This window comes from Ostrea edulis, chromosome 8 (genome assembly GCF_947568905.1).
Source record: "Ostrea edulis chromosome 8, xbOstEdul1.1, whole genome shotgun sequence".
In the NCBI taxonomy this organism is placed as follows: Eukaryota; Metazoa; Mollusca; class Bivalvia; order Ostreida; family Ostreidae; genus Ostrea; species Ostrea edulis.
This window is the reverse complement of record NC_079171.1, coordinates 44,216,679-44,358,280: the sequence shown is the minus strand read 5'-3', so window position 1 is coordinate 44,358,280 and position 141,602 is coordinate 44,216,679. Positions and strand designations below refer to the sequence as shown.

At 35.9% G+C, this 141,602-nt stretch overlaps 4 protein-coding genes and 1 long non-coding RNA gene across 7 annotated transcripts; all 5 read right to left on the bottom strand.

The window, feature by feature from the left end:
- Positions 1–2,146: 2,146 nt before the first annotated feature.
- On the bottom strand, positions 2,147–3,064 carry LOC125678319 (uncharacterized protein KIAA1958-like). Its single transcript, XM_056147637.1, has one exon. The coding sequence runs from the start codon at positions 3,062–3,064 to the stop codon at positions 2,147–2,149; it is 918 nt and encodes a 305-aa protein (XP_056003612.1).
- A 9,829-nt stretch (positions 3,065–12,893) lies between these two features.
- LOC130049701 (uncharacterized protein K02A2.6-like) lies at positions 12,894–14,009 on the bottom strand. Its single transcript, XM_056147636.1, has one exon. The coding sequence runs from the start codon at positions 14,007–14,009 to the stop codon at positions 12,894–12,896; it is 1,116 nt and encodes a 371-aa protein (XP_056003611.1).
- A 12,797-nt stretch (positions 14,010–26,806) lies between these two features.
- On the bottom strand, positions 26,807–29,951 carry LOC125662365 (uncharacterized). Its single transcript, XR_008797619.1, has 2 exons — positions 29,476–29,951; positions 26,807–27,470 (listed from the first exon to the last, which is right to left on the bottom strand). It is a non-coding gene; the product is annotated as an uncharacterized LOC125662365 (long non-coding RNA).
- A 13,235-nt stretch (positions 29,952–43,186) lies between these two features.
- Positions 43,187–71,250, bottom strand: LOC130049095 (multiple epidermal growth factor-like domains protein 10). 3 transcript variants are annotated; one of them, XM_056146222.1, is made up of 12 exons: positions 70,679–71,240; positions 70,484–70,579; positions 64,852–65,073; positions 57,013–57,150; positions 56,725–56,862; positions 55,890–56,030; positions 55,472–55,609; positions 54,609–54,749; positions 54,194–54,331; positions 48,214–48,363; positions 45,650–45,790; positions 43,187–43,384 (listed from the first exon to the last, which is right to left on the bottom strand). In XM_056146222.1, exons 1-12 carry the CDS (start codon positions 70,737–70,739, stop codon positions 43,296–43,298), a joined length of 1,593 nt encoding a protein of 530 aa, XP_056002197.1. In that variant the 5' UTR covers positions 70,740–71,240; the 3' UTR covers positions 43,187–43,295. The 3 variants fall into 3 exon arrangements, 2 of the variants coding, with proteins under 2 accessions (XP_056002197.1, XP_056002196.1); XM_056146221.1 differs by having other exon boundaries at positions 70,379–70,579; positions 70,679–71,238; XR_008797618.1 differs by lacking the exon at positions 43,187–43,384 and adding an exon at positions 53,892–53,992 and having other exon boundaries at positions 70,379–70,579; positions 70,679–71,250.
- Positions 71,251–83,951: 12,701 nt separating this feature from the next.
- Positions 83,952–116,060, bottom strand: LOC125662353 (multiple epidermal growth factor-like domains protein 10). The gene is made up of 14 exons (XM_056146220.1): positions 115,960–116,060; positions 111,648–111,911; positions 110,092–110,199; positions 108,768–108,908; positions 101,053–101,190; positions 100,622–100,759; positions 96,482–96,619; positions 93,888–94,028; positions 93,371–93,511; positions 92,951–93,088; positions 88,861–89,001; positions 85,571–87,686; positions 84,771–84,920; positions 83,952–84,316 (listed from the first exon to the last, which is right to left on the bottom strand). Exons 1-12 carry the CDS (start codon positions 116,030–116,032, stop codon positions 87,538–87,540), a joined length of 1,710 nt encoding a protein of 569 aa, XP_056002195.1. The 5' UTR covers positions 116,033–116,060; the 3' UTR covers positions 83,952–84,316; positions 84,771–84,920; positions 85,571–87,537.
- Between the last annotated feature and the right edge of the window lie 25,542 nt (positions 116,061–141,602).

The following is a 141,602-nucleotide window of genomic DNA, read 5'->3' as shown; positions in this document are numbered from 1 at the left end:
TCAACTTCGTCGATAAGGGACTAATAATTTGTAATATCGTCTGAAAAAATGTATTCCAATACGTTAGAGAGATTGTAAAATTATGGAACTACCGGGCTTCCATACACCATAAATCAATGTAGGGCAAGGTCAAAAATAAACACTGCGATAAATATAACAATACAAACTCTAATTCTGCCCCGAACAATAGTGAATTGACTTTAGTGAAGGTATCATCACTAAATTATCATTTACTAACAATGTGTTTGATTTATTTTCTGCGTTTTAACACTGAACGATAATGAATTGACTTTAGTGAAGGTATCGTCACTAAATTGTCATTTCCTAACAATGTGTTTGATTTATTTTTCTGCATTTTCAACACCCTAATGTAAAGCAAGTGAAGAGAGCGATCACGATGTTTTTGTGAAAATGCGAATCTTAAGTTCTTGACCCTAGTGCTTATAGTAAGTATTTCTCATGATTCAGCTCCTTGTATAGGATTGACTATATATTACAAATGCGATACTAAAAATAAACACAGAATCTGATAACACACTGTTTCTGTAATGATAGTGTTGAATACTTTAATAATGAATACAACACCGTTGATATATCATCTATTGTTAACTGAATTAAATACGTAACATTTGATTCAATATCTTTAAAAGAGGGATGCTATCAGAAAAAATATATTTTTCCTTCCATTCGATAACATTATGGTTGGTAATAAAACAATAAAGCTCATCAATATTTATTTAACGAACATGAACTGATTTCTATCATATATATTTTGAAGGGTAAAACATTCTAGATAATAATGATATAATATATATATATATATATATATATATATATATATATATATATATATATATATATATAACACTTATACGGTACCAATTTTGATGCACCAGATGCGCATTTCGACAAATAATGTCTCTTCAGTGATGCTCAATCGAAATGTTTGAAATCCGACATAGCTATGAAGTTTTATAGCTAAATATAGCCAAAAAACAGCGTGCCAAAAAAGTGGAGCCAATATTTATAGGTTATAGACTTTGTATGGGAAAATATGACGACCGAGTTTTTTGGCGCGTAGACGGACAGAGCTTGCGAGGTCCGTCCGCGACAAAAAACGAGGTCGTCATATTTCCCATACAAAGTCTATAACCTTTTTATTATATACTTTCAATTTCATTTAGAAACTAACAATAATTTTATTGTTAACAATTTCTTTATTGGTTTAACTGAGTAAAAGATGAAAAACACAAAAAAATTTGAAAGTTAACGGCGTAGTAATTTGTGGGCGTGATAAAAGCAACGAACAATTTCAGAACTGTGAGCGGTAACGAAGAGAACGGATGGGTGCTCACTTGTGAAAGTTAATCGTGAGATTAGTAATAACTGCGCCACGAAACATATCACTGAAGTTATCAGAAGCATTTAAAGTGTTTCTTTGTTCATTTTGTGTATTTGTGATATAATTAGTGGATGATTCTCGAAGGATTTCTGGATTTGGGACAATGGCAGTTTCGCTTTCAGCCTCGGATCGAGATGCTGTGGCACATACACGTTTTTTGGAACATTTCCCGTTTTCATTGGACAGGATTGAACACATTTGTTTCTGTTCTTGGATTGTTAACTTGGAATCATACACTGAAAGGTAAGCAAACAGAAAGTTTCAGACAACCAAATTAATGTGGACAGTTATAATAGACCTAGATCTACAAAGATTATCGATTTTATTTTCGTGAAATCAATGGGGGAAAAAATCGGAAACCCGTATCATTACCAGCAATGGACTGTAGACTTTTGTGTCCGGTAATTTGCTGAATTTTGTGAGGTACGACACCCGCTTTAGATAGCGCTGTTACTGTTGATTTTCGGAGAGAGTGATTTGTCAATTTCCCCTCCAAACCGGCTTTAATTGCAGCATTCTTAACTAGAATTCCCAGTGTATTCTTTCCCATGGGTCTCGGATAATACCTTCAAATAATAATTAAAACGAATAGATAGGGTGGTTTATTAAGGTTACAATATAAGTGACTCCGTTCAAGGTTGGTTAGCTCAAGGTAGAGCGACCCTATTTTTAATAGGGGAGGTTCTAGGTTCAAGTCCTGGACCAACGTCGGATGTTACTTTTCTTGTATGTAACAGTAGTTTCTTACCATATTAGTGAACTGTCTAGAAGTATTTTCATTGGGATGGGTGTAAGATACATCGGACTATCCTCCCTTTTTGCTTCCTCGGGACGACGTCTAACAAATTCGCGATAGAGAGCAATGGGGTCCTTCTCAGGGGGTCCGGAATTGGGAGAAAATATTCTGGGGGTGGTCATTCTGTAGTCTTTTTTTCCGGTTCCGTCCATTGTTTTTGAACTTCTTTCATGAAATTCTAGGTAGTTATTTTCAGAACCGTCTTTTTTTTCTTGAACATCACCAAATTTAAGTTTTCTTTGTTCATTTCGGCCTCTTAATGCAAAGTATTTCCCGAAATAATAGAACACTCCAAATTGTAGGGAAGAAGGGTTCTCAAAACTTATTTCCCCAGATGTTAGAAGGGCATTTTCGTCATCCTCTGTCAAAGCTTCGCTAGCGTAACTGTTTCTACCTGTCCCGATGGACTTCAGTTGCTGTTTCTTTGCTGCTAAAGCTTTGTTAGATTTATGAAAAAGTCTGTCTCGCAAAGATACAGGATATGCATGATCTTTCAAGTGCCGCTCAATGCTGTTTTTCATTGCCTCTAGCGATGAAGGCTCGTAATTGCTTCCGTCACTTTTACGTATACTGATATACATTTCTGATAAATACTCGTTAAGGACTGGGACTTCAACATTCTGAATTAATCTGTGTTCGTTTTTGTGTTCTATCAACCATCTTTGAAAGTTTCTTACATCTCGTTCCGTTGATAGGTTAGTGTTTTTCTTCTTCTGACCCTCGATGAAATTTTCAACATTTACATTTTCCTCATCACGTTTGGGCTCTATTTCAAAGTTGTTTTCTGTTAAATCCTGAAGCAATTTGTCCAAATCCAGGTCTTCACAAATTATGTTAAAATTAGCAGACGGATCAAAGGAGGCCATGATCAAAGAAAAGTAGTTCCGGTTTGTGTATTGATTGTGACGTAATGTTTGCGGGCCGGAATGTTTCCGGGCATATATCGTGTGATATTGCCCGCAAACTTTTAAAGAAAAAAGTAGAGATGAAATTGAAAGTATATAATATATATATATATATATATATATATATATATATATATACAACGATGACTAAGTACACATTATCCACATTTAATTAATACTAATTAAAAATTAATTAATTAAATGTGGATCATGTGTACTTAGTCATCGTTGGATATATATTTGTTCTACTTATTACCTATACCATGGACATTTTGTGCAATTTTACTATATATATATGACGAGCCCGCAGGGCGAAAGTGCTATAGATAAAAGTTTGAGTATTGGATTTTATGTTTTGACTTTATATATATATATATATATATATATATATATATATATATATACACTCTGTACGCGTAAGCACCTTCAAGTTGGGTCCTCTTATTCAGCACGGGCAAATGGAAACCCCCTTTTCTAGCTGGTATTTTGTAATGGTTTATAGCTCACCTGAACCGAAGGTTCAAGTGAGCTATTCTGATCACATTTTGTCCGGCGTCCGTCTGTCTGTCTGTCCGTCTGTCTGTCCGTCTGTCTGTAAACTTTTCACATTTTCGACTTCTTCTCCAGAACTACTGGGCCAATTTCAACCCAACTTGGCCAAAAGCATCCTTGGGTAAAGGGCTTTCAAGTTTGTTCAAATGAAGGGCCATGTCCCTTTCAAAGGGGAGATAATCACAAAAATGCAAAAATAGGGTGGGGTCATTTAAAAATCTTCTTCTCAAGAACCACTGGGCCAGAAGAGCTGAAATTTACCTGAAAGCTTCCTGACATATTGCAAATTCAAGTTTGTTCAAATCATGGCCCCCAGTGGTAGGATGGGGCCACAAGGGGGGATCAAAGTTTTACATACAAATATATAGGGAAAAACTTTAAAAATCTTCTTCTCAAGAACCACTAAGCCAGAAAAGCTGAGATTTACATGAAAGCTTCCTGACATAATGCAGATTCAAGTTTGTTCAAATCATGGGCCCCTGGGGTTGGATGGGGCCACAATAGGGGATCAAAGTTTTACATACAAATATATAGGAAAAATCTTTAAAAATCTTCTTCTCAAGAACCACTAAGCCAGAAAAGCTGATTTTTACATGAAAACTTTCTGACATAGTGCAGATTCAAGTTTGTTCAAATCATGGCCCCCGGGGATAAGATGGGGCCTTAAGGGGGGATCAAAGTTTTACACACAAATATATAGGGAAAAACTTTAAAAATCTTCTTCTCAAGAACCACTAAGCCAGAAAAGCTGAGATTTACATGAAAGCTTCCTAACATAATGCAGATTCAAGTTTGTTCAAATCATGGCCCCCGGGGATAAGATGGGGCCTTAAGGGGGGATCAAAGTTTTACACACAAATATATAGGGAAAAACTTTAAAAATCTTCTTCTCAAGAACCACTAAGCCAGAAAAGCTGAGATTTACATGAAAGCTTCCTGACATAATGCAGATTCAAGTTTGTTCAAATCATGGGCCCCTGGGGTTGGATGGGGCCACAATAGGGGATCAAAGTTTTACATACAAATATATAGGAAAAATCTTTTAAAATCTTCTTCTCAAGAACCACTTAGCCAGAAAAGCTGATTTTTACATGAAAACTTTCTGACATAGTGCAGATTCAAGTTTGTTCAAATCATGGCCCCCGGGGATAAGATGGGGCCTTAAGGGGGGATCAAAGTTTTACACACAAATATATAGGGAAAAACTTTAAAAATCTTCTTCTCAAGAACCACTAAGCCAGAAAAGCTGAGATTTACATGAAAGCTTCCTGACATAATGCATATTCAAGTTTGTTCAAATCATGGGCCCCTGGGGTTGGATGGGGCCACAATAGGGGATCAAAGTTTTACATACAAATATATAGGAAAAATCTTTAAAAATCTTCTTCTCAAGAAAAGCTGATTTTTACATGAAAACTTTCTGACATAGTGCAGATTCAAGTTTGTTCAAATCATGGCCCCCGGGGATAAGATGGGGCCACAAGGGGGATCAAAGTTATACATACAAATATATAGTTAAAATCTTTTTCTCAATAACCACTGAGTCAGAAAAGCTGATATTTACAAGAAAACTTTCTGACATAGTGCAGATTCAAGTTTGTTCAAATCATGGTTCCCGGGGGGTAGGATGGGGCCACAAGTGGGGGGGGGGGTGGTCAAAGTTTTACATACAAATATAGAAAAAAGCTTTAAAAGAACCATTGGGCCAAAGAAGTTGACATTTACATGAAAGCTTTCTGACATAGTGTAGATTCAAGTTTGCAAAGGGTAGTTTGGGCCATAATAGGGACCAAGGTTTTACATGCAAATATATATGGAAAGTCTTCAGATATGGGCCAAGGTGACTTAGGTGAGCAATGTGGCCCATGGGCCTCTTGTTGGGCTACATATTGATTTCAATATTACCAAAGACATGTGCTATTTCAAATTTTGATTTGACAAGTATTTCACAATATGACCTAGCACCTTCAAGTGAGGACTTCCGGTACAGATACACCCTGCCAACTTGGGACAACGATACATACATAATCAACTGAGGACACCATATACATACTGACAACTTAAACCGTTACAGAATAGCAATAGCTAATTCATTTGTATCAAAACATTCTTGCAGTTTTTACATAAAAGTGAGAATATTTTCCTATTACATTTTCGAGCTCATTACGAAAATCTTAAACCGAACGTACTTGTATTCATCATAAAGAGCAAAATGAAAATAACTATTGACTTTATTGCCCGGTCTCTCCCCGAGGAATATGTAAAAGTTTGAGAAATTTAAATGCGGAAACTTAAGCATAGGTATTTAGCAATGCTGCAGTTTTTCCTTTTAGAGAAAAATCATTAAGTTGTCAGGACAACGAAAAGACAATGAAAGGATTTTCGCAACACAGAATAGTTGCATTAAACTTGAAAATTCAAGTACATGTCGACATTCCCTTCACGTTGCATCTCCACGGCCAGTCTTGCAAATGCATAAATTATACGAATAGCGCATGCGAAATACGTCGGAGAGGTTTCCGCTGATGTTGCATATCCAGTTTTAGTTTGTCGAAAGCATAATGTATATATTTTTCTAAAATTTAATGTTCATTTGTTTAGTTTATTGGAACGATTTTTAAAATCACAATATAAATTTGTGAAATTTCAAATGTCGAATTTCATTTAATGAGTATTTCTTGAAATATTGTTAATATACTTCAGAATATTTTTTTTTAGCTCATCATATCTGTCGGCATTCTCCTGACATAGACATCAGAAGGATTTTAACAATGATCCGATATAGATATGACATTAACAGACAACTTTAGTAGAGAGAGCGTCAAATAAGTATATACTCACTTTGAAACATCCAAACATTTGATTGATGACACCGTGTAAGAGAATTTGATCACCTTAGTCTACTGAGGTCAAATCGATACACACACCATGAAATGAAGACTATTACTTTTTAGGTTTGTTACTGACAATTTTTCATAGAGAGTAACAAACTTAATAAGAGTTTTGTTTTTTCGATGACCAAAACCTTTTCATATTATTATATATAAGAAAGTTGTTAAATTTCGCCACTCGCCAACAGTTACTACAGAAATTTAGACGGCAATCACGTGACGCATTTTATTTAATGACAGAACGTCATTCTAGTCCGAGGCAAAACAATTTAATATATACATACACTCAACTGAGATCAATTCATACACACCGTCAAATGAAGACTGTAATATACACACAGTCAACTGAGGTCAAATTGATACACACACCTGCAAATGAGGACTTTGATATACACACAGTCAACTGAGGTCAAATTGATACACACACCTGCAAATGAGGACTTTGATATACACACAGTCAACTGAGGTCAAATTGATACACACACCGTCAAATGAGGTCTGTGATATACACACAGTCAACTGAGGTCAAATTGATACACACACCGTCAAATGAGGTCTGTGATATATACACAGTCAACTGAGGTCAAATTGATACACATACCTGTAAATGAGGACTTTGATATACACACAGTCAACTGAGGTCAAATTGATACACACACCTGCAAATGAGGACTTTGATATACACACAGTCAACTGAGGTCAAATTAATACACACACCTGCAAATGAGGACTTTGATATACACACAGTCAACTGAGGTCAAATTGATACACACGCCTACAAATGAGGACTTTGATATACACACAGTCAACTGAGGTCAAATTGATACACACACCTGCAAATGAGGACTTTGATATACACACAGTCAACTTAGGTCAAAATGATACACACACCATCAAATGAGGACTTTGAAAATCAGTTAATGAGGGATTATGGTAATCAAAAAGTTCGTGGACTGATGCTATAAAATCATCATCGGCTAAGCTACAAGAATGAAGTGTGGCATACTTATAGATATACATTGTACACAAGTTTCACTTATATATACGATATTAATTCATTAATTAAGTATTATTGATGATAAAACACCGGGCAATACGTCGACGCGGCACAACCCTAAAATTATATAAGATACTAGTACTTTGCTTTTTATAATATTCATATCTATTGATAAAGGTTCGTGAATCTCTGGAAATATAATGTAGTACAATTATACATACTGCTGCAAATTTCAACCTTATTTTAACCGTTTCTAAGGATTTTATGGTCGATTGCGTGAATGAAGTTCTAAACATTGTATACAAAAAATGACGATGGCGGACAGCGTAATTAACATTTGTCTTAAATTTGGAAAATGACCAACAAAAACTGTTTATCAGTTTTGTGAATCTGGTGTATCATATCAAGTGTTCCAAACTCTAATTATTAGAAGGCTTAAACACTTTAAGGAAACAAGAGGCCTATGGGTCACATCACTCACCCGAGTCACCTTGGCTCATCTTTAAAGATTTTTCCTATGTATTCGCATGCAAAACTTTAATCCCTATTGTGGCCCTATCCAACCCCATGGAGCCATGGTTTTAACAAACTTGAATCTGCACTATGTCAGAAAACTTTCATGTAAATTTCAGCTTTTCTGGCTCACTAGTTCTTGAGAAGATTGATTGAGTGATGTTTTCCGCCACACTCATCAATTTTTCAGTTATTTGGTGGCGCCCAGTTTTTTGTTTGGTGGAAGAGAGAACCCAGATACAATTGATATACATGGGAAGAGACCACCGACCTTGCGAAAGTAAACTGGGAAACGTTCTCACTTACCGGCGCGAGCGGGATTCGAACCCGCGCCGACCAGAGGTGAGAGGCCGTGTGATTTTAAGGAGGCCCTCTTTCTTGAGAAGAAGATTTTTAAAGATTTTTCCTATATATTTGTATGTAAAACTTTGATCCCCTATTGTGGCCCCATTTCAACACCCCGGGGGGGGGGGGGGGGGGGGGCATGATTTGAACAAACCTGAATCTGCACTATGTCAGGAAGCTTTCTTATAAATTTCAGCTTTTCTGGTCCAGTGGTTCTTGAGAAGAAGATTTTTAAATGACCCCACCCTACTTTTGCATTTTTGTGATTATCTCCCCTTTCAAAGGGACATGATCCTTCACCCATGAATGCTTATGACCAAGTTTGGTTGAAATTGACCCAGTAGTTCTGGAGAAGAAGTCGAAAATGTAAAAAATTACAGACAGACGGACAAACGACGGACAACAGGCGATCAGAAAAGCTCACTCGAGCTTTCAGCTCATGTGAGCTAAAAGGAGAAAGTATTAATGACGACGAAAAAATAGGATGTCCATAGGTCTTATCACGATCAATGTTGATTGACTAATTTCTTTGCGACTTCGCATTAATTTCAAGACAAAAGAAATGCCCTTTTTGTTTCTTATGATTAGGAGAAGTTTCATTCAGTTTCTTTCGTACGGAAGCGTATTGCTGCCAATTGATATAATTTTTTGCTAGGTACATGTACGAGATACTAAGTTGTACGAACGAGATACTAAGTTGTACGAACGACATAATAAGTCGTAATTACGAGATGATAAGTCGTATAAACGACACATACTCAGTCGTACGTACGACATAATAAGTCGTTATAACGAGATATAAGTTGTAGTTACGAGATAATAAGTCGTACAAACGACATAATAAGTCGTAATAACGAAATACTAAGTTGTAATAACGAGATACATGTAATAACTCGTACGAAAGAGATAATAACTTGTACGGACGAGAAACACTAAGTCGCACGAACGACATAATAAGTCGTTATTACGAGATACTAAGTCGTAATAACGAGATACTAAGTCGTAATAACGCGATACTAAGTCGTAATAACGAGATACTAAGTCGTAATAACGAGATACTAAATCATACGAACGAGGTAATAAGTCGTTATTACGACATAATCAAGCCGTGTGAATGACATACGGCGTAGAAACAGTTGACGAGCTTGTGAAGTTTTATTTCAAGTTAGGATCTAACTACAAAGAAATTTTGCAGTCGCTAGCTTTTTATAATGGGATCGTGATTAGTATTAGAAGCCTGAGACGTCTTTTGGCAAAAATGGGTTTGTTTCGCCTCAAGGGTTATTCGAATATTCTTGCTGTGGCTTTGTTTATAACGGAACAAGTTGACAAATTAGGTCAGTTACAAGGATATAAACTGTTACACTTAAAGTATATAAAGAATGGTTTTGTTGTGAATCAGGAGAGTGTTCGATTGTTGTTTCAAGTTATTGATCCAGAGGGCGTTGAAACAAGACAACAAAACAGACTTCAGAGGCGAAAATACTTATGCAGTGGACCAGATTTTGTAAATTGAAGCCATGCGGATTTTGCATAATACCACCATCACACTCGCGGATTTTTCTTACGAGTCCTTACGGATCTCAGACTCGTAGTCAATTCATTCGTAAATCACTTGTCGGTATCCGTTAATAACTCGTCACAACTCGCACACACTCGTAAGGATCCGTGAAAGTAGGGGCAAATTGTTTGACATGTAAAAAAAAAATTCACGATTGTCCACGGATTTCATTTTCCGTAAATAACCTGTAACAATCCGTAAAACTTTAGTATCGTAAACTGGTCGCAAGAACACGTAAATTGCTCGTAAGAATCCGTAAAAAACTTGTAAAACGTTGGGTTTTTTTTTTACGAATCTTTGCGACTAGTTTACGATATGTTACGGATAGTTTACGAGTTGTTTACGGATTATTACGAATGCCTAAGTGATATTTACGATTGCATTCACGTCGGGTTACAATCGCTTTTACGGATTGTTCAGAGTCACTACGAGCGCTTTACGTATAGACACGATTACTTTACGAGTACATACTTAAACTTTACGATTAAAGAAAGGTATGAAAGACGCAAAATCTGATAGTTTCTTTCAGTTGTTATCAAGACATTAAAGAAGTTACACATTACTGTCAGGGCTGCGTTCAAGATCGTAGCGGCTAGCCTAGCTGCTAGACTAGCTATCTAGATCTATTGAACCCACTGTATGAATTAACGCTTGTTATTCCTACGTAGGGCTAGCCTAGCACATCGTTCAAGATCATAGCACTACCGAGCCCTACGTAGCCGCTACGATCTTGAACGCAGTCTAGTTGTCGAATGATGATAGAAAACCAATTGCGAACACTTTTGAGTCAAAAACGTAAACAATCGTAACTAACTCCTAACTATTCGTAACAGCACGTTATCAACACGTTAACGGGTCGTGATTTACACGTAAAAGCTAAGCTAAATCGTAAATTTCCGTAATATACTCGTAACAATCCCTAAAAATCTAAAATATGACTGTAATCAAATTCTAGGACCTTGATAAGAATTAGAATTGGTAAAAAGTTCATAGTAAATCATTAAGTATCATACAAGCTTTCATGAAAAGCAAGAGTTACTACTGCCTTTTAGTTATATGTCTATGCACATCATATAAATTCTAATGAACATGCTCTCCATCAAAGTTTGGAGAGATTACAAAAGCTTTAAATTATAGTGTCAAAAGTATTCGGTTTTCCTTTGGAGACATAGGAAATGAAGGTCAGGACAATGCTAAATCCTTGCTCCGTACTGGTATAGTCAAAAACCCTACCCTTTGAATATGTAGCTTTTAGTAAATGTAAAAGTCTAAAGTGTTCATGAGTATTTTTGATGCTTATTATCTCGTTAAAACCACTTTTAAAATATCTCGTACGTACGACTCACTGTATATCGTTTGTACGACTTATTATCTCGTTATAAGGACTTAGTATCTCGTTATTACGACTTAGTATCTCGTTTGTACGACTTATTATCTCGTTATAAGGACTTAGTATCTCGTTATTACGACTTAGTATCTCGTTTGTACGACTTATTATCTCGTTATAACGACTTAGTATCTCGTTATTACGACTTAGTATCTCATCCGTACGACTTATTATCTATTTAGTATGATTTAGTATCTCGTTACTACGACTTATTATCCCGTTATTACGACTTAGAATCTCGTTATTACAACTTAGAATATCGTTATTACGACTTATTATGTCGTTCGTACGACTCATCATCTCGAAATTACAACTTATTATTTCCTTATAACGACTTATTATCTTGTAAATACAACTTATAATCTCGTAAATACAACTTATTATCTCGTTATGACGAATTGTTATGTCGTACGTACGACTTAGTATATGTCGTTTATACGACTTATTATCTCGTAATTACGACTTATTATGTCGTTCGTACGACTTAGTATCTCGTTCGTACGACATATTATCTCCTAATAACGACTTATTATCTCGACTCGTACGTACGACTTGGTATCTCATCCGTACGACTTAGTATCTCGTACAGTCCCTGAAACGTTCTACTTTACTATTTTCCCGTTCGCTCACCGTGTGTTCACCGTTCGCTCTCCGGTCTTTCACCGTGCATTCACCGTTCGTTCTCCGTGCTGTAATGAATCCGTAATTTATAATGTTGTATGTGATTGGTTTTGGAATGTATAGAGGTAGCACGGAATAAAATGGCGGAACCCATGAATTGCATGTTTTTTCGCGGTCTGAAATAATCAGTAAGAACCTTTTTCGTTGCAGCGTACGTAGTTTCAGTTTCCCCTCTTTTGGGCCTCATAAATGTCAAACGTTTGTTCACCCACGTAGTGAAATAGCAAAGCTCGTTTCCGAACATCTATACTTTTAATTAAAGCTTCGTCGGGTTCCTCGCCGTCCGGAACTATAAGGTTTACTAATTTTAGTGCCACAAATAGATTCTCTAAACGTCCGACGCACCTGTCCCATCGAGGGCCTACTGTTGACTTATCCATGTCTGCATCAAATGCTGGAAAAACTGGTATAGCGAGTTGATCCATCAGAAATCCAGGGTTCTTTTATTACCGTTCTCGTCGCCAAATTGTACTGTCTTTGTAGATTATTAGCTGTATACTCGCTTATCAATCAAAACACGCTATTAATGGGTTCCGCCATTTTATTCCGTGCTACCTCTATGAATTCCAAAACCAATCACATACAACATTATAAATTCCGGATTCATTACACCCCTCTCCTTCTTGCTTTAGATTTCCATCCTAAATTTTGGTTAAAGTTTTCTTTATATAACTGTCAAGTACAGATGAGGAATACAAGATCACAGAAATCAAGACTTTTACCCAGTTTTTTTCTTATTTTTCATTAAAATTATGAACATGTTGCTTGACATTCAATTAAACAAATGTGATACACAATTAAGAGCTTAATTAGCCCTCATTAACCTACTGGGGATTATTATGTCCCGTTCACTGTAGGTTCCCCTAACTCACTATAGCACAGTTCAGCCTGACCGGTTGTTTCCTTTCCCGACCACTACGGCTCACAACTGGTGTCTTCGGGCTCAAAGTAACACTTGGCGTCGCTTTATCCTTAGGTGATACAGACACACACTGCTTTGGACTACCATCAATTGGATTCCTCATGGAAAATTCGGGTAACTTTGATTCTGGCCACTTTAGATCTTCATCCTCGATCTTTAACATCACTTTGTCCATATTAAGATCACTACGAACATGATCACTGATTTTCTTGAAACTCGATGCATTGCGTGTAACAGAGTCATCTACGGTCACCATCGAGCCTTTCTTATCTGACACTCTCCTAGGGTTTGTGTCATAAACTGGCTGCAGTTTGTTTCCACGAATCTCCTTCTTCATCAAAACAGTATCTCCAACTTGAATATTCGAGTTCATCGCACGGTTTCTTTGGTCACCATACTGTTTCACGACGCGTTTCGCTTCACTATCGCGTGTCCTCACCATCTCATCAAGAACTAGTTCAACTGATTTCTCCGAGGTCTGTGGTAATTTTGTTCTTGGTTCCCGATTAAAAAGTAGTCTGTACGGAGTTTGTCCTGTTGACGTATGTGGAGGTGCACGGTATTGCCGTAAAAATTTGTACATATCCTGTTTCCAATTCTGCTGATTAATATAAGCAGAGCGTATCGCTTTCGTGAGTGGTTTGTCAAAACTCTCAGCCTGGGCATTGGCCCGGGGCCATCTGGGGGTGATCCGTCGATGTACAAATCCCATGTTCTCTGCAAACTGCTTAAATTCATATGACTGAAATGGGCTACCATTGTCACTTTTTACAGTTTTTGGTAATCCAAATGTACTAATGACTTTGTCAAGTACCGGAATAGTCGATCTTGCAGACACAGACTTCACTATTTCGACAATAGGATAACGGGAGTATTCATCCACCATGACAAATAAGTAATCACTTGAAGGTAAGGGTCCACAAAAGTGTGTGCTGATGTTCTCCCATGGTCCTGATGGTAACTCAGACATCTTATAAGGTTCAACGGAACAAAATTCAGGAGTGAGAGTTTGGCATGATGCACAGTTCTTAACTGCTTCTTCGATCATTCCATCCATGCCAGGAAACCACACTTTGGTGCGTAAAAATGATTTCGTCTTGGCTACACTCTGATGACTTTCATGTGCAATATCAATAGCTCTCTGCCTTAGACAATACGATGATTCCGAAGCAGAATATTATCCGAATGTACAGTGAGTTCATCACGAACAGCTTTGATTGATGTCAATTCACTCAAATCAATATCTTCACTATCATCAGTCTTCATCATGTACCACGTTCCAAATCGTGTATAGTGGATTGCTCTTTGTAGGGTACTGCATTTCTGAGTTGCTTCCCGTACTGTATCCAAGTCAATAGCGTGTGGTAGTGATGCTCTCGTAATAAAGTTGACAAATCTCTCTGCTAAATCTTCTTCTTGTGATTTCTGATTTCCGCTGATTGGGTGTCGGGAATTATAATCTGCAATATTCTCGCTTCCAGGACGATACTTTATCGTAAAGTTATACGGCTGAAGACGTAGTCCCCATCTTTCAATTCGCAAAGGTGGTTGAGGTTTGTTCCAAATTGTCTTCAAAGGTTTGTGGTCAGTTATGATAGTAAAATGTGGTAAACCTCGCAAGTATAGGTCAAAATGTTCGCATGCCCAAACAACTCCCAATGCTTCTCGTTCGGTTTGACTATATCTTGACTCTACTGGTGTTAATGTACGGCTTGCGTAACTCACAACCTTGTTATCATCCTGGATCAGTATTGCACCTATTCCAACAGGGCTAGCATCCACCTGCACCATCACTGCTTTGCAGGGATCATAATATGAAATTACAGTTTCGTCACACAACTTTTCTTGTAGAGTCCTGAATGCATCCTCACAATGTTTGTTCCAAGTCCATGGTTGGTCTTTGTGTGTTAATTGCCTGAGAGGTCCACATATTTTAGCATAATCCTTGATGAAACAAGAACAGTAATTTGTCAGCCCTAAAAAGCTTCTAAGGTCCTTCACACTTTCTGGTCTATTGAAATCACATACTGCTTTAACCTTCTCTGGGTCTGGTGAAATTCCACTAGTTCCACAAATCACTCCAAAGAATGAAATTTGATCTGTACGGAATAGACATTTTTTATAATTCAAAGTCAGACATTTTTCACTCAGCCACTTCAACACTTTACATAGAGCTATGTCATGTTGCTCCTGGTTTTCTCCAAATACCACTATGTCGTCTGAAATATTTCGCACTCCCTGAATATCTTGGATCACTTGACGTATGGTTTCATGAAATATTTCCGATGCCGACGACACTCCAAAATTCAATCGTTTGTAGCGAAAGATACGCAAGTGCGTACTAAAGGTAGTAATATACCTTGAGTCAGGATGGAGTTCTAGCTGATGATAACCACTACGCAAATCAAGTTTACTGAATACTTTGGATCCATTCAAGTCTAGTATCAGTTCTTCTATGGTAGGCATAGTACATCTCTCGCGCTTAATGGCTTTATTGGGTTGTCGCATGTCGACACAAAGACGAATTTCTTTTCCATCCTTCTTTGGCGGCGTCACAATTGGTGATACCCATGGCTATTCATGGGTTCCGCCATTTTATTCCGTGCTACCTCTATACATTCCAAAACCAATCACATGCAACATTATAAATTCCGGATTCATCACACGTGCGTTCACCGTGCGCTCTCCGTTTACAGTTTTACGCTAACCGTGCGTTCATCGTTCACAAAGCATTCGCCGTGCGTTGACCGTTCACTGTCATTCGGAACATCAAAGTCAAAGGAGTGATTTTCATAGCAAGACAAAAGTGAAAAAGGAACTTGTGCATAAGAGTGAAAGTATATTAACTTTTTGTTATATCAGAAATTTAATTATCAAGTACAAATATCAGTATAAGTTTTACATTATCAACTGCGAAAATTCAAGGAAAACTGCGGATCACCCATCAATATCAAAGAATAGAATAAATCATTGTTATTATCATTACAAAACACAATTATTGTTTGGGTAAAAAGTGGGAGAAGTTCTGAATAAGAAAAAAATGCAAGAGCCTTCAGTTATGAATGTAACCCTTATACATGTGCATATAACGAAGAATGAGCAACGAGTGCTGGTACGTGTACGAAAATGAAGCAGTTTCAGTTAATAAATACCTCGCCCCCACCCGAATTTTTATTTTAATATTTCAAGCATGGACAAAAGCACAATTTATTATATTTTATTTTGTCTCACTTGACAAGTATTCTATATAAGTTTATCATTTTTCTTAACACCCCCCCCCCCGCTCTTTATCTCTTACTTTAAAAAAACTATGCTACAATGTACGTTTCAATGCACATTTGTGCTCAAATGTCAAATTGATTTGACAAACATTTCTGTTTATTTTACGCCTATCTTTATGAGAGACATTGTCTCCTTTCTGCAAATTTAAAAGTTTTGAACCGTTTGTCTCTAAAATAAAGAGGAAATATTTCTCGTATATTTCTGCCCCACATATGATATACGTATAGTTTAGTGCAATAAACAGTTTTATCCGCATCAAAAATATCCCACAATCTAAATGTAAATTCATGGTCGCACTATTTATTTTGTACGTACATACATTAATTCTGGGGTATTATTTCCTCAGTTCGATATACTATATCTGTATTTACAGTAAAGTGAATTACGCAAAATCTACGTGGGAATAAGATCGGTAAAGTTAGCTACTAGTAACTGGCTACTCAAAAAGAGAAAGGTTGGCTACTAGTAGCCAGCTACTTGAACCAGGAAAAGTTAGCTACTAGTAGCCAGCTACTAAAAGTAAGACATTTAGCTACGCGTAGCCAGCTACTACAAAATATAAAAGTTATAATTACTGAGAGCTAGCTACCAGATAAAGGTTATTAATAATAAGTTTGAAAATTATTATCTACCAGATTTTATTTCTAAAGAGGACGAGGAGTCATATGAAATTTCATGCTCAATTATCCCCAATTACAATGTAAAATACGGATAAACTTTTTCAACTGAGTGTTTATTTTAAAAATGATACGGATTGAATTCAGACCTTCAATCATTTGATATACCATCCATTTTGAGATATCTGCTACTTTTACAATATGATTTGAGTTACCCTGGAATTTCAACATAAGTGTGAATACCGTAAGAAACTTTATGTTTGTGTTTATGTTTGTGTTAGATATCTGACGAATTTACGACTATACATATGGCAAGAAGTGATAGATGGTGTTTCGGTACGCCACGAATTTTCAGATATCGCTCTTTAGGAAATCAGTTACTTATACATTTTGATTATCGGTATAATGAAATTTCAAGGTCCGTGTGAATACCTTAAGGAACTCCGTGTTTATATCATATATTTAACTAAATTACAACGATACGTATGGCGAGTAGTGATATTGGGTATCGTGCTATGTCATCAATTTTCAGATATCACGCTTAAGGAAGTCAGCTACTTATACTTTTTGATGGCAGGTAAACTGAAATTTAAAGTTTTTCGCATATATCTTAAGAAACTCTATGTTTGTATTAGATATCTGACTAATTTAAAACTATCCATGTGAAGTGAACTGGTATTAGGTATCTTGACATGCCATCATTTTTCATGTGGAAACATATAAGGAAGTCAGCTACATATACCTTTGATTCCTGGTAACCTGAAATTTCAAGATTTTCGTAGATATCTTAAGGAACTCTGTGTTTGTATTAGATATCATTAATTAACTATCTCAAATATGACAAGGAGTGAGATTTAGCATCTTAATATGCCATTAATTTTCAGATATCACGTTTAAGGAAGTCATCTACTTGTACCTTTTGATTCAAGGTAGCCTGAAATTTCAAGTTTTTCATAAATATCTAAAGGAACAATTTATATATATATACAATTTTTATATATATATATATATATATATATATATATTCTCCACCTGATTATAAAGTAAGTACAATCCGAGGGAAAAATCCTAAATATACCGAATGAATAGACCATTTTGCGTTCACCGTGCTCTCACCGTTCACTTTGCGCTCACCGTTCACCAAATTGCGTTCACCGTTTGCTCTGCGTGCGTTCACCGTTCGTTCAGGGACTGTACCTACGACATAGCAAAATATTATATCAATTGGCAGCAATACGCTTCCGTACTTTCGTGAGTTACCACATTGCACAATAACGTCGCATGCCATTAACCGAAGCGCGGAGTTTGCGCCAAAGTAACTGATCGTGAAATATATAAAAGTGTATACTAAGCTTTTACAAGAATACATTACATTGAAACTTTCCACACTTACAGAAAATTGTCTGATAAAAATTACAATAAAATTCATTGCAATCGACCGAGTACTTTTTGTTATATGGCATTAGTCCATGAACTTGATAACCACTCGTACATACAGCGAACCGAGATCAATTTTATATGTACATTGTACATTTACCGAGAATTTTCTCCCCTCTTTTTTAAAGAAATCCGATTGTGTTCATACAGCTACTGATAAAACCGATTCAAGATTTAACTAGTTTAACCCAATTTGTCCGCGTATAAATATACGCATTCCTAAACTTTTTTAAAATTGTCCTCAAACGCATTATTTTGTTCATTTAGTGAGAATGTTATTTTTTTCAAATAACTATAATAAATATGGTTTATATTGTTAAATGGTATCGTATTTTATACTTTTGAGGTTGACTTTGCGTGGATTACTTTGTGATCGATCGAAACTTTACCTACATTGAGAGCGCGGACTAAACGGACTACATGTACATAGACTGACGTCAGACTTTCAGATGTAGTTCTAGTAACCTTTCATATCTGGACGAATTGGCTGCCTTCTATGTGATGTACTATTTTCTTGAAACGCCTGCTACCTTCATATCCGCATGAACCACCAAAAAAAAAAGCATTTTTTTGTTTAAATATACACCGTCAAGTGAAAGTTTTGATACATTTGTACACAGAGTCTATTGAGGTCAAACTGATCCTATCCTGCGCAATGGAATAAGCTCCGCAGATAGTTCTACCAATATTTCCTTCGATTTTTTAAAAGAAATTTTACAATCATTCCACGGCAGATTTGATAGGGGTTTTAATCAAAGATCATAAACTAATAAGGTACGTCGTTTAAGTTATCATGACATTTATTTTTTAGGAATCATATACAATAGCTTTTAAATTGCAGTTTACCGATTTTGTGAAATACTAATTATTTGTAAACGTAATTGATACTCTTGTCACTGTCTCGATCATCAGGCATGCTAGAGTTAAGATGTGTTTTAAGACGAACTTACAACATATCTTAGTCATAAGTGAGGCTAACAAAGCTATCCTAACTTTGGAGACTTCCTAATCTTCGTCATAATTTTAAGACAACAATGGGGTACATAACGTACGCCTGTTAAAGTATCGATACTTGTAAATATATATGACTTACGTCCAATAACAAGATAATCAAATTGCCAACCATGATTTTTCATGAACTGGGCCTCATAACATAAAGAGTACTTAAGTCTATGACCGTGCTTATGTAGGACTTAAGTACATTCTTAGACTAGATGCGTGCTAAGCTAGAACAATTCGAGCAAAAATTAAGTTTGTCTTCGATACTTTTTACACATGTTTAAAGATATAAATTAATGATTCCGGGATTGCCATTTTCTAGGGTACAAAAATAACAAGAGGTACTGTGAGCAATGCTCACTAAGAATATCCACCGCTTACCCCAATCTCCCAAAGGGTGTTGTTAATTGGTATAAATTACCTCTTTCCTGAGTGTAAAAATATGGTATGCCTTCGTAGAAGATATAGTCCGAACACAAATCCATGGTATAAACCTATAATTTTGACCTTGAGATAAAATTTTAAAGGTCAAGGTCATAAAGAGGTCATGAATGTACATGACACATAGTCTCATGGTGATACACCCATGTCTTATGGTATGACTATGTAAAAACCCTATAATCAATTTTGACCTTGAGGTCAAAGTTCAAGGTCATATAGAGGTCATGAAGGTGCTCGACACATCGTCTAATGGTGATGCACTCAAGTGTCAAATATGGTATGGCTATGTCAAAGAACAAAGAAGTCATGGCCCTGACACAAATCCATTGTAAAAACCTTTAATTTTGACCTTGAGGTCAAGGTCATATGGAGATCATGAAGGTACATGACACATCGTCTCATGGTGATACACTCATGTGTCAAACATGGTATGCCTATGTCAAAGAACAAAGAAGTTATGGCCCGGACACGAATCTGCACAGACAGGCAGACGCACGGACGGACAGACAGACAAAGTGATTCCTATATACTCCCCTGAACTTCGTTCGGGGGTATAAATATCAGTTTGTAATGTATAAGATAAATAGATTTAATATTTATTACTTCAAATAATGAATATAAGGATTATTTTTTAATATTAACATTTAATCGAAAAATTCATTATGAAATCACCTTTAAAAACTTTAAACGACAAGATAAGGTATTTGTATATAAACTGTACATTTACATGTATTTACGAACATAAATTAACCTTTCTATGATAATTCATTATCATTACATGTTAGATATGTATTAAAACACAAAGGAGATAGCAACAAATTTTTTTAAACAATTTGATGTAGTTTTTTTTGAAAATTCAGAGTCACAGGGTAACAGCAAACGTCCTTCACATACAGGATGTTTTAAATTTTGTTGAGATTTGTTTGCTGGACATGACTTTTGGTGCTTCCATAAGTCTGTAGCTACAACAACGGCCAAACAGTGTGCACATGGCAGGTACTTTTCTTTTTCTTCTATTTTTTCTCGGTCTGTACTTTGGTACGATAGTCCCTGTTCCCTTTTCAATGAATGCTGCTGTCATAGGCGAGAAACGACTCCGTGACCTGGACTGGTAAATGTCCTAGTAAAAATAAACAAGTGAAATCAAGAGAACAATGGTGTATATTTTTGTTATTATAAGAACCTGTGACTTGAAATTTGGCATGCAAGTCGTTAAACATTAATCTATGCAAGTAAAACGACAAATTACGCATAGCATACCTAGTTTAAGATTTTTTAGGCATTTGGACCAAGTGGTTAGTTTTTTTTATCTGGGTCAGAGTTTGACCCTCTCTATATTTATCATGGTATCACAGAGTTCGGGCCCAAAACGGGCTTAGTCCCTGTGTTTGAATTTGACAAAGCTCAGACAATCAAAATTGAGCATAGTAACAATACCTAATGATAAAAATAGGATATAATTAGCATATATCTATGATTTAAAACTTACTCAGTTTTTGGACTCATTTGTTCCATCTGGAATGATGATGATGGACTCAATGCTGATTGTATTCTCCTGGGACTGAATAGTAATCAAATTCTTAACCTCTGATGAAGAAATAATATGAAACAAATTTTAGCAATATTTGTTAAACGAAATGCTATAAAACATTATTTATTTTCAAACAATTGAAAATGGTACCCATAGCCATTCAAATGGAAAAAATAATGTAAAAACAGAACAAGATGTGTTTGTGAAACACAAATACCCCCGATAATGTCCAATTCCGAAGATGGCCAAGGTCACAAGGACAAATATCTTGGTACAAGTAAAAAAGATCTTGTCACAAGAAATGCTCATGTACAATATGAAAGCTCTAATATTTACCATTTAGAAGTTATAACCAATGTAAAAATAAAAATAAAAATAGGTCAAATGTCAAGGTCAAAAGGTTTAGTACCAACGGAAAGGTCTTCTCAAAAGGAACACTCATGTGAAATATGAAATCTCTATCACTTACTGTTTAAAAGTTATAAGCAAGGTTAAAATTTTCAAAAAGTAGATCAAACTCCAAGGTCAAGGTCACAGGGTCAAAACAGTTGGTACCCACGGAAAGGTCCCGTTATAGGGAATACTCATGTGAAATATCAAAGCTCTATCACTTATTGTTCAAAAGTTATTTGAAAGGTTAAAGTTTTCAAAAAGTAGGTCAAACTCCAAGCTCAAGGCCACAGGGTAACAAATATTGGTACCCACGGAAAGGTCTTGTCACAAGGAATACTCATGTGAAATATCAAAGCTTTATCACTTACTGTTCAAAAGTTATTAGCTAGGTTAAAGTTTTCAAAAAGTAGGTCAAACTTCAAGGTCAAGGTTACAGGTTAAAAATGTTGGTCCCCACGGAGAGGTCTTGTCACAAGAAATACTCATGTGAAATATCAAAGCTATATCCCTTACTGTTCATAAGTTTCAGACAGAATGACAGACAGGACAAAAACAATATGCTCCCCATCTTCGATCTCGGGGGCATACAAATATTGGGCATTTTATATCATATGAACAAATAGCATTTATTCTAAAATTAACAACTACAGTCTACACTCACAGTCTTATGTGACTATTCAAGAGGCTAAGAAGAAAAAAGTCACACAAGACAGGGAGTCACTTTTAAACAGTCCAAGACTAGCCTCCAGGGCTTCCTCCTTCCTGAAACTATACTAACTCCAGAAATGTTATCTATATCTAAAAACTAGTTTTTAATTAATGCACATGTGACTGACTTTTAAAATTTTAGATGCTCTTATGCTGTAAAAAATTACTTACAAAATGGTATAAGGGGAATTGATTCATCAACTCTATTAATAAAATTCTTGCAACAAATGGAATATAAAAGTAGGTTAATGTATTTTTGGCTGGCAGGTAATGCACACCTTGGTTATGTTATATGTAACCATGCAAATTTTTGTACACTTTTACAAAGTGTTTCACAGGAAATTTCATCACTAATAAATCAAGATAATTCTGAACATTAATTCGCATTAAAAAATATCTCAAACAATGTTCCAGGTGTCCGACTTGCAATTCGCCATTTATATTTACTGACTAAAATAGGTTATCCCCCAATATATCCTTCAAACACAGATTGATTACATGATTTCTTTATATAAATACATAAATTGAAAAGTGCTTTTTCAAATGTACAGTTATTTATGCAGAAAAAATGCTGTTTAGATGTCAAATTAATTGCTGTATATACAGGGTTTAACAAAAGTCATTGTAAGGACATGGTACGAGTACTCGGATTGCCGAGTCATCAAACGCCTAGTTAAGGGGTAAATGATAATGACCTTTATGAGAAAAAGAGTAAAGACTTTATATACATGTAATTATCAAAACAAAACAATATAATGTTTTAGTCAACTTGGGACACCATTTTTCAATTACGAACATCACATGGGAGTAAACAAATAGGTTTGTCTCTAAGTCACTTAAAACAGTCTAGATGTCTTTTTTGTACTAAAAATCACAGTTGCTCATATCCTAAGGCAGAAGGTCACTTAATAGTGTTTTTATGTAGAATATTACATTGGATGGGACTAAAAATTATCACATAAGACAGAGTCATGTAGTACAGAGAGCTATGGCAGTCTAGATTGTATTATTCCAGTTTATCCCTTAAAGGACACATCTCATGTTTTCAAAGTATACAACATTACATGCATTTCGTCTTCTTTATGCTTATAATAATTAATTCTAATAGTTCGTTCGCCGAAATTTTGCGATAATTAACCACAATACAGACTTAAATCTAAGCCCCGATTTCAAAAAGTCTAGTTAATTAGGTAGGTAGTCACGTGGTACAGTGACGTCACATGCGCCCTTCGGATTGTGAAAGTACTGCGAGATATTATTAAAAACTCAACTTTTAGGGGCCTAATTTATTTACCATGGGCAACATTTAAATCGATGTTGACAAAATTTCCGAGTTTTATATGTTTTCGCCCCCAGTGCACACATATAACGATGTAAGTACCCAAATATGGTGAGTAAAGCGTGTATGAAATCGGCAAAATTGTGAGTAAATAATGTTTATATGGGTCGCTGTCTACAAACTGTTTGGTGATGGTATTTCTTTACACATCTGTAATTGGTGCTGTTTTTCTAAAATAAACAGTGCAATCATTATTTTTTTTTTTTTTTGGATTAGACAAATTATGATACGTTAATTTTTTGACAACTAGGCCCTATGCCAAACTATTGTCACGAGTGCATTTCGAAAAGAAAGAAAAAGACAACACACACAAATCAGTAAAAATAATCAAATTTAAAGTGGTAATCATATTATTTTATTTTGATAAAGCAATCTTATTACTATTTTTGAATTGTGATCTGCACGTCTTTAGGAATTACAAAGTGGGAGCACGGCGTTATACTGACGCACTCAAGATGCTACGAGTTCAATAAGGAAATAATTCAATTTAAAGTTAGGAAATACAATATTCTATTATTTGTATAATTAAAAGTTCAATTATTTTGTATCTTTCATTTTTATTTTGTAAAGCTACCAGTTGGTAGAAGTTACATTGTATCGTCGATATATGTTGTTACAAGGTGAAGGTCAGTTGATCCGAGTGCGTATTGAATTTGAAGAGCAAAACAGAATGTATGCTATTGGCCTACCAGTACTTGTAGCTTCGATATATCCATTTTCTCGCAGTTTATTAGGGTCTTTGTCCAAGCGGTTTTTTAAAAGGTGACTGGGTGTGTTTTTTAAGGTAAAGTTCTTGCTCCAACAACAAAATTATCCACGTCTTTTTTCTCGTACCATCCTTTGAAAAATACTCAGTCTAAATCCTTTCTACCGACAACTAGTACACCCGAGCACGGCACAAAACATCTTAATGTATTATTATTTACAAGCCGTTAACGTGATCATTGTTTTTTTGTCGATTAAATCTAATCTGTTTATGAAATGGCTAATAGATGTTTTCAAACCCGAGGACGCATATGACGTCACACATAATGGCGCGTAAACTAGCGAAAGAAAATATGCATATTTCATCGCTTTCAAACTCGAAAACTACGCAAAATATTTCATTTAAAACACGTTTAAAGTAGTGCTAGGCATAAAAAGAATTAATTTTGCTAAAAAAAATGAAAAAGTTTAGAAACATGCGTTGTGTCCTTTAAATAAGTAACTAGTATTAAGTCAATTCATACAATGTTTCATATTTACAAACTTCTGGTGAATCTATGCTTACCGCTCAGTAAGTTTCATCCTGCCTAGTCTTGAAAAGCATTATAAACTCATCAGATATATAGCAAATTCTGCTTATAACGAATTCAAATAAATTGTTTGTCCCTGACACTTCACTATTACTGTAGTCTGCTTATGGTGATTAAATTGGTTATTTTCAGTCTCAAAATTGGGGGGGGGGGGGGGGATCAATATTTTTGGTGATACTAATTATGGGACCAGTTGTATATTGAGAAAAACAAATCCTGTAAATTTTTTTCCTTTGTCATTGTAGTATCACTAGCTCATTAGTTATGGATGAATTACATCTGTTTTGAAATATGTCACCAATTGCAAAATAAATGATATTTTAGTTATGTAATTTTTTTATTTTAAAAATTACTGTCAATCAAATATACCTGGAAGAACTGCAAGAATTAAAGGAAAAATTGGGAGAAACTTATTATACAAATCTTGACTGAAATTGAGGGCAACACTGATTAGGGGCTCACATTATCAATGTCCCTCGTCAGTACTCATGTCACAGAACACGGATTTTTTCTTAACACCAGCAATTATAGAATATACGCCATCTTTTCCCTTGCTATCAGGATGCCGTTTCAGAATATCCATACAGCTTTTCAGTTCCTCTATATGCTTCGCTAAAAAAAATTACATTCAGTAGTTTAGTGTATACGAGCTATCGAAATCCATATTAATTAGCTACTTTTAGCAGGTGTCAATTTGTTTCCATATAATTATTTTATGTTCATATATTTCTGTATCAGTAATCGATTATCACCTTCATATGATATTTATGCCTCGGAGATGATCTTTAAAACGGATGACCCGTGTCACAGTAGGTGTGGCACGCTAAAGAACCCTCACTGTTCAATTGCCTTAAGTGCCGAGCATAGGCCTAAATCTGAAGCCCTTCACCGGTCTTGGTGACGTCTCCTTATTAGTGAAAAATTCTCGAGTGAGAGGTTAAGTAAGATACAATCAATTCATCGATAAGCGAGAGCATGTTCTGTGTAAGATCAATTTCTAAATCAAGAACGGTAGCTGACAAATAACATAATGCTACAGGGATTTCAAATGTCTAGTTTAAAGTCGTCATTTTGAAAATGGTCGTTATTATGATCTAACTTGTAAATACAAACTGTCATTGAGACAAATGCTGTCTGATGTGTTTCTTCATGCCGTTCTTTACATTCTGATTTTAACTATGGATGACTCGGTTTACCTGATCAAGATATAAGGTTCACGGTGGAAGTGACCGTTGTATAGGGTATACTTACACCTCCTAGGAGCCTGATCTCTCCTCTGATGTGTTCTGTGGTTCATGTTTGTCCTACTCTTACTTTTGCATTTTTATGGGAATTACATGGTGGTTGATTTATGCCATTTTACAACTTCTCTTCCTTTTATTTCAAGGCAGACGACAAACCAAAAGGACGGCAAGACGAGGCAAACATATAAAAAACGAAAAGACGACAAAACTCCGAGCAAAAAAAAAAAAAAAACACCTACAATTTACGGGACTTTTTGTCGTCACTTTGCGTGTATTTTGTCGTCTTTTCAACTTTTCGTTTTCTCGTGTATTCGTTATTTTGGAACGGAAAAGCACTAATCACCGTTTTGTCTTCTTTGCGCCTCAAAATAACGAAAATACGATATTATCTAAAGTGGTACAAATCAGCTATCATAGAATGTTGAGATTGATTACTGTTCGGGGCATGATCATGGAATATTGTTAAACAAATAGTGCTTCGACAAGTTTCTTATTAGCCTTGTATCTTTTTAGATCCGACACATCAATAAAGTAGTTTGTTGTTGTTGAATATCAAACTTAATTTCATATAGACGAATGATTTATCTCTTTTTGTAGTTTGAAACATAATTAGATTATACTAATTAATTCAGCGAAAGAATGTAAATGTACCTATGTGTATACTCATTGACAGGTATGATACAGATATGATTTACCTATGTGTATAATCATTGACAGGTATAATACAGATATGATTTACCTATGTGTATAATCATTGACAGGTATAATACAGATATAATTTACCTATGTGTATAATCATTGACAGGTATAATACAGATATAATTTACCTATGTGTATAATCATTGACAGGTATAATACAGATATGATTTACCTATGTATATAATCATTGACAGGTATAATACATATATGATTTACCTATGTGTATAATCATTGACAGGTATAATACAGATATGATTTACCTATGTGTATAATCATTGACAGGTATAATACAGATATGATTTACCTATGTGTATAATCATTGACAGGTATAATACAGATATGATTTACCTATGTGTATAATCATTGACAGGTATAATACAGATATGATTTACCTATGTGTATAATCATTGACAGGTATAATACAGATATGATTTACCTATGGCGATGCAAACATGTTGGTTGGAGGTTGTACGCACACATTTGGAATATTGGTTACACTGTAGACTCCCACATCTCTTGTCTCTGTAATCAACCTGTAAACACAATTATTTGTCTGACCATTACATTGTTCTAGTCAAGCTAAACACAATTATTTGTCTGTTCATTTCATTGTTGTAATCAAGCTGTAAATACAATTATTTTTCTGACCATTACATTGTTCTAGTCAAGCTGTAAAATGCGAATACTAATCTGTTCATATCATCAAGCTGAATACAGCACAATTAACCAATACAATGTTCTAGTCAATCTATCAAAATACAATTCTTTGTCTGTTCATATTACCCTTATTATCAAACTGTAAGCAAAATGCTTATCTGCTGGTCCATTACGTTATTGTAGTGAAGGTGTAAATAATATTATTGGTATATCCAGAAGTTGTAAATAATAATCATTGATATGTCCAGAAGCTGTAAATAATATCATTGATATGTATATTACATTATTGTAGTGAAGCTGTAAATAGCTGTAAATAGTGAAGCTGTAAATAATATCATTGATATGTATAGTACATTATTGTAGTGAAGCTGTAAATAGCTGTAAATACTGAAGCTGTAAATAATATTATTGATATGTATATTACATTATTGTAGTGAAGCTGTAGATAGCATTATTGTTATGTCCATTATATTTTTTTTTACTGAAGCTGTAAATAATATTATTGATATGTCTATTACATTATTGTAGTGAAGCTGTAAATAGCTGTAAATAGTGAAGCTGTAAATAATATTATTGATATGTATATTACATTATTGTAGTGAAGCTGTAGATAGCATTATTGTTATGTCCATTATATTTTTTTTTACTGAAGCTGTAAATAATATTATTGATATGTCTATTACATTATTGTAGTGAAGCTGTAAATAGCTGTAAATAGTGAAGCTGTAAATAATATTATTGATATGTATATTACATTATTGTAGTGAAGCTGTAGATAGCTGTAAATAGTGAAGCTGTAAATAATATTATTGATATGTATATTACATTATTGTAGTGAAGCTGTAGATAGCATTATTGTTATGTCCATTATATTTTTTTTTACTGAAGCTGTAAATAATATTATTGATATGTCTATTACATTATTGTAGTGAAGCTGTAAATAGCTGTAAATAGTGAAGCTGTAAATAATATTATTGATATGTATATTACATTATTGTAGTGAAGCTGTAGATAGCATTATTGTTATGTCCATTATATTTTTTTTTACTGAAGCTGTAAATAATATTATTGATATGTCTATTACATTATTGTAGTGAAGCTGTAAATAGCTGTAAATAGTGAAGCTGTAAATAATATTATTGATATGTATATTACATTATTGTAGTGAAGCTGTAGATAGCTGTAAATAGTGAAGCTGTAAATAATATTATTGATATGTATATTACATTATTGTAGTGAAGCTGTAGATAGCTGTAAATAGTGAAGCTGTAAATAATATTATTGATATGTATATTACATTATTGTAGTGAAGCTGTAGATAGCTGTAAATAGTGAAGCTGTAAATAATATTATTGATATGTATATTACATTATTGTAGTGAAGCTGTAAATAGCTGTAAATACTGAAGCTGTAAATAATATTATTGATATGTATATTACATTATTGTAGTGAAGCTGTAGATAACATTATTGTTATGTCCATTATATTTTTTTTTTACTGAAGCTGTAAATAATATTATTGATATATCTATTACATTATTGTAGTGAAGCTGTAAATAATATTATTGATATGTCTATTACATTATTGTAGTGAAGCTGTAAATAATATCATTGATATGTATATTACATTATTGTAGTGAAGCTGTAAATAGCTGTAAATAGTGAAGCTGTAAATAATATCATTGATATGTATATTACATTATTGTAGTGAAGCTGTAGATAGCATTATTGTTATGTCCATTATATTTTTTTTTTACTGAAGCTGTAAATAATATTATTGATATGTCCATTACATTGTTATTGCATCCTCTCATTGAATCGCATTTTTGTCAAGATTGAATATAGAAGAAATCTGTTTGTTAAGTAAATATGTCATACTTACAACACCTGGTATATCTCGGTAAATAAAGTCGTTATCATTAACTAAAGTCAGTTTTTCGTTTCTTTTTTGGCTGTTGAGTTCGCACATCAACGTCTTCCGGTTAAAGTTGATGGACAGACAAAAAGTATAAGCTTCACATTCTCTGAAACACATGAGGAGACCGATTTCGTATAACACCTTGAATGGGGAGAGTGGTAATTTCTTTCCAATCTCCTGATCCCCGCTGAATTTTACGCATATATTGTCCATCATAACATGTCGTAAGAACAGTACAATGATCAAAGCAACATATGCAGTTGAGAATTTAACTGACATGGCGACTTACGACAATCAAACGGGGAGAGGAACTCGTACTGAACTAAAATGGAGAATAACAAAGCGTGTCTATAGTTACTTGTCCGTGGAATACTAATGTCTGAAACCATTCCAAAGCACTTCTGAATTAATTATTTAGTAACCATTTGTACTGCATATGAACATGCTCAATTTATCACGTGTTATCGTGAATTCAGGCGTGATATTTATCGACGAGGACAGCCAGAGTGAAAGTGAAAGTCACGAGCTGTGATTTATCTCAATCATACATCAAAGTACTGATGGGAGTTGATTTTATGTACGTTTGCACCAGATGCGTCTGATTAATTGATTGATTGTATCTTGCTTAACGTCTCGCTCGGGAATTTTTCACTCATATGGAGACGTCACCAAGACCGATGAAGGGCTTCAAATTTAGGCCTATGCTCGGCGCTTATAGCCATTGAGCAGTGAGGATTTTTTTTAGCGTGCCACACCTACTGCGACACGGTGCATCCGCTTTTAAGTTCATCTCCGAGGACCCGTGACATTCACACCTGGATGCCGGGCGTTTGGCGATGGAACTATTACTGCCTATTTTAACGACTTAGGTCTGTCGCGGCCGGGATTCGAACCCCGGCTTTCCGCATTCAGGGCGAACGCTCTAACCTCTCGGTCACCGCGGCAGATACGTCTGAATTGAAAAATACCCTGAAAAAGTCATAAACTTATGCATAAATGTATGTTGTGTCTCTATAACAATCCAAGCGCAATTATTTATGTCTACATACATGTATGAAACATACATGTATATACACTGGTGAGTTAACACCTTGTCTGGATTGATTGATTGAATATTGTTTAACGTCTCCCTCGAGAATATTTCCCTCATATGGAGACTTCTCCACTGCCCGTGAAGGGCTGCAAAATTTAAGCCTATGCTCGGCGCTTATGGCCATTGGGATCTTTATTCTGCCACACCTGTTGTGACATGGGACCTCGGCTTGTGTGGTCTCATCTGAAGTACCGCCCCATTTAGTCGCCTCTTACGACAAACAAGGGGTACTGAGGATCTATTCTAACCCGGATCCTCACGAGATCCTTGTCGGGATTGTATTTTACTATTGAAACAGGTTGTATACATTCACCTTTAGAATTGCTATTTTTTTCAAAATATGTCACTACATTAATATTTTAACACAAAAGCATTTTTGAAAAACCCCACACATAGCTTAAATAGTTTTGGTTTGATGCTAATTTTCAATTTTTTTTATCAACAACTCCTCTTTTAAAAAAAAAAATGGGGAAAAGGATTGACATGAGTATCGACTTACACAACTAAACAATTTCTCATTGCTTAAAGTGCAAGAACGTGTGCTTATATCTCAGATATTTACTAATCGTTTATCTCTAAAATTGATCTCAAACGTAACTTCATAAGCATCGACAATTGACATTGAAATATCTACAATTTATTCTATCTACATAAAGAGTCATATGGTTATAATTTTGCACATGTGTAAAGACGAATATAACGAACAGTGATCAATCTCATAACTCCTATATGGACTACAAAATTAGGAGCTGGTTAAATACGGAACCCTGTGCATGTCAGAGGTTGGATCAGGTCCTTAGGAGGATTAAGCATCCCCTGTCGACTGGTCACATCAGCCGTGAGCCTTATATCTTGATCAAGTAAACGTACAGGTGCTTATATACAGTACTTCAGGTCTCCTCCCCCTTCCTTGTTTTTTAATGGTATTTTGGGTGTTTTTCTGATAAAACATTAAAGTTTCGAATGTTTTTGTTTAAATGGAATAAACAAATTTTGGATAGAAACCGTTTTTTAAACTGTCACATCACCGATTATAATAGATGAACAAGGTATGCAATACAGCCGGCAATATTTTAACAAAAATTGCACTACCCTGAAAAACCCTTTTAAAAGAGCAACAATAATGCACCTCTCAACTGAAAAAAACCCAACAACTGGTCATTCTAAATCTACTGATGATTCTTGGATTAAATGCATCGTTATTTGGTGCGCAATAATTTCTTCACGCCGTTCAATTTCATCGTTTTTACATCACCACTAATAACGAACGAAAGGTTCTGATATGTTGAGATATTTATGTCCCAGCCCACTATTTTTAGAAGGAAAAAAAAGAAACAAACATAAACGACCAAAGGCGAGGTATTCTCTAACCTTTTTCGTGTAGCTAATTGTTGATGGTATTTGCGGTTGGCAGACCTCATCTTCGGTTGAATAGTTTACTGCGACAATAGATTTTCATCTTTTAATTTGTAGAAAAAAAATTCAATTTGTATTTCAAGATAAAACTTTATAGTAAAACTAAACTTTAAGTAAACGATACATACATCTGTATGGCTTTATCATCATATCACTCAACATGATGAACAGAATATCAAGAAATTCATTTTTCTTCCCTCTTTCAATACGTAATGGATTCGACTTTTTGTATGAATAATTAAGATTACGTGAATCAACAGAGAGGTGCATATATATGGAGAATGTGAGTATGATTAATTCTACACAATGAGTGCTTTAAAACTCTAACTGCATATTAATCGGGTATAACGGAAAGTTATTTCAACATTATGAATCTAAAATGCAATATAATCATTTAATATAACTATTTAGTATAGAAAAACTTTAATGCTATTTTATTCATAGCATGTACTGATTGTTACACACGAGGTACACGTGCTCTATCTGTCAATCAGCTGACACTCGCTGCTTAAGATTGGTTGATTGGGGTTTTACGCCGTTTTGGCAATATTTCAGCTATTTTATGGCGGTTAAATAATTCAAACATGTTTGGTTGTGAGTGTTTGGGGTCCCCAGTGAGTCTACTCTTTTTCGGAAATCAGAGAAACAATCTTTTGCATGTCAAGGCGGCTCGATCCTTAGTACGGGGCACCCTTTAACGTCCCATCCGACGGTCATAACAATTAGAAACACATGCACAAGTCAAAATACAGATCATTTCGTGTATATCAATATTTGTAAGATCAAAGTATTCAACCTTAATAAATACTGTATGATATAATGATTGTCAATATTTGTAAAACGTTTGTGCATTGATTGCACATTACCAAAACGAATGTGATGTATAGTTAATGGACAGTCACACGATATAGATTCAGGGTGAAGTTCTCTGTTTAGTACGGTAGAATTAGTCCGGTGCTTATTTTTAATATAATCACTTCGTCTTGGCGTTTCATTACGATGTTACACGGTTTATTTACTTTGTAATGAATAGAATAAAGTTTACTTGTGTCACAGAAATCCCAATCGATTCGCCATAGAGAATTTAAATATAGTTTTATGAAATATTTTAAAATCAGTATAGGGAATTCTAAAGTGTGCAATATCATCTTGGAGTGCATTTTTCGCCGACCACGGGAGAATGTGTATTTTAAAAAAAAAAAATGGAAATTATGTGGCGTGTAGTTTGATTTTCAAACTTTTAAAGACAAATGTTCTTGAAAAGACACAACAAAATATTTGAGTTTTTTTAAAATCAATATTTAATTTTGAACTGCATGACTGGTTGTGTGCACACTAAAATAATCAAAATGAATCTACTGTCGAGCTCAAAAACATATTTCTTGGTTTTATCAATAAGGTGAAAAATGTATACAGTCACTCTAACATTATAAATGTGGCGATGCACGATATTTTCGGTTCGCTTTAATTTGTATTTAACACAAATCAGTTGACGCTACTATCATCGTCAAACGATTGACATTGTGGATATGTGTGTACATGTATATGTATATTTGAATATAATTTTCTAATTTCTCTTATTGTACCATAATTTGGCGTGCTTTCTTTTGTTAAAAGTGTGGGTTATCTGTACATAACCCACACTTTTCTTCAAACCACATTCTCGAGAAAAAAAAACTGTCCACTATATGAAATTCCTCCAGATCAAAATTGCACATATCAAGCACGGATAACTGACTCAGACTAAGTTCTTCAAATAAATATTCACACTGAATCTCACTTGAAGCTTGAGACACGATGATATCGTCAATGGTTTCGTCCGAAAGACTTTGTATTTCCATATTATCCTCAAGTCGAGAAACAAGCGTAAGTAGAAATACGGGTATCGTTTATTATATAAAGAGTTTTACTAAAGACCCAGTCACTTGATAAGAACGCTTTCGAGAGATCAACTTGTTTTGCGGACAGCGTGAACAGCGGTGCCTAATCAAACTTGTCGTGTTTCTTGTATGGTTTTGTGCCATACGATTTTTTTATTTTCCTTTTCGCTTATGTTTCACCGATTTTTTGTAATTCATTGTATATACATGTAAATGTTTTTCAGCCAATTTATTCAAAATATGTATTACAGATGAAGGATATCAAATAGGATTTTTAAAAGAGTAACTACCATCATCAACTAAATATGTTGCTAAATTTTTAAACAGAAATATGCACAAATATGGGTTCTTAGAATCTTAATTGTATTTAATTTCCATTCGTTGAAGCAAATACCGGTACTAGAAGTCGAAGAATGAGTAAATGTAAAATACAAATATCAAACCCCAACCGTCCAAACATTCATATGCATTAAAAACAGTTTAAAAAATAATTAATGCTATGAATACATATTTGGTGATAGAAAGTCATTTTTATAGAAATATATGGTGTACAAAGTGTAATGTAATTTAGACCCCAAAAAATGGCACCATATTGTAAACAGGCGACCGTGCTTCCGAAAGCTGCAATAAAATATAACGAACAGTAGTAAATTATGGTACAAGTAACTTACCCCATATAATATTGTTGGTTATGTGCAGATACCCGGTGGGCGTGGTCATGATGACACGAGGGAGCGTAACCCCATATAATATTGTTGATACCCGATGGGCGTGGTCATAATGACACTCGGGAGCTACGCTCCCTCCACATAACCAACAATATTATATGGAGTAACTACTACTTACACACGAGGTACATATCCTCTATATGCCAATCAGCTAACGCGTGCTGCTTAAGAACCACGGGGAAATGTGTATTAAACAATCCTGAAACTCTATAGCGTGTGGTTTGATCTACTATCATCGCCGATCGATTGATTCCCGATTGTGGACACTTGTGAACATGTATATGTATCTTTGGATTTGAAAGGTCAATGCAACTGCTATAGGATATACAGAAACCGCAGCTTCAAAGACATCGACCTTTCTAGGCCCACGCTAAAGCGTGAACTTTCAGTTCGCGGGGCCCCACCTTTTTTACTTGTACTGTATTATGATCGGTGATATTATGACTGTGTGTAGAATTTTTGAATGTGTGAAATATCACTGTTGACATTAGATTGTATTTATAGTGATATTTTGGTTGTTTTTCAATATTCAATTGACCGACGGTAGAAAAGTGAATATTACAGAAATTGTGAATTTAAACATGTAATACGTCAATGTTTTCCGAACTATTTGGTCGTAGCGCTGAAAAGTACATCTGTTTGTAAAGTAGTGCTAAGGTCCACACCACCTTGAGCCGAGTGACTGCATAGAAGAGTTGATAAAATCAACTCCCAAAATAAGATAAGTTAAATACAGACCCCTGGACATCCCAGAAGTGGGATCAGGTGTCGAAGAGGAGTAAGGATTCTCTGTTGAAATAAGGATCAACATTGTTGAAGTATCATAAAAGTCAATGTAAATGAATGATACTTGAAAATTATCCAGCGTTCCTTTATAATATGAGTTTTTTCAAGCGGCACCATGTACATCGCTATGAAAAAGTACGTCCTCAATCAATTATAAACAAGAGGTACTGTGATCAATGCTCACTAAGAATACCCCGCTTACCCCAATCTCCCAAAGGGTGTTGTTAATAGGTATAAATTGCCTCTTTCCCGAGTATAAAAATATGGTATGCCTTTGTATAAGAAAATGGAAGATATAGTCCGAACACAAATCCGTGGTATAAACCTATAATTTTGACCTTGAGATCAAAGGTCAAAGTCATAAAGAGGTCATGAATATACATGACACATAGTCTCATGGTTTTACACCCATGTCTTATGGTATTACTATGTCAAAACCCTATAATCAATTTTGCCTTTGAGGTCATATAGAGGTCATGAAGGTACCCGACACGTCGTCTGTGCTGATACACTCATGTGCCAAATACGGTATGGCTATGTCAAAGAATAAAGAAGTTGTGGCCCGGACACGAATCCATTGTAAAAAAAAAACCTTTAATTTTGAGGTCAAGGTCATATAAAGGTCATGAAGGTACTCGACAAATCGTCTCATGGTGATCCACCTGTGTGCCAAACATGGTATGCCTATGTCAAAGAACAAAGAAGTTATGGCCCGGATTCGAATCTGCACAGACAGACAGTGATTCCTATATACCCCTCTGAACTTCGTTCGTGGGGGGGGGGGGGGGGGGGGGGGGTATAATAACCAATACTGAATTAGTGGAACAAGACATCCGTATTTAAGGTCATCTCGGAGGACCCGTGGCATTCACACCTGATGTTGAGAGTTTGGCGATGTAACTGTCACTACCTGTTTTGACCCCTTAGGTTCGTCGACCTCGACATTCCGCATGCGGAACGGACGCTCTACCTCTCGACCAAAGCAGCGGTTAGTTATCAAGAACTTAACCAGACTATAATTCAGCATCTAGGAAATATTTATCTAAATGTTTATGTTTTTTATGGTGCTGATTAATTAACGTGTTCTTGATTTGCTGCAAAGTGTCAATAGATTGTTGTGAAGTTATAATCCACATAGTGATTGGTTGTACCTCTATTAAAAGAACAGCATTGTAAAACAAGATCTGTATTACAAGGAAAAATATTGTGATCAGAGTTCTTGTGAATCCGATACAATTTTTAAGAGACTTATTTCTTGAGAGAATTGAAGAATATTTTGCATTTCTAGTGCGGACTTGGATGATTTAATCAATTGGTATTAATGCTCAACCTTTGAAAACCTTGTTTTGCATTTATATAATTTGATCTTACTTAATTTGATATAGATTTCATATCAGAGTTGTTTAAAATGAAAATTGTTTGATATTGTTTGCATTCTTTGCATCATTACAATGGCTACCATTGCCAAACTTTGAAAATTTTGTTTCGCATTGACGCAACGTTCCACGTTTTGTTTACCCATACATGTAATATATTTGTCAAAAATGAAAAACCGCCGCGGTGGCCGAGAGGTTAGAGCGTTGGCCCCGCATGCGGTAGGCCGGGGTTCGAATCCCAGCCGCTACAGACCCAAGTCGTTAAAACGGGTAGTGACAGTTCCATCGCCAAACGCTCGGCATCAGGTGTGAATGTCACAGGTCCTAAAAGATGACCTTAAAAACGGATGACGCTTAAAGAACCGTTCCTCACTGCTCAATGGCCGTAAGCGGCGAGCATAAGCCTAAATTTGAAGTCCTTCACCGGTCTTGGTGACGTCTCCATATGAGTGAAAAATTCTCGAGCGAGACGTTAAGCAAGATACAATCAAAAATGAAATTAATGAATTGGCAATATTTCAGCAATTGTATGGCGGAAAATCGGGGTTTCCGAGATCCGTTATCCGAATTCCTGGCTACCGATAACCAGGTCACCGGTGACCCGTATTTGCGGAGATTATTGCTTCATCACATTACTAGCGTTTAGAAACGTAAAAATGCTCAAACTCTACTCGTTGAGACCTTCACTTTGATATGTTACACGATACTCTCCGAAAAACGTTTTTTATTTGCACTTAATGACCCTGGACCACCCCCGAGCCGAGCTGTACTCGTCGAGACCTTCGTTGTGTTAGCAGAAAGGACAGCGAATTTGATGGATAACAATCACAATTTACAGAAATGCGAATGTTTTTCATCGATGACCCAAATATTTTTCCTCATTCGTCTGAACTTGAAAGCTCAACAAGTACAGAAAAATAAAAGGATGAACAAAATTCCGATATTTCTATGAGTTTAATGTGTACCATTGAAACTTGAAAAGAATCATATTATGATACATGAAAATAATTATTCTTATATCTTACTTAATATAATTTCACAAAAAAAACCCCAAAAAACCACACAAACAAAAAACACCCATTACACATGACTAACATTGATTATTCCCTCAAAATCTCACAAGCGCCCGCACGTACACACACACTCACATAGAGAAACACGTGTTTTAAACATAAAATCTTTATTTTATATTAAAGAGACACTACAGCTCATTTTCCACATTTTAATAAAGTGTTTTTGAAAACACGTATTGATAAAATGATAAATATAATATCGATACTGACAATTTTGAACAATTGGGATGCATCAATTTACTCTCAAATGCGCTTTGAAGATCGTGCGGAATTCAAAGGTTTCTTCATGCTGACTCGGACTTTTGAATGCTTATTTACATCACGTGGTTTTGAATGACAGCAAAGGTGTTGTGTAGGAAATTATTTGTAAATTCCCCTTCAAAGGGGTCCACACCTTTCAAGTATAAGATTATTCCCTGCTCCTTATAATACGTAATTATATAAATCATTGTTTCAACAGAAACCCTTCCATGTTCCAATTGACCGATGTTTTTACAACTAATACGTGTCGTGTTCAGATAAAAATAGCACTTACTTTTAAAACAGTGTCTTCGCGGCTAGTCCCAATGGCAGAGTTAGGGGGGGGGGCAGGATCCCCCTCCCTCTCGCAACAAATTGTGAGTGAAAATCCAAATATTGCACCCAGAAAGCCGATTACTTTGGCTAATATTTGATTTTCACATCCCCTTTCGGAAATCCTAGATCCACCACTGAATTACAATCGTTTCTCCTAGCCCTTTGTTTTCCAACAGTCATACTGATCTCAAGGTCAATTTTATTTCACATATGAGTTTTATCTCATTTTATGTTAACTTCTTTCTCACAGCATCTGTCAAAATTCTGTATCTACCCACTACACTTTCTCTCATGGACGACATGCTGCACTGTTTACTGTCTATGCGCATGCGTCTGAAGACCGAAAGGAGGAGACTCGATATTTTTTTGTATAGGCCATCAAAAAGTATTAAATTTTACGTTAAAATGAGAATTTTTTACTTTAAATAAGTGTTATTTTCGCAAAGTTCATACATTCAACAATGCAACAAAAATTGAAAAAGCGCTGGGAAAATTGTGATTTCATGATTTTTACGCAAAATGAGCTGTAGTGTCTCTTTAACGTCCCTCTCGAAAATATTTCACTCATATGGAGACGTCACCACTGCCTGTGAAGGGCTGCAAAATTTAGGCCTATGATCGGCGCTTATGGCCTTTGAGTAGGGGGGTCTTTATCGTGCCACACCTGCTGTGACACGGGACCTCGGTTTTTGCGGTCTCATCCGAAGGACAGCCCATATAGTCGCCTTCTACGACAAGCAAGGGGTACCGATGACCTATTCTAACCCGGGTCCCCACGGGATTATCCTAAAGCAGCTCACGGGCAGTCGGAGTTGAACTCCCAAAACAAACATTTGATATGGACTGAGTGAAACATTTTACATGACATTTTAAAACCGAATATCCAGTCAATAGTCAGGGGAGAAAAGACATTTTGAATATTTGCGTACAAATGGTACGATGTCATGTAATTTATATCGCAGAATTTAATTAGACATATTTCAGTCCTGAATATTTGGTTGATTCCAATATAACTTATTTTCAAAAAAAAAGTCAATAAAAGTATTAATTTGAATGAAATTAAAATCAACATGTATTAGTTTCGTTGTGTGTTTGAATTTGGTTGCTATCTCAATATTCATTTTGATTATCTAATGCTACAAAATCCCGGTGTTGTCAAATTAGAATATAGGACAGAAAGTCACGGAAAAAATGACCATGGACAAAAAGTCGCAATAAGAACTTTTATGAACGTAGGACAAAAAGTCAGTTTTATAAGAAAATAGGACAAAAAGTCACAATTAGAAAATTTATGAATGTAGAACAAAATGTCACAGGACAAAAAGTCACAGTTTACAAGAAAATAAAAAAGTATTGATTTTTTTAAATATATATTTGAAAACATATTTGTTCTTTTTGTAAAGTTTAAGAAAATATATATGCAAAATTTTTATTTTCTATGAAATTTTGATCATAATTATAAAATTGTTATTCATTTTATCATATTTATTGTAAAATATTATTTTGATTTTTAAAAAGAGATTGTTTTATTGAGATAAAATACAAATAAGCTTTATGATCATTTGGTTTAGTATACTACATATTTCAAAATGATTGTCAAAACAAAATATGATGGCAGAATTATGGTTGGCTTCCTTTCACTCCAGATTATTGTCAAAACAAGAAGTAAGTGAACTGTCTTATAATAATTGCTATATAAACAAGTTGGTGATTTTTCTTTTCTTATTATCTAATAATGAACATCTAATAATGAACTGGAAGTGCTAAATGTGGCAAAACAAACACCAATAAGAATGATATGTATTCCCTTCTACCTCCCATCCACTGGAAGAAATGTCTGGTGTCCGAACAACAGCTTTAGTGAGCATTTTTGTGACTTTTCCTACGGATTTTGTGACGTTTTGTCCTGTGACTTATTTGTCCTGCGACTTTTTATCCTATCTGATCCAACGTCATCATTATGACTTTTTGTTCTACGGATTTTGTGAGTTTTTGTCCTGTGACTTTCTGTCCGTATACCTCTAATTAGAGGTCCCCCTCGACCCCAATTCCTGTGTATTTCAGTAACTGACACTTCTTGTGTATAAAGATTAGAATCTATCCCCATCTTGGTAATTCCAGGTAAATAACACCTATGCTGAAAAGACGATGCCTACTTCTCCGTTAAAAAAATTGGGTCCCTTACCGTGCATTGTGTCTTGGTGATTTTCAGCGATTGTAGGACAGAAAATCATAGGACAAAATGACCGTGGACAAAAAGTCACGATTAGAAATTTTGTGAAATTGGGACAAAATTTCACAGTTCATAGGAAAATAAAAGAAAATATTCATTTTTATATAAAGTTTTTAAAAAATGTTCTTTTTGTAAAGTTTAAGAAAATATATGTGTAAAATGATATGAGAATTCTATGAGAATTGATTTGAATTTCAAACTTTAAATTTTAATACTGATTATACAATATACTTATTATTGAATTTTTATTCGTTTGTGAAATATGAATTAGATTTTTTTTAAAATAGAAGATTTTTATTGATATCGAATAAAAATAAGCTTTGTGATTAGGTTTACAATACTACATGTATATATCAATGGTTGTCAAAACAAAATCTGCCGACGAATTCCTTACACTCCAGATTATTGTGAAAACAAGCAGTAAGTGATTACTATATAAACATCAACCTGCACCACCCACTTGGTTGTCAATATGGTAGCTTCTACATTTTCATAATTAACTCTTTACATAACTTTATGCCTAAAAAGTAGAATTTATTTGTCGTGCTAATTGAATTTCAAGACCTTAACGACTGGGAGGCTCGGGTAAATCCACCAGGAGAGAGATAGAGAGAGAGTCTGCATGTTTGCAAAGGGACTCTCTTCAAAACTGTGATAGTACATGTATGTAAAAACTCGGACACACAGGTAAACAAGAAGTAGTATTACGCAAGCTTAAGATCACACTGCACAACGGATTAGCGAGACAAATAAAGTCAGTCACCGGCACAGTTAAAATCTAACATTCTATTAGATTACATGTACGGCACAGTTAAAATCTAACATTCTATTAGATTACATGTACATGTACCAGTAAGATGCACAATTTCCAAAAAATGAAATTATATGCAAAATGAATGTAAATTGAATATTTAGGTTTTTTCGCAGGTCAATTCATTAATTTATCAAATATTGTCGTAAATTTAATATTTTGCTAAGATAAAAGAAAAAGTTATGTATTTGCCATTTCTAACAAATAAAAGGATGTGTAACAAGAATGTATCAAGCTTAACTTTCAATATTCTTACAATGATAATGAGAGGGAGGTGTCTCAACCGCGGCGGTGGCTGAGAGGTTAGAGTGTTCGCCCCGCATGCGGAAGGCTCGGGGTTCGAATCCCGGCCGCGACACACCTAAGTCGTTAAAAAAAGGTAGTGGCAGTTCCATCGCCAAATGCTCGGCATCAGATGTGAATGTCACGGGTCCTCGGAGATGACCTTAAAAAAACGGACGACCTGTGTCACAGTAGGTGTGGCACGCTAAAGAACCCTCACTGCTCAATGGCCGTAAGCGCCGAGCATAGGCCTAAATTTGAAGCCCTTCACCGGTCTTGGTGACGTCTCCATATGAGTAAAAAATTCTCGAGTGAGACGTTACAATCAATCAATCAACCAGCCTTAATCTGACCATATTTTGGGTGATGTTCGAAGACAAGCCATTACATGTAATGATCGTAAAACCAGTGCACTATTATTTCAAAACTCGGATCTTCGGGTAGACAGGAAGTATTACACAAAGACACATGCCCCATCAATTTTAGTCCAAGTCTAATGTATTCGCCATGGTTTCGCTTTCGCTTTCCAACGAATAAAACATGATCATGCACGCATTTCAATGCCCAAGTATTATTTTACAAATAGAAGTATTTTTATTTTATCTCATCATGACTTTTCGCGCGATGATCATCAAGGAAATATATAAGTTTCAGAATTGAGGTTTATATTTATTTTAATCATTAATACATTCATTAAATACTGTAATATGAGATACTGATTTTTCTTAAAATCGATTCAGTTATTTCTTTTATTTTTTTAAATTTTGAAATTCAATTAAATGAAATATATGCAGAGGAAAAATACTTGTCCATGCACGTGCAATTTGCATGTTTAATCTCAGTTGACTAGAAAACTACACTGTAAGCCATAATCTGACAGGAAAGACAGAACTGTCAAAGTATAGATCTCTTCGACATCTTATCTAATATTTTCTAAACTCTAGTTTCAAATTAATTTCTATGAAAACGATGTTTATAAATACCGATTAACTTTCCCATGATCATCACAGACAATACGAAACCAAAATCTCTTAAGTAAATTATGTTTTACATTGTCGATTATACAGGTAATGCACGTATATATTCGTTCCGAAATACTGCGAAAATTTTAATTCACAAACATACATGTATAAGATTTAAATTGTACTTTTCAATTGATTCTATCCATTGGAAATAACTGTCATTGGAGACAAGATACAGTATTCAGACCTGTTATAAGCTGTGCAAATACAGGTAGTTTACCCCGCCGTGGTATAAACGTGGTCCCGCGAAGCCCCGCTATGGAAAACCGCGACGGTGTAATGCGGAAAGGATTAACTTTCTGTCGCGGTGGTGCGGTAAATAAGGAATCCGCGTTGGCTGTATTTCCATTCAAATTCTCATCCAATGTCCCCTCTCCTGTTATTATTAATTAGCACACATACCGTAAAAGACGTGTAATGTAATAATAAACATATCAATATACAAGAAATATTGTTACGAAATGTAAAGCACCTATGTTACTGTTTGTACATAGTTCACGATCTTCTCTTAATTCCCGATTTGCTTCTTGCAAACAGCGTTACACACATTAGTACAAAGCGAATTACACAGAGATCCGGAGGTTCTGGGGTCATCCCCTGAAAGACGAATGTTACATCTCTTTAAAATGGACACAATCATGGCTTTCAGTTTGGATTATTGTGGAGTCATTTTAATTCGTGGAGGCCAATGTTCGCGGGTAAGTAAAATGTTGCTGGTTCGTGGGGAGTTAATTTCGTGGGTAAGCGATACCATGTCAAGAGGAGAGAATTGGTTTTAAAAATGTTCGAGGACACGTGATGTGTAGAGAGACCCACGAACACCAATCCCCCACGAACACCAATCCCCCACGAACATCCATCCCCCACGAACACCCATCCCCCACGAACACCAATCCCCCACGAACACCAATCCCCCACGAACATCAATCCCCCACGAACACCAATCCCCCACGAACACCAATCCCCCACGAACATCCATCCCCCGCGAACATCCATCCCCCCACGAACATCAATCCCCCACGAACACCAATCCCCCGCGAACACCAATCCCCCACGAACACCAATCCCCCACGAACACCAATCCCCCACGAACACCAATCCCCCACGAACACCAATCCCCCACGAACACCAATCCCCCACGAACATCCATCCCCCGCGAACATCCATCCCCCGCGAACATCCATCCCCCCACGAACATCCATCCCCCACGAACACCAATCCCCCACGAACACCAATCCCCCGCGAACACCAATCCCCCACGAACACCAATCCCCCACGAACACCAATCCCCCGCGAACACCAATCCCCCGCGAACACCAATCCCCCACGAACATCCATCCCCCACGAACACCAATCCCCCACGAACACCAATCCCCCGCGAACACCAATCCCCCACGAACACCAATCCCCCACGAACACCAATCCCCCGCGAACACCAATCCCCCGCGAACACCAATCCCCCACGAACATCCATCCCCCACGAACACCAATCCCCCACGAACACCAATCCCCCACGAACACCAATCCCCCACGAACATCCATCCCCCACGAACACCAATCCCCCACGAACATCCATCCCCCACGAACACCAATCCCCCACGAACACCAATCCCCCACGAACACCAATCCCCCACGAACATCCATCCCCCACGAACACCAATCCCCCACGAACATCCATCCCCCACGAACATCCATCCCCCACGAACACCAATCCCCCCACGAACACCAATCCCCCACGAACATCCATCCCCCACGAACACCAATCCCCCCACGAACACCAATCCCCCACGAACACCAATCCCCCACGAACACCAATCCCCCACGAACATCCATCCCCCACGAACACCAATCCCCCACGAACATCCATCCCCCACGAACACCAATCCCCCACGAACACCAATCCCCCACGAACACCAATCCCCCACGAACATCCATCCCCCACGAACACCAATCCCCCACGAACACCAATCCCCCACGAACACCAATCCCCCACGAACACCAATCCCCCACGAACATCCATCCCCCACGAACACCAATCCCCCACGAACACCAATCCCCCACGAACACCAATCCCCCACGAACATCCATCCCCCACGAACACCAATCCCCCACGAACACCAATCCCCCACGAACATCAATCCCCCACGAACATCCATCCCCCACGAACACCAATCCCCCACGAACACCAATCCCCCACGAACACCAATCCCCCACGAACATCCATCCCTCACGAACACCAATCCCCCACGAACACCAATCCCCCACGAACATCCATCCCCCACGAACACCAATCCCCCACGAACACCAATCCCCCACGAACACCAATCCCCCACGAACATCCATCCCCCACGAACACCAATCCCCCACGAACACCAATCCCCCACGAACACCAATCCCCCACGAACACCAATCCCCCACGAACACCAATCCCCCACGAACATCCATCCCTCACGAACACCAATCCCCCACGAACACCAATCCCCCACGAACATCCATCCCCCACGAACACCAATCCCCCACGAACATCAATCCCCCACGAACATCAATCCCCCACGAACATCCATCCCCCACGAACACCAATCCCCCACGAACATCCATCCCCCACGAACACCAATCCCCCACGAACATCCATCCCCCACGAACATCAATCCCCCACGAACATCCATCCCCCACGAACATCAATCCCCCACGAAAAATGACGATTCCACAGTAAATTATATTTTATAATTTTTCAATTCAAAAACATTTTCTTGCAAGACATTTCCGCCAGTATGAAGGTTTGTTTTGCATATACAATTGAGAAAAGAAGTTACATGAAGAGCGTATTAAATGTTTTTGACTTGCAACTTCGGAATGACCTACTTTCATTGCAATAAGGATTTCTCCATCCTTCCATACAGCCCCCAGGACACAGGCCGTCTGTTTTACTACACGGTAATCCATCAGGACAGTGACCACTGCAAGTCACCATACAGTTGTATCCAAAAGTCCCATCATCACACTCTGAAATCAATGTCACATTTATTCTGAAGAATGAAAGGTTATTGAGATGTATAGTTGTAGCAACATAGATCCCCAATCTTTTTATATTGTAAGTTTTGTTGTGGAGAATCTGAAAACTAGGTTAAATGTTACATTCCAGACCAAAGCTCCGACGACATGAATATGTTAAAAGATTTCTAAATGGTTAAAATGTGTGGTAGATCACTAACAGCTGTCAATGTCTCTAAATGAGTAGAAAAGGGAATATGGTGTGAAAAGAAACAGAATACTAATTTTGAATTTATGAACAACTATCAACCAATGTACTGATTTCTTTGATAGTGTTTCTTTTAAAAACATACTAAATTTGATTAACACCATTTAATAATGGGTAAAAATGAAAATTTTCCGAACTTTAAGGTGTTTTGCATCTGTGTCATAATGGTACATATGTCCCCGTATCATCCGCACAACGTTACAGTCCCCGAGGGTCTCTACAGCCCAGTATCTAAGTACTTCGTTATTAGCTTGAAAATACGGATGTATATTTAATTGCTGTTATAAAATTTAGAAATTCATTTCAAAATTAAGGATTATCTCCCTCATGCATAGCTCTTATCCTTAGACGAATTTGACTCCACTTTTTTGGAACGCTGTTTTTGGCTATAATAGCTCAAGAAATGCTCATGTACAATATGAACGCTCTAATATTTACCATTTAGAAGTTATGACCAATGTAAAAAAAAATTTAAGCAGGTCAAATGTCAAGGTCAAAAGGTTCAATTCTAACGGAAAGATCTTGTAACAAGGAATACTCATGTGAAATATCAAAGCTCTATCTCTTACTGTTCAAAAGTTATTAGCAAGGTTAAAGTTTTCAAAAGGTAGGTCAAACTCCAACGTCACAGGGTCAAACATGTTGGTACCCACGGAAAGGTCTTGTCACAAGAATACTCATGTGAAATATCAAAGCTCTATCACTTACCGTTCAAAAGGTATTAGCAAGGTTAAAGTTTTCAAAAAGTAGGTCAAATTCCAAGGTCAAGGGTAAAAAATGTTGGTACCCACGGAATGGTCTTGTCACAAGGAATACTCATGTGAAATATCAAAGCTCTATCACTTATTGTTCAAAAGTTATTAGCAAGGTTAAAGTTTTCAAAAAGTAGGTCAAACTCCAAGGTCAAGGTCAAGGGGTCAACAATGTTGGTACCCACGGACAGGTCTTGTCACAAGGAATACTCAAGTGAAATATCAAAGCTCTATCACTTACTGTTCAAAGGTTATTAGCAAGGTTAAAGTTTCAGACAGAATTACAAAATGACAGACAGGATAAAAACAATATGCCCTTCGATCTTGGGGGCATAAAAATAATTATTGTTAATTTTAAAACGTTGTCGATATATCTAAATGTTGCATTGAAGACCACATCAAGAGATTTTTTTCTTCTCATGTAGAAACTTTCGATTAAATTCTGCTTTATGAGAGTTTGAAAACAGGTCAGCTAACAAAGGAGCAGAATCCGTGCCCATGGGAATTCCAACACTGTTGGAATACCTGGTCACCAAAGACTACAAAGATATTGTCAATGGGGAACTTTATCTTATTTGTAGGTACTTGTGCTTGGAATGAGAGTGATGTTTAACAAAGTACTTTTTGGATGACTGGTCACTAAAGATGAATATTCCCATTCAATGAACGACACCGCCTCCCTAGACCAACGATCTGACAGATCGATGAAATTTTTTTTAATTACGATATTCCTCTGATATTTTCGATGTTCTTAATTTTTTTCCCGTGATTGTAGAAGTCACTATTACGACTTCTTGTAATAATTTATCCTAACAGTTACTGATATGTACCAACACATGAATAAAAAAATTATTTTGGCTGAACATGATTTGTGATGATACAGATCTTAAAAGTAAATAAGTAGAAAAATATCCAATATGTCAGATATCGAATGGACCGGGACTGTTCTGGGAAGTTCGCGCCTTAGAACTTTAAAGTTAAAAAAGTTTACCGAAATTAGGTTGTACACTACTTGACATTGCTCCCAAAATCAGGCCACTGCTTACAATATAACGTTTTTCTGTTTGTCATTCATATAATGCATTACAGAGAGAGATCATTTATGTTGCATAAGGAACATTTAATTTGGAGCTTGAAGTGACTTCATAATAATCAAGTTTTATTCACTGTATATGATATTTTAAATAAATATAGCATATCTAATGCACACACTTATTCAAAATTTGTTCTTTAAAGATATCGTTTATTCAATTCATGAGCGCAATAATACAAACATGCATTAAAAAGTCATTCCTCTATGCAATATTATTTAATTGCGATATCCCGCGCTTGTGCAGGGTTTCATCTAGTCAATACATAATAAATTCGTCTGATTTGAAGTACAGATATTTTGCATTTAAATCATGCAATGATACCTTGGTCGCATTTCCGATCAGATGTGTGCTTCCATCCTGGTGCACAATACCCAGAAGGACAAGATCCATCCACGTGATCACATGTTACATTCCCTGCACAATGCCCACAGACATAAAGACAATTGGCACCGTACAATCCTTTTTTGCAAGCTACAATTATGGAAGTTATATCTCAAATGTTAACTCATCAATGACTCTTTGGGTCACACCAATTTGTAAAATAGTTCTTCGGATTTTCAAACAAAAAAGGTGAGGCGAGAGAGCGAAATTATTTTACGAATATGTTTTATTTTGGAGATAAAAATTATGAGGCGAGCGAATAAAAGAAATATACTAGTAAATGATTTTAATTGAATTAACTGTGACTGTAAAAAGCGAGCGCTTAAAAATAAAGATCTAAAATCATCATATATCATTTGCTTACCACGTGAACTTAACATTTTTCAACGTTGTTGATATAGTTTACAATAAATAAGTATTTCAGACTTCATTTTCTTCTACCTAATACACGTACTTTGCAACATTAATTCATAAGATCTTTTTAAAGAAATTTCAAATTTCATACAAACTTTCGATTCAGATCTATGCATATTGCTAGGGACATGTCCAATTTTGAAATATCCAATGTATCGCTTTTAGTATTTTCTTTAAATTTTAATAGAACACACATAATTAATGATCACCAAAAACCTTTTGTGAATTTGTCGATACCTGTCTGTCCGATTTAGAATTGTCCTCAGTACCCTTTGCTTGTCGTAAGAGGCGAATAAATTGGGCGGTCCTTCGGATGAGACCGCAAAAACTGAGACCTATGTCACAGCAAGTGTGACACGATAAAGATCACTCCCTGTTCAATCGGCCATAAGTGCTGAGCATAGGCCTAAATTTTGCAGCCCTTCACCGCCAATGGTAACGTCTTCATGTGAGTGAAATATTCTCAAGAGATACTTTAAACAATATATAATCAATCAATCGTACTCTGTCGATGTTTCTCTAAAGAGTGGTAAAGTGATTTCCTACACACAAAGAACACCGGAAAAACACTTATAAACAGATATATTAACAAATACACAGAGCAACTTACAAGGAGTCAACAAATACAATGACTACAATGCTGCGCCATTAAATCCCCGTCCGCTTGCCTGGAGTTCGCGGGTAAGAGAGAGAAAATCACGTGCTGGCTCAGAGGACTCCGAGGCCGACCAGAAATACTAAAAATCCACCCCCCAATTTCACTACACCCCCCCCCCCCCTGTTTTGAGGAGGAATGTCCCAATTCCGATAAATTAAACCTGCAACACTGTAGCTTACATTAGATACACACAATTTACAAATAAATGGATGAATTACACCTATGATTTACAGTATGATAAACTTTTACCCTATAACATCATAGCAATTTAGCAGTCCAAAAAGTTCACAACACAGAAAGTCATAGTCACACAACGCATAACAGAAAATTCAGTAACAGGAAAGTCACATCACAGAGTCACATACTTTCCACATGAAAACGTCACAGGACAGGTATCATCTTGGACATCGGACACGGCACATCACACCAGAGGACATCACATCTTCCAGGTCAGCAGATCCGGAAACACCACAAGGAAGTACCCCTGCCCAAGAACGGCTGGGTTACGGCAGCCTAATCTACCCTTCCCCGCATTTCGGGTACCGTGTACATGGAAGAGTTCACACCCCTCACATAACTCATTAACTTTCTATCGTACCCCCTCGCGCTGACCAAACCTGGGTTGCCCCTGGTTCACCGTCAGTTGAACCTGGGATGCATAGCCATCACCCCACGACCAATGGAAACTCGCGAAACCACAAGCAACAAACCCATCCCATTCATTGCTTAGACGTTTATCAGGAGGAAGCCTCTCAGTCAGAGAAGGAACACTACTATCCCACCAGGCCGCACCGGACAAAGCCACAAACCCCGCATCCGCGGGGTCATCTCCATGAGATGCAGACACAACACACCCTCCATCAGACCAACACACAATGGTACATTTATCAGGCGCCTTGGGGACAGACGCCCCTGGGAACTGATAGGCCACTGCTTCAATCATGGCTGGGGCATTGGTAATGATTAGACTGTGCCACTCAGCAACAGTCTCTAACACTACAACTGAGGCTTGCATGCTTTACTATTGCATGGAATACCAACACAGCACTCATCACAAACCTCCACGCATGCATCGATTCCAACCTGGAATAATCCAGACTCACTAACATGACACTCAACTGCATCCTCGCCCCCAGACTCGTCCTCTGCATCCGAGAACTGGCCATCAACAGAATGCAAAACCAGAGCCCGTGTCACATCAATTTCCCACCGTCCAGCACTACTGGTCCAACCACTCAAACTCAGATGATCATGAGCTGAGAGACATGAAATACCGATCACACCAGACCGTGCCTCAACCAGACACCCCGACTCGACTGTGGAGGGATCATCATCCACATCGCATAACACATCAACAGCCATGTCAACATCAAAACCCAGAGAACACCCAGAGCTACCCCGAGAAGTCATATCACTATGGCAACCAACACTATCCCCGGTGTTCTCCAGCCCACCACCCTGGTGACTAACACCTGCCTCAGTGTCCTCCGGCCAACCACACAACTTCTCATCTGCGCCTGGCAGCACCCCTGTCTGCGCCGACCATGTGTCCCTGACCCCTACTTCACTCCGGGCCCTCTGAACAACCTCACCCGTCGACAACAAAACGCTACTGTCCACCACAGACACACAACTACTCCGTTTCACTGGCATTCTGACCTCATGACATGCACTGTCGACTACTGACCTTGCTGTAATGGAGCTACCTAATAAGGGTTTACGGAGCACCTGCCCCGACCTATTTTGAGCCCCGGTCCCTGGAGATCGACTAACACACACTGACTAGACAACTTGGGACCATCCCTACTAGCAGCCTTACAGTCTTCTGTATTGACATGCCTAGCGAGTGGAGATCTCGACCTTGACCTGCTATGTCTAATCCCACGTCTGACTGGCGAGAGACCGAAACGCATACCCCTATCCGCATTGCCCGTAGGCCTCATCGGCACCTCACTCCAACACCTGACTGACCCTGCGAGATGCACTGGTGACATGGGGGCCCTGGGGAACTCTCGTTTGTATAGATGGACAAATGATGGGGAGACTGAGGTTGGTCATGACTACCACCACTACTAGTACGGCTAATGCAATAGGTGTTCTCCAAGATACCGACCCATTACTGCTGAGGACTCTATGGCATGGCTCACCCACCAAGCTGGGGCAACCAACTTGCTCGTCCAATATAACTGGCAGAGTTGGTTCAGGGTACTCCCTACTTAACCTACGGACAAGGTATCCCAACCTGGATTTAAAGATGAAACCTCCAAACACCCCTGATCATACTACTAACATGTTTAGTCAACTGTGCCATCTGGGTCTCTAGCATTAGAAACCGATCTTCCAGCGCCTGTGACAGATTAACTGACCCAGCCCCATGTCCCTGGCCTGAAGCTACAACAGAACCCATTCTATATAGCTGGTAATTTTGGTCCTTTTCAAGTCCCCCATGTGGCCCCATGTAAACTAATAAAATTAACTAAGAAATTCTAACATTTCAAAATGGCTCGCACCTGCGACCACACGGCCCCCGCTATGATCCGCGGCGCAGGTGGGCAAAATATCCTGCCGACAACGCCAGTAAAGTGATTTCCTACACACAAAGAACACCGGAAAACATTTATGAACAGATATATTAACAAATACACAGAGCAACTTACAAGGAGTCAACAAATACAATAACTACAATGCTGCGCAATTAAATCCCCGTCCGCTTGCCTGGAGTTCGCGGGTAAGAGAGAGAGAAAATCACGTGCTGGCTCAGAGGACTCCGAGCCCGACCAGAAATACTAAAAATCCACCCCCCAATTTCACTACAGTGGCATCGAATAGCGCTTCAAAATTTTCTTTGGTTTCCAGTTCGATTGCAGTATAAGGAACAACTTCCAATCCAGTGTTATGAAGTATCGTACATATTAAGATAGATATCATGAATAACCTAAATCACCGTTAGAAATTTTTTCGAGAGCCCACGATTCTGTCATTTGTCAGGCACATACATCAAGGTCGTTTGTGCGCTTGTTGTAAATAAACTTGTCTAAATAAACTAGATCTAAAACTTCATAGTTATTTCGGATTTCAAACATTTCGGTTGAGGATCACTGAAGAGACATTATTTGTCGAAATGCGCATCTGGTGCATCAAAATTGGTACCGTATAAGTTTTACATTTTGACATATTTTATAGGGTTTAATATCCCATACAAATTTATGCATTTTTTTTTCTACTTCTTTATCCATTGTATACTTAGATTAGGCAGAACACTAAGTAAATAGTGAATTAGATATATATCAAGGTGCTGTTGACGCTTTTATATTACCTAATCGAAAACTTTGTCTTTCATACAATTGTATTATCAACTTTTAAATCACTTCCAATTTATCATCGGACTTTAGTTGTGCCATATCTATAATATTTGCAGTATAGGTAAAACCCAAGAATATAAACGAAAGCATAGTTCAGTTCAGACATATGCTGCCACATAATATTTTATTTGAACCAACCGAATACCTTTCGTTTTATCATTAGCAGGCTTCAAGCCAGAAAATGTACAAGCAGGTCAAAAGCACTTTTAACGCTTTTTTTCTTAGCCATCTAAAAAGAGCATTATATCGTTTGTCATACAGTTGAGTTGTTAGTTTGCCGTTAATGTCTACTTTTAATAAAATATCTAACTATGAAGCCGAAGTTGACGACTCTACATGTATAACACCCGCCGTGAACCCTCTAAATGTATTTATATCAGGTAAACGGAGTAATCCCTTGTCAATATTAGCATGAAAACAATGTGTTAACTACTCGTATAAAACACATAATTACACAGTAGATCTAAAGAAAGATTGCATTTCCAAATAAGATCATTATAACGACTATATATTTTGTGATATCCAGTTTTCGAAAATAGCACCGGGAGAGATTGAGATCAAAATTACAGAGTTTTATTGAGGCACGTTTGCTAAAACCAGTACTATTTTGAAAACGGAGGATTTGAGGTCTTTTAGAGCACATAAATGTGATCATTTTTTCTGAATGGACTAAATTAGCAAGAACAGCAGTGGGTAGAATACAGAACCGGTATTGTGCGTCATGAATAACAGAGCTCTGTCATTAAACCATCTTTCAGTAACCTTTCAGTTCACGGAATGTCATAGTTTCGTACTATGATCGTTCCTGGAAGACAGATTGTGTACATAAATTTTGGCAAGAGTTGATCTGGGTATTGTCTAGATGTATGTTAATTATCCTAAAATTGTGACAAGTCAGTGTCCATTTCGTTTAGATATACAGATGAATTACGTTTACCTATACACCATTTCTTATAGGGAGTAACTTCACAAATATAGAACTCTGCAGCCTTCTAGTATTACGTCAACTTTACACAAAAAATTGAAATGACAGCACATAACTTGCCTTGAAATCACGTTATGTTAAAAGGGCATATTTGTATTTCCAGTTTTACAAGTACAGCAATTCTATAAGATTCTGTATATACAAACAATATCCATGAGAGGGATATACACCATCATAAAGACAATTTGAAGAATAAAACCTTCGCCCATGCGATCCTTTGTTGAAACAGTAACATTGTAGGCATTCTGCATATGCGTGATGAAAGGTGAAGATAACGAACAGTGGTCAATCTCATAACTCCTACAAACAATACAAAATAGATAGTTGGGCAAACACGGACCCCTGGACACACCAGAGGTGGGATCAGGTGCTTAGGAGGAGTAAGCATCCCCTGTTGACCGGTCACTTGAAGTAAACTTGTGCAAGATTGATTTGTGAAAAATGTAGCTTTTCCTGCTCTTACAAATTCGCATTTCCTGTTTTAGTACGTATTTTACATACCTTTGTCACATTTCTGTCCTCGATATCCAGATTCACATGATCCAGGACAGGATCCGGTAATGTGATGACAGGATTCTCCACCTCCGCAATGACCACATCTTTCTCTACAATTTCCACCGTAATATCGAGGCTGGCATGCTGAATGAAATGACGAGAAATTACAAAATGAGATATCTACATGTTACGATGAATTCGATTGATACAGTTTACACATTTTTTAACTGAAAGTATTGTTAAATATGGGTTGTGGCTATTTGTATGGGAAGTTCAGATTCCAAATTCTGTTGTCAAATCGCATGATTAACGCGACGTTTTATTTAGACTACCTGTGGCATCTTTCAGGCAATTCCCATTGAAATAAAAAAAATCACGAAACCATAAAATAGTTTCTTCTCAGGATATTGATATACTTTACTTTCATTGCAGTAGGAATTTGTCCATCCATCCATACACCCTTGAGGACACACACCGTCTGTGTTTCTACACGGTAAACCTCCAATACAGTGACCGCTACATTTATTTCTACAGTTTATTCCAAAAGTACTCTTAACGCATTCTAAAATCAAATGAAAATAGACATATTACTTTTAGTTAAAAGAATTGCCATGAATACATTTCTAGAAAGCATGTATTACCAACATTTTATACTGGAACATATTATGTAACGCAAATAGTATACCCTACATCACCTTTGTCAAATATCAAATATTGTGTCTGGTTCTGACTCTGCTTAGTTGTATATTGTTTAACGTCCCGCTCGATAATTTTCAGTCATATAGAGACGTCACTATTGTCAGTGAAGGGCTGTCTAATTTACGTCTAATCTCATCGTTTATGGCCCTTGAACAAGGAAAGATCTTAATTGTGTCACACCTGCTGTGACACAGAGCCTCATTTTTTGCGATCTCATCTACAGGACCGCCCCATGTAGTCGCCTCGTACGACAAGCATTTGGTATTATGGACCTATTTTAAACCGAATCTCCAAAGGAATTCTGAATTTGCTTCAAATAAGATTCAACGGACCTGGCTGTGTATGATTTATGTGGTCAAGACTGGCAGCATTTAATTGCTACTCCCTACCGCATACATTTATGTGCTTTGTAAATCGATACTCAATGCCAATGCAATATACGTATTCAATTCTAAGGATTGTCTGTTGAAAACAACATCATTCTGGGCACTTTATGTGTGTCTAATGAAAATTAAATACGGCTATTGAAGTGTGCAATAATGGTATCTAAAAATCGTAATTATTCCATGCGTTTTCAGTACACACCTATGTTACATCTATGTCCTAGATATCCAGGTTCACATGATCTAGGACAGGATCCGTTGATATGATGACAGGGTTCCTGGAGTCCGCAATGACCACACCTTTCGCTACAATTTCTACCATAGTATTGAGGCTGACATACTGAATGAAATAAAGAGAAATTACAAAATGAGATAACTACATGTTACGTTGAATTCGATCGATACAGTTTACAAATTGTTTAACAGAAATAATTGTTAAATATGGGTTGTGGCTCTTTGTATGGGAAGTTCAGATTCCAAAGTCTGTTGTCAAATCGCATGATTAACACAACGTTTTATTTAGACTACCTGTGGCATCTTTCAGGCAATTCCCATTGAAATAAAAAAAAATATCACGAAACCAAATAATGGTTTCTTCTCAGGATATTGATATACTTTACTTTCATTGCAGTAGGAATTTGTCCATCCATCCATACACCCTTGAGGACACACACCGTCTGTGTTTCTACACGGTAAACCTCCAATACAGTGACCGCTACATTTATTTCTACAGTTCATTCCAAAAGTACCCTTAACGCATTCTAAAATCAAATGAAAATAGACCTATTACTTTCAGTTAAAAGAATTGCCATGAATACATTTCTAGAAAGCATGTATTACCAACATTTTATACTGGAACATATTATGTAACGCATATAGTGTACCCTGCATCACCTTTGTCAAATATCAAATATTTTGTCTGGTTCTGACTCTGCTTAGTTGTATATTGTTTAACGCCCCGCTCGATAATTATCATTCATATAGAGAAGTCACAATTGGCAATGAAGGGCTGTAAAATTTTAGGTCTAATCTCATTGTGTATGGCCCTTGAGCACGGAGGGATCTTTATTGTGTCACACCTGCTGTGACACAGGGCCTCATTTTTTGCGATCTCATCTACACGACCAGCCCATTTAGTCGTCTCGTACGACAAACAATTGGTATTAAGGACCTATTTTAAACCGGATCTTCAAATGAGTAACGGACCTGGCCGTGTATGATTTATGTGGTCAAGACTGACAGCATTTGCTACTCCCTGCCGCATACATTTATGTGCTTTATAAATCGATACTCAATGCCAATGCGATATACGTATTCAATTTTAAGGATTGTCTGTTGAAAACAACATCATTCTGGGCACTTTATGTGTGTCTAATGAAAATTAAATATGGCTATTGAAGTGTGCAATAATGGTATCTAAAAATCGTAATTATTCCATGCGTTTTCAGTACACACCCACGTTACATCTATGTCCTCGATATCCAGGTTCACATGATCTAGGACAGGATCCGTTGATATGATGACAGGGTTCCTGGAGTCCGCAATGACCACACTTTCGACTACAATTTCTTCCGTAGTATGGAGGCCGACATGCTAAATGAAAAGAAAAGAAATTACAAAATGGGATATTTTAAAATGTCTTGATGAATGTTCGATCGAAGAATAAAGGGCGCATGACTAGAGAAATGATATATTGGAGCTTTGAATGTATGTATTTTCTCTTTTGTTTTATCATTTACACACCCGTGTTACATTTCTGTCCTTGATATCCTCGTTCACATGACCCAGCACAAGAACCGTTGATGATATGACAGAGTTCTCTACCTCTGCAATGACCACACCTTTCTGTACAATTTCCACCGTAATAAGGAGACCGACATCCTGAATGAAATCATAAACAAAAATCAAATATATACTGTATTCAAATCCAGTAAGTGTTCTACCAAGCCCCAATCTTTTCTCCTCACGAAAATATTAACAGCTGTGAAGGAGAAACGGAGAAACTACAAATTTTCTGTACGACTACATATGCCAGAAGTGGTGTACATCAAAAGTGGATTCTAAAAAATTCTAAAGAACGTTTAGTAACTTTGAAATCGGAAAATCAACAACATCAAAACGTATGACTTTTCAACACTTTACACGACCATTCCTCACGATAAATTAAAGGCTGGACTATTTGACATCATAGGCAGTTGCTTCTTCAACAAAAAATAGAAAACGGAAATATTCATATTTAGTGATAAGTCATCCAAAAATTACTTTGTTAAACACCACTCTGATTTCACGCACAAGTACTGTAAAATTGAAATACAAAAATATACTAGAATTCCTCATTGACAATATCTTCGTGGTATTTGGTGATCATGTCGTTCAACAGTCTGTTGGAATTCCCATGGGCACGAATTATGTTCCTTTGTTAGCTGACCTGTTTCTATATTCATATGAAGGAGAATTTATTCAAAAACTTCTACATGGGAAGAAAAAATTCTTGCTTTGGCATTCAATTCTACATTTAATATATTGTTTTATATATATTTTGATATAACATTCTATCTATTAATAATGATAATTTTCATTCATATGTCGATTCGATATATCCCTGTGAACTCGAAATAAAAGACACCACATAGTCGTGCACTTCTGCTTCATACTTCGATATTTTATTGAAAGTAGATATCAACGGCAAACTAACAACTCAACTTTATGACAAACGGGATAATGTCAGCTTCTCCACCGTCAACTCCCTATATTTAAGTGGCAATATTCCGTTATCACCAGCATATGGTAATAATATATCTCAGCTGATTCGATACGAGATACCTTGTTCTGCATATGGTAAGTTTTTAAATCGATACAGGCTATTAAAAAACAAGTTGATGGTGCAGGCGTTTCCACAAGCTCGTTCAAAGTTAGCATGAAAGGTGAAGATAACGAACAGTGATCAATCTCATAACATCTACAAGCAATTCAAAATATATAGTTCGGCAGATACAGACCCTTGAACACACCAGAGGTGGGATCAGGTGCGTAGGAGGAGTAAGCATCCCCTCTCGACCGGTCACACCCTCCGTGAGCCCTACATCCCGACCAGACAGGTATTTCACAAATTCTGTGGTCGTTATAACGCTCTAGTTTGCCAATACAACCTTTCATTGGGTCAAATGCTGTCAGTAGTGTTTGATACCGATTGTTAGACCGTTCTTAGCACACTGATTTTCACTACGGATAAATCCGTTTACCTGATCAAAATATGGGTCTCACGGCGGGTGTGACCGGTCGACAGGGGATGCTTACTCCTCCTAGGCACATGATCCCACCTCTGCTGCGTCCAGGGGTTCGTGTATGTCCAACTATTTGTTTTGTATTGGTTGCAGGAGTTATGAGATTGATTACTATTCGTTATCTTCACCTTTCACCCACTAAACGCTCTAAGTACTGTTCTATGAAAACATTGTGCTACGAATGGCAAAGTTAGAATAAATAATATAGTCGATTAAAAAACGTGTATGATACAAAATAGATGTTTTGTAAAACAAACTCAGACCATGCATGGACATTAAGAACTAAGTAATATAGTCACACAGAGAGAAAGAGAGATACTGTGCACGTCATATTGGATGGACTTTTAAAAAGTTTCTATGTATTGCCACATGAGGATGAACAGTGACGGTGGATAGCAACTCGGATATTAGAATATTTATGTGTTGAACGGATTAACGCTACTTTGTACCAGTACCATACATACAGATGTACGAACGTACACTTCATAAAAAAAATATCGCTTTCATGGTGTGGACACTGTAAAATATGCGGAAGCTTTAAAAACTAATGATTTCCGCAAATGTTTTAAAAAAAGAAACTTCAAGTTTATAAGGGTTTACGGGGTCATAAGCATAGCGTGTTCTTGATTCAAGATGGTTTACGCAGCGAGATAGTCCTGGACCTTTAGGTGTTCGCACCACTTCTGCACTACTGAAACTAGTCATCACATTAGGTTTAATCTAAGATACCGCATATATTACTCAGTACTGAAACTACTTGACAACCAAGGTTACATAGTCTGGAAATTTGAATAAACTTGTTGATGTAAATAGTATAACCTTCACTAGAATATGGAAACATGTGTTTTGAATCAAGACTACCCACTTTGATATTAGTGACATGTATATTTTGTTGTCCCGGAAGTTACACACTCTTTAACTATGATATTAGATAAAGTGCAATCAGAGACAAGAGAAAGAAGTGTTAAACACATATACCTCTTCCCCTACTCAAAAATAGTAGTGATCTAATATCCGATCTTCAAATCAGTGGCAATATTTTGCTGGTCTCAAATGACCAACACCTTACGTAGGTTGGATGGTCATTAGATAAAACATAATTCTCTATTGACATTAATTGTACACACTCTATATATAAAGTAGAAGGCATCCTCCTAGTCTGTATTATACAGTACCCGCAACGTTATTCTTGACATGATAAACGATAGAACACGATACACGCACGATAGGATAGGATACACGCACGATACGATAGGATACACGCACGATACGATAGGATACACGATAAACCTGATAAACGCAAAACCTGATAAACGATCTTCACGATAGACCTGATAAACGCAAAACACGATAAACGATCTTCACGATAAACGGAAAACCTGATAGAAATGTTGTAAATTTAGAAACGGTTTAGACGGAACGAAATTTTGATACCTACACCATAATTACATTATGTTTACATTATGTTGATAATAATATTGAAGGATTTCAATGTTCATTATATACCTACATTACGGACAAAGCGGATTTCTTGTTTCCCGCGTTCTCGCGATGGGAAAAAATCTAACGCGGTAATCTATAGGTAACTCAGGAAAACCGCGTTCTCATCGCTGGATGACTATCAGCTACCTGTCCCCGTCGCGGTAACATTTGTTTAAAACATTGATCGGTTTTGTACCATATAATTTCTTTAATCCACGGTCGTACGTTTTTTTTGTTTTTTTTTTAATGCCATCACAGCTAAAATTTAAAAAAAAATAATAAAATATATACGGCATTGAATTCATTATTTGATATCTATATGAATTTTATCAGCCAATGATTCTAAAACTTATATTGTCACCTAATGTTTAATATATAGATTATACAGGGAATTAACTAAATGTAATATAATGTAGTGATATCATGCTTCAGTAGCTCTCTTATGCTAATGTATATTACCTTGAGTATGAAATAAAACCAAGTAACATTGTGCGTGTAGCGAGGAGGGGGTTATTTTGCATCAAGCTCTAAGTTCACGGCTCATTCAACATCTCAAGTTATTTTCATAACGACCGCTTTAAAAAAAATCAACCGCACTACACCTGTTAGATATTTTTACACTATGATTGATAATTGATAGTCATAAGTAATTGGAACATATTTATTTGAATTGATATTTTGTTAACAAAACATAAATATACTGTTTAAAAAACATAAACAAAACCCGGCTTGTTTTAAATTCGCAATTTTGAAACGCTTAGTGTGTAAAAAAAATTCAAATAATCATCAAAACCAACATAAATTTCCAGTATCTACACGTACGAGTATTGGTACATGTGTACATGTACAAGGTATATATAAAAAAACAAACAACGATGACAGCGGAATCGTGCCCAGTTGAGCAGAATTTTGGGGGATGAAACACCCTTGCACCCTTTTAAAACTTAATCTTCTAAATGTGTGAAATACAATGTCCCTGAGAATGTTAGCTGTCAAAACACGGGTGATACACAAAATCAGATATAAGGACGCGCACAAGTTCAGCAGTTGCTATATAAGTAGCATACACGTGAAAAAAAAATCGGAAGAAAAAGAACCATTATTAAAATATACATGTATGTGATAAACAATGTAATTTACTGATTTTTCCTTTCAAATCGGAACTCCCTATTTTTCTGTTAGTGTTAATTACAAATAACTGTTTCTAGACAAATAAATGTTTATGAACTTCAGAAGGAGCTTTCAGATTTACTGTGCTCGGTTTACTGTCCTACTTTCCAGACTACTTAGAATTAAATTGTGATAAATTTTCACTCTCTCTCTGGACAGACAAATAGCTCTTCTTCTGCCTTAAAATCGACAACTTTATGTTCTCCTTCAAATATACCGTCTTTCCTCGATTCCTAAAAATAGCTTCTTTAACAAAACGAATAAAGGTTTCGGAAAGTATCGTACTTTTTCATTAGATTTTATATACGATCCCGATAGTTTCCGAAGCTACACGATAAACGATTTTCACGATAAACGGAAAACCTGATACACACAAAACACGATAGAAAACGGAAAACCTGATACACGATAGGATAGGATACACGCACGATACGATAGGATACACGCACGATACGATAGGATACACGCACGATAGAGCACGATAGGAATGTCAAGAATAACGTTGCGGGTACTGTAAAAGCATAGCATGCAATCTGCCAAATGGCTACAATAATAGCAGTTGAATATGAATGTCTAGGAGGTTGTACAATATCCATTTCTTGCTGAAGCATAGAGGTCAATTAGTAGAAGTGACGAATTTCAAAAGCGAGTCGGTGTCCCCTAAAAGGAGTTAATGCCCCCTCATGTTTTGCGATTTGTACCTAACAAATTGACGACTCCTAAAGTATTCGTCGTAGAGACACCGAATCCACTGGAATGGTTTGGGTGACCTTGAAAAATATGTAACTGTCGGTAAATTTTAACTACAAAAATAAAGCACTAAAAACTACACTGTAGTTGATTGCTAACAATTAGAGGGATTTCCACCATCGGTTGGTTCAAAAAAAGGAAACAGCTTTTCTGTTTAAAGAATAATCAATTCTAAGCGACTACAACGTACCGCTTTAAAAAATAGAGGATAATTGAAGAGGTCACCAAGTTGCATTCAGTGTTTTGTCATTGTTCGCTCTACGTTCGCTCACCGTTCGCTTACTGTTCAAGTAGGAAGGTAAAATGTTTCAGGGTCTGTATCACATGAAAGGTCTCGCCATAGAGAATATATAGAGAGCATATGCAGCACTGCCTTTAATAGTTCAAGAGATGTTTGATATATTTCTCTTAAAGCTTGTCAAACTTTGAAATCAATGTGATAAGGTAAGGAACTTTGATACAGAAAAGGTTTTGTCACATGGAATATATGTTTGACGTATGAGAGCCTTATCATTCACTACTTAAAAGTCAACAGTAAGATTAAAGTTTGAAATTTGGATCAAACTCCAATATAAGGCCTTACCATAAGGAATGTTTTGCAAATTATGAAAGCTCTACTTAAAATAATTCAGAGGATATTGAATAGCTCAAGTTTCCTTTACAGTAGGTCAGACTCAAACTCCAAATAACAGAATTAAAGCTTTGGTACCAAAATAAAAGGGTAAATCACAAGCAATGTGCTTATAAAATATGAAAGCCCTACCATTAGCCAATAAAAAATTATGAGCAAGGTTAAACTTTCAGACAGACATATAGATATGACAAAATATGCCCTGGACTATAATCGCAGGAGAATAAAATTGAATTCACATACATTTGGAACATTTGCATTTGGATGTGATTTCGTGTGTCACTACTACTTTAGGAAAAAAACAATCTTATATATTCCCGTAACAAAAATCCACACCCTACACCCGGGAATCATGATTTGAACAAACTTGGTATGTACTCAACATCAGGAAACTTGATGAAATGTAATGTACAATGTCAGTATCAATTCAACTTGTTTGTTCAAATGAAGTATCATTATTCCCTCAAATGGGAGATAATTAAGAAAAGGCAAAACTAGGATGGAGTCATTTTAAAATCCTCTTTTCTAGAACAACTTGTTTACCGCTGAGTTTAATTCACACAGGGGAATATAAACATTCCCAAATCGGCCGTTAAGTCAAATCTGATCCCCAGGTGTAAATTCTGTAGAGTTCTTATTACCACAAAATGTGCAGTCTATTTATATTAAAATGAACTTATAAAGAATTTCTTTTCTAGAATATACACATTTAACATAAACAGATATTACATCAATTTTTTTTTATTCAATGCAATGTAGAATGACAAATAACATGCATATGACGTTGGCTATAACATCAACGGTCTTTAGTCATCTACATTGATGTTTCAAACCCTCTGAAAACATTTGATTGTTTATCTTACTCACTTGCAGTAGAAATCCACGGCGTTGTTTGATTTGGCTTTTGCGGATTTGTAATTCGTTTTAACTGTTTTACTTGCTCTGATTGCCTTTCGTTTTCCAATATCAAACACGAAACTTTTTAGAAACATATGCTTCGTTTTGGCAATATCAAAATGATCAAATTTAATGTATGTAGGGTTAGTAAGGAGCGAGTGCAAAAGTTTAATGTCTGACAAAAACCTAAACTCACGTGGTTGTCACGAAGATCCCCACTCCCCTTTAACACTAAATAAGATAAATGTTGAAACTTAAAAACGTACGTTATAAACAACACTCTGTATACGCATCCTACTGTTTATTCACAAATGAAAGTGTACATTAAAAATGTAATATTATTTTGTGTTTTTAACAGTCGCTTGTCTTTTTTTTCTTTTTCCACTAAAGTGTAATCGAGGTCGGATGAGAGAAACTCACAGGATATTTTAACACACACCCCCACCCTTCCCTAACTATTTGAATTTTGATTTTTATCCGACATCGATCTTTTTATCTCGTCCCTAAAAGCATGCGATGTCTTCTGAGCAGGCATTTCCAAATAACCAGTCACTCTAGTCATAACCTTTTGACATTGTTACATGAAAATATTTTCTAGTGAATAGTTCCCAAGATACTGAGCGGCCAATATCTTATAGTAGTTTGACCATTGACCTTGTTCAATGAAAATCAATAGGATTAATTAAATTTAATTTATTTCGTAGGTAGAACTAGTGTACTAAGTTTGATATCAGCCAAAAAGCGGGTTCTCAAGATAGTACGTGGACAACATATTACTATACCTAGTTGGATATTTGACCTTATGATCTCTACTCCAATAAGGATTATCTGCCCCTTAGGGTCACATTTTTATTTATGTCAAGCAAAGAATGGATTCCTAAGCGGGCAATAGCCTTATATGTCCGGATTCGTTTGAACGTTAACCTTGTGATAAGAAAATCAAAAGGCGTCATCAACGTCTTTGGGGAACCAGTGTACCAAGGGTGATTTCTGTCAAATAAATAGTTCTCAAAATATTGATTGGATAATATCTATATTGAGTTTGATCCTTAGCCTTGTAATCTCATAATCGACAGGATTAGACACTATCTTAACTTTTCCACGTCGACCCTTGTTCTTGTGACTTGGAAATCAATAGGGATCACTTGACTTCCTAGAGGCAATCACTGTACCAAGGTTGGCGATATTTAAATATTAAGCGGACAAGACTTGGTATACAGATCAACAGACATACCGACATGTAAAACAGTATCCCCCTCGTTTTATAAGAGAACACATAAAGACATCTCTGAGATAATCAACAAACATGAAGGAGGAAACGAGAGCCAAATAGCTTTTAAAATTTTCATATTCAAGATAGATTCTTACCGTATACCTCAACTTCACATATCGCCAGTCTCACCCCAAAGCCATTGTCCTGGTTTGTATAGAACCAAACATATCGGGCCGCTCCCTGGCAATCTCTCTCAAACACGGCAGGCAGAGTTTGGTTTCCAGGATCCTGGTAACAGGTGTTACTGGGGACGACAAGGGTAGACGTGCTGGACAGGCGGATGGAGAATCCTTGTAATCTTAGTTTAGATAATTGACCTAGACAATGATTATTCTTAGATAAAATATCTCCATGATAAATCCATTGTAAATATTCTCAGTGTATGAAATGTAGATTATTCACATCCTTTTAATATATTTGATTTTTAAGATAATGCTCCCCTTTTGAAAATCTATGTCAATCACTTTTTCTCATTGATATATCTTTAAACAACTCTTAATTTAATCAGACAGCTTATATTTGACATATTTCACCATGCTTATAAATACCCTTCTACCGGTGAAGCTGCAGAAGACTTTAAGTTTGCACTCTGTCTATCCGTCCATCTGTCAGTTCGTTAATTCAGTTTCCCGCACTTGCAGATATTCATATGATATTTGGAACATTGCTTTATCATGGCAAGTTACAGATCAAGTTTGTATTTTGTTCCGGTCAATTGCTTTTATTTCTTGAGTTATAGCCATTGTACATAGAAAATATGGAGTTTGAATTTGCTGTATATTGCTTTTATTGCATATGACCTGCTTATTCGTGTACTGCTGACGTGTGAATATTACGCAGACGACTTGACTTGGGGTCAGTAGTGGACGTGTATTGCTATGTAATACTTACAAAATGCTTGTTTTCGTATAATGTGTCATAGAGCACATTCACCAAAAATTCATGCATCCAAAATTTCATACAAAACAGATGGTCTCATAATTTATTAATTAATTTGCCAAATCGCACCATATTATCTGGAAGGTTATAGTGCAAGGTGAAGATAACGAACAGTGATCAATCTCATAACTCCTACAAGCAATACAAAATAGATAGTTGGGCAAACACGGACCCCTGGGCACACCAGAGGTGGGATCAGAGGTGTAATTCATTTGTTAACGCTTTAAAAACAAAATAAAAAGGAAAGCAAATAAGCTCCACATGGAATCACACAATGTCTCAGTTTCTTTTTAAATTTTCAAATTTTATATTTAGGTATCCTATTCTACTGAATATTATTTAGAATAATACTTAAAGTTAACAAAATGAAAGGTTTATCATATTTTTCTACATATATTTTGCATAATAATGTGATTTAAGGTTTTATGAGTTATTCCTTGTAAACCTGAACAATGGGGATCTTGGTTAGAATAGGTCTTCAGTACCTCTTACTTGTTGTAAGAGTAGAGGTAACTAAATGCTGCGGTTCTTTGGATGATGCCCCCCAAAAACTGAGGTTTTGTGTCACAGTAGGTGTGGTACGATAAAGATCCCTCCCTACTCAAAGACCGTAAGCACCAAGCATAGACCTAAATTCTGCAGCCCCTCACGGGTAATGGTAACGCCCCCATATGAGTGAAGTATTGTCGATTGATTGTATCTTGGTTGACATCTCTCTCTAGAATTTCACTACCTATTTTAACGACTTAGATCTGTCGCGGCCGGGATTCAAATCCCGGTCTTCCGCTTACGGGATAAGCGCTCTAACCTCTAGACTATCGCGACGGTCTCGAGATGGACGTTCGGCAATATACAATCAATTAATTAATACAGTAATCACGTTTTCCATTTACCTGTATGTTATCAAAGACATTTGAATGGAAAATTAACACCTTGCTTCCACACCCATCATCCGTCACAATTATCATAACGAAATGAAATGACACGCATTTACAAAAAGAAAAGTTCTCATATCTCACCAGTACGGGAGAGTAGATGCCTTTCTAAACTTTCCCTTTCCCTTCAAGACTTACGTGTTCTTGTATCATTTATTTTAATCCTTCATGATATGTCGACTGAAAACACACTCTATATATAATACTACAGATAGAAACAAGAAGTTCGCTTCTGGTATATGATTTTCAAACCGGACGGACTATATAATTCAGCGGCATTAAATCTTCCCGTGCGGATATATTTTCTTTCGCCCTGAAATCTCAGTAAACCTTTGTTATAATGATAGGCGTCGGTATGATGATATAAAACCATTGTTTCGCATTCAAGATGCAAATAAATCGTCATGTCGAATCAAGTGGCTGAGTAGTCACTGAGTGGCAACTGCAAAGTCGCACATCCAATCATTCTCCAACATTTTAGGGGTCATATTGGTACTGTTGTATCCCTTGACCTCTTGATACGACTTATGTTATCTTCAATCTCAAATATGCTATACAGAATACATCAGAGGCGGGCTCAGATACAAAGATGGAGTAAGCATCCACCGTTGGCCAGTCCAAATCAGTATCAAAAGAACGGCCTCACAATTTGTATGAAATACATGTACGTCAGACAATTGAGAACATGACGGGTTGTATTGGATTGTAAATTATGGTTTTACGCCGTTTATGGTAATATTTCAGCCATTTTACAGCGGTTCACTTACTGAGATATGTTTGGGTGCGCATGTTTTTGAGTTTCCCTAACGACCCCCAATTAGCCTACTCTATTCGAAAATCAGGGGAGCTATCTTTTTGCGTGCTAATGCAGTTGTGATCCTTGTATTGGAAAGAAAAGATCCATAGAATTGGATACCTGTACAGTGCGAAACGAAACGAAATCTACCAAAACGAAACTTCCCAAAGGAAACAAACCTACCGAAACGAAACAAACCAAAATCTAACGTTAAAAATCTACAGAAAATCTAACGAAACAGAAGGAAACGAAACTGCATAACCAAACTCGATAATTGTAATAATGGTAATATGGACAAACAGCTCAGGACCCCTGTGAAAGTTATCACATATATGATCATGGTGTGGTATTTCAGGGTTGGCTGATAAAATTTCAAGCGGCCCATTGGTTAGTATCAAATATTGTTTAAAGGAACTGGTTTCTGAGAAAGTTGAAAAGCTGCGAGACGTGTAACATCTTATCTTTATACTGCTTAGGTGCGAGTACTTTCAATTATTGAAAAAATATGTAGTACCTTGTTCTCGAGGCGGACCCAACAATTGGGGCTCCATGCACAGACAATTATATCGCTTAGATTCGAATTTACTATTAAAGAGTAATTCGAACCTAAGCGACACAATTGAGAGTGGATCTAATTGGCGAAGCCCGCGGACGCTCCTAGATTTCACAGGGCTTGAAATATGTCTCCAATGTAGTAATTTCCACTATTTTCTATGATTTTTAATGTAAAATTATGAAAATGGCACAAATTATAAGGTTTGGGTTTTTAAATGTAAGTTCTCACTAAAAAAGGTAATTCAATAAAGTAAAATATCTTATCATTTATTTCTCCGAGAGTGGAAATATGTTGCGTCTTTTATTGGCTTTTTTGTAAACAAGGCATCATGATCTACTTTAAATATGACAATTTTAGGAAGGGAGCTGCCGGGTGCGCCGTCTTTAAACCGCCACTGATTTTATGAATACAATACGGAAATATATTATTAGAAATTATTATTGATATGCAGTAAGTCTAGAGACAATTCCTTGTATTTGGAATATTGTTAAAATGAAAAACGGAACGAAACACGGACAGTATTTTATGCAATGGTGTTAGGAGGTCAACATTTTGTAAAACCAAATACGTTATGAACAAGGAAAGCAGAAATTACAGAAAGAACGGAAAGTCATGCCCAGATTCCTCCGCTCCATATACTTCATACAAATGCAGATGTATTGTAAAATCATCATAATTCATGATGAGAAATATTAAGCAAGTGCCTGTGGGTCTCCCTAGCTTTGTTATTTTCTACTCTTCCTTCCTTCCTTCTCCCACCGATTGTAAGAAACAAATATACTGCAAAAGACTTGAATTATAATTCGACTTTTCCAGTTTTATTACGTTATCATTGCCACCATAAATGACGATTTTATGAACCTAACCAAGAATGAGAGGTTTTCAATCCCCAACCCCGGAAAAAACATTGAAAAATAAATGATAATTTTCTCAACAATTTTACCTTAACATTTTTTAAATCGGACTTTATATTCTAAGGTACAAAACAAAGACTTGTTTAGTATATTATATTTATAAGATTTTGTTTTACAAACTACTATCACAATGGGTGGGAGAAGGGGGCCAAAATGATGTTATTGATTTGAGAAAAGATTTGCGATTTCAAGTGTAATAAAAGTTCTTTAGAATCCACATTTGATTAACACCAATTCTGGCAAATGTCGTGGCACAGTAAGTTTGAAGTCTCTCCTTCACAGCTGTTAATATTTTCGTGTGGAGCAAAGATGGGGGCTTTGTAGAGCCCTTACTGAATCCAGCAATGTATCTTTGTTTGAAAGGACTTTTATGTAGTTTAGTAATCCAGTATAGGTACGGTCGGTAACTCATATATATATATATATATATATATATATATATATATATATATATATACCGTATATACTCGCCTATAAATCGGTTGTATTTTTTAAGGTTATTTTGTAAGAATTTGCCATTGACCCGCTTATAAGTTGGTACAAATTTTTGTCAGAATCGGTTGACAATTTCAAGTCAATGCTCTAGTGTTTTTACCTATGTTTCAAAAAATATTTTGAGAAATTAATAATTATGAAGTACTCAATATCCAAGCCATGCGCCTCACGGTTATTGTGGGGTTCCGGTATAATTCAATGTATCAACAATAGAGTTTTTAAGAGTCAAGAATGCTGATTTAAATTAACTGCTAACAATATTCAATCTTTTATGAAATATAATTCAGCCGGTATATATATGAATATTTGAATATTAAATCGGGTTCGTGGTTCAATTTTATCGATAAACGATAGTTTAGTTGAATTGAAAGTATTAGTTACCGGTATGTAAATAATTTTAACAAGATAAAAATATGTAAATACTTGTACTTTATACACAATTTTAAAATACATAAACAATACAATATGTCTAGATATTTGTGAACAATAATCATTTGTGTGGTAGTCCATGCTAATCGTCGGAGTTGTTTTAAAAAAACACTACATTACGCGCCTCGAAAAATACCAATCTTCTGAGGACGCGCCAATAAGTCGGACATAGAGTTTTAGACCAAAGATTGACTCCCAAAAATCCGACTTATAGGCGAATATATACGGTATATATATATATATATATATATATATATATATATATATATATGTTGACTGGCAAATGATACTCAGGCTACTGTTAAGGCCCATGGACCTCTTATTTAAGACATACGTTTATTCTTGTCAAATTTAAAAAAAAAAAAAAAAGATGGGAATTCATCTTTTAGGAAAACACCCAACACTATTACTTTGTCTTTTATTTGTCTTATAGTTTTATATTTACAAGTAATTATCCGATGCTTTGTTCAGTCACTTAAAAATGCATGGTTATATCACGCCATTGGATAAATCTATTTGAAGGTGTAATGATAAGTATGAATGTTACTGTTTACTTACTATTCCATATTTTAACCGATTTCAGATTGTAGACCCGTCCTAAGTCAACTCTGAGCCACGCCTCTATTGACCAGGGTGATGCGTACATGCAGTACGTGTAATCACTTTGTGTCTTGTCTCCGTCCACTGTCTTGTTTGGATATCCTCCCCATCCTACAGAACTACTCACAGCCTCCGTAACTCCGGGTCTCACCAACTGATCTACTCAAGAAACAGTTAATCACTGCTTCAGAGCAAAGCATAACTTGATTAAAAATTGAAATACGCCATTGTAATTTTTTTAAATGAATGCAAACTTACCGTAGGACTGTACGTAAATGAAATAGCCAATGTAGATGCACATAAACGCGAATGACGTCATCGTTGATGACACAAACGGCGTTATTAAACAAAGAAGAAGTTCCTCGTCCGTGTCCTCTCTTTTTTGAAAAAAAGACTCACAATGTATTCTTTTGAACACCACAAGATAATATTCTTATATGAATCGTCTCGTCAAAATGATTCTTTAGAGTATTTTATTCGTAAAACTACGTCAAGACTTTAGATCCGTTTGAAAAACACCATCATTCTGGTACCTGTTGAATGGTTTTTTTTTTAAGATCAATTTTATTCTTGCACATATTTATCCATGCTGTTCTTAATTCAAATCGTCTCTTACGTATAAACAATCACTGTTGACATATGTGTTTAATTTCCACGTGATGTTTGTGAAGAAAGTTTCTTGTATCCGTATATAATGGTTGTTTTTTGTCAATGCCTGAAGAGTTTAGATGTACTCATGAGTAGGTTAAATTAACTTTGTAATAATAAGATAATGTTCTATAATTCCCATCTTGTTTATTGCAAGGAAAAGAAACATAGCTGATTCTTTTGACAACTGCAGTAAATAACGAGGCTCCCACAATGAACGACATTCCCTCTCATCAGGAGATGTCGTAATACAGCATGTTAAGAAATTAGAAACAGAAGACGTCTTTCTATTCTCAAACAAATGTCATTCACCTTCTATCCCATTATCTCATTATCGGCACGCATGGTGTTATCTCGCCAGGGAAATATATAGAACGGTAATACATGCATGATGTAAAAATCCCGTTATAATACCTTACCGTTGTGCAACATCCGCCACTTGTTTTCAAATACAGGAAGAATTACATATACAGGGTGTATCAATGCTCAATACCATTTCACAAGAAATACATCAATAAACATTACATATACTTCCCATTGTTATTCACATAATTTGATACTTCCCATTGTTATTCACATAATTTAACAAACATTAAAAGAAAACAGGACTCTGTATTTAACTATGAATTATACTAAAAACTTATATGATGTACTATAAATGACATTCTGCCTTGGTAATTGTGAAGTCATGACGTTGCGTAGAATTTCTTTATTTCGTCTGTGTATGTCTGCTAGGGATTTCGATTCAGAATCAGGATAAAAAAGATCTCGGTCTCGGGAATAAAGGGGCCAAATGTGTGAAGTTTTAAAATATCGCCATTGAATGTTTCATGTAACCAGTCCGTGACATTTCTAGTTATGTCGAATACGACAATGATTGTGTTCACTTGTGAAATTAAAAAAAGGTTAACCGTAGATATGTTTTCAAGGCCAACATGTGTTAACCACTTAACACTATGATGCTCTGACAAGTCGACATAATTATCAGACAAGCCGACATAACGACCTGACAAGCTGACATAATGTTTTGATGAGTCAACATAATGGAAGTTTTGTCGACTTGTCAGATGGCTATCCTCCTTTGTCAGATAATTGCGTCGACTTCTCAGATCACGATGTTGATTTGTCAGATGTTATTAAGTAGATGTCGACAAATGACATTCGTGTATTAGAATCTAAACATAATGAAAAAATACAAAATGATGTTTTGACAAGTGCAAATATCATCTCTAACAAATCGGCATGATAACCTAAGAAGTCGGCATGATTACCTAAGAAGTCGGCATGATTACGTGATAAGTCGGCATGATTGCCTGACAAGTCGGCATAATTGCCTGACAAGTCAACAATATTACCTGACAAGTCGACATGATTACCTGAAAAGTCGGCATTATTACCTGACAAGTTAGTATGATGATCTGACAAGTCGGCATGATTACTTAACAAGTCGGCATGATTACTTAACAAGTCGGGATGATTACCTGACAAGTCATGATTACCTGACAACTCGGCATGATTACGCAACAAGTCGGCATGTTTACCTAACAAGTTGGCATGATTACCTGACAAGTCGGCATGATTCCCAGACAAAGTCGGCATGTTTACCTAACAAGTCGACATGGTTAGCTGACAAGTCAGCATGATCACCTGATAAGTCTTCATTATTACCTGACAAGTTTGCATGATTACCAGACAAATCGGCATGCTTATCTGACAAGTGGGCATGATGACCTGGCAAGTCAGCATGGTTACCTGACAAGTCGGCATGATGACCTGACAAGTCGACATGATTACCTGACAGGTCGGCATAATAACCTGACAAGTCAGCATGATTACCCGACAAGTCGAAATGATAACCTACGAAGTCGGCATAATTACCTGGCAAGTTTGCATGATTACCAGACAAATCGGCATGCTTATCTGACAAGTGGGCATGATGACCTGGCAAGTCAGCATGGTTACCTGACAAGTCGGCATGATGACCTGACAAGTCGACATGATTACCTGACAGGTCGGCATAATAACCTGACAAGTCAGCATGATTACCCGACAAGTCGAAATGATAACCTACGAAGTCGGCATAATTACCTGGCAAGTTTGCATGATTACCAGACAAATCGGCATGCTTATCTGACAAGTGGGCATGATGACCTGGCAAGTCAGCATGGTTACCTGACAAGTCAGCATGATGACCTGACAAGTCGTCATGATGACCTGACAAGTCGCCATGATTACCTGACAGGTCGGCATAATAACCTGATAAGTCGGCATGATAACCTGACAAGTTGGCATGGCTACCTGACAATTCAAAATGATTATCTCGCAGGTGATAACAGATATATATCACTATTGAGTTTTTCCTGAACAAGAAAGGTCCACTTATCTCGCTACAGTTTATGGCGGTGCAAATTATTATTATGTTCCCCAAACGAAGTTTGGGAACATATTGGTTTTACTCTGTTTCTTTTTATTATTATTATGTCTCCGAACACAAAGTGTCGGAGACATATTGTTTTTGCTCCGTTCTTATTATGTCTCCGAACACAAAGTGTCGGAGACATATTGTTTTTGCTCCGTTTCTTATTATTCTTATTTTCTTCTTCTTCTTCTTCTTCCTCTTCTTTCCTGAGAAATTTGTCCGCTCGATTGTATGAAAGTGCTTCTACAGATCCACTTCAAACTTTGTGAACTGATAGAGGGTCATGAGGAGGGGTGCAATCATCTTTCCAAATTTTCAAAATGGCCACCGTTTCAAAATGGCGGCCAAAGACGTCAAAAAGTCAAGGTTGTCGGATTTCAACCAAATTCTATTTCTAGGCTAATTTAGTGACCCCGAGTCCATTTCCACAATCAAATTTTGTTTTTGAGCCGCCATTTTCAAAATGGCCGCCATATACCGAAATATTTGAAAGTGTTCAAATCTTTACAACATTTGGGTTCTTGGGTAAATTGAGCGTCCACAGTTCATTTCTAGCATCAGTATTTCCTTCCAATCAATTTTCAAATGTTTCAAAATGGCCGCCATTGAACAAAATGGTGGCCAAAAATCAAGTCCGTCGGATTTCAACCAAATTTAGTTTCTAGGGTTTCTTGAGGATCCTGAGTGCATATCTGGCATCAAAAACATTTCTGACATGGGGAGGTGTTCGGAGACATTCGTGTTGGCATCCCAACACAGTTATAGCTTGTTATTCTTTCTTTCTTCTTGTGACTTTTTTGTCCACGAGTGTTCTCGGAAACTGTTCAAGGGATCAAGATGAAACGTTTTTAGGATGTTAGTATAGCATATGTAGATGTGCGGAACGAATGTCATTTTCTCTGAAAATGTATGCATGTGAATGCACGTGCATTAGATATTTTGTTTACAAATTTTGGAATGCGTCTAACTGTTTTATTTTTCAATGAAATTGTTTGATATTTATATCGTAGGTAAAACCCGAGACCTTTGACTGTTTTGCATGGTCAAACTTTCAATTTTGCAGGTGCATGCACGTGTGCTTCAATTTGATTGGATAATACAAACACGCCTATAACTTTCATGTCAAAAAAGGAAAATTCATGAAATTTACAGGATAGGTATGCATACTAAATATCTACAGATCAATAGTATTAAACATTGCAAAAGCGCATGCGAACGCACGTGCATTATCTTTTGAAGGCTCAATTATTTTAATGACCATAACTTTTTTATTTTTTGTCAAAATGTTTTGAAACTTGGGTTGTATATGTATCTTGGGATTCTTAACAAACATATTTAGTCATAATTACTGTTCAGAACGTGCATGCACGTGTGCTAAATTCTGATTTGACGATTTTCAAATCGCCATAACTTTCTTATAAATGATGGAAACAATATGAAATTTATAACGTAAGTATATCTATTAAATGTCTATTGAATGATATCAACATTGATGCTCAGTCATACTCACGTGCGCTTGTATACACGTGCATAGCTTTTCTTTCATTTTTCGGGTACTAAATTGGTCATAACTATTGAATTAAAAACTCAAATGAATTCAAATTTACCCTGAAATGTATGATATGAATGCCTATTAAATGGTATAAGCAATTATTCCACTATCAAAATCGCATGCGCGTGAATGCGCGAGCATTGCAATTTTTGACATCAAAATTCAAGTATTGGTCTATAACAGTTTTAGATTGCAATGAATAGGTTTGAAATTTAGGTTGCAGATATGTTTTGGACCCCTCCATTTATTGATGGTGTCAAAATCACTTCCCTGCACGCGCATGTACGTGTTCTTAATTCTGATTGGAAAATTTTGAAATCCCCATAACTTTCTTATACGTGAAGCAATTGATATCAAATTCATGTAGCAAGTTTATAGCTGAAATGTCTATTGCATAGCGTCAGCAAAATTGATGTGTAATACTCATGCGCACGTGTATGTACGTGCATTGATTTCGGTCTTTGTAGTTTTGAGTTGCTGTTAATTTCTCGTTTTTCATTGAACTGTTGTGAAACTTCTTTTGTACTCATATCGTAAGACTTGCAATGTATCGAGATGGTCAAATTAGTTATCAGCACGTGCATGCACGTACATGCACGTGCACATAATGGACAGATCTCTTTAACTGATTTGTACTAGCATGAAATGGAATGAACGTTATAAAATAGTTATATATTCACATATTTCGCTGTTTGCAATGTTCAAAACCACTTGTACTGAAACAAATGACACCACTTGCTTAATGGGGGAATGTTTGGGGAACATCTGTAACGGTCCCCGTTACAATAAGTACTAGTTGATAATCTTTCTCCACTATCAGACTTCTCAGATTTAGTTTTTCATCACCCCAGTATCTGTAAGGTAAGTGATCGATCGACGGCATGCCACACTGCTACTTACGTCACTTGAATTTTTCCTAATACTGAATAAACCTCTGTAATGCTTCTCCTGTGACCCTTTACACGTGATGAGCTGTTCCCTTATTTTTCACCGACATGTGTCTGTCTCCATTGTTTTGTCTACCGTCTTGAATGGATCCTATATAGATTCTGTTTTCTCAAACTTCACTATTTTCGTTTGGAAAATAACATCTCAATATTCCCATAACAGTAATATAATTTTATATTGTCATATAGTTTTAAAGTAGCTGGCTCCTTTGATAGTTTCATTTTAATTGAAAGGTAATTTTAAAGCAAACTTAAGATGTAATTCTGTGACAACGCAATTCCGATTCTCGCACTATTTTCCTAATGTTGAATGAGACACGGGTATATTTATCAAATAAATTTATCAAAACTTTGTTTACCTGATAGAAACATATTCATAGGGCTCACAGTGAGCGTAAATGGTTCAAAGGGGATGCATATTTCTCCTAGGCACCTGGTACCCTCAGGTATGTCCATAGGTCCGTGTTTGGCATACTCTTTAACTTCGTATCATTTACAGAAATAATTATATTGAACACTGTTCGTTATCTTCACTTTTTCACCTCCAGAAAACACGAGTGGACAGGTAGTTGCTCTCTCTCTCTCTCTCTCTCTCTCTCTCTCTCTGTGTGTGTGTGTGTGTGTGTGTGTATGGAATCAAAGGAAAACTAAAACAAAAGCAAATTTATTACTAAATGATAATTTACAAGTCCAGAGAATTCAAGTGGACATTCACTTTTAGTAATAAAGTACACTCTATGTATGTAGAGTACATCAGAAATGAATAAACATATATCAATACACTAGAAATATGGTTACATAACGTCGCAGTGCACCTTTGTTACTGTTGCCACGATTTTCTCTCAATCCCCGATCTTCTTGCAGACCGCGTTACACACATTAGTACAAAGCGAATTACACAGATATCCGGAGGTTCTGGGTTCATCCCCTGAAAGACGAATGTTACATCTCTTTAAAATATACACAATCATGGTATGCAGTTCGAATTAAATGATACATTTCGTAATAATTCAATTCAGGAACATTTTCTTGCAAGATATTTTCGCTAGTGTGAGTGTTTGTTTTACATAAACGTATAAAATACTATATATTGCCTTGTCCGTCTGTGTGTCTATTCTACTTATTTATGACGAAGAGCTCGCTTGGTAAGCAGGAGATTGTGACGTCAAGTCACGCTCATGTCATGACGAAGCTAAAGTGACGGATCTTTCGTATATGGATTTAGAAAAAAGCAGCCTAGGAGGTCTCATGTTGTGGCAAGCGTTATAGAACATACTTTGGTATCATGCATGTGACACATCGTATTGTTGCAACAAAATATACCGGCAAGAAAACATACATGTAAGCCCTGACGTGATTAAGACCAGATATTACTATCACAGAACTATTAAGCATCACTTTAAAATAATGAACTTAATATACATTAACATTTATCATGCTACTTCGTAGTGTGAGATCATTGTATGACAAACGAGATGATTTCAGCTTCTCCATCGTCAACTTCCCATATTTATGTAGCAATATGCCATTATCACCTGCATATGGTGTCTCTATCACTCAACTAATTCGATACGCTAGAGCTTGTTCTGCTTATAGTCAGTTTTTAAATCGAGGCAAGCTAATGACAAACAAGTTGATGGAACAGCGGTTTTAACAGTCTCGATTGAAGTCAGCATTTCGCAAATTCTATGGTCGTTATAACGATCTAGTTCATCAATACAACCTCGCATTGGGTCAAATGCTGTCTGAAGTGTTTCATACCGATTGTTAGGCCGTTCGTGGCACACTGATTTTGACTACAGATAACCCCGTTTACCTGATCAGGATACAGGGCTCACGGTGTGGATATGACCGGTCGACAGGGGATGCTTACTCGTTCTAGGCACCTGATCCCACCTCTGGTGTGTCCAGGGGTCCGTGTTTGCCCAACTATCTATTTTGTATTGCTTGTAGGAGTTATGAGATTGATCACTGTTCGTTATCTTCACCTTTTACCTATTAAGAGTTTCCTCTTTTATTCACAGACTAAAGGCATTGTAATGTGTGATTAACAACTGCTTGCATTTGTTTGTCCCAAAATTAAAAATAGAGCGAATATGGATGTGCATTTTCCTTTCCATGCAAGCTGCAAGCTTTTGCGGAAAGATCCATGACTGCATTCTTAAATTTAAACACATCAAACTCGGACTAAATCGGTTTATTTCATAGATAGAGATAGGGGAGACATATGTATAACTACACACAAGTCTCAAGAAACCCAATAGTTCTCACGACAGTTATTTCCGTATTCTGTTTCGTAGATCTGAGAGTATATATCTCTGTGGAATCTGAGATTATGTACTTACTTGTATTGACGCTGATATTATACACGTCCGTGGATTAACACTGAGATTATATACTTATGTGGATTAACGTTGCCATTATACACGTATGTGTAGTAACGCTGAAATGATAAACTTAGCTTGGATTACCTTTGAGATTTTAAATTTGTGAGCATTTACTCTGAGATTATAAATTTACTAGGGTTTACTCCGATATTATCGACTTACTTGGATTTATTCTGAGATTATATCCTTTACTTGGATATACTCTAATATTATAAACTTACGTGGATTTACTCTGATATGATACACTTACGTGGATTCACGCTGAGATTTTACACTTATATGTGGATTACCTCTGGGATTATACACTTACGTGGATTAACCCTAAGATTACAAACTTTCCTGGATTTACTATAAGATTGTAAACTTACATGGAATTACTATGATATTATAAACTTGCCAGGATTTATTCTGAGATTAATATATATTTACGTGGATTTACTCTGAGATTATAAGCTTAAGGGGATTTATTCTGAGATTATATATTTATGTGGATTTACTCTGAGATGATATGCTGACTTGGATTAACACTGAGATTATACACTTATGAGTATTGACGCCAAGATTATACACTTACGTGTATACAATTACGTGGATTAACTCACCCTAGTTTTACTCTGTATGCCCCCTGTTATATTGATTGGAAATTATTCTAAATGGACAATGAAAAGTAATATCGATCACAACAGGGGTGGACCGATATAATTAAGTCCACTGTACTTTATTTTAGGGTAGAATACAAATAATTACTTGGCGGGTCTAATTGAAGAGAATGTTTTGTGCAACAGAAAATCCAAGCATCTGGTTTTATCGCATCTGCTGATATCAATCGCGCGTATCAGGGTTCCGGTTTCAACTTCTTTACGTACTCGGTAAGAAGAAAATGGTGCCGCTAATGCTTTATACTTAATGTAGCATGCAGGTACAATATTTAAAAACCACTCCTTCTGACGTAGAAATTGTGTTCGCGCCTATGAAAATATTTCACTGGAAGAATGACATCAAATTATCAACAGTCTGATGAATTGTAGGTTTCGAATGCAAGAGGGAGTTACCATTTACAATGAGATTGTTGAACATTGTCCGGATCCGCGCATGTATATCTATAGCTGCGTTCGCGCTAGCTATATCACCGTAAACGGGACAATACTTGTATATTTTAGTTTAAAGTCACTTACGCGTTATAGTACTAATGTCGAGAAGACAATGTTACGAAGTATTTAAAAAGTGTTACATAGAGCATACCTTGATTAAATGAATATTTCCAATTGAGAAAAAAAGTTATAGAAAAATGTACTTGACTTGCAACTTCGGAATGCCATACTTTCATTGCAATAAGGATTTATCCATCCATCCATGCAGCCTCCGGGACACAAGCCGTCTGGTTTACTGCATGGTAATCCCCCAGCACAGTGACCACTGCAAGTCAACATACAATTGTATCCAAAAGTCCCATCGTCACACTCTGAAATCAAAGTCACATTCATACTGAAAAAATAAAAGGTGATTCAGATGCACATTTGTAGAAATGTTGATCACCACACTTCTTATATTGTAAAATTTGTTGTGGAGAAGCTGAAACTAGGTTGGAAGTTATAATCCAGACCAATTCTCCAAAGTTATGTTGAAAGATCTCTACAAGGTCAAATCATGTGATACATCACTTACAGCGTTTAATGTCTCTAAATGAGTAAAATATAGGAATATGGCGTTAGGAGTGCAATAATTTGAACCATTTACACTGGTTCCTTTCATAGTTTTTTTTTAAATATATTGTAAAGAATAACATACTTTTTGTATTGGGTAAATACGAACATTTTGCTAACTTCAAAGTTTTGCGCATAGGTGTCATATTGGTATGTTCGTAACATTTGCACAAAGTTTCATCTAATGTAAGGCAATTTGATCATTTCCCATCATCTTCATGATTTCATTTAGACCCATTCCCGTGGGATCCGGGTTAGAAAAGGTGCTCAGTATCCCCTTGCCTGTCGTAAGAGGCGACATGATGGGGCCGTACTTCATATGAGACCGCAAAAACTTAGGCCAAGTATCACAGCACGTGTGGTACAATAAAGATCCCTCCCTGCTCAAAGACTGTAAGCGCCCAGTATAGGCTTAAATTTTGCAGTCCTTCACCGGCAATAGTAACGTCTCCATATGAGTTAGAAATGTTCACGTAGGACATTAAACAATATACAATCAATCAAACATTCGGAATCCCAATATCGTGAAAGACTCGAACCATTGACGTAATCACATGGTCCATTTCCAGTGCAATATCTACAGTTATCTCTAAAGCAAGTGGATCAAGAGTGGTGATACTGTGGTACGGATCCCCCTGCGGAGCAAAAATAATTATTCATTATATGAAAGATGGATATTTAAATGCATCATCTAAATTTATTAACACCGGTATACCATTTAATTCTAGAACAAATAAAACGACACACTGATATGTACTTACGATATTTTCGTCAAATAAAAGTAACACTTAAGAATTCTTAAAAAGTATATATAACATAAATGTGTGTTTAAGAAATAGACAATCTTAAAAGGAAAAAGAAGTGTCAAGAAATGCTCAGAATACAGGATTTTGCACAATTTACCCCCATATTGGGTGTAATTTGTGCAGCTTTTTAATTTACTATTTCATTGCAAAAACAGGTCTGGGTATGCTGATTAGATCGACTAAATTTTGGAAGCAATTAGTAAATGGCTAAGTTGATAGAGTACATCAATATAATTCACGGGGCCCAGGACGTATCTTGGTCTGGTCTGAAACCAATTCAAATGTAGTTATGAGAAACACAGTGTGATATCTAAATAATACCTTCGTATATACATGCATATGTTCGCATTTTTGTTACTTGAAATATATGTAATGAATTTTATTATATTAACACTTATCTAACACGATTGCCAATCTTGCTTTTCAGTATGCCATATTAACATTTTTATAATATATTCTGATTTAAATAACTGTATTTATTCGTTTACTGCATAATGAATTTTGTTGGAATTTGTGTAAATAGAATGCGTCTAAACCACAATTCATACCCGTCCTGTACAAAAACGTAAAAACAAAAACCACACAGCTTTCGTTATATTCACCATCCATCTGTATATTCTGTATGGCTTTTCTTCATGTTCCCTGTCTTGACTGTAGAAACAGAAGTGCGTTACCCTAGTCAAATATGGCGACAGGTGGGTAAGCTTCTGTTATTTCGCACTTAATGTACAAATAAATGACGTGTACATTGCGAAAGCGATTGTTAATGATGAACAGAGTGTAATAATCTAAATACTAGAAGGCAAATCTTCCCTAAAGTTTGCATGAACAGCGCCTATTACAGCGATATATCGAGTAGGACATTAGACTATGATTAGGGTAAAGGAAATACACCACTAGGGTAACACACACAGACATAACTCAGTAAATGAGGAAAATGTCGATTTGTTTGTCTCAAGGTCTGCCCTAAGGTGTTACTTTTGCTTACTAAATACTCACTCAACCAAATCCTTAGAAATCACAAGTGAGACATTCTCACCGCAAAGGTAATTTCTAAGCAAACACAATGGCAAACTCAAGTACAAGTCCATCCATATCTTCATTTTCTATTGGACATTAATTCAAAAGATACTGGAGTCTGCAAAGCAGTGCACAGTTGATTTGGATATGGTAAATAATGTACTTTTAAACAGCTACAGACCAAAACAATTCAACATCTGATGAAAACGAGAATAAAGGGCTTTTCGCAATAAGGGTACCGAAACGATTTATAATACGCAAATGAGAAGGCTATGGGGGTATTTTTATGATAAGATGTTTGTTTTCTGATATTCATCAGCAAACATGGAGTTGTAAAAGATTAATTATGGTAGTATTAACAATCACGAAGATGTTAGTTGCCTACTTTTTTGCATTGTATGAATGCAGGGTGAAGTTGACAAACAGTGATCAATCTCATAACTTCCACAGGTCAACAGGGGATGCTTACTCCTCCTAGGCACCTGATCCCACCTCTGGTGTGTCCAGGGGTCCGTGTTTGCCCAACTATCTATTTTGTATTGCTTGTAGGAGTTATGAGATTGATCACTGTTTGTTATCTTCACCTCGCTTTTAATCTTTTAATTCAAAAACATTTCCTCGCAATGAATTTTCGCTAAAGTGCATGTTTGTTTTACATAAACGATACTATATACTGACTGGTTCATTTAAGTGTTGTCTACTCTAACTTTTAATGACGTAAATGTAGAGTTCGTAGTACAAGCCACTTTCATGCCACGACCAAGCTATAGTCACGGCTCTGTCGGATATGACCTCCAAGAAGGAGGTCGCGTCAGGTGTTTGCACGTTACGGAACATAATTTTGGTATCATGAGAGAGTGATATAACTTATTGTTACAGCAAGACAATAATATACACAAGTAAGCATTTTCCTGAGAGTGATTTTAAAGCCGGATATTATTATTACAAAAGTATGAAATATCATTAGGAAATAACAAACATAGTATACGTAAACAATACAAGCACCATAACATTTCCTAGTAAGATACTCAGTAAACGCCCCCCCCCCCCCCTCCTTTATCCACACACTTAGCACATTGTGATGGGTGAAAAACAACTTTTTGCATTCATTTGGCCTAGAAACGAAAGCTAGAGCGAATATGGGTAATATTGTGTTTTCCATGTAAGCTTCCCGTGAGAATCATGACTGTATTCTAAAATTCAAAGTAACCCAACTTGAACTATATCGGTTTATTTCATGAATATGGGTATATACTGGTTGTATTATAATGGATAGTCTAAACAATTACATGTAAAACATCAGTAATGAAAAAGTCCTGTTATATTCATTGCAAAGTATTCTAACTGAATAATGAAAAGTATTATCGATCATAGCCGATATACTTAACCTCACTATCCTTTATTCTATAGTAGAATGCAAAAAAGGACATGGCAGATCTAATTTAAGGGTTTGTTTTGTGCAATAGAAAATGCAAGAGTCTGGGGTTTGATCGCATCTACTGATAGCAATTGCGCGTATAAAGTTCCCAGTTTCAACTCCTTGACATGCCCGGTAATGGAACATCGGTGACAGTATATACAAATCAGTATTGCTTAATAGTTAATTGTAAATGCACGCATAAATACAACAAATATTTATTACGACAGAGAAAGTGCACTAGCGTCTATGAAAGACTGATGAAATTATCATCAGCTTGATTCATTCTAAGTTTTTCAATGATAAAGAGGGTGGTAACATTTACATTCAGATTGTTGGGGGGAAATTCCGGATCGACCATGTATATGTAGCTGCATCCGCCCTAGCTATATCACTATAAACGGGATACTACTTTTCTATTTCAATACCAGGTTAAAAGTATCTTACGCTGTATAGTGCTGATATCGAGAATACAATGCGATGAAGTATTTAAGGATTGTTGCTGAAAAATCATTGATAAAAGGTGTATTTCTAATTGAGAAAAAAAGTTGCAGGACGAGCGTAATAAATCTACATGACTTGCTACTTCATAATGCTACTTCTGTCTGACGTGTTTCATACAGATTTTTAGACCGTTCTTGGCACACTGATTTTGACTACGGATAACTCCTTTTACTTGATCAGGATATAGGACTCACGGCGGGTGTGACAGGCCGACAGGAGATGCTTACTCCTCCTTGGCACCTGATCCCACCTCTTGTGTGTCCAGGGGTCCGTGTTTGCCCAACTATCTATTTTGTATTGCTTATAGCAGTTATGAGATTGATCAATGTTCGTCATCTTCGCTTTTCATACTTTCGTTGCAATAAAAATTTGGCTATCCCTCCACACAGCCTCCGGCACACAAGCGGGTCTGTTTTACTGCCCGGTAATTCATCAGCGCAGTGCCCACTGGAAGTCAACATACAATTGTATCCAAAAATCCCGTCATTGCATTCTAAAATCAAAGTTACATTTATACTGAAGAAATGAAAGGTTGTTGAGTGCACACTTGTAAAAAAGTTGTTCACCAAGTTTTATGAATTGTAAATATTGTTGTGGTAAACCTTATACTAGGTTGAAAGTTATTACTATTTTAATCGTTTTCCTTTTTCGTGCAGTTTTACATTGTTTGCTATTTTGTTTTTTTTCCGCATTTTTTTGTTGTTGAAAATATATATATTTCACTCTGAAACTTTTCCACTTTATGTGTAAACTTTATGTGTAAACCTGCTGCACGAGAACTCTACACATATATTACATAATAATGACGGTTAGAGGTGCATAACATTTCGTGCTATATTTACTGACAAATATCTTGCGTCTTGCTTACAATTTCCATAAAAAATGTACAGTAATATAGCAACTGTGCCTTCACTTCACATCATATGATAAAATCTTCACAAATGTACCTCAATCGCATTACCGATCTGATGTTTGCTTCCATCCGGGTTCACACTCTCGAGGAAAGACAAGAACCACTCACGTGATCACATGTATCCCTTCCTTTACATTGTCCACATACATGGCGACAGTTAGGGCCGTAGGCTCCTTTTTACACGCTACAATAATAAGAGTTTGATGTCAGACATTGATTCATCAATGGTTCTTGGCAGGGGTGTGAAGACAACTACCGCCCAACCTCTATCATAAGTAACTTGACGTCCGTACACACGCATCGTATCAATAGAATGATTTCAAGATCACTTATCATTTTTTCCATACCTTTATACTTTTACTGAAGACATTATAGAAATACAAAAGTGAATTAACGTAATATTACCATAAAATCCAATCATTTTAAAATCATAAATAACGAGATATATGAATTATGAAATTGATTCCAAAATGGCCTCTCATTTAGGCAGTATTGTAGTGTTCAGCTAATGCATGATGTCATCATCAATATATACTGCTCATATACATAGAAAGAGCGAATCGAATAAACCCTATAAAGAATACAAACTGAGAACAAGGCTAACACGGACCATATCTGGGATCAGTTTTCGGGGAGGGGGGGGGGGGGGGGGGTGACAAAATCACGTTGGTTGTGATAGTGTGTAAAAATTGAAAAATTCTAGTTGTTATCTATATATGATTGAGTCATAGTTAGTATCGTCTTACTCCACGACACTGATTTTGACTACGGATAACTCTGAAAGGGCCGGAAAACACGACTTAGAAAATAATGCAAATACTCAGTTTTCCTCACCTTTTTTCGTCGGGTTTACAGATATTCATTTCATATTTAGTATATTGCTTTACCATGGCAAGTTACAGATCAGGTTTTAATTCTGTTCCGTTCCGTTGATTTGTTTGCTGAGTTATGGTCCTTGGGCTGAGAAAATAAACACAAATATTATTTCCGCACCTTTCTGTGTCTTGCTTGTTGATATTGATTGGATATATTACACATTGTATTAACCTGCTTTTGTGCGGGGGTTTCATCTGTAGCCTGCATCAGTACTGTGTGTTTGATTAGCAACTGCCTCAAATATAATCCATGTTTTCTTTTCCTTCTCTTTCAGGTTATAATGTTAAGGTTTAATGGAATATGTGGGGAAGGTTTGAAGCAGGTATTATAGTGTTTACAATGTACACTCTTTTCAATACCCCAGAAAATCATACCTTAAGTTGATTATTAACTATTTAAACATATACATCACATACATTTCAGTTACACTTCAAAGTATTTCTTATGATCCCGTAAAACAAATGGGCTCTAGAATAAATGTAGACAAACAATCTTTACTTTCAGAAGGTCGGTGGTCTCTTCCCAGGTGCATTGTATCTGGGTTCTCTCTTCCATCAATACAAAACTGGGCGCCACCATATAACTGAAAAATTATTGAGTGTGGCGGAAAACATAAGAAATAATAAAAAATCATCACCGTACTAAACAGACTGACAATCTAATCTATCAGTAAATGTATTCCTTTCAAGGAGGAAATGTTACAGTCTACTAAATGGAAGCCTTTAGTGACTACAATACTCTATTTCACAGCATTTTATATTGTATGTAACTATTTACCTGATTTAGATGTTATGCCATTAAACTTAACAATGAAATCAAACAGTGTATGTACATGTGGACTCCTAATCTTCCATCGTATTGTCCATCCCCTTCTAAACCATGCACATAATTTAAATTCATGTACCGTGGAATAATCAATATTCGTGGAATTCGAGGGTACCCCCACCCACGAATTTAAATCATCAACGAATAAAGAATCATAATTACATCCCAGAGTTATCTTTCTTACAAATATATATAAATCCACGAAATTACGTCCCCACGAACCCGTAAAATTTAAGCAATCCACGAAAATTGGCCCCCACAAATTTAAATGATTCTACAGTACATTGATGCAGAAAACATATTTTTCAACACGATAAACTAATCTAAACACTTGTTCATATACAAGTACTTTCAATAATAAGGACTAAGTGAAAGATATATCCTATAACATTCTTTCCTCATACATGAGGCACGAAAGAACCACTGAATTCAGAATGATTTTGATAACTGGTGATAATCATAAATTAGTTTATTCTAATAAAAGGTTTGTTTGAACTACAAGGATTTTATAAATGTATAAAACCATGTGCCTTACTTTTATTTCTTGATAGTAGCTCAGTGGTAGTGCATTCACGTTGTAACTTGGAGATCGTGAGTTCGAGCCCGATAACATGTAATGTCATGTCCTCGTCAAACATTTGGTAGTGATTGCTCATTCGTCAATGCTCGGCATCTAGAAGCAGGTCACACGTTTTTCGGATATCCCCTTTCAGACGTAGGTCCCGTGTCACGACTGACGTTGACAGGATAAAATCGAGCGTCAAACATAGCTTTAAATCTATGTTACTTCCGTTTTTCTGCTGCGCTTGTAACCGCTTTATTTATGAAAAAGTTAATTTAGCGCTCGTATCTCTGTTAAATATCTACCTTTCTATAAAGCGTTGAAAGGAACTTATTCAAAATCTTCATGAAAAGAAGATTTCTGACAGAAGGTCCATAAGCATAAGCTATTTGTTACTTGGGTTAAATTAGTTTAAACTACATGTAGAAGACAACGGATTTAACCAGAATTACCGCTATTGTGACAATGACCCATTACCCCTCAGAGTGTGTAATACAAGAAAAAAGAGAAATGAAGAAAGTAATTGTTCCAAGCATTTTCAGTACACACCAATGTTACATTTCTGTCCTTGATATCCAAGTTCACACGACCCAGGGCATGATCCGTTGATATGATGACAGGGTTTCCTCTGTCCACAATGACCACACCTTTCTTTACAATTTCTGCCGTAGTATCGAGGCTGACATGCTGAATTAAATGAAAAGAAATTACAAAATGGGGTCTTTACGAAAACTGTTGATGAATGTTCGATCGATATAGTTTTGTATTTCCAAATGAGTATTTAACAAAACCGGCTTAGAATTGTTAAATATGACTTGTGATTATTGTATAGGTTTAGGTTTCAAAGATGTTTGACAAATTATATGATTTTCACAAGCTTTTATTCAGACTACCTGCGATATATTTGAGGTATGTTTTATTGAAATTAGAAACACCACGAATCAAAAATAGTTTTTGAAAGGTGAAGATAACGAACAGTGATCAATCTCATAACTCCTATAAGCAATACAAAATAGATAGTTCGGCAAACACGGACTCCTGGATACACCAGAGGTGGGATCAGGTGCCTAGGAGGAGTAAACATCCTCTGTCGACCGGTCACACCCGTCGTGAGCCCTATATCTTGATCAGGTTAATGGCCTTATCCCTAGTCGAAATCACTGTGCGAAGAACGGCCTAACAATCGGAATGAAACATGTCAAACAGCATTTGACCCAATGATAGGTTGTTTTGACGACCTAGATCATTATAACGAGTATAGAATTTGCGAAATGCTTACTTCAATCGAGACTGTTGAAACCCCTGTACCATCAACTTGTTTGTCAGTAGTTTGCCTCGATTTAAAAACGGACTATACGCAGAATAAGCTCTTGCGTATCGAATCAGCTGAGATATATAAACACCATATACAGGTGATAATAGGTGATTGATTGATTGACTGATGTTTTCCGCCACACTCAACAATTTTTCACTTATATGGTGGCGCCCAGTTTTTTATTGGTGAAAGGGAGAACTCAGATACAATGTACCTGGGAAGAGATCACTGACCTTCCGAAAGTAAACTGGGAAACTCTCTCAGTTACCGGCGCGAGAGGGTTTCGAACCCGCGCCGACCAGAGGTGAGAGGCCGTGTGATTTTGAGCGTAATGTTTTAGCCACTCGGCCACGGAGGACCATAAGTGATAATGGAATATTGGTACATAAATATGGGAAGTTGACAATGGAGAAATCATCCCGTTTGTCATACAGCTGAGTTGTCGGTTTGCCATTAATATCTACTTTCAATAAAATATCTAAGTGTCAAACAGAAGAAGACGACACTGTGGTGTCTTCTCTCTCGCTGAATATAGTTATACTTTACTTTCATTGCAGTAGGAATTTGTCCATCCATCCAGACACCCCTGAGGACACACACCGTCTGTGTTTCTACACGGTAAACCTCCAACACAGTGACCGCTACATTTATTTCTACAGTTCATTCCAAATGTACCCTTAACACATTCTGAAAAAAAAGAAAATTAGACTCATTAAATTGAATTAAAATGATTATACATGAATACATTTTAGCAGCATACACTGTACATAATCATTTAGATATACACCACCATATTATGTAACGCAGACAGTATGCTCTGCATCTGCTTTGTCAAATATTATGTCTGCTTCTCAATTTGGTTGGTTGGTAGCTCACTGTTAACGTCATGCTTCAGAATTGTTCACTCATATTGCGACAGCACTATTGCCAGGGAGGAGCAGCAAATTGTTCACCTATCTTAGCCTGGGTCACCCTGGGCCTGTCGTTGATAACAATTGTGAATTTTAAAGGAATGTTTATCAATGTATATTTTTATGAAAAAGTTTGACCTCATATTGTGACCCCAACCTAGTCCCAAAGGATCACGACATAACTGAAACTGAATTCTTGTAATTGGGATATGCCTCAACACAGATATGACTAGCATGATCTTACCGTTCTTGTTAAGACAAAGGTCACAATGTCATACACCATGGTATGAAACGAAATATCCTGTCATACGAAATATGTCCATAAAATATGAAAACTCTTAGAAGGTTTTCTCATTAAAACCTACATATGAAATACGACAGCTCTACGTTGAATAGTTCCTAAAATATTTAACAGGCCACATTTTCTTACAAATATGTTTAACTATAAGGTCAATAGATCAAAGGTCAATAGTGTAAAATGAAAGGTCTTGTCATAGTAATATATCCACAAAATATGAAACATGTCCCTTAATGAGCCCAGAAGATATTGATTAGGTCAGATTTTTCAAACATTTGTTCAACACAAAGGTAAAGGCCGCAAATTCAAACATCTTGGAAAAACAGGCTCTTATCATAGAAAAATACATACAAAATATAAAAACCCTACCTTAAATAGATAATGTCACATATTCAATGATTCAGATGCTCTTTTTAAAAAGTAGATCACACTCCAAGGTCATAATATCAAACACCATTGTGTCACAAAGTCTTCCTTTAAAGAATCTATATGCAAAATTTGGCAGCCCTACCTTAAAGAATTCCAGATATATTCTATATGCTATGTTTTCATAAAATTAAGTCAAACTTCCAATTTAACATCACAAAGGTAATAGCGATGATATGAAATAAATGATATTTCCATGCAAGGTGAAGATAACGAACAATGATCAATCTCATAACTCCTATAAGCAATACAAAATAGATAATTGGGCAAACACGGACCCATGGACACACCGGAGGTGGGATCAGGTACCTAGGAGGAGTAAGCATCCCCTGTTGAAGCATAAAGACATGAAAGATTTACTTTGAATAGTTATTTAATAGGACGCATTTTAATAAGAGTAGTCAAACTCGATGGTCATGATCACTAGATCACACACCATAGCATAGCATGAAATTCTTGCTTTAAAAATGTACATACATAATATGACATCCCTACCTTATATGGGTCAAAATATATTTTAAAGAATTTTACCTATATAGCATCATATGTGCAACTTCGATCTCCCATTGTAACGTTTTCCTACACCCGGGTATTTTGATTTTTAAAATATTGCATATACTTTATGTCAGGAAGTCTTCGTGTAAATTGCTTAAGTAGTTCATGAAAAGATTTTTAATTCACTGAATCTTAATTTTGCCTTTTTGATATAACCTCCACTTTGAAAGAGGAATGATTTGTAATATATACTACTCAAAATTTTGATAAGGATCATAGATATTTTTTCTGTTTAAAAAATTAATAACTGCATGACTGGCAATATTGTGTCCAAGTGAAATAAAAAACGTCTTCAACAAACTTGCACGTGCATTTCATGCCATGGAATATGTGTTTCTCATCACAGTTTATGCTTCTGTTACCATTGCACGATTTTCGCTCAGGCATCGGTGTAGGATTCTTTCTAAAATTTCAAACTCACTTGAGTGTTTACACTACGTTTATCAACACAATGCCCCCTCAACGTGTAAGGCGTCGTCTGACGACAGAACAACTGGGCAGATGTATTGGAATGCTTGACGCTGGCTATTCACAACGTGACGTTGCAAATGTACTAAACGTCAGCCATAGCGTTGTAAACAGGGCCTGCAACCGACAGCAAACTTTTGGTACAGCAGCACACCGACATGAGGGTGGTCGTCAGAGGTCGACAACCCAACGCCAAGACCATTTTGTGGCTCTTCTGGCACGACGCCATCCCTTCTGGACAGCAACCAGCCTACGTAACGACCTCCTGAACGCCTCGGGGGTGAATGTGTTCACTCAGACGATACGGAATCGTCTTCACAATGCAGGTCTCAACTCGAGAATGGCATGTGTTCGAGTCCCTCTGACTGTTCGACACCGGCGGGAGCGATTGGACTGGGCTGAAAATCATGTCACTTGGACACAAAACGATTGGGTTCAAGTTCTGTTCACCGATGACTCCGGGTATTGTTTGGACTTTACAGACATGAAGCACCGAGTGTGACGACGACAACGTGAACGTTTCCATGATGCCAACATCAGTGAACATGACCGTTATGGTGGTGGTTCCATCATGGTCTGGGTAGGAATCAGCAGGGATGGAAGAACAGATCTTCATGTCCTGGAGAGAGGAACAATGACGGGGGTGCGGTACCGGGATGAGATCCTCGATGTTTACGTCAGACCCTACGCTGGTGCTGTTGGCCCTGAGTTCATCCTGATAGATGATAACGCCCGTCTTCATCGCGCCAGGGTGGTAGAGCAGTAACTTCAGCAGGAGACAATTGTCCGTATGGACTGGTCAGCGCGCTCGCCGGACTTGAATACGATTGAGCATGTATGGAACATGCTGCAGGTCGCCCTTTCACGCCGTAGTGCACAACCCACGACTTTGGCAGAGCTCGGAAACGCCCTCGTGGAAGAGTGGAACAACCTTCCCATTAGAAAAATCCGGTGCTTATTGAAAGCATGTCTCGACGTTGTCAAGCCGGCATTGATGCAAGGGGAGACCATACCCGGTATTGACACTTCATCGACTAAGTGTAATGATGGACTATCCCCAAAAACTGTGTAATTCTTGCTCTGGTTTGCTGTAAACTTTTTGTAATGAAATGCCTTTTGGTGTTTTTATCAGATTTCAAGCCTTCCATATTAAGAAAAGTTCATGCTGTTCATGAATTTTCATTCATAACCCGAGTAAACATGTTTCTGAGTCAAATGTATGGCTTTTGTTATGTTAGTGGTAAATTACACACATATAACCTAGTGATCCTTATCAAATTTTGAGTAGATATAAATCAACTTGAATCCCTGTAACTCAAGGATGATTTGTACCAAGTTTAATTGAAATCAGCTTAGTGGTTCTGGAGAAGATTTTCCTACCTATTATAATGTAAAAAGTTGATCCCCTATTATGACCCCACCTGACTCCGAGGTCATAATCTAAACAATCCTTGATTTACTCTATGTCAGGAAGCATTGACGTAAATCTCCACTTTTCTAGTTCAGTGCTTCTTAAGAATATTTGTCTTCAAAAATCCCCCAATGTAATCCCATTGAAAAAAAAATCGATCCCCTATTGTGAACCCATCTTGCCCCAGTAAGCCAAGCTTTTGAGCAACTTGAAGCTCCACTAAGTCCGGAAGATTTTGTATAAAGTTAATCTTTTCTGGCCCTGTCGTTCTAAACAAGAAGATTTTGTTAGATGATCCCGCCATATATTTGCATTTTGTTGATTTTCTCCCATTCAAGGGGATATGTTTCGTCATTTGAACAACTTGAATCCCCATCGCTCAAAGACGTTTTAAAACAATTTTGAAATGTCCAACAGTTTTAGAGGAAAAGTGGGAAATGTTACGTTTACGGACGGACAGGCGCACGACGGACAAATTGTGATCAGAAAACCTCACAAGCATACGGCTCGGGTGAGCTAAAATAATATCTGAAAAACGTAATGTTTCAATGTGTTTTCAGTACTCACCCAGGTTGCATTTTTGTCCTCGATATCCAGGTTTACATAACCCAGGACAGGATCCGTTGATATGATGACAGAGCCCCCTCCCTTCACAATGACCACACCTTTCTCTATAATTTTGACCGTAGTATCGAGGCTGACATGCTGAATGAAATAAAGCGAAATTACAAAATGAGGTATTTACAAGATGTTATGATGAATTCGATCGATACAACTTAGTAATTCCAACAACATGTTTAACAGAACAGAGATATAATTGTTTAATATGGATTGGGGCTATTTGTATATGAAGTCAAGATTTCCAAGTTGTTTGACGAATCTTATGATTAATGCGACTTATTATTTTGGACTACCTGAGGCACCTTTAAGGCAATTTTGATTGAAATAAAAATAATCGTTTCTTCTCTGAATACAGTTATACTTTACTTTCATTGCAGTAGGAATTTGTCCATCCATCCAGACACCCTTGAGGACACACACCGTTTGTGTTTCTACATGGTAAGCCTCCAACACAATGACCGCTACATTTATTTCTACAGTTCCTTCCAAAAGTACCCTTAACGCACTCTAAAATCAAATGAATACTAGACGCATTAAATTGAATTAAAATAATTATACATGAATACATTTTAGATAGCATACATCACAAACCAGATACCAACTGACGGGCTACGTAATTCAGAGACAAAAGTATACCCTTTTTTGTCTGCTTCTGAACCTAGTTGGTTTGTTGGTCATTGGTATCATCAAACTTCAGATCGTTCCATTCATATCGAGATATATAAAATATCAAAGCCCAACCTTAAAGATTTTAGGTAACATTTAACATAAAGATTCTTATGATTAACTCAACTTATTATTTTCTACTACCTGGGGTACCTTTCAGGCAATTTTGATTGAAATAAAAATAATCGTTTCTTCTCTGAATATAGTTATACTTTACTTTCATTGCAGTAGGAATTTGTCCATCCATCCAGACACCCTTGAGGACATACACCATCTGTGTTTCTACACGGTAAACCTCCAACACAGTGACCGCTACATTTATTTCTACAGTTCAATCCAAAAGTACCCTTACCGCACTCTAAAATCAAATGAAAATTAGACTCATTAAATTGAATTGAAATAATTATACATGAATACATTTTAGCAGCATACACTGTACATATTCATCTAGAAATACACCAACATATTATGTAACGCAGACAGTATGCTCTGCATCTGCTTTGTCAAATATTCTGTCTGCTTCTCAATTTTGGTTGGTTGGTAGCTCACTGTTAACGTCACGTTCCAGAATTTTTCACTCATATTCCGACAGCACTATTGCCGGGGAAGAGCGGCACATTGTTCACCTATTTTAGCCTGGGTCACCCTGGGCCTGTCGTTGTTAACAATTGTGAATTTTAAAGGAATGTCTATCAATCTTTATTTTAATGACAAAGTTCAACCTCATTTTGTGACCCCAACCTACTCCCAAAGGAACACGACATAACTGAAACTGAATTCATATAATTGGGATATGCCTCAACACAGATATTACTAGCATGATCTTACCGTTCTTGTTAGGACAAAGGTCACAATGTCATACACCATGGTATGAAACGAAATATCCTGTCATACGAAATATGTCAATAAAATATGAAAACTCTTAGAAAGTTTTCTCATTAAAACCTACATATGAAATACGACAACTCTACCTTGAATAGTTCCCAAGATATTTAACAGGCCACATTTTCTTACAAATATGTTTAACTATAAAGTCAATAGATCAAAGGTCAATAGTGTAAAATGAAAGGTCTTGTCATAGTAATATATCCACAAAATATGAAACATGTCCCTTAATGAGCCCAGAAGATATTGATTAGGTAAGATTTTTCAAACATTTGTTCAACTCAAAGGTAAAGATCGCAAATTCAAACATCTTGAAAAAACAGGCTCTTATCATAGAAAAATACATACAAAATATGAAAACCCTACCTTAAATAGATAAGGTCTCATATTGAATGGCTCAGATGCTCTTTTTAAAAAGTAGATCACACTCCAAGGTCATAATATCAAAGACCATTGTATCACTAAGTTTTCATATCTCCCTCATGCATATCTCTTATCCTTGGACGAATTTGGCTCCACTTGTTTGGCACGCTGTTTTTGGCTATATTTAGATCTAAAACTTCATAGTTATTTCGGATTTCAAACATTTCGGTTCAGCATCACTGAAGAGACATTATTTGTCGAAATGCGCATCTGGTGCATCAAAATTGGTACCGTATAAGTTTTACATAAAGAATATATATGCAAAATTTGGCAGCCCTACCTTAAAGAATTTCAGATATATTCAATAGGTTATGTTTTCTTAAAAGTATTTCAAACTTCCAATTCAACATCACAAACGTAATAGCGACGATATGAAACAAAAGATATTTTCATATGAAGCATAGATAAAGATATGAAAGATTTATATCAAATATTTATTTGATAGGACACATTTTAATAAGAGTAGGTCAAACTCGCAGATCATGATTACTACATCACACACCGTAGCATAGCATGAAACTCTTGCTTCAAAAATGTACATACAGATTATAACATTCCTACCGTATATGGGTCAAGATATATTTTAAAGAATTTCCTATATATCAGCATATGTGCAACTTTGATCTCCTATTGTGACGCCATCCTACACCCGGGTATTTTGATTTTAAAAATATTGCATCTACTCTATGGCAGGAAGTCTTCGTGTAAATATCTGCTTTTCTGTTCAAATGATTCATAAGACGATTTTTGAATCACCGAACCTTAGTTTTGCCGTTTTGATATGATCTTTACTTTGAAAGAGGAATGATCTGTAATATAACTCAACTTAAATCTCTGTCACCCAAGGATGATTTGTACCAAGTTTAATTGAAATCGGGTTAGTGGTTCTAGAGAAGATTTTCCTACATATTATCATGTAAAAAGTTGATCCCCTATTATGACCCCACCTGACTCCGAGGTCATAATCTGAACAAACCTGGATTTATTTTATGTCAGGAAGCGTTCATGTAAATCTCCACTTTTTCCAGTCCAGTGCTTCTTAAGAATATTTGTCTTCAAAAATCCCCCAATGTAATCCCTTGTAAAAATTCGATCTCCTATTGTGAACTCATCTTGCCCCAGTAAAGTAAAGCTTTTGAGCAACTTGAAGCTCCACTAAGTCCGGAAGATTTCGTGTAAAGTTAATCTGTTCTGGCCCTGTCGTTCTAAACAAGAAGATTTTGTTAAATGATCCCGCCATATATTTGCATTTTGTTGATTTTCTCTCATTCAAGGGGATATGTTTCGTCATTTGAACAACTTGAATCCCCATCGCTCAAAGACGTTTTAAATTAATTTTGAATTGTCCAGCAGTTTTAGAGGAAAAGTGGGAAATGTTACGTTTACGGACGGACAGGCGTACGACGGTCAAATTGTGATCAGAAAACCTCACAAGCATACGGCTCGGGTGAGCTAAAATAATATCTGAAAAACGTAATGTTTCAATGTGTTTTCAGTACTCACCCAGGTTGCATTTTTGTCCTCGATATCCAGGTTTACATAACCCAGGACAGGATCCGTTGATATGATGACAAAAACCCCTGCCTTCACAATGACCACACCTTTCTCCACAATTTTTACCGTAGTATCGAGGCTGACATGCTGAATGAAATAAAGCAAAATTACAAAATGAGTTATTTACAGGTTGTTATGATGAATTCGATCGATACAACTTAATAATTCCAACAAAATGTTTAACAGAACAGAGATAGAATTGTTTAATATGGGTATTTGTATACGAAGATAAGATTTCCGAGTTGTTTGACGAATCTTATGGTTAATGCGACTTATTATTTTGGACTACCTGAGGCACCTTTCAGCCAATTCCCATTGAAAAAAAAAGAAATATCACGAAACCAAGTAATCGTTTCTTCTCTAGATATTGATATACTTTACTTTCATTGCAATACCAATTCGTCCATCCATCCATACACCCTTGTGGACACACACCGTCTGTGTTTCTACACGATAAACCTCCAACACAGTGACCGCTACATTTATTTCTACAGTTCATTCCAAATGTATACCCTTAACTCACTCTAAAATCAAATGTATACTAGACGGATTAAATTGAATTAAAATAATTATACATGAATACATTTTAGATAGCATGCATCACAAACCAGATACAAACTGACGGGCTACGTAATTCAAAGACAAAAGTATACCCTGTTTTGTATGCTTCTGAACCTGGTTGGTTTGTTCGTCATTGGTATCATCAAACTTGAGAACGTTCCATTCATATCAAGATATATAAAATATCAAAGCCCAATCTTAAAATTTTTAGGTAACATTAAATAAGTCAGGGATTTTTAGCTCTTCTGAGCCAAAGGCTCAAAGAGCTAATGCTATGGCCATTTGTGCGGTGTGCGGTGTGCATAAACTTTTTAGAAAAAGGGCTATAACTCAAGAACCCCTTGGCCAATTTCTTTCAAATTTGGTACAGGGTATCATTGGCCCAAGGGCTTTCATACATACTAAATAGAGGGATGTGACCCTTTAACAAGGGGAGATAATCAGGAAAATACAAACAAAAGTAGTGGTTGCTAAAAAATCTTCTTTTCAAGAACCACAGGGAAGATTATCACCAAACTTACACATAAGGATGAGGATATGTTGTAGATTAAAATTTGTTCAAGGCATTACCCTGGGGCAAAGGGCGTGGTCTCAAGGTCACTTCAAAATTGACCTAAATTTAATTTTTTTTTAAATTCCTTAAATCTTAGATATTTTAGTCATTATAAGGACTAGGATCATCAAATTTTGACAGTTGATGCATCTTAGGACCTTGTGTCAAGTTGTCTCAAAAGTAGGTCACGGTGACCTACTTTTTGAATTTTGCAGGTATTTATTTTAAAATTAATTTTGATGCATATTTTGGACACTTTGAAGCCTATGATCATCAAAACTTGTCAGTTGGTGTATCATGGGACCTTGAAATGCGTCAACTGAAAAATAGGTCATCGTGACCTACTTTCTGAATTTTATGGCTTATCATATATAGATATATTTTAAGTTGTTATTTCAAATACCGAGAGGTTTAGAATCATCAAATCTTGTAAGTTGATGCATCTTGAGGCCTTGAAACATATTTATAAAAAAAGTAGGTCACAGTGACCTACTTTTTGAATTTTGCAGATATTCAAATTTCACATTTTCAATTTTAGATGCATATTTTGGGCACTGTAAAACCTAGGATCATCAATCTTTGTCAGTTGATGCGTCTTCGTCTTCGGTTTGTGTCGACCAAAAAGTAGGTCACCGTGACCTACTTTTGGTATTTGACAGCTAAATTACTATATTTCAGACACTATTTGACCTACAATCATCAAACTTTGACAGTTGATGCATCTTGAGTCAACGGAGTGTGTCGACCAAAAAATAGGTCACCTTGACCTACTTTTGGAATTGGACGGCTATATTTATATATTCAGATACTATTTGACCTACAGTCATCAAACTTTGTCAGTTGATGGGTCTTGCATGTTCTAAGTGTTTCGACCAAAAAGTAGGTCAACTTGACCTACTTTTGGAATTGGACACCTATATTCATATATTTCAGATACTATTTGACCTACAGTCATCAAACTTTGTCAGTTGATGCGTCTTGCATGTTTAAAGGGTGTCGACCAAAAAGTAGGTCACCTTGACGTACTTTTGGAATTGGACGGCTATATTTATATATTTGAGATGCTATTTGACCTACAGTCATCAAACTTTGTCAGTTGATGGGTCTTGCATGTTCGGAGTTCGCTGACCAAAAAGTAGGTCACCATGATCTACGATTGGAATTTGACAGCTATATTTCAATATTCAGATACTAATTAGCTTAAAATCATCAAACTTTGTCAGTTGATATTTCTTGGGTTCTCAAAATGTGTAAACCAAAAAGTAGGTCACATTGACCTACTTTTTTGAATTCTTAGGATTTAACTAAAGATTTAGAATACTAAGAGGCTAAGAATAGAAATGGTGGGGTTGTACAATTTATCAGAAGAGTGATTCTAGGCCCTTGGGCCTCTTGTTATTAAGTAGATTAAATGATAGTACACCATTGTGTCACAAGGTCTTGCCATAAATAATCTATCTGCAAAATATGATAGCCTTAAGTTAAAGAGTTCCATATATGTTTTCCTAAAAGTAGGCCAAACTCCCAATTAAAAACCATTATATAATATAAAAGGTCAAAGCCATATAAAGTGTATATGTCTACCTTTAATAGTTCATCAAATATTGAATAGGTCAAATATCTATCAAAAGTAGGTTAAATACCCAGGTCAAGGTCACAATATCACACACCATATCATCACATGAATTGTCTTGCTGCAAAGAAGTATATACAAAATGTAAAAGACCTAGATTTATATAGTTCAAGAGATATTTTAAAGATTTTTTTAATTATCTATCAGCATATGTTAAACTTTGATCCCCAAATATGGCTTCACGCTACATTCGGGAATTATGATTTGAACAAACTTTAATCTACTGTACGTCAGGAGACGTTCAATTTCAAAATTCATATTTATGGCACAGTGGTTCTTGAGAAGGAAAGGGCGAAGATAAGGGACAGTGGTCAAACTTGAAACTCATATAAGGAGTACAAAATAAGGAGTTGGTCAAAAACGATCCCCTAGATATACCAGAGGTGGGGTTAGGTTACTAGAATTAGCATCCCCTTTCGACCGGTTACACACACCGTGAGTCCTTTATCTTGATCGGGTAAATGGAACAATCCATAATTACATATTTTTACAAGATTTTCCCCTAGATAAGTTATAAACAGAAACTTTGATTCTCCATTGTGACCCCACACTACCCCAATCATCATGCTTTCAAGAATCTTGAATCTACTCTATGTCAAGAAGCTTTCATGTAAATTAAAACCTTTCTGGTCGAGTGGTTCGTGGGACGATTTTTAAATGACCCCGTTCTATTTTCGCCTCTCTATGATTATATTCCTTTGAAGGGGTTGCCCTCTATTTACATTAACTTGAATTCACCCAAGGATGATTTGTATTAAATTTGATTGAAATTATCTTAGTGGTTCTGGAGAAGATTTCCTTACATATCAGTATAAAAAATTATCCCCTATTGTGGCCCTATTCTAGCACCCTGGATCATAATTTGAAGAAACCTTAATTGTGTCTATGTCAAGAAGCGTTCCCGTAAATCTTCATTCTTCTGACCGATTGGTTCTAGAGAATTGTTTTGAAAGATTTTTCTTATATAATCACATGTAAAAATTACATCCCTTGTTGTGGCCCCACCTTTACTCAGGGGCCATGATTTTAACAAACTTGAAGCTAAACTATGTCGGGAAGATTTCTTGTAAACCTAAACTTTTCTGATCCAGTGGTTGTAATGAAGATGTTTAAATCACTCCACGCTATCTTTGCATTTTCTTAATTTTCTCCTCGTTCAAGGTGCAGCAGTTATGGCGAAGAAGTAGAATATATCAAACGCTTACGGACAGACATATGGAGGACGGAGAAAATGTGATCAGAAAAGCTCACTTGAGTCTTCGGCACATGTGAGGTACAACTATATTTGAAATACGTCTCATTATTGAAAAACGTAATTATTCCATGCGTTTTCAGTACACACCTATGTTACATCTATGTCCTCGATATCCAGGTTCACATGATCTAGGACAGGATCCGTTGATATGATGACAGGGTTCCTGGAGTCCGCAATGACCACACTTTCGACTACAATTTATTCCGTAGTATTGAGGCTGGCATGCTGAATGAAATTAAATTTAGATTACAAAATGGGGTCTTTACAAGATCCTGTGATAAATGCTTGATCGGTATATAAGAACATTATAGACTGCATTTTCAACGAAATGATCTAGCTCTAAAACTTCATTGTTATTTCAGATTTCAAACATTTCGGTTGAGCATCACTGATGAGACATTATTTGTCGAAATGCGCATCTGGTGCATCAAGATTGGTACCGTATAAGTTTTAGACATGCGGAAATGTAGCTGTTTCGGGACTTCAAAAATGCGGATTTTGTTTTATAATTTGCACACCTGTGTCACATTTCTGGCCTCTATATCCAGGTTCACATTTCCCTGGACAGGATCCTTTGATGTGATGACAGGGCGTCATACTTCTGCAATGACCGCACCTGTTTGTACAGTCTCTACCGTAGTGTGGAGGCTGACATGCTGAATGAAATTACAAAATATGAATATTAAATGATTTGTCCGAAAATAATTTTGGTCTAAAACCTATAACGCAGAGAATCAACATGTTCTGCTGACCACGAAATTGGAAGTTCGAACTCTGCCTCTTTTCTCAACTCCTGTGTTTACCAATATCACTCTCTTTTGTTTATTTCTATGTTCTTTTACACCTCATTATAGAACTTTGGAGACATTGGAGACATTATAAGCCTTGAGTGATGCGACACAACTATTGACGTCCGCATGGGCCTCAGGTGTGAGGGTTTGTCATCTTGTCAATGCTGACCATGACACGGCACATTTGTCTTTTAGGTCATTTTCCAAAATTTCCCGTGACTTCTCATGAATTCGTGAGAGAAATGCCGTACGTGTATAACATTACTTATACTTGGGGTTGTAGCAATAAAGATTCTGTATGATAAAGACTTAATCATGAACGACTGTGATACACGGGTGATCATGTGGGGTACGTGTTTTTTTTTAACTTGACATGATTGACTGAACAATATTATTCTATAAATCAACGTGTGAATGATAAGACGCGAAGACCAGAAAAGTGTGGACAGAAGATAGAGTGACTACGGAATAAATAATTATTCCCGAACTTTCCAAATCAATTATACATGCACATGTACGTATCGTTGGATTTGGGGTTGTTTTATCACAATTACAGTACCTGCAACGTTATTCTTGACATTCCTATCGTATTCTATCGTACGTGTATCATATCGTATTCTATCGTACGTGTATCCTATCGTACGTGTATCATATCGTATCGTGCGGGTATCCTATCGTATCGAGTTTTGCATTTATCAGGTTTTCCGTTTTCTATCGTGTTTTGCGTTTATCAGGTCTATCGTGTATTGTGTTTTGCGTGTATCAGGATTTCTGTTTATCGTAAAAATCGTTTATCATGTAGCTTCGGAAACTATGGGGATTGTATATCAAATCTAATGAAAAAGTACGATACTTATCGAAATCTTTATTCGTTTTGTTAAAGAAGTTTTTTTTTAGGAATCGAGGAAAGACAGTATATTTGAAGGAGAACATAAAGCTTTTAATTTCAAGACAGAAGAAGAGTTATTTTTCTGTCCAGTGAAATCTTATCACAGTTTCATTCTAAGTAGTTTGGAAAGTAGGCAGTGGTTTGCTGAGCAAGCCGAGGACAGTAAAACTGAAATCTCCTTCATCTGAAGTTCATAAACATTTTCTTGTATAGAAACAATTATTTGCAATTTACACTAACAGAGAAATAGGAAGTTCCGATTTGAAAGGAACAATCAGTAAATTATATTATTTATTAGATATATTTTAATGTAGGCTCTTTTTCTTCCGATTTTTTTTTTCACCTGTATTCTACTTATATACCAACTACTGAATTTGTGCGCGTCAGTAGATCCGATTTTTCGTATCACCCTTGTTTTGACAGAAAACATTCTCAAGGACATTGTATTTCAAACATTTAGAAGATTTAAGTTTTAGAAGGGTGCAAGGATGTTGCATCTCCCAATAGTCTGCTGAACTGGACAAGATTCAGCTGTCATCGTTCTGTTCTTTTAATTGTACATGTACACTTGTACCATGTACCAATAGTCGTACGGCTAGATACTGGAAATAGATGCCACTTTTGATGATCATTTGAATTTTTTATGTACTAAACACAAAATTTTATAAGCGTTTCAAAATTGCGAATTTAAAAAAGCCGGGTTTTGTTTATTTTTTTTAAAGTTTACATATATTCATATTTTGTTATTATGATATCAATTCAAATAAATATATTACAGTTAGTTATGACTATCAATTATTACTCATAGTGTAGGGATATCTAACGTATGAAGATATGGGGTTTTGCAGTGGATTTACTTTACAGCAGTCATTATGAAAATAATTGTACTTATTGAATAAGCAGAGAACTTAGAGCTTAATGTAAAATACCCCACCACCCACCACCCATCCTCGCTTCACACAAAATATCACTTGGTTTAATTCACATTTAAGATAATGGACATTAGAATAAGAGAACTACTGAAAAATGGTATCACTGCGTTATATTACATTTAGTTATACGATATATTACATTTAGTTACACGTTATATTACATTAAGTTACACGTTATATTACATTTAGTTACACGTTATATTATATTTAGTTACACGCTATATTACATTTAGTTACACATTATATTATATTTAGTTACACGCTATATTACATTTAGTTACACGTTATACTACATTTAGTTACATGTTATATTACATTTAGTTATACGTTATATTACATTTAGTTACATGTTATATTACATTTAGTTATACGTTATATTACATTTAGTTATACGCTATATTACATTTAGTTATACGTGATATTACATTTAGTTACACGTTATATTATATTTAGTTACACGTTATATTACATTTAGTTACACGTTATATTAGATTTAGTTACACGTTATATAACATTTAGTTACACGTTATATAACATTTAGTTACACGTTATATTACATTTAGTAATACGTTATATTACATTTAGTTATACGTTATATTACATTTAGTTATACATTATATTACATTTAGTTATACGTTATATTACATTTAGTTATACGTGATATTACATTTAGTTATACATTATATTACATTTAGTTATACGTTATATTACATTTAGTCATACATTATATTATATTTAGTCATACGTTATATTACATTTAGTTATACGTTATATAACATTTAGTTACACGTTATGTCACATTTAGTTATACGTTATATTACATTTAGTTATACATTATATTACATTTAGTCATACATTATATTACATTTAGTCATACGTTATATTACATTTAGTTATACGTGATATTACATTTAGTTATACGTTATATAACATTTAGTTATACGTGATATTACATTTAGTTATACGTGATATTACATTTAGTTATATGTTATATCTGATTTAATTACACGTTATATTACATTTAGTTGCACGTTATACTACATTTAGTTACACGTTATATAACATTTAGTTATACGTGATATTACATTTAGTTATACGTGATATTACATTTAGTTATACTTTATATTACATTTAGTCATACTTTATATTACATTTAGTTATACGTTATATTACATTTAGTTACACGTTATATTATATTTAGTTATACGTTATATTACATTTAGTCATACATTATATTATATTTAGTCATACGTTATATTACATTTAGTTATACGTTATATAACATTTAGTTACACGTTATGTCACATTTAGTTATACGTTATATTACATTTAGTTATACATTATATTACATTTAGTTACACGTTACATTACATTTAGTCATACATTATATTATATTTAGTCATACGTTATATTACATTTAGTTATACGTTATATAACATTTAGTTACACGTTATATAACATTTAGTTATACGTTATATTACATTTAGTCATACATTATATTATATTTAGTCATACGTTATATTACATTTAGTTATACGTGATATTACATTTAGTTATACGTTATATTACATTTAGTTATACGTTATATTACATTTAGTTATACATTATATTACATTTAGTTACACGTTATATTACATTTAGTCATACATTATATTATATTTAGTCATACATTATATTATATTTAGTCATACGTTATATTACATTTAGTTATACGTTATATAACATTTAGTTACACGTTATGTCACATTTAGTTATACGTTATATTACATTTAGTTATACGTTATATAACATTTAGTTACACGTTATGTCACATTTAGTTATACGTTATATTACATTTAGTTATACATTATATTACATTTAGTCATACATTATATTACATTTAGTCATACGTTATATTACATTTAGTTATACGTGATATTACATTTAGTTATACGTTATATAACATTTAGTTATACGTGATATTACATTTAGTTATACGTGATATTACATTTAGTTATATGTTATATCTGATTTAATTACACGTTATATTACATTTAGTTGCACGTTATACTACATTTAGTTACACGTTATATAACATTTAGTTATATGTGATATTACATTTAGTTATACGTGATATTACATTTAGTTATACTTTATATTACATTTAGTCATACTTTATATTACATTTAGTTATACGTTATATTACATTTAGTTACACGTTATATTACATTTAGTTATACGTTATATTACATTTAGTTATACATGATATTACATTTAGTTACACGTTATATTACATTTAGTTATACGTGATATTACATTTAGTTATACGTGATATTACATTTAGTTATACGTTATATTACATTTAGTTATACGTGATATTACATTTAGTTACACGTTATATTACATTTAGTTATACTTTATATTACATTTAGTTACACGTTATAATACATTTAGTTATACATTATATTACATTTAGTTATACATTATATTACATTTAGTTATACGTTATATTACATTTAGTTATACATTATATTAGATTTAGTTACACGTTATATTACATTTAGTTATACGTTATATTACATTTAGTTATACGTTATATTACATTTAGTTATACATTATATTACATTTAGTTATACGTTATTTTACATTTAGTTATACATTATATTACATTTAGTTAATTCCCTGTATAATTTATATATAAAACATTCTGTGACAATATAAGTTTTAAAATCGTTGGTTGAGAAAATTCATATAGATATCAAATAATGAATTGAAATCATTCAATGTTATTAACAGTAGGTAGCAGAATTCGTTCTTTCTAAATTGCTTCTAGTTTCACATTTCTATCAGGATTTCCGTTTATCGGGAAGATCGTTTATCGTGTTTTGCGTTTATCAGGATTATCGTGAAGATCGTTTATCAGGTTTATCGTGTATCCTATCCTATCATGCGTGTATCCTATCGTATCATGCGTGTATCCAATCCTATCGTGCGTGTACCGTGTTCTATTGTTTATCATGTCAAGAATAACGTTGCGGGTACTGTAATTCAGAAGTCACCCTAGAAGTAAATTAAGTAAGCAATATTCTTCACATTATAATAATATTAGCCATACAGGCTCCTTGCCATCTGTCTCATAAGATACAACCCCTGGATATCCGGGATAGAATAGGTCCTCAGTAACCCTTTACTTGTCGTAAAAGGCGATTAAATGGGGCGGTCCTTCGGACGAGACCGCCAAAAACCGAGATCCCGAGGTACAACAGGTGTGGCACGATAAATACCCCTTCCTGGTCAATGGCTATAAGCGCCAAGCATAGGCCCAAATTTTGCAGCTTTTCACTGGCTAAGGTGGCGTCTCCAGATGATTGAAATATTCTTGAGAGGGACGTTAAACAACATTTAATCAATCAATCAATCTTTAAGATAAAAGATGAAAATAACGAACAGTGATCAGTCTCATAACTCCTATAAGCAATACAAATTAGATAGTTGAGCAAACACGGACCCCTGGACACACCAGAGGTCGCATCAGGTGCATAGCAGGAGTAAGCATCCCCTGTCGACCGGTCACACACGCCGTGATCCCTATATCCTGATTAGGTAAACGGAGTTATCCGTAGTCAAAATCAGTGTGCCAAGAACGGCCTAACAATCGGTATGAAACATGTCAGACAGCATTTGACCCAATGTACTTGAACATTTCCCTTTCAGTTCAACATAAATACTTCACATAATCAGTAAAAACCACAAGGCAAAAATAAGGTCTTTCTTCTTTCGTTTTCCTAATGTGAACTTTAGATTCAAACCAAACGCGGAATGTTCCATATTTTAATTTTACCCTTTTAGACTCCTAGCAAGCAATTAACGTCCATCTGGTAAAGTGTACAAAACTTTTGATACTCCAGGTAAAACGAAGATATATAGTAAGTTTTATAGTTTTGTTACTTCCACGTGACATTTCTTAACTCTTACTCTTGTTTCATGTACATGTACATCCTGAAACATCATCATCCAATCGTGAAAACGCGGTTAGAGCACTGGCTACACTAATGATAATAATAATGTCCTGTATTTAAACAGGATAACACAATTAGTTTAAAACTAGTTTACATTGTGGTCCTGAAAACATATATACAGACAGCAGTATTATACAGATACAATATAAGATAGTATATGAAGGTGTGTTGTATACATACATGTATGCTATTTACATATATAAAACTAGGGGGGAAAATAAACAAATAAAAATAAAACTGAAAATAATCAAAAACAAATCTATATGGTTTTAATTTCCCGAATGAAAGGAAAATTCTAAGATAAGCGGATTTAACAGTTTCCAATCTTGGGTAATATTTTTTACAATTCTGTCATATTATTCCATAACTGCGAACCGTAAATTGCAAAATATCTTCTAAAATATCGTGGTTTTGCTCTCTGGATATATAATGAATTACTTTGACTTAATCTGGTAGATCTACAGCTAATTTTATGAACATACTGAAAAACATCTAAATAATCGGGGATTAGACTATGTAAAACTTTGAAGACAAGAATGACAGTTCTATACACAAATTAGTCTGACAGAGGCATCCATCAAAGTTGCTGCATCATTTCTGTTGTAGATGTATAAAGATTTATATTTAAAATCATTCTAGCATCTCGCTTTTGAAGTTTGCATAATTTGTAAAGACCGTCCTTGTTTTTCATATTGCCCCAGACAGTACAACAGTAGTTAAAATGAGGAAAAACAATTGTATTAAAAAAATTCAGTAATAATTCAGTTGACAAGAATGAACGTATTCTAGACACACCTATTTTGCTTGCACGTTTTTTTTCTTTTTGTTAAAATTTCAACATGTTCCGACCACGTGATACATCTGTCAATATAAACACCAAGTGGTTTTGCACATGATACATTTTCGATGGCGATATTGTCCACTTTTATTGAAAGTTTTCTACAATTTCTTAATCCTTTTCCCGTACCAATTATCATGCACTACGTTTTCTTGAGATTGATTGATTTTTCCATGTACATCCTGAAACATCATCAGCCAATCGTGAAAACGTGTTTAGAGCACTGGCTACACATATTCGACACTCGGGTTTGATTTTTAGATACACACAGCGTAAAACCTATGTCGTTATAGGATACCAATGATTCGGGATGCATAAAATGAAGGATTTTGCTGTGTTTCCGTGAATGTTTCTATTATTTGATCACACAACAACATAAATCAGTAGCAAGACATGAAATGTACCAATAGAGAGGTGTTTTTGAAGAGTCTCAATTTTTTGGGTATCTTTTCCATTCATTTTTCAAATCAAGCTTTGTAAAAATGGTTTCATAGGAACATTTTGTGGCAAATATGGGTATCTAACAATATTGAAACACTCACAAATAATTTTATAACTTATTGGGGGGGGGGGGGGCATTATGTCCTTCATGAGAGGTAAAGATAACAAACAGTGATCAACCTCATAACTCAAAACATAGAGTACATAACGCGTGTTGACGTACATGTATCACGATGCCAAAACAATAGTTTCTCTTTCTTTATATATATATATATATATATATATATATATATAATATATATATATATATATATATATATATATATATATATTTTATACTTTACTTTCATTGCAGTAGGAATTTGTCCATCCATCCAGACACCCTTGAGGACATACACCGTCTGTTTCTCTGCACGGTAATCCTCCAGCACAGTTACCACTACATTTAGCTCGATATTTCGTTCCCAAAGCACTTTTAATATCCTCTAAAACCGCATGAAAATATACTGATTTATTTTGATTAAAACAATCATAAATGGGATTTTTTGTCTTCAGAAGCCTGGACACATGATTCATTGTACATATCCTTGAGCTAGTCATTGAAATAAACTTTTTTCCAAAAACAGTATGATAGAAAAAATGACACTCATATTCAAACCGCAATATCTTGATTAAAATAAGAAAATGCATGAAAATCTGAAATTGTTTAATTGATCAAAAATTGGCTTGAAAATGATATAAGTTTCGTTAAAGATGCTAAACAGCTTCTAAAATTAATGAATTAACTATTTATTTATGTTTTATTATCAAATCCTGCTCGATTTCTCGTTTTCTGACATTTTTTTCCCTTCAAGCAGGACATATTCAACAGTTTGTGAATAAGCGTAAATCATAAGAAGCATAAACACATAAATATACAACGTGCTTGTACTGGTACACATGAATGGGTCATTATCAAATTTCGCAGATTTTTCAGTCACTCCAACAAATCTTGTTAATAAGCGATGTAAATGGGAAAAATAAATATCATTACTCACATCATTGCATGCAATTTCACAATTCAGGTAGAAAACTCCACGGACATCATGATCATGCATTTAGTTTTTCTCAAATATATAGGAGTAAAGAAGGATATTGTCTACGCATTGATACCTGTTCACTATATGGCCATATTGGTCCCGCCCTAGGACCTGAACCCCTGTGGTATTTAAAAGGATATTTGGTCATGCAGTTTTCAAAAAGAAGTTGTTTTTTTTCAAAAAGAAGTTAGAAACGTAAGGCGAATGCACCACAAAACAATGACAATTGGCTAAGCGTCAAGAAAGGAAGGGAAAGAAAGGATACATTATGTCAACTATCTACATGTATACAGAGGATATTTTTAAAAGACCTAGCATATATTATTTGATGCTCGCCTTGCATTATAATTACCATGTGAAATAAAAATGACAAGATTGCTACGCATACTCATATGTCCCCCGCCGCCGTCGCAAAAAAAAGTTGAAGCACAAAAGCTTCATAACATAAAGCACATGGATCAATGAGATTCAACATAGTGAGTATCTTACTAAAATTTATATTGGTCTGTACTCTGTTGCCACATTTATTCAAGATTGTTGTTAATATACTGTGACATTTGACTAACCATACACAGATCGTTACCATTACCTCTCATTTTGATTTCCACTGATTTTTTCTCTAACAATTCGTTTCTCCCATTCTTCTTTACCTGCATCACTTCACAGGTTAAGTTTCCAACATCTCCTTTCTGCACATCTAAATGACATACAAAAATTGTTGAGATTTTCCGAGTTATACTGACATTACAAAACATGAGGGCACTACATCAGGTCATACGCATGACTAAGCAACCAATATCCCAATTGTTAAGACATGGAAATAAATCGCTAATCTGCGAAAATTCACAGTATCATTATTCCACATTATAAATAAATTTTATAACAAAACTCCCGGTAGATATTGTCGTGAGTAAACGCAAAACTCACGGTATATATGGTTGTGAGTCAATTGTGGGGCAATACTTGTATCCATAACAGAATAAAATCAATTGTTGACCTACGTTTAGTCTTAAAGTAGGTCTTGGTGCACCAATACAAATGACGTGAACTTATTCTGTAATTCTCTGAGACGGAGGTTGGGACAAGAATTTAGTGCAATATTCATACCAATGATGAGAAAACTTACAGGAAACTATTTCAACTACTTTTAGCCCTAAAGTAGGTCACGGTACACAAATTAAGTTGCAATGTCCTAAAGTAGGTCACGGTACACAAATTAAGTTGCAATGTATATTGATTATGTAATCCTCGGAAATGGGGGGGGGGTATGACAAGATTTCAGTGCAATATCTGTATCCGTAAAGATAAAAAGTTCAGGGAACTATTGTACCTATTTTTAGCCCTAAATTAGGTCACGGTGCTCCAATTAAGGTGAAATTCAAACTGAATTTTATTTTTTTAGAAGAAGATTGTGTCTACATTTCAGGTCAATATGTATATCCGTAATGAAAAAGGCACGGGAAGCTGTTTGAAATACTTTTAGCTCCAACGTAGGTGATGCTTTACCAATCCAACTCAATTTTACGCTTCTTAAGGGGTAAATTGTGACCAAATGTCAATGCAGTATATGTATCCATTGCGGAAAAAGTTGTGAAAACATTACATTACATTGAAAGGGTACGGTGCATTATTTTAACAATTATGAATTCCTTTCACCCAAAGATGATTCGACCTAAATTTGGAATTCGCCTGGTGATTTTAGAAAAGAAAATGAAAGTGCTAAAAATTTACGGACAGACAAACGACAGATAAAATGTTATCAGAATAGTTTACTTATTATCCCAGCCCTATCGACCAACTCAGCATTATGTCCATACTTTGAAACATCGGGGATAAATATATGATATTTATTGAGAATTTGCTATTTGATACATTTTTGATGACTTAATGTACCCATAGACTTATATTTTAATGCACTTAAGTGATTTTGGATTGGTCCAATATCGGAACATTTACATGAAAGATGCAAATAGCGAACAGTGATCAATCTCATAATTCCTATAATGAATACAATACAGAGGGCTGGGCAAAATCGGATAGATACATTTTAATCATAGAAATGTTAACCTGCAACAGTTATTCTCTCCAGTGAACCTGCTACATAGGTGATAAATTTATTTAGATATGCACATTTCAACAACTTACTCATTACTGTCAACTCCAAGCTGATGTTATTCGGCTGAGTGAAGAGCTGCTTGCATGAATATTTCTCCGCTTCTGAGGAATCCACTAAGGTACAAAAATTGGTCACCAGCTCGGAATTGTGGTACCATTTCACCCTTAAATTGGTGATGATGTCCAGCGCTCCATGACCCGGAATGTTACAAAGTGCTACAAAGTTGTCTCCTGGATTGACCATGGAATTCACAGACGTTACTTCTACTCTGTAGGTTTGAGGCTGCCCATTCCCTACAATATAAAGTCAGTAACTCAGTACAGGATTTACATTTCCATCGATGTAATATAATTTGACAGCAAACTTTCTCTTATGGCATATGATTTACAGTATATAGCAAACACTTTATTTAATTTATTAATACAATACAATGCATAATCATTTCATGAAGAGATGCACTTGGAAATCTTTGAACCAAACTTGACACTCAACCACCAAAATAACCCTATTTAAAAACAAAGAACATAGCATTAACAGAACGTGATTAACAAATACCAGTGTATATGTAACATTGAAAAACAAAGGTAATTAACTTTGACTCTTTGAAACAATTATAAAGAGGAAGAGAAATTTGAAGTGTGAACATTTATATTTCACAACAATTACTAAAAGTTTCATAAATCAACAACCAATATATGACGATGAGCCATTAATCTTGTTTAAGCATGTGCAATTTATAATTATTGCTTGTTTTGAAACAACTGTCAGATCAATTAAGTGTTTGTATAAAAGACGCATTTTTATTTCCATCTGTAGCCCATTTAACAAACTATACTGGAGTAAATATGCTGAAATTACCATTCTATTTATTTGAACATCCAGTTTTGTTTAGAATACCCAATCCAGTTCCCATTGAAATGGTTAGATCGTTCTATAATTTTCATGGCGAAAACAGTATTTTTTCAAGGATAATTTTGATACAGAGATTTATCAGGTTGTTTTTATTTCTCTGTATATCTTACACACAGCAATGCAAGGTGAAAATAACGAACAGTGATCAATCTCATAACTCCTACAAGCAATACAAAATAGATAGTTGTGCAAAAACGGACCCCTGGACACACCAGAGGTGGGATCAGGTGCCTAGGAGGAGTAAGCATCCCCTGTTGACCGGTCACACCCACCGTGAGCCCCATATCCTGATCAGGTAAACGGAGTTATCCGCAGTCAAATCAGTGTGCCAAGAACGGCTTAACAATCGGTATGAAATACGTCAGACAGCAGTTGACCCAATGCGAGGTTTTATTGACAAACTAGATCGTTATAACGACCATAGAATTTGCGAAATGCTGACTTCAATCGAGACTGTTGAAATCCCTGTACCATCAACTTGTTTGTCAGTAGCTTACCTCGATTTAAAAACTGACTATACCCAGAACAAGCTCTTGCATATTGAATCAGTTGAGATATATAAACACCATATGCAGGTGATAATGGAATATTGCTACATAAATGTGGGAAGTTGACGATGGAGAAGCTGAAATCATCCCGTTTGTCATACAGTTGAGTTGTCAGTTTGCCGTTAATGTCTACTTTCAATAAAATATCTAAGTATGAAGCAGAAGTGGACGACTCTGTGGTGTCCTTTATTTCGAGCTCACAGGGATATATCAAATCGACATATGAATGAAAGCTATCATTGTTAATAGACAAAACGTCATCGATATATCTAAAACTCGAATTGAAGGTCACAGCGAGAGACTTTTTCTTCTCATGTAGAAGTTTTTGAATAAATTCTGCTTCATATGAATATAAAAACAGGTCAGCTAACAAAGGAGCACAATTCGTGCCAATGGGAATTCCAACAGACTGTTGGAAGACCTGATCACCAAAGACCACGAAGATTATGCATTACCATCAACCTTAAAACTGTATGGCCTGATGCCCATGCATTATTTTTGTACATATTAACTTTAAAGCCGATTGATCAGTTTTTAAAGTTATTAACTTTCCCTTAATTACATGCTTGAAAACATTTACATGTAAAAGAAAACAGTGAAATTATATACAAAATTAAATAGTAGCGGTTAAGCATGTATTTGCGTCTATCAATAGCCCCATGTGGATCAGGGGAATCCCAACAAAAGGTATAAAAACCATAGGCAACTGTCTAACTTTAAGACTGAAAGAGCGTAAATTAAACGCATTATTATGGGGTATTTTATATTTTGATTTGTTTTAAACTTATTGCACGGTACTGTTATAACCAAATACACGGTTTTACACATATAATATCACCAATGATCTGGAAGTCTTAACTGGCCACATGACTGTGACATAGAATGACCTATTGAAAACGATTTCAAATCAAATAATTCTGCTTAAAATGGGTGAAGTAACGTACATGTATGACATGCCGTACAACCTCATAAATACGTACGTGCGATGATTTAAAAGCGTTTTTACATGGGGGAAAGTTGTCGAAATGCGAACCATCCAACCTTAAACATCATAATTTTTATGTTGCATCCAATGCTCTAAAATCGTTACGCATGACAGGTGAAGATAACGAACATTTATCGATCTCATAACTCCTATAACTATACAAGACAGAGAGTTGGACAAACACAAACCCTTCGACATATCAGAACTGGCATCAAGTGCCTAGGATTAGTAAGCACCCCCTGCGACCGATCACACCTGCTGTGAGCACTATGTCTTGATCAGGTAAACGGGGTAGTCCACAGCCAAAGTCGGTGTGCCAAGAACGACCAAACAATCGGTATGAAACACGTCAGACGGCATTTAACCCAATGGTAGGTTATATTGGTAAACTAGATCGTTATAACGATCATATAATTTACGAAATGCTGACTTTAAACGAGACTGTTGAAACCCCTGTAACATCAACTTGATTGTTAGTAGCTTACCTCGATTTAAAAACTTATCATACGCAGAATAAGCTCTTGTGTATCGAGCCAATTGAGAAATATAAACACTATATACAAGTCATATTGGAATATTGCTCCATATGATGGAGAAGCAGAGACCATCCCTTTTTTTACTTAAAATTCAGTTGTTAGTTTGCCGTTAATTTTCATGTTCAATAAAATCTCTAAATAGGAAGAAGCTGCTGAGGACTATATGGTATCCTTTATCTTGATAAATAGAATCAACATATGAATGAACATGATTATTGTTCATAGATAAAATGTCGTCGATATATCCAAATGTCGAGTTGAATGCCATAACAAGATACCTTGTTTTCTTTTCATATAGAATGTTTAGAATAAAATCTGCTGCATGAGACTCTTAAACAGGTCAGCTAACAAAGAAGCATAATCAGGATATAGGACTCACGGTGGGTGTGACCGGTCAACAGGGGATGTTTACTCCTCCTATGCACCTGATCCCACCTCTGGTTGTCCGGGGGTCCGTGTTTGCCCAACTATCTATTTTGTATTGCTTGTGGAAGTTTTAAGATTGATCACTGTTCGTTATCTTCACCTTGCATAATTCGTGCCCATGGGAATACTAACAGACTGTTAGAATCTCCGATTACCAAAGACTACGAAGATATTGTGAATGAGGAACTCCAGCATAATGTTTAATTCAACTGCAGAGTAGTTGTGCTTAGAATCAGAGTGGTGTTTAACAAGGTATGTTTTGTATGACTGATCACTAGATATGAATATTTCCTTTATATGTTTTTTGTTAAAGAAACAACTGTATATGGTGTCAAAAAATATAATCTTTGATTTATCGTAAGGCATAGCCGTGTAAAGTGTTGAAAAGTCATAATTTTGATTTTGTTGACTTGAGAAAAGTTTGCGATTTCAAATTTTCCAAAGGCTCTTTAGATTTTTTAAGAATCCAGATTTGATATATAACACTTCTGGCATGGATGTTCTGTTCTTTCCACGCATTATGGAAGAAAGCTGTCTTTCAATGTACTTCGGTAGATACCCATTTTCGTGCGCTCCTTTCTGTAAACCTTTGGGCTAACGTGAAATCAATCATGCATGCACACACATCATGCACATACGTAAATAGTGCGTTTGTTATCTAACGTATATGTGAGTAAGAGGTGTGTGCGTACGTCGGTAGACAGTGTGTAGGTTATATTTAGATAAAGTGTGTGTTTACTTCGGTAGATATTTTCTAGGTTATATATAAAGTGTGTATGTTTATGTCGGTGTTGGGTGCTGATAAGTACGATTGATTTTTTTTTTTTTTTACAAATAATCCTGTCTATATGTTTACGATTCTACGCAATTTTTCAATACCTAGTAATACTTACTTTGTTTAAATCAATAACGTATAAAGTAGATAAAAACATACCATAGGACTGTGCGTAAATGAAATAACAAATTTGGACGTACAGGAACGGGGACGACTTCATATTTGATGACATGAAAATAACTTCTTAAAAACAAGGAAGAAGCTGTTTCATTTATCTTCCCGTTTCCGCTCTTTTTTTGAAAAAAAAATATATGTATTACTCTCTCGCACACTACCATAGATAATATTTTTTTTAATGAATCGTCTTTGTAAATAATTGTTTAACAGAGCTTCAAAAATTATTTTATCCGTATCAATATTTCAATATATTAAGAAAAACTTTAATTAAAAAACAGCATCACAATTGAAACCGTTATGTGGCTTTTCTTCCTGTTTCCTGCCTCTCCTACACATTTATTCCGGATGTTCGTGATACGAGTCGTCTTCTGTGTACATGTATAATTTGTCATTGTGCTGGTATATGTAGTCCATTCCCGCATGGTGGTTCTGAACCGCGGAAAGTATGTGGACAACTAAACGACTTCATGAAATCAGTTATGAATGTTCCGATTTGTTTTCAAAACGGCATAAATTAAAGCGCTTTTATTCAACCGTCTAGTTGATTAAATGATATTGATAATACTTTCATGTGAAATACTCGAATCTGATTGGTCGAGAAGCATATGAAGAAGAAAAAACATATTACCTTTGAGAATTGGAAGCACGTGTTCCAGGGTGATAGTATATAGCAAGGGGTAACGGTACTTGATAACGGGTGATATTATAAAACTTAGCACATGTGTAAAAAAAAAACGACGTCGTTCGAACGTTTGTAATAAACGTGAATATCCGCATTGATATACAAAACATTCTATGTTAGTGATTGATCAAATACCAACATACATAAGTGTTTCTGCTTTGTTATTTATATAATAGTACAATAATTATTATAATATATTCAGTATCATAATAAAAGAAAAATTGCATGTAGTTGAGGGTAACATTGAAATTTTCGCCCCTCGAGAAACTATTGTCAACCTCGGTTACATATCGGTTGACAGTGGTTTTCTGGGCTTGAATTGGCATATTGTCGACATATTTCCGGTCTCTCACAATATATACCGTCTTTCCATTGAGTACAAAATACGTTTAATTGATAAAATCAGCGCATATTGACTTCTTAATAGCAACATAATTGACATTAAACAAATTGCCATAGCATCAATGATGTTTTCCCCATAGTTGGAACTTTGAAGCTATGGGGCCCCACATTATCTAGCAAAGGAAAAATGTAATTCATGTTTGACAATGCAGCAGTAATCCATTCCATAATAAACTATCCAACAAAGAAAGAAAAACGCCAATGCATCTATTGACACGGTTGGTCCTATCAGTGCTCTCATACAATATTCTGTTTAAAGCAGAAAATATTGCAGACAAGTCCACTACCCTTGCGGATTATTTTTCTTGTTTTAATTTTCAGGCCGCTTTCGGAATAACCCGCATTATGTCTCAACCAGCATCAGATGATGGTTCCGTTGAACATTTTGACCACCTTAGCTCCACCTGTCGGCATTTGCTGACTGCAGTTACAACTGCTTACTATAGACATTGGGTCCATCTACTGGCATGATACCCACAAGTTTATATCTAAGAGTTACTGAAATACGCATTTTATTGGTTTTTATAAACTTCTAGTTACTAATCCTGTAGTATCACATCTACATGTACATTTCGGCAATCAGCTATGCTCATAAACTTTGGTACATTCAATACCCCATTCAAGCTAAAAAAAATATTTAAAAGTTTTCAAGACATTAGGTTCCTCAAACGACACTCGATTTCGTATTAACCTTCTAAACTTGCGTAACATAATGCCCTTGGCAACATTGTTCTCCTGTTTTCCCAGTGGCGCATTCTGAAAACCTTGTTTTCGTTTGTTGGTTTGTCGTACCTTTTGAGGGTTAGGTGACATTGCTGTTAAATCTACAGCCGCTAGAAACAATGTTTTACAGCGTGCTGACATTCACATTGTACAAAATGGTTCGGTATCATAGAGGAGTTCAAGTCATATGAGGAAGTACAAAACTAACAACCACAATTATATAGTCATATTGCTGCGAGTTAGTTTGGGTTCCACTGATTTGCTGTTCTTATAGAGATGTAGACACATGATGCTGTATAGAGATATATACATGTGATTCCGTATAGCGATATAGTCACATGATTCTGTTTGTATAGAGATATAGACACGTGATTCTGTATAGACATATAGGCTCGCGACTTTGTATAGACTCTGTATAGAGATACAGACACGTGATTCTGTATAGCGATATAGACACGTGATCATGTATAGAAATATAGGATCGCGACTCAGTATAGGGTAGTGATTTATCTAGGCAGAAAAAGGGCACATAACATTTTCCTTAAAACAGCATACATTACAGCGATTTTCAGATTTTGGGGACACCCTAATTTTCAAATGAAAATGAAGTTAAGACCAGTATTTCTTTAAATGTAGCTTCAGGTATTACTTTGGAAAGGAAATAATTCAATCAACAATATGTTACAATTTTTATTCAGAAAACAAATCATACAATTTCAAAACTGCTATGGCCAGGCGAACACACTTTCCCGGGAGTACGTGACAACGATGCAAGTGACTGACGTAAAGGCAGATCTTTTATAGACGGCAATATCGTTAGTGGGGGTGCCTGTTATTCATCTGGTCTCTATTAGAGATGTGGACACGTGATTCTGTTTGTATAGAGATGTAAACACGTGATTCTGTATAGCGATATAGACACGTGATTCTGTGTAGCGATATAGACACGTGATTCTGTATAGCAATATCAGACCACGATTCTTTTAAAATGTCGACACATTATTCTGTTAAATGTATACACATGCTATTCTTTGTGTACAAACCTTTTGTGCAATTGCGGAGATATTCTTTGATTATCTATATAGGGACAGACGTTCACCGTTTAAGACAGACGACAATCCACTGACATACAATTTGTCAGCAAAGTTAGATGCAACAGGTCAAGGATGGGTTTCTGCATTAGCAGCTTTTGATTTTGATATTATTTATAAACCAGGGGAAATGAGCGCAGATGCTGATGCTTTATCTATTAAAAAAAGACGGTAAACAGTATACAGATTTGTGCAAGTACAGAAACATATCCTGCAGCACTGTAGCTCTCTGAAAAACATTTTGACGAAACAGAGAGCTACAGATCCATCCCTTGTAAAAACCTTCGATTTACGATGCACAGTTCTGCAGCTAGAACCAGTGGAACCTTTCAATATTATTAACATAACATAGTTTACCGGACAACAATTCACCCAGCTATAGTTAAAACTTTACTTAAGCGAAATCAGGTAGATGACCCACTGAATGGATTTTTATAACTGCAGTGAAAGCAATAACACTTCCAGTCAAACACAAATCCCGAAAGGCAAAGATCACATGAATATGTGTGGGAATTTCAGCAATTTGGAATTAATAAAAGTGGTATTATATAGGGAACTTAAGGGTTCAGAAAACATCGTCACTCAACTTCTTTTGCCAAAGCAACCTATAGTTACTGCTTTAACCGGGCTACACAACGATATGTCCACCCAGGCTAGGTTAGAACATTTTTCGTTATTAATAGGCAGCTTCTCGTGGACAAACATGAACTTAAACATTGAAAATTGGATTAAGATATGTGGCAGATGCTTGACAAGAAAATATTCTTGTCGGAAGGCACCGTTGGTAAATATTAAATATCCTTACTCTTTAAAATTTGTTTGTCTAGATTACCTCACGAAGGAGGAATCGCCACCATTCTACATTTGACATATCATTATACATTATATACTCAGGCATTACCGACAAAGAATCAAACTACGAAAATAACAGCAGAAGCACTCTACAATAATTCATTACATTACATTACATTCCGACAAGATTACACATCAATCAGGATGCACAGTTTGGGACCAATTTATTTAAGTAAAGAATAGTGTCAGATAACAAAAATGGAAAAATCACGAAACCATATCATCCGCTATAACAAGACACCTGTCAATATGTTAGGGACTCTTACAAAACAAAGCAAAGCAAGATCGGGACAATGTATCCTTTCTTTGGTTCCTGTATACAACTGTACAAAACATGAACATGTTAATTATTCTCCGTTTGAGCTGACGTTTGGAAGTAAACACAGATTACCAGTACATTTAGCATCTGTGTTACAATGTATTTGAAGACCACAACAAAATGGAATCCTATGATAAGTTTATTAAAGAATTACGTAAAAGAATAAAAGGAACATTTAAATTCATAAAAATGAAGCAAAAATTTCCAGGGACCAAGAAAAACTAAATTTTGACAAGAAAAAAAAATGAATATGGGAGACCAAATTTTTACCGAACATATTAACATGTGATGGCAAACATAAAATTACAGACATTTTAAGACACACTTTACGCAATTAAATCTCAGCCAACTGTATATTCCTCTGACTGCGATCGATGAAGGACATGCGAAAACTCCCCACATGGATGTGAGTATTCCTATTAAAGTAACTATTAGGCCTATACCAGCATATAGAAGAAGCACCCAATACAAATTCTGCGGATTGTGGAGAGAAGGAAGAAATGAGAAATGAATCTGATAGAGGAGATGAAAAACAATTTGTCACAATTCCAATTGAAGGAGTAGGTCAGAGTGTAAACCAGAAGGATGTCATTAGGGTTTGACGGCCATTGGTAATCCACGAACAACAGAACCATGCAGAAGAAGGTTACTCGGTCGAGAAGGTTAGACGTTCGACGAGAATAAAGACGAAACCAAAGTGGCATGCAAGGTGAAGATAACGAACAGTGATCAATCTCATAACTCCTACAAGCAATACAAAATAGACAGTTGGGCAAACACGGACCCCTGGACACACCAGAGGTGGGATCAGGTGCCTAGGAGGAGTAAGCATCCCCTGTCGACCGGTCACACCCGCCGCGAGCCCCATATCCCGATCAGGTAAACGAAGTTATCCGCAGTCAAAATCAGTGTGCCAAGAACGGCTTAACAATCGGTATGAAACACGTCAGACAGCATTTGACCCAATGCGAGGTTGTATTGACGAACTAGATCGTTATAACGACCATAGAATTTGCGAAATGCTGACTTCAATCGAGACTGTTGAAATCCCTGTACCATCAACTTGTTTGTCAGTAGCTTACCTCGATTTAAAAACTGACTATACCCAGAACAAGCTCTTGCATATTGAATCAGTTGAGATATATAAACACCATATGCAGGTGATAATGGAATATTGCTACATAAATGTGGGAAGTTGACGATGGAGAAGCTGAAATCATCCCGTTTGTCATACAGCTGAGTTGTTAGTTTGCCGTTAATGTCTACTTTCAATAAAATATCTAAGTATGAAGCAGAAGTGGACGACTCTGTGGTGTCCTTTATTTCGAGCTCACAGGGATATATCAAATCGACATATGAATGAATGTATCAAACACAGGAGGTTAAGAAAACGAAAGAAAGGGCACAGCTGGGTTTTTTTAAATTTGTTTTCTTCAAATCGTTTAACATCTTTATCTCCTATATTGATTGAGTATAGTATACGTAGTATCATTAAATGTTAGGGCATCATTCCATGGAGAAGGGGAGAAAGTAGGAGTGACACGATTTTGTAAAGTGACTTTTAAATTTTTGATTGAATGAAATTAATTTAATTTGCAATACGGAACTTTCGGGATATGCCGGAACGACCGATTATATTTGACGTTTATACACCACGGTCACGTGAATAATAACCAATTGTGAGGCAAAGTTGACATCGATACATATGGTGTTTCGCTAACAGACGGTCCGTAAAGAGCTGTGCGCAGTCCCACGATGACGGTCCAAGTCATTATTGGTGCTTAGTACCTGGGTGTAAATTAGATGGAATGGAAAAGGTGCATTTAGACGCATACCATTGGATGCAAGGCGTGAAGTTTTACCGATATCCTCTAGATATTCCCTAGATTTATTTTCCGCGCCGACTCGCATAATTTAATCAATTGTATTTTCCTATAAAATGGTTGTAGTGATTCCTTTCTTTCAAAGATAGCATTTAAATGCAGGACATTGATAGCAATTGAAATATTCCATATTTGCTTACTTAGTTGTTATAGTAATCCGGAAGTGACATGCCCTACAATTACGTTCGACGCGCGATAAAAGTCAGAGTGGATCCGTATCTCGAAAGTCCGTATTGATAGCATCGCATAATAAATTTCTATTCAAAATGTCTGCCAACAGGTTTAACAAACTCTGTGATTCTATTTAATCCCCAATTTGATTTAATCAGTATTTTCCCGCCGAAAACTTGGTGCACGTTTGGCGCTTTTCTTCTTTCTTTTTTTTTGCCATATGATTTTAGACCAGAGTTGGATCTTTTCATATTTTCCCGTGAGTTTAAAGTGTTTAGATGCTTATTTGTAGTTATGGTCGGAAAGATTTCACCATCAGGGTGTGTTGGGCGTTTCTGTATGGAAGAAATAATATCGCAAGCGGGCGCTCCTAAGTTTATCAGCTATCTAACAAAATGCAGTTTTAATTTAATTGCAACAGCACCACCCAAGTTTAGATATTATATAATTTATAATTTTACTGTAATAAAAATCAAACTTAAAGGCCATAGCATTGGTATGTTATACTGCAATACAAAAGCCAATTAGAGCATTATTTTGTTTTTTAACTTATTCATCTTATTTATCAGATATATAACAATTCGATGAGCAACTTTGTAAAAATGTGTTTTAATTGTTTGAATATCATTTTATAAAACAATATAGCTAATTTTGTGATTAATTTCAAATAACGCAAGATACAGTATATATAAATATATATATATATATATATATATATATATATATATATATATATATATAATATTTCGACCGTGTTACCGGTAACAACAAAGTGTTTAGAGTTTTTTCTGTATTTTACTTCCAAAAAAGAGACTTTATATATACATATGTAGTAAATGGGCTGTAATTTCTTCATAATTCAGTTCCAACGATTGGGGAGAAGTGATAATACAGATGCAGCTGTGATGATACCAAAACATAATCCTACGTCAATCAAAAATAAATCCCTGTGAATACCTATTCTTACATGTTCAAATAAACCCCTTAATAGATATGTAATCTGCAATCCCAGAAGGTCATGCTATTTTTGATAGTTTTCCGAACAAATATGGGACATGTTATTCTTCAGACCCCCTCCCCAGACAAATCCTTACTACGAAAAAATGGTGAGAAAGGTAGAACTTGCAGAGACTGTCAATAAAACATGTAAAGTTAGGGATATTTGTATAATATCTAAGGAAAATATGCTGTGGACATGTAAAGACATGGACCATATTTATTAGTAAAACAATATCCTTGTTAGGTATGCTACAACAGTGATACAAAGCATATTATTGATTAGAATAAAGTCAGAATGCGTGCAAAATTGTCAAAACTATTTACACAAAAGTTTACATTGTATTGCCCACGTGGCGTTTGAATGATTATAAACAAGAAAATAAACGCGAGCAATTTTTACGTGTTTATCTATTATCTAGAACTGTTGTAGCTCACTGAGACACCGAGTGACTGCTCTTTCTAATATTATGGTTTTAAAACTGAGAACAGGGAAGGAAATAAATTGAAAGTATTGTATAAACTTTCTACAAGTCATTCTATACATACATGCACAAATGTCATATTTCATTTTAATACCCAGACATACGATCTATACATACATATATATGCAATGTACACTCTTGTTCGATATCAAGAAATGTTACGAATACAACACACGGGTAATTTATTTAGCCAGCAAAGATTCTACATTCTAGCAATGAAATGTTTAAAAATGGCCCAGTGTTTCTTTAATGCACATTTTCACTTGAATCAATGATGTTGAAATTTGTGGTTTTTGATGAGGGGTCTTCCAAGAGCATTTGGTCGGTCCTATTTCTATCAAAGCATCTGGTATTTAATAAGCCCATACAGTACACACACGTAAAACGTGATCTAAAACATGAATTTTTTATACGTCGGAGTTGAATGAGGTCCCCAGAGAGATGACAAAACACGACATTTTCTCTTATGAATATTTCAAATTCTTCTACATCATCTTTATACACGTTTAAAGAAAAAAAATAATTCTCTCAATATCTCTCATATCGATATATGGGACATCAGCGAATCTAGAATAAAAAAAATAGTACAACCATTGTATCCGACACATATTGAGAACATTCTCATTATATATTTATTAATCGTTAAAAGCAAACTGTTAAATAATGCACACGTATCGGTTCCGTGCCTCAATAAAATAATATACCCTATTTATAAGTCACGCGTATGCAAAAGATGTATGGGTAATTGATTTTAAATCAAATATTTTGTAGAAATGTGGGTTACCGTTCGTATAATGTTACTAAAAATAGATTGCGAAATATCATGGTTTTATCCTATCATTATGACAACAATAGAATTTGCGAAATCGCTGAAATAATTTCTGTATGCGAGTAGAATTGGACGAACGTATAGTAAATATTGTAAAGTGTCATTCCTTTGATTCAGTATTTGTCCTTTAGAATTGATTGAGGTTGCCGTTATCGCCCATTTCCACGGTGATGTACATGATACCACTTTTTAAATAAATCAGAATGTAACACTGAACAATTTGTAAGTACCATTCATTTATTTACAATCACCACACCCCAACAATGTTCAGCCTTATTTCACTAAGGGTGTTCATTCCTCTGAGGCATCTGATCCCACTTCTGGTGTCCAGCCCTCCGTATTTTCCCTACCCTTGATTTTGTGTTCGTTTTTAAGATTGAGATTTATCACTGTTCGTTGTATTTATTTTTTCTTAGAGTACATATCTTGGATGCCCTCATCATTAAACTGAATTGAGCCAAACACACATTAAATTGAGCATGTCCACATACAATACAAATGGATACTGAATAATTCACGGAAACAGATAGCAACTGTAGACATGTTCAGAAAACGAGAAAGTAACTACTCTCACGTGATCTAAGAATTCAAATAGGACATTCAGGATTTAAATGATGATTTGAATGACAATAGGATGACAAATTTATGAAAATCAATGAAAACTCGGTTCATTATTTTAATTCGTTACATAAAGCATTGCAAACAGAACAAGGCAATACTCTCCATTTAGTTCAGCACTAATCTGACTATCCTTATTTGGTTTTCGTACCACAGCATGTCATTTAAATTTTCAAGTTCATATTTTGCTTTCATCCTTTTACTGTTCTCACGACATGTTATGATGGACAATATATGCGTAAAATTCAGCGGGGATCAGGAGATTGGAAAGAAACTACCAGTCTCCCCATTCAAGGTGTTATACGAAATCGGGCTCCTCATGTGTTTCAGAGATTGTGAAGCTTATGGTTTTTGTCTGTCCATCAACTTTAACCGGAAGACGTTGATGTGCGAACTGAACGACCAGAAAAGAAATACGAACTTGACTTTAGTCCATGATAACGACTTTATCTACCGGGATATACCAGGTGTTGTAAGTATTACATATTTACTTTAGATTCTTAACATAGATTAACCAGGAGTTGTAATATGTTATATAACATATCTGTAGGACTGCAAAGTGTGATGGGACTCCAAAGTGCGATGGTCACGCTAAAGTGGGATGGTCTGCGCCAAACCCCGATGGTGCGACACGCCAAAGTGCGATGGTCCACACTCATGCGCCAAAGTGCGATAGTCTGACATGCCAAAGTGCGATGGTGTGAGACGAATGCGCCATAGTGCTATGGTGTCGATACGAGAAAATACGATGGTGCATACTTTTAGGCCGAAGTCCATTGCTTTGCAAACGATAGTGTTAACAAACCATCGCACTTTGACGTGACTATCGCACTTTAGAGTCTTACATATTTACTTTCTTAATAAAAAGATTTCTATATTCAGACTTGAGGAAGTGATGCAATAAGAGGATATTATAACAGAGTCACAGAAATAACTGTGTTAAAATTTACAGCTTGAAGACAACAATAATCTGAACAGATTAATAATCCTGTTTTTTTACAGCTTGACTACAACAATCAAATGAACAGATTAATAGTCCTGTTTTTTTACAGCTTGAAAACAGCAATGAAATGAACAGACAAATGATTGCGTTTACAGCTTGACTATAACAATGAAATGAACAGACAAATAATTGTGTTTACAGCTTGACTATAACAATGAAATGACCAGACAAATAATTGTGTTTACAGTTTGACTAGAGCAACGTAATGGTCAGATAAATAATTATGTATTTACAGCTTGATTACCGAGACAAGAAATGTGGGAGTCTACAATGTAACCAATATTCCAAATGTGTGCGTACAACATCCAATCAACATGTTTGCATCGCCATAGGTAATTTATATATGTATTATACCTGTTAATGATTATACTCATATGTAAATTATCTCCCTGTCAATAATTATACACCAATAAGATTTTAAACTACATAGAGGTAAATCATTCGTCAATACAAAATTAAGAGTTTGGTATTCAGCAAGAGAGAGAGAGAGAGAGAGAGAGAGAGAGAGAGAGAGAGAGTTATCTTCAACATCAAGTTTTTTCTAAGTAGCCTGCCTTGATTGAGAACTTAGTCATCCATAGAACATGCTGTCAAGTATCGAATGAGTTGAGAGACACAAATGCCATATGATGGACATACTGGTTTACTGCTAAAGAAATATGGAAATATATGCGAGGGCTGTCTCACAATTCCGTGGACTGGGTTTATAACTTTTAAAGTATCGATTTAATTTCATAAATACTGCTATACATTACCAATTATACTATTGTTGACCAATACCTATAATTTCAACTTTGCCCTTGATTTAGCTTTTATAAGAACATTTGCAAAAATGTTGTGTTCAGGGGCACAACTTTTTGCGCGCCTGAGAAAATCCTTTGAATATGAAATCCTTCTGTGTTTTCCTTCATCATTTAAAAGCCGAGGTATCCAACGTGAACATACTCTTTGCATTCGTAAATTACCCGATAGAATGTGGTGAATGGACGATTTACTGATTCCCAAAAAATTCCACAATTTATCATACGGTACTACGTATGTCTTCCCGAATACTGTCATCCAGTAATTTCATCGGTTTTTCGTCAATTCCCTTCGACCGGCTTCTCTTTCCTGGCGTGCTGTCCCAATTTCCTTCAGAAAATAATTTCTGCCATTTGAACATCAGGGAGCGAGGAATATTTCTTTGCGATTCTGTCAATCTTAACTACTTGTGAGTCTCCGTTAAAGTTAAGCCGAATTCCATGCAAAATTTTAAGACTTTTCGCTGCGCCATTTCGCTGGATATTTGCACCTCCTAACTATCGCAGGACGTGTCATAATTCATTTAGATATTGCTCCATAATGATTAAATTTTCCTGGTATATAAATGAGCATCTAAACAAAACTCAATAAAAATAAACCCTCAAAAATGCAGTGAGCAGTGTTTTTGTTTTTTTTTTAAGATTGCAATTCAGTTTTAATTATTTTAAGTAGCCATTTTTACATTGCATCGCTTTATATTTTATGAGGAAAAACTCCACAATTTTCCTATTTAATGTCGATTGATATTGAAACTTTTGATATCTTTTTATTGAAAATCGTTTGCTTTTTATGATGAAAGTTTAATTTTTCCGTTGTGTTAGATAACAGAAACGCAGCTTGTCCACGGAAGTTTGGAACAACAGTCGTATATTCAAACATATCGACGTCTGCCAAGAAAGCCTTTCTTTAAGTGGTATGCAATGAGATAATAATTATATATATATTCTTGGCATTGTATCTAGAAAAACCTAGAAGCTGCATGGATATTCTGAGACGGTACCCTGATAGAAAAGGAAAAGATGGCGTATATTCTATATTTGTTGGTGGTGAGAAGAAATCTGTGCTCTGTGACATGAGTACTGACCAGGGAGGATGGACGGTTAGTTAATATTGATATATACTGACTAGGGAGGATGGACGGTTAGTCAATATTGATATTTATTATATAGCTAATAGATAGTCTAATATAAAATCTGCGTAAAATCTAGAGAATGTTAGCTTTCAATATCCTGAGAATTTATTGAACGCTAACACTTTGAATTGCGTAAATTTTATGCGCCCGATACATTCCGAGTATGAGGGTTCAATATTGACGTTACTGTAACGACGTAAACAAGCCAAAATGGCAGACGACGGTCCTCCGAATCTGACAGAGCCGGTATTTGATATTTACTTAAGCAAAATGTTTTACTGTACACAAATTATGATGTCCCCATTTACAAAATCAGTTTACTTCATGCATTAATGACGGGTTAGATATTGAACAGTTAAGAAATGCATGCTGTTATTGCACACCTTCACCTTAGATGCCAATATTGATGAATTATCGTCTATTTTGGAGTAGTTTGAGTGAATAGGGATATAATTTAACAACGAAATACTTTAGCTATAAAATAAAAGGGTTATTGAACTTATATAGGTGAATATTGGCACTCGTTGGCTGTCAAAATGCACGAGCTTGCGAGTGCATTTTGACAGTAAACTCGTGCCAATATCCACCAATGTAAGTTCAATAACCCTATAATACTGACTAGGGATGGTGAGTTAATATTGATAAATACTGACCAGGTAGGATGGTGAGTTAATATTGATAAATACTGACCAGGGAGGATGGTGAGTTAATATTGATAAATACTGACCAGGGAGGATGTTGAGTTGATATTGATATATACTGACCAGGGAAGATGGACGGAAAGTTACTGACCAGGGAGAGTGGACGTTGAGTTACTATTGATGTATATTGACCAGTGTGGGTGGAAGGTGAGTTGATATTGATGTATACTGACCAGGGAGGGTGGACGGTGAGTTGATATTGATATATACTGACCAGGAAAGATGGACGGGAAGTTTATATTGATAAATACTGACCAGGGAAGGTGGACGGTGAGTTGATATTGATATTTAATGCTGAAAACAGGTAGAACAGAGAGAGAGAGAGGGGGGGAGAGAAACGACAATGATCGATAGAGGGATTAGATGGGTGACTTTATCGAGCCGAGAACCCACAGAAGAACAAATATTAAGGGTAAAAATTGAAACTCTCCAGAAAAAGAAAAATCTGCATTCTAGTTAAAACAATAAATCCATAGTTTCCAAAATTGCTCTTTCGATGTGCCCATTTCAAAGGAATATTGAAACAAATCCTATTTGAAATCACGTATACACGAAAAATGCACAAAATAACAGTAAATTTGACTTTTCCAAGCAGATTTACATATGGAGTGGGCCAAGTCTTCATTGTGAACTGAGTAAAATATGTTAGTACATGTTCAGGTGTAAAATGTTTTGTAAATAAAAGTGTGTAGATTTGACTCACTCTATGGAAATGACTTAGTTCTTGTATACCACTTTTGTCGTATTATCAGGAAAATTGCTATGTCCACGTCGGGTGACTTTAGATATCTTGAAATTCGAAAATTCGTCATATGATGGATAGCCGAGGTGGTATAGCGACATTCTCATTGAAGTTTTGGACAGGCCCATATTGCATATCTGTGGTTCGAATACCAAGTTTTCCTACCTATTTTTTTTTTCTTATGAATTATTAGACTTTCCATAATTCTTTGTCTCTGGAATTTTATGCTAAATTTTACGTATAGCATGCGTTCTTAATGACGATTACAGTTAATCGATTCCAACATGCAGACAATGAATAAATGTGAACAAATATGGGGCCTCCTGTGAAGTATGGATGTTGTTTATGTAAACGACAACTTAAAGGAAAGTTAAAAGAGAACCATTTCAACAATGCTTAAGACGTTACTTGAAGAGATCATGACAAAAGCCAAATATGCAACCAGTGCAGACTGTTTAAACACTGCATAAAGAACGGTCTAACAATTGGTATGAAATACGACACACAACATTTGACCCAATGCCAGGTTGTATTGACAAACTAAATCGTTATAACGACCATGGAATTTGCGATATGTTCACTTCAATCGAGACTGTTGAAATCCATGTAACATCAACTTGTTTGTTAGTAGCCTGTCTCGATTTAAAAACTGATCATACGCAGGACAAGCTTTGGTGTGTATCGAATCAGTTGAGAGACAGAAACACCATATACAGGAGATAATAAAATACTGCTAAATAAATATCGGAAGTTGACAATGGAGTGGTTGAAGTTAGCTTACAGTTAAGATATATGCTTAGGAGTTATGAGATTGATCACTGTTCGTTATCTTCACCTTGCATGCTCAATGGCATAACAAAATTCGAAGAAGATGTGGAAGACTCTGTGGTGTCCTTTATTTCGAGTTCACTGGGATATATTACATCGACATATGTATGAAAATGAGTATTGTTAATAGATAAAACACCGTCGATAGATCAAAATGTCGAGTTGAAGGACTTTTATCTTCTCATGTAGAAATTTTTGAATAAATTCTTGCTCATAAGAATATAAGAACGACATAGCATATCAAGCCGGAAATTACATATTCGCTCGTAATAATCAATGTATCAAAGATTGTACCATAGTAAATCAATGTATCAAGGTGTTTACTGTAGTAAAACAATATATCAAAGTTTTTGCCATGCATGTAGCTAACCAATGTATGTATCATATTAAGTTTTTACTGGTGTCAATCAAGTTTCTACCATATTAAATCAAAAATTTTACCATAGTAGGTAGGCAATGTATCAAATAATTCTTGATCTATCTTTAAAGTGCAATATATTAACCTGCGTGTGATGAAAAGAATAGTACCATAATGTTTAAACAGCCCTCGAACCCTATATCACACCAGCCTCCCTCAAATACACTATAATGTATACATACAATATCTACTAATAAGTATATAAAAAGTGCAGTATATAAATAGAATATTACGTTCTAAAATCCATATCATATGTCATCAGCCCTCGGGCCCTATATCAACCCTTCGACCTTTGGCCCTTGGGCTGATATGGGGCCACTCGGGATGATATGACACACGATAATGATTTTAGCATGTAATACTCGATGTTATTACTTAAATTCAAGGGCGGATTAGTTTGTCCAAAACAAGGTTAAGTTTTTTGTTTTTAGTTTCATATTGATTTAAGAAACTGGTTTTAAAACTGAACTTGGTTTACTGTGGGACGACACATGAATAGTTTAATCTATTGATTTTATTGAAGATGACATCTGAAAGATATTGGCAGCTATGTTCCTATAGAATGCATTCTTTGACCGTGCTGGATAGTGAAAAAGCGGCGATGACAATACAGATTTTAATTCAATATTCTGCTATCGTGGGAGCTGTCACGCCTATTACTGAACATGTTAAAATCCCTCATTAGAATTGAATGGCATTGATCGGCAAATCCACCTGATTATCATGAACCTCAAGAATAAATCGACTTAATGTAAACTGGAAAGTATACCAGTTTGTGACTACCGGTGTCTGAACCTTGTGTCAAGTTAAATTTATCGTGTATGTAGAGGCATCAGTATCAATATACATCAAAACAACCATGATTAAACAGTTATGAACTTCTTACTAAAATGTACAAGAATAATCACGAAACCATTGTTCTAACATTTCCGAGATCGGGATTTGATGATAGGCGAAGATAACGAAAAGTGGTCAATATAACTCTTATAAGCAAACCAAGATAGGCAAGTTGGGCAAACACGGATCCCTGGATATATCAGAGGTGGGGGTCAGGTTCCTAGGAGGAGTAAGCATCCCCTGTCGACCGGTCATATCCACCGTTAGCCCAATGTTTTGATCAGGCAAACGGGGTTATCCGTAGTCAAAATCATTATCCCAGGAACAACCTAACAATCGGTATGAAACACGTTTGACAACATTTGACATAATGTTAGGTTATATTGGCAAACTAGATCATTGTTTAATTGAGACTGTTGAAACCCCTGTAATACCAACTTCTTTGTCAGTGGCCGGCCTCGATGTACAAAAAGATCATACGCAGAACAAGGTCTTGCGTATCGGATCAATTGAGATATATAATACTATACGCAGATGATAATGGAATATTGCTACATGAATATGGAAGTTAACACTTTAAACTATTCATTCCTCACAGAATATCGACAATAACTATTTTCTTAGCGTGAATAATTGAGCATTTGACATATAGAACTGAAATTTATCCATTTATAAGAAATATACCTTTTCGCATATTCATTTAGGTCATTCATCGACGACAAAATTCATCCATCAATTTCTATCGGCCGTGGAATGAATACAGAGCAGGATTTGGTGATCCCTCCTCAAACTACTGGTTAGGTGAGTTACTGAGTGACTCCTCCTAAACTACTGGTAAGATGGTTTACTGGGTTACCCGTCCTCAAACGAATGGATCTGTAAGTTATTGGGTGTCTCTTCCTCAAACGACTCGGTAGGTGAGATACTGGGTGTCTCTTCAAACTACTGGGTAGATGAGATACTGTGTGGCTTCTCTAATTACTGACACGTCCTCAATATACTGGATAGATAAGCTACTGGGTGACTTCTTAAAGTACACAATTGGCGAGATACTGGTTGACTGGGTGATCAACCATCAATGTACTGGATAATCTAGTGACTCGGTCACCCCCTCAAACTACTGGATAGGTGAGATACTATGTGACCCGTCTTCAAACTACTGGATAGGTGAGATAACGGGTGACCCCACCTCAAACTAATGGATATGTGAGTTACTGGATGACTCGTCAAACAAAAGGATAAGTGAGATACTGAGTGACTCCTCCTCAAACTACTGGATAAGTGAGCTATATGGTGACTCCTAAAATTAATGGATAGGTGATATACTGGGTAGCTTCTCTAATTACTTGATAGGTTAAATACTAGGTGAGTCTTCCTTTAATTACTGACCCATTATGAAACCACTGGATAGGTGAGATACTGAGTGACTTCTCAAACTACACGATAGGTGAGATACTGAGTGACTTCTCAAACTACCTCAATACTATTAGGTAAGTTAAGGGATGACTGGGCGACTCGTCAAACTACTGGATATGTGATCTGTTAACTGATTCCTCCGCAAATTACTGAATACGTGAGATACATGGTGACTCCTAAAATTACTGAATAGGTGGAATACTGGGTGACTCCACATCAACTACTGAATAGGTCAGTTTTTGGACAATCTCTCCTCAAACTATTGGATAAGTGATAAACTGGGTGACTCTTTAAACTACTCGATATAGTAGATACTGGTTGACTCCTCATCAAACTGCTGAATAGGTGAGTTACTGGGTGACCCCTCCTCAAACTACTAAATGGATGAAATACTGAGTGATTCCTCCGCAAACTACTTGATAGGTGAGACACTGGGTGACTCCTCAAACCACTGGATAGGTGAGATATTGGGTGACTCATCAAACTACTGGATAAATGAGATAGTGGGTGACTCGCCTTCAAATTGCATATATATAGGTGATATACTGGTAACTCCTCAAACTACTGGATAGGTGAGTTACTGGATAATTCATCGCACGACTGGATAGATGAGATATATGGTGAGACCTAAAACTACTGGATATGAGATATTCAGGGTACCTTCTCTGATTACTGGATAGGTGAGATACTGAGTGACTTCTCAAACTACTCAATAGGTGAGTTAAGGAATGACTGGGTGAATTCTCAAACTATTGGTGAGTCGAGTTACTCGGTGACCCCCTCAAACTACTGGATAGGTCAGATACTAGATGCTTCCTTAAACTACTCGATAGCTGAGCTACTAGGTGAATCCTCAAACTTCTAATTAGATGAGATACTGGGGGACCCCTCCTCAAACTACTGGATAGGTGAGCTGCTAGATGACTCCTTCTCAAACTAGTTATTAGGTGAGTTACTGAGTGACTCCTTCTCAAACTACTGGATAGGTGAGATACTGAGTTAGTCCTTCCTTAAACTACTGGATAGACGAGTTTCTGGGTGGCCGTCCTCAGACTACTAGATAACATAGTTACGGAGTGACCCGTCCTTAAACTAATGGATATGTGAGCTACTGCAAGACTTCAAACTACTCGATAGGTGAGATTGTGGGAGACCACTCCTGAAACTATTAGGTAGGTGAGATACTGAGTGACTTATCTAACTACTGGATAGGTGAGATACTAGGTGACTCTTCTTCAAATTACTGACCCGTCCTCAAACTACTCGATATTTGAGTTACTGTGTGAATAGGTGAGTAATCAAACTACTGGATAGTCGAGTTACTGTATGACCCCCTCAAACTACTGGATAAATGAGTTAGTGGGTGACCTCTCCTCAATTTATTGGATAGGTGAGATACTGGGTGACTGACTTCTCAAACTACTCGATAGATGAGTTACTGAATGCCTAGGTGAGTACTCAATATACTTGAGAGTCGAGTTACTGGGTGATTTCTCCTTAAACTACTGGATAGGCAAGAAACTGGGTGATTCCTCATCAACTACTAGATATGTGAGTTTTGGGGCGATTCCACCTCAAACTATTGGATAGGTGAAATACTGGGTGACCCCTCCTCCCACTACTGGATATGTGAGCTACTTTTTGACTCCTAAAACTACTCGATAGGTTAGATACTGGTTGTCACCTCCTAAAACTACTGGGTAGTTACTGAGTGACCTCTCCTCAAAATAGTGGATATGTGAGTTACTAGGTGACTGAGTGACTCCTCCTCAAACTACAGAATAGATTACTGACCCGTTCTCAAATTACTCGATAGGTAAGCTAATGGTTGACTTCTAAAACTACTTAAAAGGTGAGTTACTGTGTGATTGTGTGACCCACTCAAATTACTGGATAGATGAGATACTGAGTGACCCCTTCTCCAACTACTGGATAGGTGAGTTACCGGTGACATGTCCTAAAATCACTGTATATGTGAGATCCTGGGCGACACTTTTTCAACTAGTAGATAGAAGAGTTGTTTCGGTGATCACTCCTCAAACTATTGGATAGGTGAGATACTAGGTGACTCATCAAACTACTGGATAGGTGAAATACTATATGACTCCTCTGCACACTACTGGGTAAGTGAGAGACTGGGCGACTCCTCCTCAAAATACTGGATAGATGAGATAATCTGTGACTTCTCCTCAAACTACTAGATAGGTGAGATACTGGGTGACCCCTCCTCTTATCACTGGGTAGGTGAGATACTGAGTGACCTGTACTCAAACTACTGTATAGGTGAGATAATGGGTGATTTCTCAAACTACTGGATAGGTGAGATATCGGTGACCCCTCCTCTAATTACTGAATAGGTGAGATACTGAGTGGCCCCTCTTCTAATTACTGGATAAGTGAGATATAGTATTTATGCTAATTAGCAGTAGACCGTTAATAGATATTGCGTTTTCAATAGTATCCCAACGTTCTCAAGCGGGAAGTGAAACAGTAAACAACCAACCGACGCAACGTTCTAAGTGTAAACACAACTGCATTTTTTAAATACATGTAATGATATAAGATATTCATAACAATCGTCTTAACATAGGTAATGACGCAATCAATGCTTTGACAATACATAAGGACCAGGAACTTCGGGTTGGCCTGGAAAGTTTTGAAGGTGAAAAAGCTTACGCCCTTTATTCCACGTTTTATGTCGAGAATGTTACCACCAACTACAAACTGAATGTGTCGGGGTTTTCAGGAACAGCGGGTGAGTATATATATTATTATATACTTATAAAATGGTTTTCATTTATCTAATTAAATCTTACCACCATTATAACAACTTCATGTAATATCTATAACATGCGTGCAAGTCGAGAAATTATAAGTCTATAAGAGTTCAAAAAGAAATTTAGTGTGTTGCAGTGAATGAAGAGGTAAGGATAAGGAACAGCGATTAATTCCATAATCCCTATGAATGATATCAGATTAAACGTAGGGAAAATACGGACCTGAATACACCACAGGTGGGAGCTGATGACCAGGAAGAATAAGCATCTCTTCTGAACCTGCCAATATAGATATGACGTATATAAATGGTTGGTCACCGAGGAATTTGTTTTATTTATTTTTTTTAAGAACGAACAGCACCCGCTATTAGAATATGAGAAATGATCATTTACTGCGTCATAAGTTTGTGTGAACATGTATATTTCTCGATAACCTGTACAGTAAACACAGTTATAATAAACAAAGTTATATCGAACACTCAGGCCTAACGAAAACATTTCGTTATAATCAAACTTCTCTATACAGTAAAACACAGTTATAACGAACACTCAGAGCTAGCAAAAAGCTGTTAGCTTCAATCAAACTTCTTTATACAGTAATACACACTTACAGCGGACATCCAAGGCTAGCGAAAAACTTCATTATAATCAAACTTCTTTATACAGTAATACGCAATTACAGCGAACATCTAGGGCTAGTGATAAACTTCATTATAATCAAACTTCTTTATCCAATAACACACAATTACATTGAACATCTAGGGTTACTGAAAAACCTCATTATAATCAAACTTCTTTATACATTAATACGCAATTACAGCGAACATCTAGGGCTACCCAAAAACTCCATTATAATCAAACTTCTTTATACAGTAATACACAATTACAGCGAACATCTAGGGTTAGTGAAAAACTTCATTATAATCAAACTTCTTTATACAGTAACAATTATAGAGAACATCCAGAATCAGGTCAAGCTGGTGCGTTATAACCAAACTTCTTTATATGATAAAACACAGTTATAGCCAACACTCAGGACCTGCAAAAAACGGTTTGTCATAGGCAAAATTCGTTTTATGAATTAGAAATTTCGTTTTTCTCCTCTCATCAGGGGAAACATATAATTTAACACTAAGCGTATTCGTTACAAACGTGTTATAAATGTGTTTTAAAGTAACTGAAATATATCCCTGCAGGTGACAGTTTGACTTATCACAGTGGTATGGATTTTTCTACATACGATGATGATAATGACAGAGAATCCACTGTAAACTGCGCGACAAGATATAAGGGAGCCTGGTGGTACAATATATGTTATAGATCAAACCTTAACGGGATGTACTCAACAGCTGCTGTACTTGGGGATCAACACATGGTCTGGTATCATTGGAAAGAGGAATTTGTATCCTTAAAAGGGGCATTGATGATGATCAGAACTAAGATTTAAATTAAACATCAAACTTACTCGATGATTAGGTTTATCTATCAATGTCTTCATCATCTAAAAACCTCTATATGTCGTATTAAGCACTTTGTTGTCCATGCTGAAACCAGACGCAACATAAGTCAATAACCAATATAAGATAGTAAATGCTTAGTCGGTAATAAGAAAGTATTAGTCTTATTTGATACAAGGGGAAATCTGTGATTTCTACTGTATCTTTATAAAGGTCAAGTGTTGATGCTGGATGTACACCAGTTCGCAGCATTTCTAGAAACATTACTTGGGATGTTTATTTGGTGGATCTGATTTATTCGTTAACTTTAGTTACGTAAATGTATTTACACAGTTATAGATATCTTTGAATATTTATTGACGGAAACTCTTTTATGTCATGACCACTTTTGGTCCAAAAATATAGGATTGTAGGATTTTTTTAGCAGTTTATAGAGCAAATATAGGGAAATACCATCAGATTTAAAGTAACATATAAGGGGTTTATTAAAGAATTTGTATAAAAGATAATTGTTTCTGCATAAAAATCTAGCATGTATAGTATCTTACTGGAGAAGAAATAAAATTAAGCATAAACAAAGACAAAATCCTTTCAGATGTGGACAGTTATGATTAAATCATCAAATGGATTGCCGATTCAGTAAATGTTATTAATAATAATGTAAATTTAAGAAGTTTCTAGACAATCACTTCAGTTACTTAAAGAACCATTCTCTTAATATTGTTATGTCAAAAATAACAAAAAGATATATTTGAATGTACGAGGGCGAGTCAATAAGTAACCAGCCTCACCTATTTCCGGTTAAGATCCACCTCCTCTTTTTCGGTGTAATTGCCCTCTAGTGTGATGCACTTAGACCAATGGTGTTCAAGTGTCATCAGCCCAGAACTAAATAAGAATACCGCCAGCGGTACATAATACTCCAGTGAAAAGCTAATATAGTGCATTTTTCTAACACCATGATTTGCAGAAGTTGCCTTCAAGTTGTATCAGCAATCATCAGGGTGTGACATACTTTCTTTGCATCGAAAAAAACCCCAAGACAAATCATGTACTCTCTATGTAATATTTTCACTTGGAATAAAATGTATGTGTATCAAGTTTAATGATCCTTGCCCCGAGGAGTCGGTCTGCATCCTGCTAGTACGACCTTGATCTTTGACATAAAGAAATAAAGTGCACCGCTACGGCACATGATACGCCCGTCACATATTGTTAACAGTATAGATTGTACCCATTAAAACATTTTTTTATATCAACTTAATTAAATGTCACAGTGACCTTAAAGTAGGATGCGACACGCCTTCTGCCTAAGATGCATTAGTTGACCAATTTTGGTGATTCTAGGTCTAATAGTTTTCAAGTTATGAGCCGGACAATTTTTTGCCATATATGGCCATATCTTCTTAATGAAAAGTCACAGTGACCTGGTTTTAATGTGCGACACACCTTCTACGCGTGTGACTTAAGGTCATGTGTAAGAATTAATCAGAAAAATGAAGCTTTATATCCTATTGTTTTGGGTGTAGTTCATTTATTAATATTACAAAACTAAAGACACTTTTCAAGTACCACAACATATATGCGTCTCCTGTACTTTCACTTCGCATGTTTACGTAAGATGTCAAGGGTCATATGACGTCATTTGACCAGATTATACAAGACGCAAATAGATGATCATAAATCGACACGGCGCACAGCCAGTTGTACATAAACCAATAAAAACATGACATGATAGAAATGTATAAGTTTCACAGAATCGAGTATTCACTGTCCAAATTGCATCATCCGCATGCAAATAAGTTAAAAATGGCCCGCAAGATGAAAACCTACCCCTGCACTTTGTTTATTTGTGTTTTTTCTCGAGTTCAGTGTATTGTTCAAGAATATTTCAAGATTTGGACAGTGATTTCTAGATAAAGCCTTGTTCAAAGCTTTCAAATAATCTCATGGTATCACAATACATTTATTTTCCTCTTACCGCCGTCCAGTTTTATCTTCGATATTCATGTAAACACGTTATCTAATTAATATTCAAACGCAGCACTGATGTAGACTATTGATCCAAAATTAGATACTGGAAAGGGAAGTAACACGGCGGGAAAATTACAATTTATTATGTATTGTAAATATATACATGATACATGTACGCAGGACAACCAATGTATTTTAACCAAGAAACATATACCTTAGTTTTAATCTTTTAACGCTCTCTCTCGCTCTCGCTCTCTCTCTCTCTCTCTCTCTCTCTCTCTCTCTCTCGTTTATTCGCCAATCAAGGTTCCTTGGGAAAGGGGGGGGGGGGGGCATGTACAGCAATGGGAATAAAAACCAATCATTCAGAATCACTAATACTATCAGAGTTCACACTTCTGCACTACACATATCTATAATTATATATGAAATACTGATTGCAGTCAAGATTTAGATTAACAACTTAATATACAATAAAATAACCCAACTGCTTCACACATCAGTTTCTGAAACAGCGGATAAGTGTGTTGTGTGAATACATAATGAAATTGTAATCAAATCAGTATATTAATTATAGTTTAGTAAGTACAGTATGCAAGTATAAAACACATGTGCATGTATGATTCAGTTGTTCTGAATGTTTTATGCTAATGCAGAGAGGTTAGAATAGAATGATTATATAAATGAAAACAATTAATTGTATGAAGTGTTCATTAAAAAGGGTATTCATGAATTGTTGACTTGATTACAGGGGCACCAATGGGACAGTGCCTGTTAACAGTCTGGTAATAAATGTATTGTACCGGACTGTTGATCTTGTACTCCCAGTAACCAAGACAGCTATATTTAACAACTAATTTCAGAAACATTTTAAACTCTAGTTTGTATTCAAACATTGTACGTTTGTAACGACATAATAATAACGGAGCGGATCAAAGATATGTTTACAGTCAGATTGTTTAGATTCCAATCTTAAACCTCATGAATGAATGACAGTCTGATTACTCCCCCCCCCCTTTTTTTTTACCCTATCGTCGTCAGGGACCATTAGAAGGGAGCTGGTTTTAATCAGACTACACACATAAATATACATGCACTATATCTACCTTCGATCTAGGCCTAAAACGAAATAATTCATTCAATGTGATTGTTTTAAACAAGTGTGTAATATATGTATTACATATATTAAAAAATATTTCTTCGCTTTGGTATATGAATACAATAACACACCAGTATCTATCTATCTATCTATTGAAAATTTAATCTGATGCAAAGAAGTATGCATTTAATTTCACATAGATCGGTGCGGTGTTGAATTCTCTGCATTACCTCGAACACATCATATGTGATAGCCATTAGTACAGCAAGTTCTTATATTTCTGAGCTTTTAAAATAACATCTCAAACTCAGTGCGTAATTTGTAACTGACGATTCACGGTGAAAATCATGCGCTGATCCAGGAATATAGTCTCGGGTGTCAATCCTTGCATTGGGGGGGGGGGGGGTCTAAACAAGGTTACAAACATGCAGTATCTATTAAATAGATGTAGAATATATACAAAAATATGACACACTACATGCATGTTTTCATGAAACACTGTTGAAGGGTGGTTGTCTATATCTGGACCCATGCTGCTCTTGCAATGAAACAGTTTAGGGAAGGGGATAACTTAATTTGATAGTTTTAAAAACGATGAAAATGTCATGGAGTTATTACTTTTCAAGTTGAGTGGGTTGGGTAGGAGTCTGGACCCATGCAGCATCTGCTCTTGCAACGAAACAGACATAATGATGGGGGGGGGGGGGGTATATATATCTTGTACTACAATGAATATTTGTATTATATCACTGTGTATATAAAAACTCCGTGAGAATACTTAACGACTCGAGTTGAATTTCGTTTAGAAATAGTTTAAGGTGACAACTTCAAAGTAGCTTTCAACAAAATTTGTATCTAGAATACAGCCATCATACAAGCTACCGGAAAACCAGAAGTGACACATATTCCTCCACTACTTCGGGAGGGGGTATATTTTTTCCATTTTTAAGAAATATTCTTAAGTCATCATTGAAAATAAAGATAAGTGGCTGCAGTGTGTAAAATATCTAGTTCACCAAATGGGTGTCAATCTTTTTACTTCATATGACCCCCCCCCCCCTCTCAGATACTTTTTATCACTTGACCATGAAAATGTAGAACGATTAAAATTTGAAGTACTCAGTCAATGCAAAGCAATTCAAAGTGAATTTCAATTAAGTTTCAATAAAACTATTTCTCATTTTGTTTTGTGTTTAATTGAAAACATTCATAGAACACAAGATTAGATGCTTTTTCAGCAGTCATTTTCTTCATATTAAAACTTGACAGTTTACTAAAGTTCCTAAGCACAAATGTAGATGACAATTCACATCACTGAAAGCAATTAGTGGATATCCTGGTTTGACCACTATGTACAGTGTAGTAACCAGTTGATGGAGGTAAATATTA

Excerpts from the sequence above, each read along its gene's own strand:
- LOC125678319 (XM_056147637.1), bottom strand. The coding sequence starts at position 3,064 with ATGGCCTCCTTTGATCCGTCTGCTAATTTTAACATAATTTGTGAAGAC.
- LOC130049701 (XM_056147636.1), bottom strand. The coding sequence starts at position 14,009 with ATGGATGGAATGATCGAAGAAGCAGTTAAGAACTGTGCATCATGCCAA.
- LOC130049095 (XM_056146221.1), bottom strand. The coding sequence starts at position 70,739 with ATGACGTCATTCGCGTTTATGTGCATCTACATTGGCTATTTCATTTAC. Across the intron at positions 57,151-64,851 it reads ATGTGAAGTTGAGGTATACG|GATGTCGGTCTCCTTATTAC; the intron begins GTAAGAATCTAT and ends GATTTCATTCAG. Across the intron at positions 55,610-55,889 it reads AAATTCCTACTGCAATGAAA|TATGTCAGCCTCAATACTAT; the intron begins GTAAAGTATATC and ends TATTTCATTCAG.
- LOC125662353 (XM_056146220.1), bottom strand. The coding sequence starts at position 116,032 with ATGTCATCAAATATGAAGTCGTCCCCGTTCCTGTACGTCCAAATTTGT. Across the intron at positions 111,912-115,959 it reads CATTTACGCACAGTCCTATG|GGAATGGGCAGCCTCAAACC; the intron begins GTATGTTTTTAT and ends TTTATATTGTAG. Across the intron at positions 93,089-93,370 it reads AAATTCCTACTGCAATGAAA|CATGTCAGCCTCGATACTAC; the intron begins GTAAAGTATAAC and ends TATTTCATTCAG.